General features: G+C 39.4%; 10 protein-coding genes across 13 annotated transcripts; 7 read left to right on the forward strand and 3 right to left on the reverse strand.

Annotated features, from left to right (window-relative positions):
- Positions 1-262: 262 nt before the first annotated feature.
- On the reverse strand, positions 263-13,026 carry fam163b (family with sequence similarity 163 member B). The gene is made up of 3 exons (XM_042487532.2): positions 12,462-13,026; positions 5,898-6,013; positions 263-5,170 (listed from the first exon to the last, which is right to left on the reverse strand). The coding sequence occupies exons 2-3, from the start codon at positions 5,988-5,990 to the stop codon at positions 4,727-4,729; spliced, it is 537 nt and encodes a 178-aa protein (XP_042343466.1). The 5' UTR covers positions 5,991-6,013; positions 12,462-13,026; the 3' UTR covers positions 263-4,726.
- Positions 13,027-33,280: 20,254 nt separating this feature from the next.
- Positions 33,281-36,431, forward strand: LOC121943942 (natterin-3-like). The gene is made up of 3 exons (XM_042487555.2): positions 33,281-33,319; positions 33,629-33,722; positions 34,673-36,431. Exons 1-3 carry the CDS (start codon positions 33,299-33,301, stop codon positions 35,773-35,775), a joined length of 1,218 nt encoding a protein of 405 aa, XP_042343489.2. The 5' UTR covers positions 33,281-33,298; the 3' UTR covers positions 35,776-36,431.
- A 2,294-nt stretch (positions 36,432-38,725) lies between these two features.
- On the forward strand, positions 38,726-43,383 carry LOC121943914 (natterin-3-like). 3 transcript variants are annotated; one of them, XM_088076290.1, is made up of 4 exons: positions 38,726-38,950; positions 40,605-40,684; positions 41,621-42,165; positions 42,259-43,383. In XM_088076290.1, the coding sequence occupies exons 2-4, from the start codon at positions 40,621-40,623 to the stop codon at positions 42,730-42,732; spliced, it is 1,083 nt and encodes a 360-aa protein (XP_087932416.1). In that variant the 5' UTR covers positions 38,726-38,950; positions 40,605-40,620; the 3' UTR covers positions 42,733-43,383. The 3 variants fall into 3 exon arrangements, with proteins under 3 accessions (XP_087932416.1, XP_087932415.1, XP_087932414.1); XM_088076289.1 differs by having other exon boundaries at positions 38,728-38,950; positions 40,621-40,684; positions 41,621-43,383; XM_088076288.1 differs by having other exon boundaries at positions 38,729-38,950; positions 41,621-43,383.
- Positions 43,384-45,970: 2,587 nt separating this feature from the next.
- LOC121943915 (natterin-3-like) lies at positions 45,971-50,800 on the forward strand. Of its 2 annotated transcripts, none has more exons than XM_088076293.1 (3): positions 45,971-46,244; positions 47,338-47,401; positions 48,190-50,800. In XM_088076293.1, exons 2-3 carry the CDS (start codon positions 47,338-47,340, stop codon positions 49,299-49,301), a joined length of 1,176 nt encoding a protein of 391 aa, XP_087932419.1. In that variant the 5' UTR covers positions 45,971-46,244; the 3' UTR covers positions 49,302-50,800. The 2 variants fall into 2 exon arrangements, with proteins under 2 accessions (XP_087932419.1, XP_087932417.1); XM_088076291.1 differs by having other exon boundaries at positions 45,978-46,244; positions 47,322-47,401.
- Positions 50,801-51,645: 845 nt separating this feature from the next.
- Positions 51,646-58,259, reverse strand: LOC121944726 (L-amino-acid oxidase-like). Its single transcript, XM_042488613.2, has 7 exons — positions 58,169-58,259; positions 57,028-57,248; positions 56,333-56,445; positions 55,672-55,873; positions 54,805-54,873; positions 54,414-54,550; positions 51,646-53,717 (listed from the first exon to the last, which is right to left on the reverse strand). Exons 1-7 carry the CDS (start codon positions 58,257-58,259, stop codon positions 52,922-52,924), a joined length of 1,629 nt encoding a protein of 542 aa, XP_042344547.2. The 3' UTR covers positions 51,646-52,921.
- A 2,345-nt stretch (positions 58,260-60,604) lies between these two features.
- On the reverse strand, positions 60,605-63,640 carry LOC121945034 (natterin-3-like). The gene is made up of 3 exons (XM_042489032.2): positions 63,577-63,640; positions 63,301-63,391; positions 60,605-62,297 (listed from the first exon to the last, which is right to left on the reverse strand). Exons 1-3 carry the CDS (start codon positions 63,589-63,591, stop codon positions 61,204-61,206), a joined length of 1,200 nt encoding a protein of 399 aa, XP_042344966.2. The 5' UTR covers positions 63,592-63,640; the 3' UTR covers positions 60,605-61,203.
- Positions 63,641-70,899: 7,259 nt separating this feature from the next.
- On the forward strand, positions 70,900-73,903 carry LOC121963650 (natterin-3-like). Its single transcript, XM_088076294.1, has 3 exons — positions 70,900-70,952; positions 71,487-71,580; positions 72,710-73,903. The coding sequence occupies exons 2-3, from the start codon at positions 71,487-71,489 to the stop codon at positions 73,795-73,797; spliced, it is 1,182 nt and encodes a 393-aa protein (XP_087932420.1). The 5' UTR covers positions 70,900-70,952; the 3' UTR covers positions 73,798-73,903.
- A 3,856-nt stretch (positions 73,904-77,759) lies between these two features.
- On the forward strand, positions 77,760-80,795 carry LOC121966793 (natterin-3-like). The gene is made up of 3 exons (XM_042516858.2): positions 77,760-77,784; positions 78,631-78,745; positions 79,627-80,795. Exons 2-3 carry the CDS (start codon positions 78,631-78,633, stop codon positions 80,715-80,717), a joined length of 1,206 nt encoding a protein of 401 aa, XP_042372792.2. The 5' UTR covers positions 77,760-77,784; the 3' UTR covers positions 80,718-80,795.
- Positions 80,796-81,813: 1,018 nt separating this feature from the next.
- Positions 81,814-87,271, forward strand: LOC121944655 (putative peptidyl-tRNA hydrolase). Its single transcript, XM_042488519.2, is given in 7 exon segments — positions 81,814-82,298; positions 84,103-84,319; positions 85,004-85,075; positions 85,078-85,102; positions 85,403-85,448; positions 86,130-86,325; positions 86,328-87,271. Coding segments are annotated over 7 exon segments (816 nt in total). The 5' UTR covers positions 81,814-82,103; the 3' UTR covers positions 86,393-87,271.
- A 2,730-nt stretch (positions 87,272-90,001) lies between these two features.
- Positions 90,002-93,860, forward strand: LOC121937645 (peptidyl-tRNA hydrolase-like). Its single transcript, XM_088076295.1, has 4 exons — positions 90,002-90,933; positions 91,589-91,688; positions 91,989-92,034; positions 92,715-93,860. Exons 1-4 carry the CDS (start codon positions 90,738-90,740, stop codon positions 92,976-92,978), a joined length of 606 nt encoding a protein of 201 aa, XP_087932421.1. The 5' UTR covers positions 90,002-90,737; the 3' UTR covers positions 92,979-93,860.
- The last annotated feature ends 10,536 nt before the right edge of the window (positions 93,861-104,396 follow it).

Here is a 104,396-nt window from a genome sequence, read left to right on the forward strand (position 1 = left end):
AAAGTAGATAGTAAGGGAAAAATAAATGGTAAAAAAATGCTTTGTGGGGAAAAAAAATGATTATAAAAAACAAATGGTGGTAAAAAACAGAAAATAGATTGTGGGGGGAGAAAATAGCCGGTGAAAAAAAAAAGCTCCTGAGAAAGTTTTGCTTTCTCTCAAGAAAAGTACATCTGGTCATTCAAAAAGAAGTACTTATGGTCAATATATATATATATATATATATATATATATATATATATATATATATATATATATATATATATATATATATATATATATATTAACCAACTAGAAAACCATTATGCAAACCATAGTGGATTGAAATTGTAACAATTTCTCTACAATAAAATTTAAATATTTAAATATTAATATTGTACAGAGCTCGGCAGATGTTGTGAGAAACAAAACTAACATACTTTGCAAACTCCACTTAAAATTGTCTGTGTTTATCATCCCAATTTTTTATATTGTGTATTAATTTGTAAAAATAATAATAATGAATAAATAAATAAATAAATAAATATCTTTTCCCCTCGGACATCTGCCAGGCTCAAAAATGAAATTGTTGAAATCACATAAAAAAAAAAGAAATATTGAAATGTCTTCCTGTATTGTTATGTTGTCCCTTGAAAGCAGCTCCAGGTGTTTGCGGTGGCTGATCGGAGCTGCTCTCCGGCTGTAATCAGACAGAATAAATGAAAACACCTGCGCAGCTTCACGTGCTGAGCTGCAGCTTCAGGCCGCAGCTTCAGGCTGCAGCGAGCGTCAGCCACAGAAAACACGTATTTCAAGACAATATTTGTCTCTTATGAGGTGATTTAGTGAAGAAATTCCTCAGTGAAAGAAATGAAGGTGACATGTAACACTGTACAGCTGCTGAAGCACAAACAAACACAAAAAAACATTTTGTCTGTGTCAACATCCACATGTATATTTTTTCCGCAGCATAAATAAATCAGTCAGGTGGTTTTATCAGTTCACACATGAGAGCTCCACCAATCAGCTGAGACTCAACGCCCAAAAATAACGAGCAGAAGAATAAACCGGCAGGAGTTATTTTGACAGATGAAATATGTCTCTTTATGTGAAGCATTTGGTGCATTTAATATTTTTTCTAGTAAAGCATGTTGGGCTGCAGTTATTATTGTGAATCTATTTATTTATTTTCGGATCATAATCAAAATTACTGCAGAAAAAGAAAAAAAGGCATTTTTTTATCTTGATTTAGGATCTGGCTGAGACGAGAGGAGGACGTCTCAGAAGCTGAATTTAGGAAGAAAATGGTTGAAATCTGACATTTCTTGGATTTTTGGACATTGGTAGGATTTTAGGATATTTCTTAGATTATTGGACGTTTCCGTGATTATTGGAAACTTCTCAGACTTTCGGGTGTTTCAGGGATTTTAGGGTCTTCTCTGTGTCCTCTGTCGGGGGTGTGGGGGATCCTCCACTGGTACTTTTTCAGATAAATAAGCTCTATTTTGATGTTTTTTAATGTACTGTGACACCTCATCATTTTTATTGCGAATTATTATCAGGGGCAAGATTTGTCCCGCGGGCCGTATGTTGAGTTTCTCTGCTTTCGAAGCACAGTCCGAACAAACTGTGAGACAACTAGCCGACTCGCCGTTAACCTGACGCCAGAAACTTCCTGTTTGCGCTGGACTTTATTCAGGATTTTTACCTCCACCTCCGTCTCTTATGTGGTGCGTCCAAACAAACGAACCTGTGTTCAGTTTACTCACAAACTGTAATTTGTCTTGACATATTTTGATACACGTACATCGGTTTGCTACTAACAAGCTAATTCACAAACAAGCTAATTTTCTAAACAACAAAAACAGACATATCGGTCACAAAATGATCCGTTTTAAAGGTGCAGTCAGCGATTCTGCTCTGTGTTCATAAACAGCCCTGACCTTATGGAGAAAACACACGAAGGACAACATCAGCAACAGGGTTTTGGAGCTAATGCATATGACAGGGAAAAGGCCGTAGATAAATAATAACCAGGTACCGAACGCCAAGATGGCACCTGTTCAGTCCGATGAAACTGCCGGGCGCAAACGCCGAACAAGACTTCACAACAATAGAATTACATCTGAGCGGTTTTGAGATATTGAGTTTTAAAGTTTCGATTCCAAATACTAAGAATCATTAAATAACCTTTCTTTTAAAAAAGCATCTAAATTAAAAAAATAAGCCCACATAATTAGGAAGTTGTCACAGAGTAAGAATATGTGTAAGCTGGCGAATTACCACCTCGTGGTCGCCACAATCAGCACATTTTCAAAAATTGGAGTCACCAGTTCAGTATTTATTTCCCCTCCTGGTACCGAAAATATGATGTTAAGTAACGGTCAGAAATATTTTTTTTCATTATGATGTCACAGTGAAGTTGACCTTTGAGCTTTTGGATATAACGGGTCAGCATTTCACCATTTTGTCCTGTCAGACATTTGAAAGAAATATTGTCATTACGAGTGTGTGAGGTCTTGAGTTATGGCCAAAAAACATATTTGTGAGGTCACCGTGACCTCTGGCCATCAAATTCTAATCAGTTCATTCTTGAATCCAAGTGGACGTTTGCGCCAAATTTGAAGAAAATCCCTCGAGGTGTTCTGGTGATACTGCATTTACAAGAATGCCACATTAAAGGTCACAGTGACCTTGACCTTTGACCACAAAATTCTTATCAGTTCTTTCTTGAGTCCAGGTGGACGTTTGTGCCAAATTTGAAGATATTCTTTAGATACTGCGTGCATGAGAATAACAAGGACTCGAGGTTACACTGATGTTTGATCACCAAATTCGAATCATTTCACCGTCGAGTCAAAGCAGATTTCCCACAGAGGGAGATGTAATCTCTGGTCACTGCAAAATCTTACTCAAGTTTCGGATTTCAAACCTTTCTGGTTAAATTCGTGGCCTTTGGTTGAAGAATATTGAGGCCAACGTGGCGTTTGGTTGTTTTGAAGCCCTTTCTGGTGATTCTGGGGAAAGATACGAGAGAAAACTCGCCCTGATCGGCCTCGAATCACTCCTTAGGTTGTCCTACATGATCCGTACCGCTGCCTTCTCGCTAACTTTAAAAGATGAGTAAAATACTTTAAACCGGCTAACTGGGCTTATAGCGACCGGCAAAATGTACGGTCAAACACGCAGAGTGTCACTATTGTACCATCATATTTTCACCTTTCAGTATGAGATTTGTTTTTTCTGAGCTGATGTCTCGGGGAGACCAGGGTGTGTGTTGGTTGACACTCCTGTTTACGTGAGGCGGACATCAAGGACTAGAGATTTGTCTGGTCTTGTTAGCTGTGCAGCCGGTCCCTCAGCAGATCTTCCATCCTGTTCTCAACTCGTCAAATAGATCCAGACTGTCAGTCTTTCAGTGTACGAGTGTGACGGCGAAAACAACCTTCCACGTCCAACCGGAACGAGGCGTCAGACGATAACGCGCTCAGACGGAACTGGTGGCGTTGTTATTATACGCCAGGGGATGGCTGGACGGCACCAGGTGTGTCCACGCGCAACACGAAAACACGCCCGCGTGGAACTGGACGCATACGCGTGAAATACTGAAGGACGCCACCGGTAACAAGGTAATATAAGAAGCGCGAGTGCATTTATAGGGCGGGAGCCTGCAGTTCGCCTCCTGTGTGGATGTGTGTTGGTTTTTATTTTCGGCACCTTACCTTCTGCTGCATTTGCCGAAACCTGACCATTATGACACATCATTGGTCGCCGTGAGCTGTTGTGTCATCGGGGTCCGAGTCCCCCTGCACTGCAGGGAGAGCCCTCGGCCTGTTCAATCTCCTGCCGTCTGCAGAAGATACCAAAAATCTAACAAAACCAGAAACTTCAACAGCTTCCTCGCACAGACCATACGACTGCTCAACTCTTTTAAGTGCACAAACGTTGATATTTTTACTCTTTTTAGTAGTTTTTATCAGGCAAAGTACTGCACTTCATAATCTGTTTCTCTTCTTTGTTTTTAACGGTTGCCCAGAGGAACGTGTTATTTTGCGTCACTGTATGTGTTCACACTGGATGGATGGAAATCATAAACTTGAAACTTGATAAGGACCGTGATGCCTCTTCCCACCGTGTGCACGAGTTGACATCACGGTAACGGCATCCTGGAGCGTAAACAGCTGACACAGAAGGATACCTAAAACGCCACATGTAGACACAGAGGGTCACTGACAGAGCAGCACTGCGTGATGAGTCGGGACGAAAACGTGTTGGATCTTCGGCATTTGTGTTGCGTGTTGAGTAATTTAATTTGCTGCAACAAATGGCACAGTGATTTCTCCCTCACAGTCGCGCAGGTGACTGTGAAAGTGAGGAGAAAGGCAGAGGGAGTGCGAGGAACATTAAAACTTAACTCCACAGCACATTATCAACAATCCTCCAAAATCGCTGACTCCACCTTTAAGTGACAGAAAACTGAGTCTGTTCAAATCTGCCAGAAACAAATGTTTCTGTTCACAAATGCATTCAGCTGTTGGCCGTTGCTCCGGAGCCGCCGACCTCCAAAACGGCTGCCAGGCGGCGTGTTACATCACCTGAAAGCCCTCGGCGTTGTATCAGTGCAGCACCCACAGCACAGCACGCGTATGATAACTTTGTGTTTGCAGACGAGTCAGTGCAGTTTTTAGAAATGAAGAAACCTCTACTCCGGGCCAGCAGGGCGGCGCCGCCTCCTCCCTGCCCGCTCCTAGACGTCGGTGCTGACGCTGTGGGTGTAAACCTCCCTCATGGTGACGGAGCGGATGAGGTTGAGCTTCTGGTAGAAGCTGGCCAGGTCCATGGGCAGCTCCAGGTCCGACTGCTGCACAGTCCTGTAGCTGATCCTGCGCCCGCCGTTACACAGCCTTTCCGGGTGCTGCAGGTAGAAAGGCAGTGAACAGCGGGCGCAGGACGGGCAGAAGGCGTGTGAGCGCTGGCACCTGCGTGGCGGCGGCGTGGGGGAGTAGCTGGCGGGTCCGTTGGCCTCCGTGAGGAAGGTCGGGGGGTAGTTCTCCGGTTCGTCGCCGTAGTGCTCCGGCGTCGGAGGCGTAGGGGGAGCGGACAGAGCCAGAGGGCGGGAAGGCGACATAGTGGCGAGCTCTGGTTCCTCCTCTTCCCCCTTCTCAGACTCCTCCCTCTTACAGCAGTAATACTAGAGGGGTCAAAAACAAAAACAGAGCTTTAGGTCAGACGTCAAGACGTCTTTTACTGACAAACATGCAGAAGAACAAAACGAGGCCATGTTACTGATTAAACTGACCCCATAATTCTGCTGCTCTCATTCCGAAGTCGGAAAATTTGCTGCTTTTGCATTGATCCTGATGTAGGATCTCGACGCTAAACGCCACCTTTTGTGTCCACATGATGTGCAAGTGGACAGCGAGAGTTGATTATGTACAGCCGGCTTCTGGGTGAAAGTCCAGGGTTTGTTGGACCCATCCACCACCCCTTACGCCCGCCCTACAGGGACTCTTCAGCTCCTTAGATTACATTATTATCGGCAGCATTTCCAACTGACGCCGACCTGTGGCACATCAAACCGATGCGACAGGTGCTGTCCGCACGACTGCTGGTGTACCGCCAATTCTGCAGAAATTTTGCTGCAAGATCTAGATGCCAAAAGCCACTGTGGCGTTGTTTCTATCCGTTGGTAGACGGCTGGAAGGCATCGAGCACGTCCACATAAAACTTGCACATGAGAACTCAGCTGGACGTCACCGGTAACAACGAAATATAAGGAGCACAAGTGCACTTACAGAGCAGACGGGAGTGTTTGGGTCCCATAAACAACTAGCTTTCCTGCGTGAGTCCAGAGTTCGCTTCCCGTGTTCGCTTGTGTGTTAAACATCAGATGTGAAGTGAAGAGAAAACAGTCGTACCTGCAACCTACATAAACACAGAACAGCGACGATGGTCAGTAAGATGACTGTAGCCAGAATTCCTCCTGCGATGACCACTGTCCCGGCTGACATTCGAAATCCTCTCCATCAACAGCCTGCCGGACGAGAAGGAGAACAAAGGAGAGTGCGAAATAAGAGAGGCACAGAATTATTAGTATCACGTCTTTGTGTTCAGATTTGGACGAGTTTTGACTCTGAGAAGTCTGGCAGTCTGGTTTTTATTTAAGGTGAGAAAAACTTCAAAAAAAGGCCTCAAGGTTCCCGGGCATTTATTCAGTGAGATGAAAATCTGAAGAAGCCTCTAGTTCATTGTTAGCATTTCATGGGCCAACTGCATCCCATTAAAACATTTTGCATTTTTTAGTTGAAGGCATTCAGCCGAGCGCTCCCAAAGCAACCTGACAATTACACAATGAGGCAGTCAGCAGAGCGCAAACCTCCCGCCAACACCGAGACGCTCTCCACCCTGCAGAGCTGCGCTGTCGTTTGTCTTCCTGCACGTCATGGACACACAAAAACATGATAATCATGTGGTTTTATCAGCTCGGGCAAAAACAAAAAAAACAGTGACCCAAAAAAGCCTGCTGTTAACTTTTAAGAACTTAAACTACCACAAAAAGACGGTCTTCAGTAAAAGGCCATCTCCTAAATTATTGCCATAAAGGAAATCAGTTAATCACTTTAAAATCTAGATCGGCATCAGTATTTTTTTGTGCTGCAATATTTAACACGTATTTGAACCTTAAAAACCTGAGAAAATAGGTTAAAAATATCGTTATCGTTTTTACGAGGAAAAAGTCAATAAACAAACTGCAAGAAATCGGTAAAAGTGACAAGAAAACAAACTGGAAACTTTGACGAAAGCAGAGACGCGGAAATATCTGGTCGGACGCTGAAGGTGGCTCTTTGGTGTCGTGCTCATTCACCAAAAGCGCTGACAGAGCGGGCGAATTTGACGAGTTTTGACGAGCTGTGGTGTCTGACGGTGGAATCATTCACAAAGTGGTGATATTTGACGGCTTTTGAATGACAAATTGCCGTAGATATGTTAAAACTACATATTTTGGTCTAAAAATACACGCTTTGGTGGAGCACGGTCACTCCTGGAAAAAACGGTTCGATGCCTACAACGCTGCTGGAAACATGAGTCCCAAAATAACAACTGGTTTGTTATTTTGGTCTCAGTGGTCTGCATCCTTTGATATGTTTGAAAATGTAACATATTTGGGGTTTTCGGAAATGTAGAACTCTAATATTTGCTTGTGGTGACTTGACATTTTATTTTAAGAGAGAACAAAAAGACAAATATGAGTCGCTGGCCGTGTTTCCATTACAGATCTGCGAATATCTTAATATATTTTGAAAATGTCGATAAAACACAGTTGCGAGATGACTTCGTTTCCATCGACTGATGTTCTGCGACTTCTCCTCTCGCGATAACATCCCAGTAACCATGGCGATGGATGTCCAAAACATTGGCAGTTTTATTTATATTACAGCCACTCAATAAAGCCAAACTAATATCGCCATAATTTCTTTAGTCTCGTATCAGAATTAAGAAGATCTCGGTCTTGAAGTCTTGTTTTGTAGAACGTCATGTGACTTTGTTGTACTTTTTCTTCTTCTTTGGGTTTAATAGCAGTTGGTATCCATAAAGTCGCAGTACCGCCACCCGCTGTTAAACATCGTATGAGCTTTAAAAGAGGAAAAAAAAAGTATTTCCATTGCAGTTTTTCGAAATATGGCTGTTTTTAATTGCCTGAAATACCACCTTGTGTGAGTGTAAAAAACAATTTGCAAGGTTTTTTTTTCGAAATTGACGTGTTTCCATTAGGCGTATTTTGTATTCACAATGAGCCGAATACAAAATATAAGATTCATTTTGCGCAATTTGAGGGTTAATGAAAACACGCCTGTGATGAAGAAAAATAATTTAGGAAAAAAGGCAAAGAGAAACTTTGTGTGACTGAGGAGGCGTTTGTTCAGAGTCTCGTTGAAATTATATCAGCAGGCGAGCAAAAGTGAGACAGAGAGGCATTTTACATCTTATAATAATAATAATAATACATTTTATTTAAAGGGCGCTTTTCACAATATTCAAAGATGCATAACGAAGCAAAATCAAAGTCAGTAAAACATAAAAAATAAAACAAAATGAATAAAAGCAAGACAAACAAGCATGAAATGTGCATACATCAAACATTAAAAGCAGATTTAAAAATGTATTCATGTTTTATTCAGTTAATCACATCAGAGTGCAGTGTGCATTATTAGCAAAAGACAAACACTAAACGCCTTTAATGCAACAACGGATGGAAATGTTTCCACTTCTCCCTCTGAGCGTCCGCATTAATCCAAACCCTAACCCTCCTCACATCTCACTCAGCCTGATGTTACTTTATGAATTTAAATCATCAGCTTCTCATAATCAGCTTTCACTCATGTTTTATACAAGAAATGAAGAGTTTAAGATTTGAAAATGTGCAAAGAGTAGAAGTCAAACACCGGCAGGCAGATACCGAAAATCATCTTCTTCATCTTCATCTTCATCTTCATCTTCATCTTCATCTTCATCTTCATCGTCTTCTCCTTTAAACCCTTCAGACTTTGAGCAAATTATTTTGCTTTCTTTTGAAAACATTGTGAAAAAAATGTTTTAGAGATTGCAGAAAATTAGTAGATTTGGAAAATTATTTTTTCAAAAAAGATCAGGAAAATGTCCAAAAAAAGCACAACCTATATGATTATAATAATTAGGTATTTAAAAGTATTTATTATTTTTAAGAGGTTTTTAAGTAATTTCCATGTTTTTTATTGACTTTCTTTGTTTTTTGGGTAATTTTGGTGCCTGTTTCATTGTTTTAAATTGACTGTGTCATGTCAATGAACACTGATGTACTCTGTACTTTTCATGTACTTTTACACAGTTGTTTTTGCTGATTTTGAGGTAATCTTTTCTGAAGTTTCATGATGCCTTTTTCTCGTGTTTTTGTTTAGGTTTAAAAGGGTTAAAGCCCTAAAGGGTTAAATTTGTTGATCTCTGTCTCAAGTCATTTCAGTTCTCCATGTTTCTGTGTGATCAGCTGATGAGTTTCACCTGAGTCTGATTGTCACACCTGAGTCCTCTTACCTCGTCTATAAAAGCTGCCTGTGTCCGTCCCTCACGGTCACTTTGTCTTCGTCTCCTGTAGCAGCACGTTAGTTATTTTACTCGTAACTCCATGAAACTGCCTCTGAAGTCAAAGAAAAGACGTTTGGACTCTCTAAATGTCTCCACACTCACACATCAGGTCATATTCAGAGACAATAATCTGCCTGAACTCAAAGTGACTGATGGGAAAACTTTCACGCAGCAGCGAAGCCGCCGTCTTTTAAATTTCAGACACGTGAACAAACAAAGCTGGGAGCTGCCGAGCTCATCAGCACCCCGGGGATCAGCTCGCTCGGGTTTCCATAGCAACAGAGCGCCGGACATCAGCATCCCCGAGGGCCAAAGAGCCATTTACACACACACACACACACACACACACACACACACACCAACAAGCAGACACACAATCAAAGGTCAGCGTCCGTCTGTCTGTCCAATCGTCCATCCATGTCCGTCTTTCCATCCAGCTCTCCGTCTGTCCATCCATCCATCATTCGATTCATCCATCTGTCTTTCTATCAAACATCCATCCATCCATCCATCCATCCATCCATCCATCCATCTGTCTGTCCATCAAACATCCATCCATCCATCCATCCATCCATCCATCCATCTGTCTATCCATCCGTCCATCTATCGTCCATCCATCCTTCCATTAAACCATTAATCCATCTATGTCAATCTTTCCATCCAATTATCCAACTATCCATCCATCCATCAACCGATTCATCCATCTATGTGTCCATCAAACATCCATCCATCCATCCATCCATCTGTCCATCAAATATTCATCCATCCATTAAACCATCCATCTGTCCATCCATCCATCCATCCATCTGTCCATCCATCTGTCTATCAAACATCCATCCATCCATCCATCCATCCATCCATCCATCCATCCATCTATCAACCGATTCATCCATCCATTACACCGTCCAGCTGTCATCCATCCATCCATCCATCCATCCATCCATCTGTCTATCAAATATTCATCCATCCATTACACCATCCATCTGTCCATCCATCCATTCATCCATCCATCCATCATCCATCTGTCTATCCATCCATCTATCTATCATCCATCCATTAAACCATTAATCCATCTATGTCAATCTTTCCATCCAATTATCCAACTATCCATCCATCCATCAACCGATTCATCCATCTATGTGCCCATCTGCCCATCCATCCATCAATCTGTCCATCTTTCTGTCTGTCTATCAATCCATCCAACCATCCGTCAACATCCATTTACGATTCATCCATCTTTTTGTCCATCCATCCATCCATTCTTACATTGGACATTTAATCTTATTTCAATTATTCTAAAAACTTTCTAGAGTTGAGCCTCAGCAGCAAGTTTAAACATTTTTAATCAAAAAGGTTTAAATTTTCACATCAGACCTTCGGCCTAAACAACTCGCTCACAAAGACAGAAACTGTGCATCATCATCATCATCATCAATAACAACAACAACAACAACAACAACAACGCGTTACGAACACTGTATCAGCATCTGCGGTCGCCCTCTGGAGGTCGTTTTTATTTTTCCCTCATCACTGACGCAGATTATATAACGATGACTGCAGCTCCGGCTGCGTGTTTGTCTGTCCTGCTGTCCCAAAGACTCAAATATGGATTCATCCACTGCGATTCCTCGCCCCCGTCCCCGCCCACACCTTTTTTTTTTTCTTTTGGAAAGCAACCTTGAGTCCTTGAAAGGTGCTATATAAATCCAATGTATTATTATTGTTATTAAATTACAAAATAAATAATTTTAAAAAATGAAATTTAAAAAATCCATGTTTCCTTTTGTTTGTTCCATAAAGTGAGCAGCTGTCACCGACCCTTAAAAAAGTGAAAATGTATATTTGTGAAATGTTTTTAAAGATCTTCAGTAGGAACCAATGGGCTCGCAGCTGACAGTCAGAAACCCACAAACATGTTGTTTGTTTGAGTATTTCTTATGACGTTTGTTTTTTAGCTTGATGATTGTTTGACCCTTTTAAACTCGCAGCTCAGACGCCTTTTATCCAAAATATGTGGCTGTATATCACACGTCCTCACAGGAGTATTATATAATAGATGAGGTGACTATAAATTGTATATTGAGTCAGGGCCAGAGCTACCATTAAGAAACTATAAAAGTAATCATATTAAAATATATTTAATATGACTGCTCATAGGCCAATAAATAAATGAAAGCAATCAGTTTTTTCTTTTTATGGCCAACAGGAGGAGACTTTATACCTTCATACCGAGAAAGACAGAAAATCTATACGAACATTTAAGTGAGTGAATGGATGCTTTGAAACCTGAGCAACCTGACTTTAAAAACATCGCAGAAATGACCCTAAAAACTGCAAGAAATTTGTAAAGTAAAAGTAAATTACACGACAATCAGCGCAAATAGCACAAAAAAGGAAAGAAAAAAGGAAAAAAAGGAAAAAGGTCCTTAATTTGAACAACAACTAATTATTATTTGCAATTGTAAATCAATTTGCAGGGCACTTCTTGTCCCTGATCCAGGTTTCGAAGGGTTAAACTTATAATCTTTTATTTTGTTTTGGGCCAACATTTTCCAAAGACTGGGCGAGACTTTGAAAGACTTGGTGGACTCATAATCTCAGTTTTTCTAAAATCCTGGAGACATTCCTGTGGTGAGTACACAGATGCATGAAGGACGGTCAGTTATACTCATTCATACAGGGACACCTCCAAGCATTTAATCAAAGACGTGATTTAATTCATTTAACACATTAATAAGTCACATGACAGCTGTAGGGAGTGAATGTGGACATAAAAGCCTATTATGTAGCTTATGGTCCGACTTTCACGCAAAATTACGCGCATTTCTGACCGTTAAAAACTGATCAGGCACGTTGGATAAAGTTCATTTAAACATGCACACTTTCAGTTCAGTAAGTCTCAGCAGCCTCTTTCACTCAGCTTTCAAGGGTGTGGACTCATACACCAGCACAACACACACACACACACACACACACACACACACTGAAATGCAAGACTGGAACTGCTACACTAGCTTCAATTGTGCGTTTCTATCCTGAAATTCGTGATTTGCGTGCGTAAAGGCTGTTGCTGCTGCTGTCAAAAATACCCACCCACAAATTAGGGAAACCACAACAGACAGTCAACTAAAGTAAATATTACTTCGTGATTTGTCGAAATTAGCTTTTAAAAACCTCAGCAGTGGTACAAAATTTCCTTTATTTAGACTTTACGCGCATTTTACGCAAAGCTTTCCAGCACGGTTTTTAGGGTTTTTTCATGGCACAAGCTTCCGAACGACTGATTTCTGGTACTTTGCACAGTTTATATCCACTTTTGCAATAACCACAGGCACTCACATACAACCAGGTGATGATCTTACCCATCACATCAGTATGTGGATCGTCGCATGTCGTCCCCTGCGGCACCTCCAGCTCCGGGCGTCCCGGTTTGCGGGCAGAGGTGATGGGTAGGAGGGTCGGGTTTCAGCTGGAGGAGGTGTAACCAAACCTCTAAGTGTGAGCTTACAGCAGCGTTTTAAGTCCACACACACATCTGACCTGTGAATGAGGAGCAAAGGTTTGTCCCGGTGCGTCAAAGAGAGAAATGTGTCTTCACATCTCTTCTGAAAATTCACAACCTGCGCTTCGCTCCACAGCTGGAGACGTCAGAAACGCGGCGAAAAAAGCAAACTTTTATTGAATGAGGAAATATTTCCTTCGTTTCTTCTTTTAATTTGCGATTAGTTTGCTTTTGTTTGCTTCAGAGCAGATTGTAGTTTTTCAAAAAGCTGCCTAATTCAATAAAATCCCCAAATTTTGAAATATTTCCCCTCCGGGTCCTAAGGTTTCCTTTTTTGGCTTTAGTCCCAACAGAAAGCAAACAGCTGATCCAAAGGCGCGCAGGAGGAGAGAGAAAAGCTCCGGTCCGCTTCTAATTAATTGGGGGATGTATGTTCTGCTCACCGGATCCGGTCTCATCCTGTCTGTGTTGCAGCGCATTAATTTCCAATGCTGACCTGACTGGATGTGACCGTGCGTCATCGCAGCGCGCGCTGCATAAATACCTGAAGGATGCATCGCTGGTCCCTGCAAATCCTCTTTATTTGACCCTTTATTGCAGTGATACTCAATTTCCGACGCCAATAGGGTTCCTGGTGGTTTCAGAGTTATTTTGTAATTCAGAATAAAAATAAAGCGAGTCACACTCGGAATTGTTTTTGTACTTTTAATATACATAAGGTGCCAGAGTGCTTAAAACAGCATCAAAATAGAGCTTGTTTATCGAAAAAGTGCCTGTAGAGGATCCAACACCCCTGACAGAGGTCCTAGCTAAGCCCCTAATGTCCTAAAATCCGAAAAATGTCCTAAAATCCGAGAAACAAGTGAAAACAGCTGACGCACAAGGGTACCTAAAATGTAAAAGGTCCTAAAATCCATCCGGGAAATGTCCTAAAATCCACGAAATGTCCCATTATCTTAGAAATGTCCTAAAATCGCGGAAACATCCTATAATATGAAAAATATCCCAAATCCTTAAAACTTAAAACTGAAATTCTTGAAAATTCCTAAAATCTGAGAAATATCCTAAAATCTTTGAAAACTGCTGAAATCATAAAAAAACCCAAATTCTACAAACATCTGTAAAAAATCCATAAAAATGTATCAAAATAGAGCTTGTTATTTAAAAAAGTGCCTGTAGAGGATCCCTTACCTGACAGAGTTCCTAGCTAAGACCCTAATGTCCTAAAATCCTAAAAATGTCCTAAAATCAAAGAAACAAGCGTAAACAGCTGACACACAAGGATACCTCACAGGTCAGAAGGAGACGCTGAAGGTCACTGACAGAGCGGCACCATGTGACGAGTTGGGATGAGGACGTGTTGACGTTTGTCCAGCGGCGTATCATACTGCCAGCAGTTACTTTTGGCGTCAGTTTCTGACGCCGAAATCACTGACCGAGCAGCAGGATTTGATGAGATGGAAACTGGAAACTCAGACGTGGAGCTGATTTCTGAACCCCTGAAGGTCCTCTGGTATTATTAGTTAAATGCACATAAAGCTTTGATTTAAAAACAAACGTGTAACATTACAACTTCACTGAAACCAAATTAAATCAGTTATTTGCCAAAGAAAGTGAAAGCGAGTCTCTGGTTTTTCAACAACCTGTAAACAATATAACTAACTAACTAAAATAATAATAAATCAAATAAATCTTGGCGCTGTACATTTCTGCAAACCACAGACGTGTTACACTTTTAGATTTTACATTTTTGACAATGCTTTGGTTAATTTATTCATTTACATTTATTAATTATACATGAAAAAATATGTTACAGAAAATTAGAGCTCACATGTTCTTTTTTTTTTAGTTTTTTTTAGTTTTCTTTTGTTTTTGGACCATTTCTTGTTTAGTTGCTCATTGCTGTCTTCCAATGTTTTTGAAAGAAATCAGGCCAGTTTGCTCAGGTTTGAAAGGGTTAATGTGTGGTTACGTTTAGGCACAAAAACACTCGGTTATGGTAAAGAAAACAGTTCTGGTTTCATCGTATGAAGCACTTTGTGTTTGTATGAAAACTTCTATACAAATAAAGTCTGCTTGATTGCTGCTTCACTGTCGTGTTGGTCCGCCTCCTCCGTCGCTCCACTTCGAGCAGCACCGAGAAAAGACGAGTTTGAGGCCGAGAAAGAAAAGATTTTATCCAGTGAATAATTTAGAGGTGAAAGCAGGCTGAGATTCCACTGTATTGTACAGACAAGAGCGTGTAATATTAATGAGCGGAGACGTTAGAGGTTACTTCTCTTCTCTCCTGCTGTGCTTCATCTCTTCAGTGTCGGGCCCTCCCACAGGAAGCCGCACAAAACAGATTTTCGGGTCAAACCTGCAGAACTTCACTGACACGATGGGACAGTGTGACTTTTAAAGGGCTTTTTCAGTTAAAGACAGAAAATAAGAGTCAGTGTCACTGTGCAGTGAGTCTTAGAAGTCAGTCTGTGTTTTAAACAGAACAACAGAAACATTGTTTTTTTTAGAAAGTTGCAGCTTTTTTTAACCTCTCAGGGAGAAAGACTTAACACACGATGAAGAGTTAAAAAACAAATCAAAATCAATGCAGAAAAAACAGATTTAACCCCTGACATATCCCAATCTGTGATCATTTTAAAACATTTTTTTCATGTAGTAGTATTGAAAATCTTAAAAAGATAAAAAAAAAAATCTGAAAATATAGTGGCATCATTACAAAAAACAGGAATTTAAAGGGTCAACATTCTGTAAATTAATGAGTATTTGATAGTAATTATTAGTACTGATGTAAGTTAAACATAATCACATTAATGTATATATTAATGTATAATATTTGATGTGTTTTTTTGTGCAAAAAAAGAAGCTTGAAGTGCTTTTTGTGCACAGAGCAGTGGAGTGTGTGTGATATTAAAGCGTGTTACACATGTTGGGTTTCATCAGCAAAACAACGGTCTGATCAATCCTGATAGAAACAACTCAGTTTGCAGGGGTTGTCACTCTGAAAAAAAAAAAAAAAAAAAAAAATATATATATATATATATATATATATATATATATATATATATATATATATATATATATATATATATATATATATATATATATATATATATATATGTGTGTGTGTGTGTGTGTGTGGTTCAGCACATCACAGGACACACTCAGAAGCGGTTATTTCTCTGTTTGGCTGTTAAAACTGTCGTCAAAGCTGTGCGCTCTTCCTGGTTCACACACACATCCTTCAAATGGTAACTGATAATCAGCAGCTCTTTGTTCTCCTCTTCACTCCTCCTCCTCCTCCTCCTCCTCCTCCTCTCACTGCCCGTCCACTGACATCGCTCAATAAGACAAACAGGGTCTCGGTGTAAGTCATCCACCCGGCATTGATTCCCACATCAGGCCGATGGATTAGATTACAGCAGGGACCGTGTACACCTGGCAAGGTCAGGTAACAGGTCAGCACTGATGAGGCAGAGTCCGATCCAGACGGAGAGTTCACTGTCACACGGAGCTTTTTACAGCGACGAGCGACTCATTTCAGCCACATTAAACCGTGCTTCTGTGAGGAAACTGAAGGAAAGGCGTCAGTGAAAAATGTGGTTTAAGTTTTTTTTCTGACAGTAAAAATAAAAGTCAGTATCAACATTTACAATATGACCTTTTACACACGTCATCAAAAAAGCTGGAGCAGTGATGCTTAAATCTGGTGGTGCAAAGTGGTCACCCGAACAGTTTTTAAAAAATTACAGTTTAAAAAAGTGATGCACACTGGGATGTTTTGTGCTTTTGTGTGAATTAAACAGCAACAAGATAGAGCTTGTTTATGTGGAGGATCCGCCACACACACTGATAGAGGTCTGAGCTAAGACCCTAATGTCCTAAAATCCTAAAAATGTCCTAAAATCATATGGACCCAAAATAACAAAAACATGATTAAAACATTTCAAGAAAATTATCTGAAAATAAGGAAGAAAAGTAACGTAAATAACAAAAACAAACACCAAAACAACCTACAAAACGTGCAGAAACTTTTTCTGTAACATAATAATAAAATATGTAATTGTGATGATTATACACAGTTTTCTGGACACATTTCTGGCAATTTGTGGGACATTTCTTGTCAAGTTGGTCTTTGTCTTTTTGTCCGCGTTTTTGAAAGAAATAAAACCAGGTTCAAAGGGGTTCAAACTTGAGTTTAAATTCTGCGGTTTGGATTAAATCTGGATTCACATCACTTTGCAGGTTGCTGAGTGTAAATGCACAGTCAGTTTCTCTCCTCTTTGCTCTCGTCTCGTTGCAGCTTGGATCCTCTCAGCAGGCGAGGATCCGTGTCCTCCAGCATTTGTTCCGCTCCGGTTCATAATCCTGACTGGCACCGAGGAGCCGCAGAATCCTTAATGTGACACGACGTCATGATACCCACCACATGCCATCGGTCCTCCTTTTGTATCTCTCACATCCTGACAAGCCCTCCGTCGAGCACGCCGCCTCGCTCTGACTGATCTGAGCTCTTGTTCTCTTAGTCAGAACATCACCGAGAACACGGCCGCCAGCGAGCGAGCCGGCGGGCCGCCAGCGTGTTTCCAGCTCCCTCCGGCTTCCTGTTTACATCTGCAGCGTCTCCACAACAAGCTGTGGGACCAGAACTGAAACGTTTCTCCATCTGACTTATCAAACAACATTTTCATCATATCAATTCCACTTTTAAAACGATTATTAAACTGTGCTTTTGCATTTTTTTGTGCCCTGATAGCCGTGGCAGAGGCTTTTTTTTTGGAGTTGTCAGTCTGTCCGATTCCCAAATCCCACCTTGTGCGAGTGTTAACACGTTTTTGTGGGAAATGGGAGTTTTTTTTATTATTAATACTTTTTGTTAGTGTTTTTTTGCTGTAATGTTATGTTGCCTGCAAGGAAGACTTGCTTGTTATCTTTGCGTCAGCTAATGGGGATCCTTATAACAAACAAATAAAATTAAATAAATACATGAATAATGATAATAACAATAATAATAATAACAATAAATAAAATAAAATGAAGTACCTATAGGGCAGGCAGGAGGGGCAATGGATGGGTCCGACAAACTCCGGACTTTCATGCGGGAGTCTGAGGTTTGCTTCCTGCATATTTCTACATCTCATCATGTGCCTTTGTTGCCAAATCCTAAGCATTTTGTTGCTGTTGTTGACATCCCGGCGTTTTGTTGCGGCGTTATGAAGCATCAGCAGCAGACGCAGGACGATATCTGGAGCGTAATATGTAGACACAAAAGTCCACTGACAAAACAGCAATAGGTGACGACTTTGGATGCGAATGTGTTGCATAACTGTATCCAGATACACAAAATCCATCCAGCCACGGATGAAAATCACCCCAAAAAATGCCAAGAGCCACAGCAATGGTTCACGTGCAGTTCACTGAGATGGACAGTAAAGCACATTAAACATAACAGAAACACACGGCGCTCTCAGCCTCCTCTGAGCGCTGAATCACAGCGACAGACAGCACGAAGCACAACACAGACACTCATTAAAACTCTTTTCAGCGGAGATGACTCCTCCAGCTTCTGGCTCTCGGCCTCAGCGGAGTCAGTCCTGACAAACCGGCCCGCGGCTCTGAATCACGGCAACACGTTCTGTCCCAGCAAGTCCTGGGAACAACCGCATGCTGGACTCTGGTGAAACTGTTACAGGAGAGATGAATTTTAGCATCTTCATTATTTCATTATTCATTATTGTTCTGTTTCTTGCACTGTTACACTGTTACTTGTGTTACTTGTTTTGTTTTGCACTGCTAGACTCGTACTTTTATATTTTATATTTGTATCTTCTATTTTATCTGTTTTCTTTTTTTCTATATTTATGTTGCACCAACCCACCAGAACAAATTATCCTCGTACTGTGTTAACTATACCTGGCAATAAATCTTTTTCTGATTCTGATTCTGATTCCAGGGAAGTATTTTTGGAGCAAGCATGTTTTGTTTAGTTTTTACATTTATAATTCATGCATTAGACAGTGCAGATCATTGCAACGTAGTCATGGCGGCAGATAAATGGCGTGACAGTGGACTTAAAGATCTTGTCGGGGTTTCTCTGCCATCAATAAAACGCTGTTCACAACGTTTGGCCGTCGTAAACCGCTCGCCGTCTGCCATGTGCCCTGTCAGCTGTAAAGAGAACCGTTGTCTAAAGTGCCAGACGCCATCGAAGGTGAGCAGTTGCAGGTGCAGTAGCTGCTGGTGAGGATGACGAGGACGAAGATGAGCTTCTCTGAGACCGTTTTTGCAGTTTGTGCACATTTTCTCCAGCTGCTGTATCAGCTGTTCTTAGAGGGCCATTTGCATGGCAAAGGTTGTTGCATGAAATGTTAAACTTTTGTTGCAAGTTTGGCCTTTCGTTCACACGACGACAGCATTTTGGGGGCCTGAAAACACAAACTGTTGGAACTGGGTTCATGTGCATGAAACGTGGAGGACAGCATCAGGTGAAATGCTGCTCGTAATTATGTTAATAGAAGCACGAGGGCGAGCAGGAGGTCTACACAAATTTTGACGATCTGACACAGATCAGGTGCGTGCCAGGTAGATGCTAAAGCTGGTTTTTGAAGAATAAAAACGAGATGTATGTTCTCATTGTTCCAGTTGGTGTTTGATCTCCCGTCGTTTCTGTCAGTCACCTCCGTGTGCCGCCTGCAAACAGAGAAATGCCACAAAATGTCATTTTAATGTCGTCACATGTTAATAAAGAGCATCGTTCTTAATGAGAACAAAACAGATGCTGTTAAAATGTGCCCTTTGATTTCGACAAACTGGTGCAGGCTGCAGCTCTTGACGTGTGAATGTTCTCTGAGTGTTTGCTGAGCGTCTCCTGCAGCTGTGTGAACGTCAGAGCAGACGTCCTCTTTCGGTCTCGGCTTACAGGTGTCTACTGTTTCACCTCTTATTTAGTCTGGGGATTCCAGTGTGAGACGAGCCTCCGACCGGCCTGAGGAGAGGCGGCGAGGGAGCCTCTGGCACCCAGCAGCTTTATTATCATTTCATCAGCCTGCAGGTTGTCTGTGAAAGGTCAGACTCCTGGACGGCGACCTGCTGCGGTGTGAAGGCCCTCGGCGCTGTGGTGAACTACACGGCTTAGCTGGATCTCCTTAAAACGCGGCAGGGTGAGAGAAATGTGATGGTAGCTCGATCCTCCGAATTAGCCCTCCCCGGCTTTCCCACCAAACCCCAATGTTAATAAAATATATAGAGTTATCCTCATGTTACGGCCCGTGATGTCAGGCCGCCGCTCCGCGCCCACGTCCTGCGTCATCAGCCGGGCCGGGCAGCAGAGGTCGGAGTCTGGATCCATTCAAACGGCCACCCGATGCTGAACGCTACACAAACAGAACGTCAGCTTCAGACAAAACACAGGAAAGAAGCTTCTGCTCCGTTTGATTTGCTCTCAGCGGTTTAAGGTGTGAAATGTGATTTCAAGAGGACACATAAATGCCCAAAGGCTGTTAGCTTTGCACGTGTTTAGTAAAAGGTTAGAGCAATTCCAGGATTTTGGGGGGTGAAGTTCTTGTCAAATTTTATTCTTATTCGTTCATTTAATGTAATTTCTGTCAAGTTGCTATCACTCAAAGTGTAATATGAAGCCTTAATAAAAAGTAAACAGGTGAGTTATATAAAATCCATCCCCTGTGCAGTTTTCATGAATGTTGAAACTACTTTACTTTAAGCCACATAGATTTTCCCTGAAAGCAGAATGATAATGCAGCGCGTGCGTAAGTCCTGCTTTACGAGACTACTGGAGTATAAACTTACCCCCCAAAGATTACTTCTGTTAGTAAAAACATTTTACAAAAGATATATTAAAAAATACAGTGTGACAGTTGTACCTTCCTGCAGGATGCACCAGTTTGTGCACAAACAAAATGCTAATGTAGGACAGCAGATAAGTGCTCCTGCATGTATTTTTCAAAGACTAAATTACAAAAAAACAAAAGGGAGAAACATTTCAACAATGACACAGCTTCTCAAAAAAAAAAGGTAAAAGTACAACAAAGTACAGATGAAATTAGTACAGATGAAATTAGTTTGCCAGCTACAGACAGGTGTGTTCAAAACCCAAAGTTTGGGTCTTTATTATTAAACAAAATACAGCAGTTTTTAAATGTAACTCAACATAGAAATTTTTGCTGGAACTCGTCTCTAGTTTTTGTCATTTATCAAATGAAAATATGAAAGCTTTTGGTTCGTATCTTTTCAAAGATGAAAATTTGCTTGTTTTTCTCCATTTCGCATTAAATACTAAAGAATTAAAATAACACATTTATTGGGCGTATCATAGAAAGATGCACCGTAATTTTCTGTTTCTAAGCCGGTACAACATATCACAGCTGGTTACCTCCTCCCCCTTCCTGCAGTGCCGACAGCATTATTAATAATGAAACACAAAGATTTTTATTTGATGGTTTGGTCCTCTCTCTGACGCTCTGACCCCACTTTTAGAAAAGAAAAAGGCTTTTTCAAAGAATATTCCAGCTCGTCTCCAGTGAAGCGCGTTGGAGAGCATCTCTGTTTGAAGAGGCTTTTATTGGAGATGGAGCCTGAGAGCACCGGACCGTCCTCGTCTCCCTGCGCCATCTCAGCCTTTTCTGTTCCCACAACCCTGCAGAAGACGGTTCAAACATCCACGACTACGTCCTCTACTCAGTCAAAATCAGGTGCATTGCCTTGGCGTATTTTTGTGAACAAGTTAGTAAAAACATGGTTGATGTGGTGCAATGTGCAAACTGAGGATAAACTGCACGCTTTTGTTACTCTGGTGCTTTTATTTGTTTAGTTATTAGGATAAAAAACAACAAACTTCCTAATCAGGGTCTTCAGAAGACAATTAAATCTGCAGAAGTAACGAGGTCAGCTGAGGACGCTCAAGTCATTACACTCAGCACAGAGACACTGAATCCAAAGACAAGCAACCATAAAAAACATCCTCATGTCATGAAAACAATACATCATATTTAAACGATTTAAATATGATGTATTTAAAAGACAAATCAGATAACTGTTTGTCATAATGCAGAACATTTTTTTCTAACCACCCACCTTAAAGAGGAAGCATGCAAGATTTAGGCAACACGTTCTCATCCCAAGTTGTCACACGTATTGTCACTTTGCAAGTCTACATATTACGTTTTAGGGATCCTTCTGCGTCTGTTGTTGATGCTCCAGGATGTCGTTACCGTGACGTCAACAAATGCACATGGTGGGATGACGCAGCGTGGTCTTTATGTTCACACAACAACGTGGACTGTCGTGATGGTTGGGATTAGGCAACAAAGTCACACATGGTTAGGTTTCGGCAAAAGAGGCACATGGTATGGTGCAAAAAAAGCAAAAATCTCACGTCCTGACGGGAAGTGGCATCATGCTAGTATGCCCAAAGCACTGACAGAGCATTTCATATCTGACGTTTTCGTAATGGGAACTGGCTGGAAGAACTGATGACCGTAAATATGCTTTTGAAACGTTATTCTCAGGTTAAAAACGTCTTTAATTGTGTATAAAAATTACATCGTTGTTGAAGTCAGGGTTAAAATATTCCAAGTTTGACTTGATGCACCGTGTGGAATCTGAACACAAACACCTCATTATTACTGACACTATCTGTGCCCTTTAGCAAGGCATTCATCCCCATTCTGCTGCTGCAGTGAAGCTCCACAGAGACCAGCAGGACCGGACCAGCTTTACTGGGTAAGCTCCCAGCACTGATGCCACAAACAGCCTGAGGATGCTGGAAAAGTCCTCCATGAATAAATGAAGTTTACGAACTTTGTCACAGCCAAGGTCAGGCTGTTAAGATATGCATATGAGGCCCAGGTGAAAAAGATAAAATATATATTTATAAAGTGTGAGATGGCTTTACCAAAAAACTGAAGGTCAAAGAAGCAACTGCCACTTTCGGAGCACATATGCTCTTTATCAGCAGCGCTCTGTTTCACACACCGTTGCACACATTAACACCGTAAACACACACAGTTAGCACTCATTATTTTTGCTTTTCACAAAAGCAGGAAATGTATTCTGTTAACGCCTGTTTACTGAAAACTTCAACCTCCGTTCATCTGGACGTCCAGCGTGTAGGATTTAGAGGGATATATATTGGCAGAATTTTAAGTCAAACCATGTTGTTTTTTAACTATGTGCCTTCGTTGCCTAAATCTGAGGATGAAAAAAACCCCAAAACTGTACATCTCCTTTGAAAACCAAAACTTGCTTTGAAAACACTCAGTGTTGTCATAATGTTTTATATATATATCGTTTATTTAATCAGGTGAAAGACTCACTGAGATTTAAAAAATGATCCAGCATTAGCATATACAGCCCATTCTCATTCCAGTGTCGCCAAATATTGCCACTTTGTCAGTACTTTTTCGTGTAAGATAACGACACCAAAAGCCACCTTTTGTGTCCACGCGATTTGCCGCTGAAGGACTGAGAATGTGGCTGGACAGATCTGTTTGTGGTGTTATTATACCAACGCGTTTATATTCCAACCCGTCACATGGTGCCGCTGTGTCAGTGACCATCAGCGTCTACTTATGACTTTTTAGGTATCCTTCTGCGTCAGCTGTTCTTGCTCCAGGATGCCGTTACCATGATGTCAGCAAATGCACATGGCGGGGTGATGCAGCACATCCTTATGTTTACAAAACATCACATGGCAGCTAAGCAAGACCGCCGTGATGGTTAGGACTAGGCAACAAGGTCACCGATGGTTTGGTTTAGGCAAAAGAGGCACATGGTGAGGTGCAGAAAAAAACACATCCACACAGGACATAATTAAAGGAGTGTGAGGCTGCGTATAAGGTGGGAGAGGTGGTGGATGGGTCCAACAAACCCTGGACTTTCATGCTGAAGTCTGGTGTTTGCTTCCCTATGAATCATCCGTCACATCTTTCCTTTGCCTCATGATGTTTTCTGTTGACGTTAAGAAAAAAGTGGTTAGGAAAGAGATTTTTTTTTGTCCTTTTAGATCGCAGCCCACGACTTATTGTGGCGTACGTTACTAAGCCTGATACTCTGCTATTAACAGAAAACTGGAATGATCCACCAGATAATATCTGCCTCTAACTCGCCGTGTCTGGACCTACTTTAATCTCAGTGTTGTGAATTGTCTCCATTTGCAGCTACCTCTCCCTGTCAGGCCTTCCTGTGTCTTCCGTGACCCGTCCAGCTCATGAAAGTAATGAATGCCGACCTGCTGTCCCCTCGGGGCTCGATCTGCCCACTCTTTCTCTGCATGCCCTCTGATTCATCTGCTCCCCTCACGCTGATGTTTATGTCACTGGTTATGCTAATATCCTGAACAATATGCTAATAAAGGGCCAATGAATATTCATCAACTTATTGGAATACATTCAGGATGACAGTCGGGGAGCTGAGACTCGGTGTCATTGGAGAAAAGGTTCGACTAAACTTTGCATTTGCTTTGTCTAAACTTGTCAGGGTCACTCAGCGGAGGCAGATAACGAAGGTTGCCGGTTTGATTTCTCCTCCTTAATCCTGCTCTTAGGGATAAATTCCAGTCAGTTCTCATTCTGAATTTCTCAAATTCGTCAGCTCTGTTGTTGCTTTTGGTGAACGAAAGTGATGCCAAAAAACACCTTCTGTGTCAACCTGGAACGCAGCTGGACGGCTTCAGCCGAGACAGAACTGGTTGTTATTATACGCCGACGACTTGACCCCGGATAAGAAGACGAAAATGGATGGATATAATACTTCCAATGTGCTTAATGTTAATGGGACAAAGGACTGCTCATGTTAGATTACAATGAACAAAAAACTAAAGTTAAAGTCAGAAAGCTGCATCTTTCCATCACTTTGACAGGACTGACGGCACTTTAACGGATCATTGGTTGCTAAGTGAACCATTTGTGACCCTCTGGTCACCGTTAGCATGTGCGCAGCCACACACACACACACACACACACACACACACACACACACACACACAGGCGAATGCCATCATGCTGCCGTGAGATGCCAGGTAAGATGAGGCTCTAAAATGCAAATGTGCTCCAAGATAAAGCACATGCATTTTTCATGGCGAACACGGCAGCTTCGCTCCTCAGATATGACAATGAGCGCTTATCGTCCGATATGCTCAGCTGGGCGTGCGACCGTGGGCACAAATGCAATCCGCACCTTCGCTCGCTGGAACAGATTCAGCTCTGCACTGCAGGAAACATACCTGCAACAGAGAAGATGAAACATTTTATTACATCACTCAGAAACAAAGATGTAGACATGATGGGTCTCTTTTTTTTTTTGGTTCATTGCTGGATTTCCAATCTATGCATGTTTCAGAGAAATGGTTAAATTTATCAAATTCAGTCAGTTTCTAAACATACTGACTAACTTGGTTTGATTAAGGCGCCGTTTACACACCAACGATCCTTGAATAAAACGTTGAACTTTTGTTGCAGTTTGGCCTTTTGTTTACACGACAACAGTGTGTGAAAAAAATACACCAAACATGAATTATTTTCATTATTTTACATGCAAAGTAGTTTTTTTTATTCAATTTATTTATTTTTTATTATCACAGTCAGGGATATGTTAATGATTGGCAGCAACGCTGAAAATCGATGGATGGAAAAAAAGTAAAAATGACAAATTCTAAAGCAAAAGCTCAGAACTCAGATTTTGTTTTATTTTTACCTGCAGGTTTTTATGTGTCTCTTTGTCTTTTATATGTTTTGATGTGAAGCACTTGGTGCGTTTGAATTATTTCTTGTAAAGCACGTTGGGCTGCAAATCTTGTATAAAAGGTGCTATACATATAAAGTTTATTGTCATTAAAATTATAATTATTATTAATGACACCCAGAAATGATACAATGCATATTTTTATGCAGTTTGAATGGGTTTCAATGGAGCATTTTTTGTATTTTAGACTTACTGTAGGAGCTGAGCTGAAAACATTAAACAAAACACATAAACTTGCCAAGATTTATGCCATATGCATATGCACAAATTTATCAAAAATTAAAGAATCAAAAGCACGTAAAATACACCAAACAGTCCGTAAGGGTTAAGGGAAATTTTGTGATTTTGACACAAATAGGTGTGTAGTTAGTGTCAAAATAAAGTTTTATGCATAATGACAATGCTGAAAATGTTCAATGTTAATTTTATAATCAATGTTTATCCAGTAAAATTATATTTCTGACGACATGAACACTGCATGAATGTATATTTTGTGCTTTATACTCTGGTGGCTTTGCTGCTGCTGTGCTCTCTGCCTGCAGGGCTGCACACCTGTTAGAGGGTTAATCAGCAGCATTGGACACACCTGGGCCCCATGAGCACCGTGCATATAAACCAGAGGAGCCGCCGGTCTTTGTGCTCACATCTTCCTTCACCACACGTCTGTGTTCTGTCTCTTTGGTTTACTTTTTGGTTTTTACACATCACCAATGCAATGTTTTCACTCATCCAAACAGTCCAAGTCCCAAACAGTAAACTCACAACGTCACCTCTTCAGCTTTAAATGGGGAGTCTGCATAAACTGCCAATATGCCAAAAACCTTAAATCTTTTAACCCTCCCACCGATGGCACAACCATTAACATCAGTGACTTTATCACCTGTGAGACAAAAACTGTTGTCGACATGATACAGAGCCCATGTGATAAAATATATATAGGTGAGACATCCCGCTCCCTCAAAGAGCGCTTCGCTGAACACAGGAGCTCCATTAAGAGGAGAGATGTAACTGTTGGGAGACGTTTCAGTGAAAAACAGCTTCACGTTTCAGCTTTATGTCTTTTTTACAGGCTTAGAGGTGATTAAACCCGACCAAAGGCGCGCGAGCAAAAAGAGAGGAGCTTTTTAAAAGTTTATTGAAACCTGGACTGACATCACTTTTCTGGTGCAGCGCTCTGACATCTTCACGTGTATTTTAACTTTTAAACTACAAGCAAATTGGTTTAAAAAAAGGCTATGAGCGTCTTGGCAAGAAATGGTCCACAAATTGCAGGAAATTAACTGATTTGGAAAATTATATGGAAAAAAACGCAAGGGAAAATATTCCAAAATTAAATCTATGATTGTCATATTTTATATTTAAAATGTTGTTAAAATGATTAAAAATGTTTTCCTGGATGATTATTATTAAAGATTTTATCGTGTCATTTTTCATGTCATGTCTGTTTCCCCTAATATTCATTCATTCATATTTTATTTGTTTATTTATTGCTGATTCTTTGGGTAATTTGTCATGGTTTCAAAGGGTTAATGAGTTTTTATAGTGGTTCATAAATATCACTCATCCTTGTGTAGAGTGGTTCTCTACATTTTATTAAAAAAAAAAATATATATATATATATATATATATATATATATATATTTTTTTTTTTTTTTTTTTGAAGCGTATTTTGATACCAGTGACAGTGTTTGAAGTGGGTTTTTTTTTTTGTTTTTTCAGTTTCAGTTTCGGGCTGAGCCCCTCCTGTGCAGGCTTAGGGTGCACTCGCCTACTTTATATTTTTGCTTTTGGTAGTTACTACAGCTGCGCTTACAAAGTATGTTCTGTTGCGTGTAGCATGCACACCATCAGGACATAATTCTTAATAACACTGCACCCTGAACTTTGACCCCCTTGCTGTTACCATGGAGACAAAACACGTATAACTGAGGATGCTGTCGCCTCTCAGTCTGTGGACGGCCCCCAACAAACTCCAGTTAAGTTATATATATATAAAAAAGTTTATAATAATAATTATAACAATAATGAAATGGAGTTAAAACAAATAAGTCTATAATTTTAGATACATTAACTGTGACAACAATTACAAACAAAACAAAACTAGTTCTCAAAAAATACATTGGAAATAATTAAAAAAAGAAAATGAAATAATAATAAAAATAATAATAATTCCAGTAAAACAAATGACTGTCATATTGGATGTGAAAACTGTGACAACACTGACAAGCTTAACAATACAAAACATAAATAAAAAATAAAATTAGATTAACCTGAAGTCTAAAAAATATTAATAAATCAAATGTATCTAAAAACATAAAAAATTTGTATCTCTTCAATAAAATAATAAGCTCAAGCAAAGACTGATATATTATTATTTGGGAATTTTATTAATACAGTACACAAACACTATTTCAAACCATTCTAATTTTAATTTTAAAATTTTAAACATTAAAAAATGTATGCAAATATACTGTACAAACCATGTGGTTCATTCCCGTCTGCTTTCTGTCTGAATCCGTTTGTGTGAGTGACAGATAATAATTTGACTTTAGAGAACGCGGCTGCAGGCAGGAAGCTCCTCGTTTCTGTCAGTATCTCATTAAAACGGGCACGGCCTGGTAGTTCAGCTGCCTTTAACGAGCCGTGCGCCTGATCGCTGTCACCCTGAGCGCAGGCAACCATCTATCCGAGCACCCCGAACGGAACCGCTCGCTCAGCCGAAATGAAGCCTGACGGGACTTTGAAGGGCACGAGCAAAGTGCAGGCTCGCCGTGAACTCACGCCATGCACCCCCTGACCTTCAGCGGGACGCGGTCCGCAAACCTGCCGCTCTGCACGACGCACTGACCTGTGACCTTTTGACCTTTTCCAGTTTGTTATTGCATCTCAGATGTTTGCGGCATTAGAGCACGTTTCACGCACATTTAAGCCTTTTACATTTTGACAGTGAGAGTTCAGGTGGACAGGGACTGATCTGAGTACAGTGTGTGTCGCAGTGATGATTTTCAGATTCTTTAGTTAACTCTTTCACAACCCGAAATATTCTAATGGTGGATTTCAACTCTGAATGAACTCATAAAACATTCGCATTTTTTTTTTATTAAGATACTTTCCAACGGAAGAATCTTAACCGAGAATGACAATTAACCTTTTTACAACAACATTATTTTTCATAAATGGTTAATTCGTATTGATGAATAAAGTGATGCCTGAGAACAGAGTGCATATTAATAAACTCTGATTCTGAAGAATCTGGAAAAAACAACTACTAGTGTCTGAGAGGCTGAGGCTGCTCTGCTGGGTTTTAAGAAAATTGTTTAGCTTAAGAAGGACGAGACTTTTCACAACACATAAAAAAAGGTTTAATATAACCAAATAAGTCAAGCAGTCAAATGCTGTTTTTTTTTCTACGCTACATTTGTCTAAGTATAAAGTTGCATGTGATGGAAATAGAGGTAAAGTAGAAAAACCTTGCATGTGTACCTCAGTGCAGAATTCGAGTAAATGATTTCCACCACTGATGTGTTATATTATTATCCTGCAGAGATGATTCACGTGCTTATAAATGAATCATTTTATGCCATAAAGCAGCTGAGAGCAGACAGAGGGTGGCAGAGAGAGCCGCCGCGTTATATAGAAACATGTGAGCTGTGTGTGTGTGTGTGTGTGTGTGTACAGTGTGTGAGAAACAAATAGACAGTGAGATATAGATAGATGGATAGAGAGAAAGATGGAGTCTATGTTTTATTAATTTCTGGTTAAGTGCCGGGAGAGTTGCAGTAAAACCATTTCACCGGAACAGCAGAGCGCTCCGTAACTCTCAGTCTGCTGCCTGCAGCACTGCAGACCCATGAATGGCTTAATTTTTGTTAAATTAACCCCTTAACACCTGGATTAACATCAGTTTTCTTGAGCAGCATCCAGACATCTTTCACAAGCATTTAAAGCGTTGACACCTGAGAAAATTGGAAATATGGGGAAAAAATAACGGACAAAATGTCAAGAAATGTCCTGGAAATTGCAAAAAAAAAGTTAAAAAAAATTACCTGAAAGTTAGCTATAAGAAGGATTATTAGACATTGTAAAAAAATAAATAAATAAAAATAATTGAAAAAATAAAAATAAAACTAGGGGTAAATGTTAAGAAAATATTAAATCTTCATTATATTTAAATTCATGTTGCAGAAAAAAAACCTCACAGTCTCAAGGTTATTTTCTTGTTTGATTTCTTGTAAATAATTCCTAATATCTTGCTTATTTTTTGGGCCCTTGTTAAGATTTGTATTTTCTTGATTTTAAAAGAAATTAAACCAATTTGCTCATATTTCAGTCACCCAAGATTAAAATTTAAAGTAATCTTCCATATTAAAACCAACAACTAGGAATTCCTTGGTAAACATTTTTACAAAATAATATCAGATTTTTAAAATGATTCTAAAAATAGTATAATGATAATTAAAAACATAGTTCATTTTTCCATACCTAACCCGTTTAATATTTTCTCAATAAAATGTCATTTAATTTGAGGGATATCTGTTTTCTCGTGTTTCCTCAAAAATCATACCGGTTTGCTCCGGGTTCAGAGGTTTAAATACATGTGAAAGGAGTCTAAAGGTAGCACAAGAAAACAGAGTAAATGAGTATTTTCTGTGTCCAGTGTTCTGCTGCCCTCTGCTGCCTGGAAATGTGAACACGATAACATTTTTTAGACCAAAAAGAAATGTTGAACAATAACAAGCTGCTTAATGCTGCGCAGCATCACACGACATAACTTTACAGATTATTTATGATTATGATTCTTTAAAAGCTGAAGGTTTGAGATTTGACCCAACGTGCTGACTGAACTCTGAGTTGGATTTTTTTCTCTAAACATCAAGAATATTTTTTTACACCTTCCCATTTATGTTCATAAAATATTTCAAAATAAGCAAACAGCTAAATCATATTATTACTTAAATCAAGGAGCAGCTGTCCTTCCTGCGGACACTTTTAACATCTGCAACAGACTAAAATAATACTCTTTAAAGTAATGTGAAAAAATAGTTACAGTACAAGCAATAAATTATGTTCAAGATTATGGTTAGTAAGTATGTAACACTCAACTCAAATTCCTTTTAAATAATCTGTACAAATTTGTTGGACCAAATATACTTTAACTTGTAATCAACTTATCAACTTATTATTTTGGTAACAACATAACACTTTAAAATTACTTTTAAATGAAAAGAAAAAACTTCATTTTAAAAATGTGTGTTCATGATTATGGCAATCAAATACTAAATTAAAGTGTCATGTATAAACACCCATTTTAAGTTAATTATACATAAAAGATAAAGTTGTTCCAACAAATTTGTTCATGTTATTTAAAACGAATTTTAAAGTCTTGATCCAGTGTCAGTGTCAAGAGTCAAAGGACTAAAGATGACCACAAAGAGACACAAAAAGGCAACAAAGAGATGCAAAACAGCTGCAGAGGGACACAAGGAGACTCACTCCAACTAAAACCGCCACAAATAAAACACAACAACGAAAAAAACCAACATGACACAAATAACAACAAAGTATCCCAAAAGCCATTCAAATCATCGAACACGTCCATTTCATGTGATGATTTGTATTTTTTTCTTTAAATGAACTCAGTGTGGTGTCTTTTTTGTCTTGAATGCATATTTTTTATTCCTTTAAGTGAGCGTGATACAGCTGACTGCAGAACAAACTGTCCCGCAGAGATAATAAAGACTGAGTGAACAGGCTGGCTCTTTATTGACCTAATAAAAGCAGCACTATCTTTTCTTACTGTGGAAGCTTTATCTCTCCACCTAATTTCAAAGGTTAATATTCTCTCACATTTATGATTCCTGAGAAAGGAAAATAAGTCACAGGAACCTTTTTATCTTGTATCTTATATATTCTTCTTGGCATGACGAAGCAAACAGAACCACATCGTCTGCATAAAAGCAGAGATGCACTTCTGATATCCTTACAGCTGATCCTTGAGCTCATGCCCATGACGCTAATTATATTAATTATTCTGAATATAATTTGAATATACAATGTTTTTAATCCCTCTAAAAAGGTGTTGTTTTGTGTTTGCATATGTATATTGGAGTTCTTTACGTTTTTATCTGTGTGTTGTTTGCCATGTTGCATACACTTAGCTACTGTGAAAGGTCATCAGGGACTTGCTGTTTAATAAACTGGAATAACCAGCTCAGCAGTGAGCAGGTTGGCTGTTTACTGGTCTGATAAAAGGGTTTTTTTTCTGTCTGCAGAAATGTTATCTCTCCAGCTTTCTTTCATAGGTTAATCATCTCTTGATTTTATTTCACCTGAGAAAGGTCGACTTTATCTTCTTTTAGTCTGGCAAAACAGAAGCATGCTGATACGAGGCAAAGAGGGCCCGCAGCGACCCGAGGAACAGGACAAAGAGGTCAAGGTGCTGTACTCCAGAATTCCTAATTCAGTCGAGCTCATGAAACATTACCGTATTCCACTTTGATCCCCAAAAAATCAAATATTCAGCTGCCAGCACTGTGATGCCACACACCGCAGGACAGCCCAAGAGGTCCTGTGTCCGAATCTCAACAGGTTTGACCTAAATCCAATCCAAGGAGGCCCCACTGTGAAATAACTTGATCCTAGAGTATTGGCACATCCTGTTGATCAGTGACACTCAGTTTATGGTCTGTGGTCTAAATTTGGCTCCCGGTACGGTGCTGGATGGTTCCTCAACAATTTTCTAATTTACAATGAAAATAAAGTTCTTATAACAGGAACTCCCAAACTCCCCGACTGAGGTCCTAGCTGAGCTCCTAATGTCCTACAATACTAGAAATGTTCTGAAAACTAAAAACTGTCCTAAAGTCCCAACACCATCCTAAAATCCTCGAAAAAACCTGAAATCATTTAATGGTCTAAAATCCTTGAAATATCTTAAAATCCCCCCAAATGTCCTAAAATCTTAAAAATGTTGTAGAGTCATAGAAATGTCCTGTAATCATAAAAACTTTATAAAATCCTAGAAATGTCCTAAAACCATGGAAACATCCTTAAATTTGAGAAATGACCTAAAATCTTACAAAAACCCTAAAATCCAAGAATGTCGTAAAATTGTGTGGGCATGGAACGACATGGACATCCTCAGGTGGGAACGCAGCTGGACAACAGTGGTAGCAGTGTTATTATATGCTGGTCGATGGCTGGTAGGAACTTGCTGCATCTGCGTGATAAGCGCACGCGTGGCGTCACATGAAAACGTAGCCAGAGTTCCACATAGGACAAACGAAGGGGTGGTGGATGGATCCAACAAACCCTGGACTTTAATGCCGCTGTCCGGTGTTCACTTCTGCCTTTCTACACCTTACCGTGTGCCTTTTGTTGCCTAAACATAACCATGTTCAACATTAACCCTACATGTGCTTTTGTTGCCATCATGGTAGCAGTATACTGGAACATAAACAGCAGAAGGATAATAGATACCCAGAGCCTGATATGTAGAAGCAGAAGTCCGAATCTGCAAATCTGCAATTTGTGATCCAGGATTTTGCAGCAGAACATGGTTATGTAACAATATGATTAATGTAGTTTACCTCTTCAAATATGCTGCATGTCATGTTGCATACTAATAGGTGATAATGGACTCACTGTTTGCATGTTTGATGCTATTTTATGCGTACTGTAAACTGTAATGTATGCATTTATGGAGAATAAAACATTTCGATTTTAACAGGACAGTTTCCAGCTCAGCAGAAAACAGGTTATCCCTTTATTGGTGAAATGACTATCTTGTAATATCTTTCTTATCAGTCAGGTTAATAATCCCTGATATCAATTTTTGAGTCATATTTTTACATTTGTGAGGTCAGAGCTGAGTGTTTTATGATTCAGAGATAAAGCAGCTACAGTATATAAGCCGGGAGGAGAGAGGAGGCTGACAGAGTGATGCTCAGCGTGACTGAAAAGGTAAGATCTTTTCATTTTCATGTGTCAAGTTTGGTTTTAAAGATTGACATGTGAAGCTGCATCACACACGGCTGTGTGTCACACTGCACCGCTGCTAATGTTTTTGTAAAGAGGTAAAATTCTGGCTAAAATACCATCCTGGAAGAATGAAATGGCATTGTCAGTTGGGAAATTTAAAAGTTTTTAGGAGTTTTCCCAAATAAGATGGGAAATGAGTATGCTCACACAATTTGAAACTTTTCAGATTTTGAGTTTTGGTAAACTTTTAACTTCTGCTTTGCCCTTTTTCTCTTGTGATTTCAATTTTAGATGAAGCTGTTCGTGCTGTTGCTGCCGGCGCTGCTGGCTCTGTCCTCAGCCAGTCTGCAGGATATCGTGAAGAAGAGCTCACAGACCAAAAAAGGTAAAAGACACTTCCTTTACAACAGATATGCCACTCGTTTTTTTAGTGTTTAGAAAACAGAGAAACCAGAAAAAAAGGCTTGGATTCTTTCAAAAACATGGAAAGAAGGCAACAAATAACTGAACAAGAAATGGCACAAGAAAATCAGCAAGAAAGAAAAAAAAGTAACCTTAAGAAATTGTATCCTTTTTTATAATTCTAAATATTGCAAAAATTATGAAGCTAATTTTCTGAATGTTTTCTATTTTTAAAATAATATCTAATAATGTCAGGTCATTTTCTTGTCACCCTTTTATCTTTTTTTCCCAGTAATTTATGGGATATTTCTTGCCAAATTGCTCATTATGTATTTCCTGTGTTTTCAAAAGAAATCAAACCAATTTTCGCAGCACGCAGCACAGAAAAGGGTTAAAGTCATGTTGTTTGTTGAAGATATGTCACTGTCTTTATCTTGGGTATATTTTCCACTTTTTTAGAGTCTAAGGTTGATTTACGTTGTGAAATATAGATTGTGTCCTCTGACTGTCCAGTTGCCTAAATGCAGATGAGAATCTGAGTTGATAAAAGTGTCGATGTGCTCTTCGGAGTTGCCTCATAGTACAATTATTGAGCAGCAGAGAAATGATGTAGTGAGTTCTTTTGGGCATTTTTACTCTGGATTGTGTCTCTTAAGACCATTAGAGAAAAAACACCCACGAACATCTAGCTTTTTTTTAATTTAAGGGTTAAAGTTCGAGTAGTCAGGGGTAATTATTGGGTCCAGCTCCATTAGCAGCGATGAAAACTGTTGTCTTTAAAAAAAAGTTTTTGATATGATCACTGCTTCTGTTTCTGATTCTGAAGGTAAAGACTTTGATTCGTCACCCTGATCTTGTTTTTCCTTTTTTCAGTGTTTCATAAATACATTTGATACGATTGTTTGTTTGTTTTTCCCCCCTTTTTTGATACAGCTGCCTTTAAGGACCCAGCTCTTGGGAACAAGGTTCCTCAAATCACTGCCAATGGATCAACGCTGGCTCTTCTGACTCCTGAATCTCAGAACGGGCGTGGTCCAAACTCCTACATGTTTAGTGGCTCCACCCTGGAATGGCAGACCTGGACCGGCTCTCTGCCCTCCTATGCTGTTTATATTTGGAACAGTTACGCAGATCGCTACGAATATGTCTGCAAATATGGGTGTGAGTCTGGCTTCTATTACCCTAGCTGGGGTAGTTATTGCTACTACCCCTACGCAGGGCAAGAGTATCGTTCTTCCTCATTTGAGATCCTGGTGAACAGAGACGACTTTGAGATCCTGGAGTGGAGCTCAGGTTCCTATGGTTCAGTGCCCGCCAATTCAGCCAGAAATTGCTATTATTCGGGTCACACTAAATATGTGGGAAAGAATCAGTACGGTCTGGGGAAGGTACATGTCGAACACCAATGCTTCTACCTGCCTTGGGAAGGTGACGAGTATTGGTACGACACCTACGAGGTCCTGTCCATCAACAAAAATATATACAAAGAGCACATGTCAAATGTCAAGTACAACACCAACGTTGCCATCATTGCACTCCCTCCTGAGGCCGTCACCAAGTCCACCATAACAAACTACGCCTGCAACCCGGTGGTGAAAACGGTTGTGCTCTCGGGAACGTATCAGGAGGAGAAAAGATGGGACACCAGCATTGCCACCACGATCGGTGTCAGCAGCACTGTCACCGCCCAAATCCCATTCATCAGCACAAGTATTGGGTTCAGTAGCGAGACAACTGAGGAATTCTCCAGTGGAACCACCCAGGTGGAGTCGAAAAGCCACTCTGTCTCTGTGGAGCTAACGGTCCCACCGAACCACTCCTGCAGTGTCAGCATGTTGGGATTTAAGTACAAGGCAGACATCCCATTCACAGCTCTCCTTAGCCGCACCTACCACGACGGGAGAACCAAATCGGCGTGGGTCACTGGGGTATACTATGGTGTCAACGTGGGGGGAGTCCAGTCTGTTGTGGATCGCTGTGAACCTATACCCAATTCTAAACCCTGCCGCCAAAAAGAAACAGAAGAGACATCTTAAGATATCTGTTCTGACGTAATCAACGTGTTGATGATAAATGTAGTTGGTTGGTCAACAGGGAAGGTTTTATGAGCGCCTGCAATGAGACCAATTAATAAATCCTATCTAGTTTTTATTTTATTTTTAAAACCAATTTATCCAATCTATGGATCTTTGCTGGCCGATTAGTTGTTACATGTAGCGTTAAATAAAATCTCAGCCTCGATTCTTTATCAGTATATTCTTGTACTGATTTATTTCCAAAATGTTCATATATTTGTTAACCACAGCAGGATGGATATTATAACTTTATATGCAGATGATATTATCCTCTCCATGAGTAGTTAAACTAAGATTTGAAGAAACTTTGTAGTGTTTGTAGCTCTTGTGTTTGGGGGGAGGGGCTGTTTGAGTTTTTGATTTCTTGATTATTGAATAATCTGGAGCTTGTTTTGTACGCGCTGTATGAATAATTATATCTTGCTGTATATGTGATTAGTCTCATTATGTTTATTCTGCAATGTTGAGATTATGATGTAAATTATAGGCTAATGGCTTCATTGCCACAATGATTGCACCGCCAATATTCCTGTTTGCATGCAGCTCTTCATACTCTAACTAACATGCCCTAACATGTCATTTATCACATCAAAATATAAAAAAGTAAAACAGCTGGAGTCACTTGTCATTTTGTTTCTTTGCATCAAAATAGTATTTTTTCAGTGGTTTCCTGCTGGTGGCAGACTTGTTGGATGATGTCGAGTCAACCTCCTCTTTCGTTCACATTCTTATAAACGTTGATGTTGCGATATTTGCACATGCCCAAAAAACTTTTTATATCCAAGTCTTTCATAAAGTTTAAAATTAGGTGTTTTTCTCCTTGCAAGCAGAAATATGGAATCCCTTTTGCATGCATCTCCACCCCACAGCTTTGCAAACTGTTGGCAAGTTGGTTTGTATAAATGTATTCATGACACACACAGAGCTGACTGTAAACAGATAAGAGACAGTGTGTCACAAACTGCAGTAAAAACCAAACTGGAACACATCTTCCAAATAAGCTTTAAAAAACCAAATAATGCCCCCAGAACCCTGATGACCCTGGCACATCCATAAAATGTCTTTATCGGAAAATGCTAAATTTTGAAAATGTTCTTATTCTGAGTATTTCAACCGAATGTGCTTTTTGTATAACCCACATAAAATACACAATATGGTCATATTCAGAAAAAAAGGTTCTTCACATGCACATACACAGATAGGCCCCAGGTGGTACTCAAGTACCTGTCCTTCTGGCCTCAAACTAGACAAATTCCCTTTTTATAAATGTTCTTTTCAAATTTGTTTAACAATTTTTAATTTTAAAATTTGGCTCATGGCATCATATCTTAATCAAAAGTGTGTTGTATGACCGAAAACTGCACTCTTTCTTTGACTGTCCTTGTCACAGACAGCCTGACTTGTGCAAAAACCTAATTAAGGTTGACAGTTAAGTAAGTGCCGCAAAATCCCACCATAAAACTGCATCATAATTCGTTTCTGAAGGCATCTGTAAACCAGGTTTACATGTTTATTCATTCTTGGCAGCGTTTAAAAATAGATACAAATCACATCTGAGCACGCCATTTGCATTCAAATTGCATTATTTTTTTTTCATATCATAAAAAATACCATGAGGTTTTACAGGGAGAGAAAAAGATTTTCACGTAAAATTGCTCAAAAAATGATTCTCTCCACAGTCGGCATGAAACAAGAGACAAGTTAACAATTGGCAAAATGACACATTTTTGTTTCACTGTGTCTTTAAAGAGACAGCCGGGCTTTTCCCAAATGTCTCCAACACTCTACATACTTTCTATAGTCTTGGCTCTGATAATGAAAAGTAAACAATAAGCGCTCCGGTGGCGTGCGAGCAGATGACGAGATGGAAAGTGATTACAACAGGAATGTTGTTTTAGTCCAGATAACCAGATTCCTCGAGGCAAGTAAGGAAACATGTTTAGTTTATCACCTGGTCGTGATCTTTTAAGAAGTAAGTGCAAACCTACAATGCAGACACTTTAAACCATTGACAAGGAGATTTTAAGAGAGTTTTTGGGAGAATTTTTCTGGTAAACATACCTGACAATCGTGGTTAAGTGTTGCATCCTCATCAGCACCTCAACTACTCTACTCCTTACCTACAATCAGACATGATCATCATCACTCTATTATACATATTTTTCAAATATTATATTCTCCATCTCTTTGGGGGTGTATTTAAGTGTAGAGCACTCGTATATATGATGAAAAGAGGTTTTTAAAAGTGACTGGATTTGGACAAAACAGTGAAGACATCTTCATCTTCACATGCCAATGTCAACTCAGTAAACCACTCAAAAGAAGATTTTAAGAGAGGTTTTGGCAAACAAAAAAAAATATGAAAAATATTATAGAATTATAAAAAAAAAAAAAGTTATAAGAAAAAGGCCCCCAGGCTGTAAACATGTTTATTTCGACTGTAAAGTTGGACGTAATAACGTGGGGGCCCATGGTGATCGACTCCCCCTTGGAGCCTCTCTCAAGTGGCCATTAGATGAATTGCACTTTTTGGCTTCATTCACAGCCTCTGAAGTTGCCACTTCCTAAATGCCAAATTGTTTAGTTGTTTGTTGGTGATCTGCAGCTCGGTGGGCATCTCGCTTAGGTTTCACATTATTCACTCCACCGTTAATTAACAAAGTCAGCTCATGCCATTTCATTTTTTGTGTCTGGAACTATGTTATTTTCTACCACAGCTACTTTAAAACCAATGCAAACCCTTGCAGAGAGAATGAAGTTTAACAGCTGAGCAAGAAACATGCTGGTGTATTAACTCTTTAGTGTCTGACACTTCCACGTGTTTCTGTTTTCATAGTCTGAAATCTTCCATTGTCCTCCAGAGATCTGTTTATACCAGCATCAAGAAACATAAATGCCACTCGCAGATACAAACTGGAGGAACAGGACTGAGCCGAGCTTTCCCGCCCATCTCAACACCTGCACCTCATTTCATTATCAGTCCTGTGGTACTTATACCAGCCACTTCACCCCGTCACAGACAGTCTGGAGCCTCAGCTTCGTCACGTCTGTAACCTGACTGTTACCTGCTCTCTGACACCTGTTGCCCGTCTGCCTGACCTTCTGCCCGATTCCTCAACTTTGGACATTTGTGACTGTAAGTTTGTGACATTTCCATCAATCCACTGAGCTGATCCTGTTTGTCTGTTTTTGTCTTTCTCTGGCGCACACACACCGCCACATATTTTTAGTGATTGTACAACAGGCCTCATGCAAGAAATGCCATATATACAAATTTTCTCTTATTTTTGCTTGTATTCACGATTTGTTCATATTTAGTTAGCGCCAACTGATTTTTGGGACTAACCAATATTTTATGTTTGCTCTTCTCATGGGTTAGAAAAAATATTACCGCTAAAATGTGTTTTCACAGTCCACAGATTATTGCCCAGTGTAAAAAAAAAATATTGTTATAAGTTTTATACTTTTATACCGGGTGTTGGGGGGCCTCTGGCCTCTCTGGTGTGTGGCGGGCTCCCTCCGGAGGTCTGAGCGGGTCTCTGGTTGGTGGGGCCCTGTGGCTGTGGGCTCAGATCGTGCCGGGGTTGTTGGCCTTGGGGGGTGTTGCCTCTATGTTTCCTTGCTTGATCTCTCTTGGGCTGGGCTGCGTGGCTGTCTCTGGGGCACGTGGTGTTGGATCTGTTGTGTTCTGCGGGGCTGTTGGGTGCTCTGGTGGCTTGGGTCTTGGCCTGCTTCCCCCTGGGAGTTTGGGGGGTGTTGTTGCCCCCCCCCCCCGTCAACTACAAACCACATCCAATGACAAACCCTCACACACAGACACACACAGCACACAACTGTTATACAATCACACATGTACAACAGTTACAAATGTTGATGTTATCCATATCAAGGTTATTTTGGGTAAGTATTTATGCAATCTGTTTTTTTTGTTTGTTTGTTTGTTTGTTTTTTTCATTTTCTCCCTGCTTCCACCGTTAATACTGTTGTAAATATTTGCAGCTATCATTATTGTAGTTAGCATTGTTGTCATCGTTTTTATTGTTGTTGTTGTTGTTGTTGTTGTTGTTGTTGTTGTTTTTGTTGTCTCTTGTGTCTTCCCCTCCCTTCTGTGTCCCCCAACCTCTCTCTTTTCGCTCTCCCTATCCACTCAAACATTGTGCTGTCCGGTAGCCTTGCCAATAAATCTCAGTGCAGACTGCAACAGGAAGAAGTATATCAGACTTCTCCTTCCTTACTGCATGCCTAAGCTGCCGGACAGGACAGGTTAAAAAAATAAAAGGTTTTATACTTGATTAACGTTTAAAAATGCAGGGATTTCACATAATGAAACTTAGATTGTGTTTTATAGTAATTATGACAGGATTATTACATGTGTTTGCTTAAGAGAAACCACTTTACTTGGTCAAGTCAGTTACTGTGATTTTTGTTACTGTACTGCCCTCTGCTGACAAGTGCAGGAAAGTATCTAAGTACATTTACTCAAGTACTTTACAAAAGTGCAAAATCTGAGGAGCTTTTACATTACTTGAGTATTTTAATCTCATGAAACTTTACACCTCTACACTGCAACACTTCAGAAGAAATGTTTTAATATCTACTCCACCACAATTATTTGAAAACTCATTAGTTACTTAAACTCATTAGTTACTTAATTAACAAATTTAAGTTTTAGCACAGAAAGAAAGAGACTTTAGAGACTGTTATTTCCACCAAGGTTTGATTTTACAGTTGGTTGCTAAACACTAGTGATAGAATAGGTAACTGTGATTTTGTTCTGTTTCATCTGAAAGCCGAGTGTTGCTGCAGATGGACCGACCGGCTCTCTCCTCAGACCGCCCTACCAGCTGTGAGAAGATGGACGACGAACCAGGTTAACTGACCTTGCCATTCATCTGCTGCAGCTCAACAAATAAGCACTGTAGAAGTACAAACTTGACTTAATTCTGTTCTAATAACCTGTTTTAATACTTGTTTATACTTAGATATACCTTAGATATATAATCTTTAATGTGTCTGTTTGTCTGCAAAGTTTCTGTATACATCTCATTTCATTGTGCAGCTGTGAAATGACAAAAAATGTACTAAATCTGAGATCTGAGAAATGCCCTAAAAAACCCGGAGACATACTAAAAATAAAAAAAAAAATCAAAAATCTGAGAAAAATACAAGAAATGTGCTAAAAATCAAGAAATGTGCTAAAAATCAAGAAATGTTCTAAAATCCTGGAAAAGTTAAGAATCCATAGAAATAGCCAAAAATCCTGCAAATATTCTGAAATCCAAGAAATTGTCATAAAAACTAAAAAAAAAGTCTTGAAATTGTAGAAATTGTCCTAAAATCTCAATAAATTCTAGAAACAGCCTAAAATGCTAGAAATGTGCTAAAATCCAAAAAATTTGCTAAAGTGGCCCCAAGCAAACCAAACTGAGTATCCCTGCTCTAAACTCTTTACATAAATGTAACAATATATACATTGTGCTTTAACATGAGAAATCACAGCTTACCAGACCTTGGTGTTACACCTGCTAAGCTCTGGCTGCTGGTCTGTCGAGGGGTTTTCTCATTTGGTCAGTTTGGTTACTTAAAAAATTCCTCACAGCAGACACAGTCAGTCACTGACCTCCAACACAGTCCTCATGTTATCACAAGGGAAAAAGAAAATTATTTTAAATCTAATTTCAAGGTAAATGTTCACATTTTTGTTTTCCAGGGGGCAGTTTTTGTTTTGCCGTTGAAAGCATTTATTTCATACTCAGCCTAAAAAACACTGACATTGTTCATATCTTTTATTCTTCCACTTATTCAGAACTGTCACTGAACCAAAGTCTGGAGGACAGGGTTCCTGTTATCCCTGTGAAAGAAGAACCCACCAATGAAATGATTTCGGCTGTGAGAGCTGTTGCTCTCAGAGGGGTTCAGGACAACCGGCACCGGGCTGTCTCGGTCAACGTGGATCAAACCAACCTGGAATGGCAAACGTTTGACGGCTCTATCCCCAACGGAGCAGTGTCCATCTACAACGGATATGTTGGGCGCACTGATTATGTTGCCAAATATGGGTCATCGGCGGGGTTCTACAACCCTGACAAGGGTCCCTACTGCCTCTACCCCTACGGAGGGGAAGAGCATCGTGGCTCTCCGTTTGAAATCCTGGTGAACAGAGACAACTTCGAGTTTCTGGAATGGAAAGAGGGCTCGTACGGTTCAGTGCCTCAGAATTCAGTCACGATCAGTCCAGGTATCGACGTGTATGTTGGGAAAAACAAGTATGGTCTTGGGAAGGTGGCTGTTAAACATAAGGCCTTCTTCCTTCCCTGGGAAGGTTATGAGTATTGGTACAAGTACTACCAGGTACTGACCCTCAACAAAGATGTATACAGCGAGCGCATAATTGATGTCAGGTATAAGACTAATGAGGCTGAAATCATCACGTCTCCTCCACAGACCATGGACAAGTCTGTTGTCTTCAACAATGGCAGCCATGAAGTGAAACAGACAACTACCCTCAGAAAGACATACCAAGTTGAGCAAAGGTGGGAGCACAACTTTTCCATCACACTGGGCGTCAGGACTACCATCACTGCTGGAGTCCCAGCAATACTCTCTACAGGTTTGGAGATTAGTGCAGAGACATCCTATCAATTCACCAAGGGCACCAGTCACACTGAGTCAAAAACCCACGAGCTTTCTGTCGAAATGAACGTCCCAGCGTACCACTCCAGCACAGTCAGAATGGAGGGAAAACAGTTCAAGACCAACATCCCGTTCACTGCACGTGTCTGCCGCACCTACAAAAACGGGGACACCTCATGGACGTCCATCTCTGGGATTTATAAAAGCGTACAATGTGGAGAATTCCAAGCCATGGTGGATCCCTGTGAACCTCTACCTATACCTCTCGCCTCTCTCAACTGGTGAAAGAATAATGGAAAATGCAACAGCTAACATAGTCAATGACGGCTACACAAAATATTGTAATGAAAAGCTAAAAAGACCCAACTGAGATTGCTGGAATGGCTTCTGTACTGTTTAGTTTGCATCATAAATTAGTTTTAGTTGGTCTTAAAGTGCTTAAAGAGCACGAAATTGGTCGTTGATGAGCTGCTACTGCTGTACGCTGCGAGGAAGTCGAGGAAAAACAAACAGAAAGCTAGAAGGATATGGATTCACCAAATTCTTCAAAGATGACGTGAATTGGGACAATCAAACACTCTATTAGGAGAGCTTCATTCATGCTTTGGTATGGTGATAGTCCACGATTTCACCGAGGAATTTCGGATTCAAAACTTTTGGACAATTCATCGACTGTTGAAGAGTTATGTGACGCAGTAATACCCCTTGAAATTGAAATTCGTTCATGCCTGAAGGAACCAGTTCCCACTGACAAGCACATAGCTGTAGCATCATGTGACCCTAAAAAAACAAAAAAAAGGTTTCCATGGCAGTTTCATGAAATATGGCCTTTTTTGAATCGCCCGAAACACCACCTTATGCAAGTGTAAAAAATTATTTGCAATAAATGTTTTTTTTGTGTGTTTTTTTAAATAGGCGTGTTGACAGCATCTAATTTGCAAACCCTGTTTGATTATTGTTTTTTGTTTGTCTTTTTCTTCCTAATCTGTATCGTGTGATTTCTTTCTTCGCTGTGTTGTTTTTTGGTACTATAGGCCTTTGGGTGATCAGTAGCTCTGAATGCTGAGTTTTAGTTTTGACACAATATATTATTATTACTACCAATTATTCAGGGAAATACATTTTTTAAAAAATCAAATCAGAACTGTATTTCCCTATATAAACTATATATTCTCTGTTGATTTTATGGTGACGGTCAGATGATTTTTTTTACATTTATATTTAATCTCATGCTCATTTTAAAAATTGTTAAAATACAACATATGTACTATGATTTCTTTCTTGCTACAAATTTATAATTTTTCCCTTACATGGTAGCTCCATCTCATTTAGAGGAAACCTTTCCGCTCTGTTGGGCTGTGAGGCTGCTTTCTGGAGGTCGTCAGCAGAAATAGCGACACCTGTTAATTCCTGATTAGATCTCTGACTGTTTTAATTTTCTCCTTTTTTGGAATTTATTTCTTTTGGTGCTTGTGTGTTTTGTTTAATCTGTGATTTTACTTGATGTACCTTTTCATGAATGTAAAACCAGTTTTTGATTACAAATAAAGTTTAAAGGAGGAAAAAAAAAGTTTGCTTCCACACATGGCGCACTTCCTGGGGACTTGGCCTCATTCCACTGAACGCCTGATGAGGGAACTGTGGTGTATTATGCTTTGTTTCTTTAGGTTCCTATTTTGGTTAGGCAACGAGGTCAAAGGTCTAGGGACGGTTAGACCTTGAAGCCACGCGTACAAAATACCGGCCCCAGGTTAAAAGTAACATGGAATGAGGCTCCTTCCAAATAAGGACATATTTGTGGGGTCTTGTGATTGATCACAACAGGTGAAAAGTTGTTTACTGACAAATTTATCGATGCCTGTACCTATATAAGAGACTTGCATGAGCTGTACGATAGAGAGATTCGCATTGGTCCTGAATCCTCTCCCAGGCAGACCATGGTGCCTGGTAGATGCTGAACTTTGTTGTAATAAATTGATTATTATGCAACCAAGTCAGTGTCCGTGGAAGTTTCTTCATCTTCCACACATCATTGCTACTTAAGAAACAACGACAGAACGACACACAGTCACTCTCGTGATTATTTCTCCCCCTTTTCAGGGGTGCCACATAAACGTACCTGACAATCGTGGTTAAGAATGGAGATTTGCTTCATCCTCATCAGCACTTCAACTGCTCTGCTCCCTACCTACAATCAGACATGATCATCATCAGTCGATTATACAGATATTTAAACTAGTTTATTGATTTTTCCCTTTTTTATAGTGAGGAAACATGGTCAGTTGATGAATTGGTTCAGGTGATCTTTTAAAAAGTGAGTGCTGCAGACCTACACCAACACTGTAAACCATTCAAACCGAGAGTTTTTGACAGAATTTTTGTAGTAAACATATCTGGCAAAGTTTTCTTTTTCCTCCCAAATTAGTACCTTGTGAAAAATGGATGTTGGACATAAAGCTCACCAGTACCTCCGCTTCTCTACCCGTCACCTACAATCAGACATAATCATCATCGCTCTATTATACATATGTTTCAGATATTATATTTTCCATCTGTTTGGGGGTGTATTTAAGCGTAGAGCACTGGTATATATGGTTGAAAAGAGGTTTTTAAAAGTGACTGTATTTGGACAAAACGGTGAAGACATCTTTGAAAAATTAAGCGCAGAGCTACAACGCCAACGCAGTAAACCACTCAAAATAAGTTTTTAAGAGAGGTTTTTATGTACACTTTTGTAGGATACCAAAACAAACCAGAAAATGCATTTCCTGCAGAATATGCGTGTCGACGCTAATGGCTAAAAATGAGTTTGAGAGCATGTTTGAAAATGCAGAAGTACATAGCTGAAAATGCAGAAACATATTACAAATTGAGGGAAATATCTGAAAAACTGGCAGAAATGAAAGCTGAACTGCTTTAAAGTGAAGAAGCTACAAGTTGAACTGCAAGAGTGTCATAGGAAGAAGTTGATGTCAACTGAAAAGGTTAGAATAATAAATGTTTAATATTTTAGGCACAAATATCCTTAAAGAGCGTAACATTTTGACATTTGCAAGGTTTCTAAAGCTGAAAGATACAGCGGAAGACAGAAAGAGAAAGTATCAGAAAGAGAGAAAGAGACAGGAATACAGAGACAGTCAGAGAGGAAAAAAGAGAGAGACAGGGACAGACAGAGAGACACACAGTGAGAGACAGGGAGACAGACGGAGAGAGAGACAGATAGAGAGAGAAAAAGTAAGTGCAGAGCTACATCGCCAACACAGTAAACCATTCAAAAGGAGAATTTAATAGAGGTTTTGTGTAAACTTTTGTAGGATACCATTAGAAATGAATGATTCATCGCTTTAAGAGCTACCACAGCTACTTTAAAACCAATACAAACCCTTGCAGAGAGAATGAAGTTTAACAGCTGAGCAAGAAACATGCTGGTGTATTAACTGTTTAGTCTCTGACACTTCCATGTGTTTCTGTTTTTCGTAGTCTGAAATCTTCCATTGTCCTCCAGAGATCTGTTCATACCAGCATCAAGAAACATAAATGCCACTTGCAGGTACAAACTGGAGGAACAGGACTGAGCCGAGCTTTCCCGCCCATCTCACCACCTGCACCTCATTTCCCTATCAGGGTATCCTGATAGGCTATCCTGTGGTACTTATACCAGCCACTTCACCCCGTCACAGACAGTCTGGAGCCTCAGCTTCGTCACGTCTGTAACCTGACTGTTACCTGCTCTCTGACACCTGTTGCCCGTCTGCCTGACCTTCTGCCCGATTCCTCAACTTTGGACATTTGTGACTGTAAGTTTGTGACATTTCCATCAATCCACTGAGCTGATCCTGTTTGTCTGTTTTTGTCTTTCTCTGGCGCACACACACCGCCACACATTTTTAGTGATAATATACAAATTTTCTCTTATTTTTGCTCGTATCCACAATTTGTTCTTATTTAGTTAGTACCAATGAATTTTTGGGACTAACCAACATTTTATGTTTGCTCTTCTCATGGGTTAGAAAAAATATTACTGCTAAAATGTGTTTTCATAGTCCACAGATTAAATGCAGGAATTTCATATACTCAAACTTAGATTGTGTTTTATAGTAATTGTGACAGAATTATTAAATTTGTTTGCTTAAGAGAAACTACTATACTTGGTCAGTTACTGAAATTTTGGTTACTGTCCTGTCCTCTGCAGGAAAGTATCTAAGTACATTTACTCAAGTACTTTGCAAAAGTGCAAAATCTGAGGAGCTTTTACATTACTTGAGTATTTTAATCTCATCACACTTTACACCTTTACACCGCAACACTTCAGAAGAAATGTTTTAATATCTACTCCACCACAATTATTTGACTCATTAGTTACTTAATTAACAAATTTTAAGTTTTGCACACAAACCTTATGAAAATATACCAGGACAGCAGAAGTGATTAGTTGAATAATTTGAAAATGAAATGTAAATTGTATAAAGTTTGTGTGTGTGTATGTATGTATGTATATATATCTATATATCTATATCTATATATATATATATATATATATATATATATATATATATATATATATAGTTTTAATTTTTAATGCAAGATTTTTTGTATATAGCGCTAGATTTTTGTATTGAATGGTGTGTAATTCTCAGAAATTTCAGCCACTTCTTTTTATCTTAATTTAAAATTTAGCTCTTGAGCACTTCTTGGTTAGTAGTAGAGAGTTCATTTATTTACGACCACTCACCAAATTAAAAAGAAATTATTTCATCTCTGCTTGAAATTGGATTTAGAGACTGTTATTTCCACCAAGGTTTGATTTTACAGTTAGTTGCTAAACACTAGTGATAGAATAAGTAACTGTGATTTTGTTCTGTTTCATCTGAAAGCCGAGTGTTGCTGCAGATGGACCGACCGGCTCTCTCCTCAGACCGCCCTACCAGCTGTGAGAAGATGGACGACGAACCAGGTTAACTGACGCTGCCACTCAGTGAAGATTTTCTATGTTGCTGTTTCTTTTCCAAGGGTCCTCATTTTTGAATTTCTTAAAATGGCAAGAGGATAAAAAATTGCTTTCACATAAAATATTAGAGAAAAAAGAGCAGAGAAAAAAGAGAGAGAGAAAAGAGCAGTTTTGGCACTGTAGTATTCATCTGCTGCAGCTCAACAAATAAGCACTGTCTATAGAAGTACAAACTTGACTTAATTTTGTTCTAATAACCTGTTTTTATACTTCTTTCCTTATGTATATAATCTTTAATGTTTCACTTGTCTGCAAAGTTTCTGTATACATCTCATTTCATTGTGCAGCTGTAAAATGACAAAAAAATGTAGCAAATCTGAGAAATGTCCTAAAAACCTGGAGATGCCTAAAAATCTAAAAAGAAATCAAAAATACAAGGACAGTCCAAGAAAAGTCCTAAAATGTGAGAAATTTCCTGAAACCCAAGATATGTCCTCAAAACCAAGAACTGTCCTAAAATCCTTGAAAAGTCCTAAAATCGTGGAAATAGCCTAAAATCCTAGAAATATACTGAAATCCAAGAAATGTCCTAAAAACCAAAAGAAATGTCCTAAAAACTCCAAAAAGTCTTGAAATTGTATAAATGTCCTAAAATCTGAGAAAGGTCATGATTTTCTACAAACATTTTTGTTTTCCAGGGGGCAGTTTTTGTTTTGCCGTTGAAAGCATTTATTTCATACTCAGCCTAAAAAACACTGACATTGTTCATATCTTTTATTCTTCCACTTATTCAGAATTGTCACTGAACCAAAGTCTGGAGGACAGGGTTCCTGTTATCCCTGTGAAAGAGGAACCCACCAATGAAATGATTTCGGCTGTGAGAGCTGTTGCTCTCAAAGGGGTTCAGGACAACCGGCACCAGGCTGTCTCGGTCAACGTGGATCAAACCAACCTGGAATGGCAAACGTTTGACGGCTCTATCCCCAACGGAGCAGTGTCCATCCACAACGGATATGTTGGGCGCACTGATTATGTTGCCAAATATGGATCATCGGCGGGGTTCTACAACCCTGACAAGGGTCCCTACTGCCTCTACCCCGACGGAAAGAAAGAGCATCGTGGCTCTCCGTTTGAAATCCTGGTGAACAGAGACAACTTCGAGTTTCTGGAATGGAAGGAGGACTCGTACGGTTCAGTGCCTCAGAATTCAGTCAGGATCAGTCCAGGTATCGACGTGTACGTTGGGAAAAACAAGTATGGTCTTGGGAAGGTGGCTGTTAAAGATAAGGCCTTCTACCTTCCCTGGGAAGGTTCTGAGTATTGGTACAACTACTACCAGGTACTGACCTTCAACAAAGATGTATACAGCGAGCACATAACTGATGTCAGGTATAAGACTAATGAGGCTGAAATCATCACGTCTCCTCCAGAGACCATGGACAAGTCTGTTGTCCTCAACAATGGCAGCCATGAAGTGAAACAGACAACTACCCTCAGAAAGACGTACCAAGTTGAGCAAAGGTGGGAGCACAACTTTTCCTTCACACTGGGTGTCAAGACTACCATCACTGCTGGAGTCCCAGCAATACTCTCTACAGGTTTGGAGATTAGTGCAGAGGCATCCTATCAATTCACCAAGGGCACCAGTCACACTGAGTCAAAAACCCACGAGCTTTCTGTCGAATTGAACGTCCCAGCGTACCACTCCAACACAGTCAGAATGGAGGGAAAACAGTTCAAGACCAACATCCCGTTCACTGCACGTGTCTGCCGCACCTACAAAAACGGGGACACCTCATGGACGTCCATCTCTGGGATTCATAGAAGCGTACAATGTGGAGAATTCCAAGCTAAGGTGGATCCCTGTGAACCTCTACCTAAACCTATCTCCTCTCACCATTGTTGAAAGAATAATGGAAAATTCAACAGCTAACATAGTCAATGACGGCTACACAAAATATTGTAATGAAAAGCTAAAAAGACCCAACTGAGATTGCTGGAATGGCTTCTGTACTGTTTAGTTTGCATCATAAATTAGTTTTAGTTGGTCTTAAAGTTTTTATTTTTGTATTTGGTCTCCAATTGTTCAGGGTCGCCAAACACTATAACTATAACCATAATGATTCGAGCATCCACACCGATGAATGATAACGTTTTGTAAACGGTGGGGCAGAGCACGAAATTGGTCGTTGATGAGCTGCTACTGCTGTACGCTGCGAGGAAGTCGAGGAAAAACAAACAGAAAGCTAGAAGGATATGGATTCACCAAATTCTTCAAAGATGACGTGAATTGGGACAATCAAACACTCTATTAGGAGAGCTTCATTCATGCTTTGGTATGGTGATAGTCCACGATTTCACCGAGGAATTTCGGATTCAAAACTTTTGGACGATCCATCGACTGTTGAAGAGTTATGTGACGCAGTAATACCCCTTGAAATTGAAATTCGTTCATGCCTGAAGGAACCAGTTCCCACTGACAAGCACATAGCTGTAGCATCATGTGACCCTAAAAAAACAAAAAAAAAGGTTTCCATGGCAGTTTCACGAAATATGGCCTTTTTTGAATCACCCGAAACACCACCTTATGCAAGTGTCAAAAAATTATTTGCAATAAATGTTTTTTTTGTGTGTTTTTTTAAATAGACGTGTTGACAGCATCTAATTTACAAACCCTGTTTGATTATTGTTTTTTGTTTGTCTTTTTCTTCCTAATCTGTATCGTGTGATTTCTTTCTTCACTGTGTTGTTTTTTGGTACTATAGGCCTTTGGGTGATCAGGAGCTCTGAATGCTGAGTTTTAGTTTTGACACAATATATTATTATTACCAATTATTCAGGGAAATACATTTTTAAAAAACTCAAATCAGAACCGTATTTCCCTATATAAACTATATATTCTCTGTTGATTTTATGGTGATGGTCAGATGATTTTTTTTCATTTATATGTAATCTCATGCTTATTTAAAAAATTGTTAAAATACAACATATGTACTTTATGATTTCTTTCTTGCTACAAATTTATAATTTTTCCCTGCTCTGATACATCATTGAAAAGCTACATGGTAGCTCCATCTCATTTAGAGGAAACCTTTCCACTCTGTTGGGTTGTGAGGCTGCTTTCTGGAGGTCGGTGCAGCAGGAGGTCGTCAGCAGAAATGTCAACACCTGTGTTTCATCAGCGTCACTGGAAACACATGGACGCTGTGATCCAGTGCTCCTTTAAAAACCCTCCTGGAGCTCAGCTGCGAGCTCTCTCGCTCAGACATACTTTGGGTTTGGTTTGACTTGTGTTGCTACACCATACAAACTTGCATTTACACACTTTTCCATTCTTGTATGCACTTATCTTATTATTATGTTTACCATGTTCTTCTTTAAATCAATAAATAATATGAGAGCTGGCTTTGTTTGTGCATGTCCTTCTTTTTGTGAGGATATTCAGGCAGTTCTTCATGGTTTAAGGTCAGGTTGTGATGCTGATCTGAATAGCTTGAGGAATAATTTAATAATCCTGTTTATAATCCTGTTAATTCATTTTTAAAATGCCATTAATTTGTAAATGTGCAAGAGTTACCCCATAACGGTGGTGGCCCTTTTTACTTCAACCCCGTGGGACTGTTTGGCGCATTTTACGCGCTTTTCATTCTTGTTTTCATGCATATGGCATGGATTTTGGTAAAATAGTGTATTTTTGTTTAATCTTGAAATTTCCAGCTCAGCTCCTCCAATATGTCTAAAATACACTGTGGAACTAAATAGTTACATTCAGACTGTTGTGGAGTGCAAAAAAAAGCTCCATTGAAACCCATTCAAACTGCACTTTGCGATCCCACAGCCATCAAAGCAGAAAAACATGCACTGTATTATTTCTGGGTGTCATTCTGGGCTTCTGCCTTAGAATATGTCATTTTTACTATTTTCCATTTAAATTTTTTTTCATCTGAAAATATAGTGGCATCATGGAAAACAAATATTGGCATTTAAAGGCATACAATTCTGAAAATAAAGGAATAGTTGATATTTATGATTAGGATGATAATTAGGATTTTTTGTCAGGTTTCAGGCCAATGCCTGAACTCGACCCGGCGTTGGTAACAACAGAGGACACAGGACAACTTCACTCATTTCTATCATTTATTGAACTGAAAAGAATTTAAGTGTTAGGTTGAAAACTTCACAGAAAAAGAGATATAAATCATGGGTTAATTTGGCCAATAAATTCATATAACACAACATAAATCATTCAACCAAGAAATCTATGTCTTAAACAAAATCCCTTAATTTAAATCAACAAGATAGTGTTTAAAAAGTTGAGTTTTAATCATCAATCATCTTCAGTAAGTTAATAAGATCTGGTTTCAGCTCACACTACTGCACTTTGTAAATTAACCAATGTTGTATCCTCTATTCAAATCAATGTAACTACAAGCATAATGTTTCAAGTTGGCCACAGAACTTCCTTTAATTGTGAATACATCCCTTCTCTTTGGTGTCTTCCCAGAGGTCCTGAAAAAATTGTCATCAAGCCAAAATAACAAAAAAATCAAGACACGCCACTAATACACAACTAGGTCCATATCAAACTATTCTTTTAGTAAAATCATTGAAAAGGCTATAAAGGCTTTAAAGGTCTTCAATGACATCCACTTAAATAGTGCTTGTGCTATCCCAGCTAGTCATTTTTGGTTCTGAAAACGTTTTGAGAATGGAACATTTCAACCATGTTTTGGTAATGTTTCACATTGTTAACATATCACATTGCATTACATTTTCATTTTAAAAAATAGTCTGTAATCTAAGTCCTCAAAACCATCCCAGCAAGAAAATTTTGGTTCTAAAAATGTTCTTAGAATGTTACAATGTAATGTTCCAGTAATGTTACAGTTCTTTTAGTTCCCAGAACGATGTTGTAGTTTAATGTTCTCTTAAAAACATCCTTGAAATGTTTGGTGATAAGCTTCCCAAAAATGTTTGAGTACCCTGCTAGCAATTATTGGTTCTAAAAATGTTCTGAGAACGACACGGGTAATGTTTTAGTAACGTTTTCAGCGGTAAATTGTCATTTAGTTCCCAGAATGTTCTTCATAAAGTTAAGGAAACATACTCAGTAACATCAAAAATGTTAAAAATGTTTTTTTTAAACATATAATATTACATTACATTTTTGTTTTCATTTAAAAAAGATTATTTAATGTCAGGCCTCAGTGACATGTTCTGAATGTTGCTTTGGAAATGTTGTTCCATTGTTCTCGTGTAACATTGTGGGAATGTTTGATGAAAGAACATTGTATGAACTGTCATCTTTCACCAAAACATCCTCAGAATGTTGCAGTTATAACGTCATGTCTTAGTCAGTATTTAACCTTGCAAGGACATTATTTGAAATGATAAATATCTTTAAAACATTCTTTGAACATTCGATTAAAATGTTTCTTTAAAACATTATTTCAACTTGTCGGTAACATTAATCAATGTTGTGGGAACGTTCCCTGCTAGCTGGGATAGCACTAATTGAAAGCAGATTTAAAGACCCCTGCCAAAATGATGATGCATAGCTAACTGATTGTTAATGCAGGTGGCGGCCCTGATTGCAGATTTGATCGACGACTCAATCCATGCATGAGGTAGGGCCGTGTGCTCACCGGCAAAGTGCACCCTGCCTTCATTTCTGAATAGCTCTTTGGCATACTCTGAACTTTGGTAGGGGGTGAAGAGAGCGAAGGCACCCAAGCTGTGAGGATCAGCGGCCCACCTCTTCACCACCACCCCTGTGCAGAGAGACCTGACGTGTTCGCCGTGGATCTTCACCAGATCTCTCAGCGTGAGCTCTTTCAGGTCCTCGTCGCTCACGCCTAAGAAGAGGAGGGATTCATCAGACCAGGTGTAAGAAGCCAGGAGGACGCCGATGGACTCGTTTGCTGGAAAACTGTGGCTGGGGTAGTAGATGAAACGAGATGGCCCGTCTGTGATGCTCTTTCCTCCTCGGATGCCGTCCCTCTCCCAGAACTTCTCGCTGAAGGTAAGGATGATTTTCGTGGAGCTGTCGTAGTGGACCCCCCTCAGTGCCTCCAGCTTCTTGATGGGGAAAGGTGGAACAAAGTCGATGTAAAGGGCTGCTTTGGCTGTGGTTGTTACTAGGACAGCGTCGGCGAAAAGGTCAGTCAAAGACGACTGTTGGCCCGTCTGGTATGATACGATGACGCCGCTATCTGAGTGACTAATGCGCTTGACTTTGGAGTTGAGAAGAATATCGGTGTCGCTGAGAAAAGGAAGAAAAGCTGTGGGGAAAAGGTCCATCCCACCAACCACCTCCTTGTACCTTAAAAACAAAAAGACACTGATTGCACTCTTGTACTCTCCAAACCCAAACAATCAACTCTATCTCGATTTCTTTATTTGTTTTCATTGACTTTTGTTTGTTTTCTTGCTAATGTTCATTGTTGTTGATGCTTTATTACTTTTACTAATCTCCAATCCAATACCGTTGCTTTGTTGACTCTGTATTTGGTTATATGTACGGCACACTCTCTCCAAACTTGGGATATGTAATTTGGCAGTTCATCCAACCATCCTCACAACCACGGACTATGTGTAACTGCACGAGCACAGGACATCAACATGCAGTGTCTTCACCTGTAAGATCATCTGAGAGGAGCCGCCCGAACAGCTGATGCAATAATCGCTTTGCATAACTGAAATGTTTCTGTGCAAACTGTCAGAAACTATTTCAAGGAAGCGCGTCTGCTCATCATTTTCACCAGGGTCTTGATATGACAGCGGCTAGTTGTTGTAAATGACTTGTACTCTTGTGAGGCTGGTTGGATATACTGCCAATTTTCATGGAAACGACATGTCATGCGGATGGATTTCTTTGAAAAGGAAAATTGTTCATTAATGCAGAATTAACAAATGTGTGACCAACATGTAAGAAAAAAGATCTTTAACTAACGTGGGTGGAAAAACACAAAAGTGTTGTGTTTGAATTTATTTGTAAGTGTAGGACGTGGGCTCTTACTGGACCATGTCATTGATGTCACTCTGTTCATAGAGCATCTCAGACACTGCTGTGAACATAATGCTCTTTTCATTGAGCAGGTCTCCAATCATCCTGATTGCCTCTGAACTCAGACCTGCTTCTTCTTTTAGATATTCCTGTTAAATGAACAAATAAAACAGACAGAAAGAAAGTTTTTAAGTGTAGTAAAACAAAACAGTTAGTTTCCAGACAAAAGGAATCTTAGTCTTTAGCAACCACTTGTTACTATTGCTTTCTGTGCACAGTCCGAATTGTTTCCCAGTTTGTGTAAAATGTTGATTCATAGCACAACTGCATGGTAAATTATGCTAATACATGGCCTTTTTTAATTGCAACAGACCCAACCCCCGCACATCACGTTGTGTTTTACCTTTAGAGAATAATGGTCGTATTTTCTCAGCGCAGCAAAGCAGCCCAAAGCTTTCACATCAGCTCTCACCTGCAAAGAAAAAAAAGTCACTTTCACGGATAAAGAGCAAGAAATCATCCACTGAGCTGATAGTGTTGTGAGTATTTTAAAAATGGGCTTCTTTTTGTCTGCACTGAACCATGATTATTCACTGAACACGGATATCAAACCAATAAAAACTCTTGTAGTTTTGGGTCCATAAACAAAATAGTTATTAGTAAAAGTAAAAGTTATTTAAAGCCACCCATCAACAATGGCAGTGGATTTATTAAAACATATTTTCAGTCCTGTAAAATTCACCTAAATTTACCTAAAATGCCTTTCCAAGGCTAAATAAAATTAAATGAAAGCTGTCGATGAAAGCACCAAAGTTTTCCCCCAATAGTCAGAATCACTGTAAGTGTCAAGACACTAAAATAAAAGGTTTATGTATTTATTTATGTTTTCTTCGCCTCAGTATTTTCTTGAAAAACGATGCTGCAGATGAGTAGAACTATTAGCTGGAAAACAAAATGGGATCGTGGCATTAAGCCTCATACATGAGAATATTAACGTTCAACTGTTTTTCTAAGGTTTTCTCCAGGTGTTTTTCAAAAATTGAGGGTAAACAAAGTATTAATTGAGTGATTATAAGTTTAAAAGAAGTTTAAAAAAAGACAGTAATGTCTGTTTAGGAGCTTACTGTAAAAGTGATAAATAAATTTCTATGTTCGTCTATGTTCCAAGGATGTGTGAATTCGTACAACTTCCTTGTAGTTTCACGATGGCTAAAGCAGCAGTCGAGGCCCTTTAACTGTATTTGTTGTTCCTTTCTTCTGCCTTACATACCTTATCCAACCCTCGTTGTAGCAGCTGGTAGGCCGTCATTCCTTTCTCATTTATCCGCACGTTGTACTTGAGAAGGTCGGGCTGTGCTTCCGCTGTACTTGTCCTCTCCCGCAATCCATTAACAAAGTAAAACGTGTTTGGGTCATACATGATGAAATCCTTCAGTTTTAGCCCCATCTTTTCAATCATCCACAGGGTGATGCTGTTGACAGAGACGGTGAGAGTGGAGGGAGAGTTACAGAAGCTTGTGACTGAATGGTTTCTTTAACCGCTATGCTGACGACACCCAACTTTACTTAGCTCTTTCATTAAATAACATTAAGAGACATAATATAAATGCATTGTGCAAATAAATAATTGGTTGTGCCACAGTTTTGTTGCAGTTAGAGATAAACAGAAATACTTTTTTTCTGCAACAAAGAAGAAAGGCTTAAGATTGTTGCTCATTTTATGGGCAAGGGACTAAGACCCAAAAGACCAAGTTAAAAATCTTACTATTTAGATTTCAAGCAACGTTTTAACAGACGCATTAACACAAAAAATTAAAAACATAGACAAGTCAGGGACCTTATGACCAAACAAGTCATGCTGTTCTGTGAGGGGGGAGAGCTGCATGCATGTTTATATGTAAATGCTCAAGTGAAAAAATGCATTAACTCACTGTTGAAAACTTGGGATCCTCATGGCTCCAAACTCAGCATACCATCCCTCTTTTTCATTCCTGTAGGTCTGCACCCGTCCTCCAACACGACCACTAACCTCTAATATGGTTACCTTATAAGAACAGAAACATAAGAGTAAGTGTTTGCGGTCTCCTGGGAGCAGTGGCGGTTGTACAGTCTGTCAGGAAGGAAGGGCCTGTGGAATCGCTGCGTCACACACAAGCCTATAGGATTTTTCAATTAGATTTTGGATTAATGCAGGAAATAAATCTTCACAAATTGGCATCACTTTTTGAGGCCTAAATGCCTTTGCATGAAGTAAAAAGCTAATGTTTGGCAACAAATTAACAAAATCGCGGTTGCAGGGTTTAACCTTTACAACAAGGCTGTATAATCATGTTGAGCACTGTGCAGCGTGATGACGGCCCAATGGACCCAATGTTGTTTTGTTTGTTTTGGGTTTTTTTTGTCTTGTTTTTTGCTAATATGTGGTTATACTGTCAACAGCCAGAAAAAGAGATATACCCCATTAAACCTACTTGTCACTTAGTACCGCTAATTTCTTTCCTTGGGGCTTCCTAACTGTTTATCTGGCTGTCTGTAGCAACAAAAATTCTTCAACAGCGCAGAAAATGTTCTTTCTTGTGCTTAGGTTTTTATAATAACACATGTAATGTGAGTTTGCTGCATGTACCTTGTGTCCTGCGTCTTGCAGCAGCATGGCCGCTGTCAGTCCAGCCATTCCAGCTCCGACAACAACAACATTTTGAGGTGTTTTCGTTCGCAGGAGGCCGTTCTGAATGGTGTGCATGAGCTCCTCGTAGTCGGTGTCATTCAGACATTTAGACAGTTCGTTCCTCAGGTGGAAATTATTAGCAAAGCTCAGGCGTGGTCTGTGCAGCATGCTGACATCAACTAAAAAAAAACATACCAAGAGAAAAACACTATGTACTCAAACAGCAAACTAAAAAGGTCATCAGCAACATTTATATGGAAGGGTCAGTTGTCCTCTAGTATTAAAATGTACACAATGGAAACCCCTATAACCTGTTCTTTTTCTTTTTTTTGTTTGTGGTAGTTTGTCATGTGGATTTAGGCAGAACTGCAACACCAACATTTTGTCTCCATATTCTTTGTTGCTCTACTTTTTCGCTCGTTCTTTGAGTCTCTTAAACTGTTCCATGCTAACAGGGCTCCGCTTCTCATTACAAAACTGCAGTCGCTGATTCAATTGCCCTAATTTGGCTGATTTATTGTCACTTATGACAAACAAAAACTTCCTATGTCTAACGTGAGGCAGTACCGACTCCGTGTTCTACATAGTTGGTTGCAGAAGATATAAAAGACTCAATCCAGCCCTCTCTATCACGGCTGATCAACATGTGGTTGATCACATTGATTAGGCGTTACTTAGTGGTTCAAAGGAAAATTCTACATAGATTAAGCAAGCAGTTGCAATAATAATGTTAATGTAAAAATGTCTTTAACACTCTATGAGCCATTTCATGCCCATATTTTCCTTTTGGATAAACTGAATGAAATGAACTTTGAAGTAACTGGGCCTGAGCTGAAGGAAGGTCATTGAACTCGGAACCATTGTTAATTTGAGTTTTCTATTTTTTTTTTTAAATCTTTATTTATCTTTTTTTTTTTTGCATAAAATTCATTACATCATACATCACCTACCATTGTCTCCCTGTCTGTGATGTTCATACATACTCTCTTCTATGCAACTCTGACCCATAAACATTCATATTTTCCCTCTAAATCTAGCTAATCACATTTGCTGCAGATTTCATAACTTGATGTTAGTGAGTCAGCCAGTTTGTGTTTACCATTTCTCTGCTCTGTGTTGCTCCTGATGTCCAGAGGACCAGCTGAGGACAGAGCCGGCAAGACCAGCAGCAGCAACACTGATGGCTTCATCTGGAGATTAAAACCGCAGAACAAGTTCACTGTTAGTTTATAAACCAGCATTAAACCAACACAAGCTTGGTGAAGAATTCAGTATCTCAGCATTAAGCCATCAGTGGCCCTCATTAATAAACCTAACGCACATATAATGTATGCAAACCCTAAATTTGGAACAAGCATTTTGCATGTCACCTCTCTTATGTTTGATCTATTGAACCTTATTTTAAAATAAATTTGGCCACAATCTTTACAATTTGACAACTGTAACACTAAATTTAGGGCAAAAACACAACAAAAAGTACTGGCCTTCACCAAATGCTCCGTCAACCCCCTTCATTTCCCTCCAGGTTTATGTACTCGCTGCTTCATGGCTGCGTCACTGAACGATCGCTGTACTTAGTACTAGTTAGTTAATTAGTGTTGGATCACTGGATTTCAAATAACTTGCCAGGTGTTGCTCATTGGTGTGGATTAAGCTTTAACAAATAATAGTTTAGCAGTGACAGATAATATGTTAAAAGACTTTGGAGGATACTTTTGTGTTTCCCTTAACATGCATTCCTAAGGAAATCAGCTCATTACTTATATGCAATATGCTGGAAGTTTTGTGTGTGTGTGTGATTTTAAAAATATTTGTCAGATTTTGGACTTAAAAACATTAATAGCATTTCTAAACCAAGTTTATTTCAATTTGGTTTCATTTGCACATACATATGTACGGAAAAGACAGAAAAAAACACTGTGCATGAGCCAGAAATGACTTATGAGGATACATCCCCTATAAAATAACTATAATTATTTTAAGACAGAGACAAAAATGAAGATTGCAAAATTGATTACATTTCTAAGGCTAAGCAGTAATACCAAAGAAAAATGACAAAAAGTTTATATTTACAAAGAGAAATACATGACCAACAAATCAATGAAGTGTGGTGAGTCTTTGCAAATTAGTGTCCTTTTCAGATGACTTTTTAAAATGAAGATAATGTAGATATTGATTGTAGTGATAGATTGTTCCAAAGAGATGGTCCTCTGTATTTCAGTGAATATTGATTTTAGTCTGAAAATACAGAAGATTAAAAGTTCGTAGGGTGGCTTGTGGGATATGAGTGAATGTCTGATAAACACTTTAAAAAGTTCTGGAAAATACTTAAGTGATGATTTATGTGTACATTTACGCATGAATACACTAGTCTGGTTTATGTTCACATTAAACACTGAGTAATATTTTTAAAAGAGTGGAGCAGATAAGTTGCATCTTTAGTTAATCACTCTTAAAAAAAAAAAACATCTGCATTAGAAGAATGTTATTGAGATAATGTTGCATCACAAGCAGTATTAAAGTACATGAAATAAGGATAAATTAAGCTGTAATATAATAAAGAAGTTGTCGTGTTCAACAGTAAAACGGTAAAGTTTTGTGTGTTTTTGGGAATGAACTAATTAGACCTAACGTATCTTAAATGTGACTGTCTGACTTTGCGATCATGTGGTGGCTTAAAGGTTATCACAGCATGCATTAATTGCGTTTGCTGTGTTTTTACTGGAAGGTGCAAACAGGCAAGCATGAGACACTCTGGTAGCTCATTAATTTGGTGGCATCTGGGACATTGTGTCTCTTCGTCTCTAATCGGTTAACCATCCCCAAACATGATTTGATCTGGTGTTAAGCAAAAGTCTAACTTTAAAATTCCTTGTGGTCCTGCTGACAGAAGTGCGCGTTTGTACCAGTTTTTCAAGTATATTTTACCATACAAAGAGAAAAGTCATAGGTTTCACTTGTAGTTAAATTTGATTCATATTTTTTGTCAGTGGTGCACAAAAAAGGACTAAACAGTGCTCCAAAGTTTGGCAAAATTTTGGCAGAAAAAATGTGCCGTTGCCATTTTTTAAAAACAGTTTATTTGAACATTTCTGCAAACTGGGGTCTACAAAAAGTCCTGGAATTGCATAAATTGGGAATAACTGGAAAACTGGAACCCAATCGTATTCGTGTGTGTTGGTGCTGCACTGTAAAATCTGCTGATTTTACCTAAAAAGAAAGCAATTGTCCTAAAAAATGTAAGTAAATATAAGAAGTCCTAATTTATGTTTACTTTTTATCTATTTATATCTCATTTGTCTTTAAAGTAAAATAATATTTTGAAAGTTGAAGTGTGAGCATCATTTGCAGCTATCTCATGAAATGGCATAAAGTGAATAAATGTAACTTTCAGCAGTCGAGATGACGCAAGACTACGATAAAACAAACCAAAGTTAAACTTAGATTTAAGATGAGCTCCCTCTTCAACTCTGCACAGTGACGCTCAAACATTTGGGTGAAGTCACGACAATAAAAACACGTTGGAGAGGAGGGCGACTTTAAAATTCCATGTGATTTTATTTTTTATGAAATGATTTGAAGACATAAAACACTTTATTTGTCGTGGTAATGCTTTACAAAACTATGTAGGTGCAAATATTTTACAAAGTATTTCATGGTCTAAAAATTGTCTGACATTGTCCAAAGTGGTTTACAGAGTAAAGAGAAAGAGTAAGAGTAAAGTTGAGAGTACACATGAATTAACAGCAATAAGAGCTGTCATAAGAAGTGGGAGGTAACACCCGTCAGCTCCATTGAAATTGGCTGTCGTAGCTGTCAATCATGGCAGAAAATCCCCATTTTGAATAATTTAATAATTAATTAAAGCCGTACTTATCATAAAAACGATCACTCGAACAAATATCAGTGTGATGAGAACTACCTTCAGTGACAGAAACCATCTTTGGAAAAACGTTTTTTGACGTGTACTTTGAGTTTTAAGTTTGTCCTATGTCCATTCACTAACATGAAAGGGCGGACTCTATGACCTATACTGCAGCCAGACACCAGGGGGCGATCCAGATTTAAACGCTAAACTTTAAGAGAACTGTCATGTAGTCCATCTTTATTTACAGTTTATAGGCTTTATGTGTCTCATGGACAAGGCTTGGAGTTTTCCAGAGGTTCACATCGGTCCGCCATGGCACGGATTTCACCAACCTGAACAGCGTTGTACGTGCCCGTGACGGATATAATGCGGATCTCCTCATTAGCGTATGTGCGTCTGATGAGCGCTGTGAACGGGATGTGCACTTTGTACTTATACTGCACCATTGAAACCACGCAGGAGTGGTTTGCCGGGGCTGTGATCTGCACTGAAACAGCATTAGTGAGGGACTCTATCACCGTTTTTCCCACAGAGTACTGGAACGTCACATCGGTGCTGTACTGAATACCTTCAGAGGCGATGAAGGGGATGCTGGCTTTGAAGGTTAATGTGAAACCAAGTTTGATAGCAAAGCTGAAGTCCCACCTGTGCTCTGTCTCATACGTCTTTGAGAGGGTATCTGTTTTGACCACAGAGTGGCATTCGTAGTTGGCGATGGCTGTTTTTTGAACGATTTCGGGGGGATAGTGGATGATTTCAGACTCATCAGTGATGTACTTGACTTTGTAAACCTGCTGGCTGATTATATCCTCATTGATGGTCAGGACTTGGTAGTCGTAGTACTGATATTCATCTTTCTTCCACGGCAAACAGAAGGCCTTTTCTGCAATAGAAACCTTTCCAAGTCCATATTTGTTTTTCCCTACAAATATGGCCGTCTCGGTGCAGGTTCTGACTGCACTCCGGGGCACTGAACCGTCCGAATCGTCCTTCCACTCCAGGATCTCAGCGTTGTTTTTGTTCACCAGGATCTCAAACGGAAAACCAGCATGTGCTTTTTTTGCGCTGGGATAGTGGCAGTACGGACCCTTGCTGGGGGTGTAAAAGCCAGCCTCACACTTGTATTTACAGACATAATCAATGCGATCAGTGTAATCATTGTAAATTGAAACCGAATTGTTTGGGAGAAAGTTGTTCCAGGTCACCCACTCCAGGTTTGAGGCACTGTCATATTCGTTTGAGCCATCGTCCGATGCGATGGAAGATGTCTGATCCTGCCTCTTCTGCCTTAACTTGGCAGCGGTCAGATCTGCTCGCTTCGATCTGGTGGTAATTTTAGATCTGCTGCTCTCGAAGGAGTCTGGATAAAGAAAAGGGAAAAGACCAGAGAAAACAAAGCTCAAGTATTTGCATTTTGTGAAGTGCATTTTGTCCTCTGGGGTAACCCAGCTAGCAGGGAACGTTCCCACAACACTGGCAAATGTCACCTACAAGTTACAATAATGTTTGAAAGAAAACATTTTAATCTAATGATCAAAGAACGTTTTCAGGATGTTTATCATTTCAAATAATGTCTGTGTAACGTCAAAGGCTGAATAAGACGTAAAGTTATAACTGCAACATTCGGAGAGTGTTTTGATGATTTCGAGAGGTGACAGATCATATAATGTTCTTTTTATAAGACGTTCCCACAATGTTACATGAGAACAAAAAAAGAACGTTTTTTTAAAGCAACGTTCAGAACATAAATTGTTGAGGACTGAGATCACTGACCATTTTAATGAAAATCTAATGCAATGTGACAGATTAACAATAAAGACATTTTTTGATGTATATAGAAAGAATACCCTAACTTTTGGGAACTAAAAGAAAACTTGTGGCTAAAAACATGACTGAAACACTGCATCGGTTGCATTGTACCATTGAGAAGAAAAAAACTGAAAACTATTAGGATATGGGTTTAAAAAATCATTAAAAGATGAAAGGAATTGGGAAAATCGAACCTCTATTATGTGATTTTGGTTTGAGACAACATGAGTTTGCAGACACTCTGGCGATGGTAAAAGAGGACATCAGTAAAGACAAAATCAGCTTCAGAGACCTCATCAGTGCCAGAGAGCGTCTGACTGTTTGTCTCAGATCAAATTACTTTTTTGTGAAATCTCCAGAAATCAACCAACTGATATTTTCATCAGTAAAATATCCAACAATAAATAAACGATCCTTTAAAAATCCAAAGGGATGAACCGCAAAACTAACAAACTCTACTTTTTTAAACATTTTATTTGTTGCTCTATGAGCCACCAAAATATCCCTAAATGTTTTTTAACTATTTATTTATTGATAAGCCAGTTTGTGTTTACCATTTCTCTGCTCTGTGTCGTCCCTGATGTCCAGAGGACCAGCTGAGGACAGAGCCAGCAAGACCAGCAGCAGCAACACTGACGGCTTCATCTGGAGATTAAAACCGCAGAACAAGATCACCGTTGGTTTATAAAACAGCTTTAAACCAAAACAAGCTTGGTGATTAATTGAACAGCTCTGTGTTAAAACATCAACACATTGAGTCCAGACAGATTTGGTTTTGCAATTAAAAATTCAGCTGTGGTTCTGTGGTATTTATACACTAAAGTACTCACCATCACTGCGTCCATGATGTGATGCAGCTCCAGTCTCCGTCAGGTTTTTATACTGTAGCAGCTTCTTTGTTGAGTCATTGAGCAAACACTTTCCACATTTCCACTTTCTTTTGGCTGTGATGTTGAACAGTAAACACCTGGAACTGGAGCCGGTCCAGCGGTGTCAGAGATCATGAGATAATTTAAGACTGGTTCAGTATACTTATCATGCAACATAGTTCTCTCATGAAGAGAAATCATAAAAGAGACCAACTTGGCCATTCAGAATGGTGAGAGAAATGCAAAAGAAAAAAGTTTTTTTCTTATCTAGTTGGATCCAGTTGCATTTTTTTAAATTATTTAGAATTTATTTCACATATCGCTGACAATTTTGGATGATAATAAATAGTTTTGGGCCAAGGGTATCAGCCTGTTCTCATTACAAACTCGTCAAATACCATCGCTTTGACAGTGATTTAACACTCCTTTCACGTGCACATAATACGGTAACGGACAGCATCGGTTGAGAACGCGGCTGGACAGCACCGGTCACATCGTTATTATTCGACTGAACACCACCTGCCATCTCAGCATGATAAGCAAACAGGCGTATGGAACCTGCTGCATTTGCGTGATAAGCCACAGCATGGCGGCGGGTTGAAATGCTGCTGATAATGATGTAATATAAGGAGCAGGAGGGCGCCTACACATGCCAACACCTTAGCACGTGCCTCCTTCCCTTAATCCCAACCATCCGTGCCAGCATGGGACTTTGTTGATGTCCCTGCGTTGGTTCTCTTTTGTTGCCTAAACATAACCACATGACACGTAATTGCACCACGTGCATTTGTTGACATCATGGTAGCGGTATCCCAGAACATCAACGGCAGATGCAGAAGGACACCTACAACTTAATATGCAGACGCAAAAGTCCACTGACGAAGCAGCAACATGTGATGACATGGGATGAGACTGTGTTGGGGTAGGCAACCGGCGACTGGCTGAAAGTGACTCTTCAGCCCTTTTCTAGTGGCTCCATGTGGCTTTAACAAGAAAATTACATGGAAATAAATGTTATAATCTACTGATCTATTATGTTTTTATATCTTATTGCTCTGTACAGCACTTTGAATCGCCCTGTTGTATGAAATGTGCTACACAAATAAATCTGCCTTTCCTATAATCTGATATTGTCTCTTAAATTTTCACTTATCACTGTTTTAGAACTAAAGTGGTCATTAACTTTCCAATTTTAAAAATGTGTAGCCTTTACACTCAATTAAAAAAAAAAAGTTTTAATGTTTCATTAACTAAAATGTGCCTCATACGTCTGTGGTCTGGCACTTTTTCCTAAATTCCCCTGAATACTGCAATACAAACTCTAAAGTATTTGCAGAAATAAGGTTTACTTTTTCACTGAAGGAGGAGCTAAGCCAGCACTTTTCCTTTGCTTCCAGTCTTTGTGCTTTATGATTTTACTTATCTTCTCATCTGAATCTTGTAATTTACATTAAAATATGGTTCATGTAAAGGCCATTATTGTGACAGAACTATTTGGGAGTATTTTAGGAGAATTATGTAACTGTACATCAATCCGTGTTGTGAGATTTGTGAATGTGTGCAGAAATCTGCAAATGTTTGCTCAGACTCTGCGGTCACATTTGTAAATGTGTCAACAAAGAATCTCAGAATCTGTCAAGATTTGCAAATGTACCGAGGTCTGTAAATGTGTAGGCAAAAGAGTAAATGCGTTGTTGTTTCTTATGGTGTCTTTAATGTTTTGTCACTTTATGTTTGCATCTGTGTTCACTGTCATAAATGATTAAACCCAAATGTAAATAGGTTTGGTACTTTCCAGGAAGCAAAAGTTATAAGTGACTGAATAAAATATAAATATAGTGCTCTTTTGTTCTCGATCAGGCCACGTAGAATAAACATTGGAAATGTTACCTTATCAAAGAAACCAGAGGAAGTAACAGGAATAAAAACACTGAGAGCATTGGGGCACAGCCTTTGGTAATCAGATCATCGAATTTTGAAGCCAGTTCACCTTCTTTATCAACAGGTGTGGCGAATCAGGCTGCCTGCTTTTGTTTGAGCTGGTTTCATTTTCATCGGGTGGATATCAGGTGAGGTCATTTGATGTAACACATATGGAAAAGCTTCAGTTTTTTATTAGGTATTAGTATTTTTATTTTTTATTTATAGTCTCATTGTGTGTAAATGTCGGACAGCAGCTCAGCAGCTCTGATCTCTGCTACATTCACATTTTACAGAATGCCATTCATATTTTTCTCATTAATGATGTAGCCTATTATTTCACGGATTATGTGAATCAGAAACTTGACAGAGGAAACAAAATGAAATTCTTAGCCTCTGAAATAATCAGTGAAAACTTAATTTCCTGCTTCTAGTAAATTTTTATGGACCAATTTGTGACTTTCTGTGTCATTTTATGGTAAAAAGTCCTCTGCTACTTCAGTGTTTTCATGGGGATGAAGATTATGAATATAAATAAATACATCTAAATAATAATAATAATAATGATAATAATAATATAACTTTGAAACTGAAACATTAAACAACTTATCTTTTCAACATATTTGTTTGATATAAAACATATAAATGTATACATCTGTGGTCTGCAATGAAAATTCAGAGGATCATAAAAGATATCCAAGGTATTCATCCTGAGGGGAACATAATTTAATGCACAAAACTTTAGGAATATATCACAGAGCTGGTTTAAAATGTGACTTGCTGGTGGTGCATGTAAGCACAGGCCATTAAATAACTGATGTCCTTAGGATTCATCCCCTGGAAACCATTTATGTGTCAGTGAACAAAAGTTTAAAGGCAACACATGCTTTCATTTTTGCTCCTGTTTTTCACAGGTCTAAGTTAACAATCTAAGTTTTTTTTTTAATGCACACACAGATAGCTCTTTGTTTTAAGGTTCGGGTTCTGGTTAATCACAATGTCCCTGTGACTGTGTCCCTGTCTTCCAAATTTGCAACTTGCAAAATGCAGCACGAGACAACATGAGATCATTGAATTCGAATTCTGTTGAATTCGAGTCATATTTGCAGCCAATGCATGAGAATGCAAAAGCTCTCTAAGTCATTATCAGCAATATGTAAAACCTGACGTAATCTGTAATCTTTATGCAAACAGAACAAATTGCTGTTGTATGATCTGTCTTTTTATTCCTGTCTGTCAGTGTCATCTGCTATCAATGAAGGCCAAAAATATGACAGCGGAGAAATTAAAATTAAGTGGTGTAAAACTGCTACAAGATCCTCGATGACAAACTAATTCCTTGTACTGTATATCCAATAATGTTTCAAAATAAATGTTGGTTTCAGTGTTCAAAAGAACTTCATTGTGTGTTTTTGTGGGGTTTTTTCTTTGATAAATGCTGTGGGACCAACAACTTTGTTGCATCTGTATTTCTTTTGTCATTTGTTGCTCTTTCACCATGCAATCAGCAATGTTTGTCCTTCTGTCTGTTATTCAGTCGCTCAGTCTACCTCTGTGAACCAAATTAATTATCTCACCAACTAGAAGATGGACTTGTGTATACTTTTGCACAGACATTCAAAAACATGGCTAAAAACTCAAAGTGCAGATTGGCAAGAGACATTCGACAAAAAAAGTTAACAAGAAAATGAACCAAAATGTGAAGACAAAGAGACAGAAATTATTCAAAGTTAATATTTAAAAAAAACTATAATAAAACTATATTTATATGTTCTATTAACTTTTTAAAATGTATATTTTTATTTTATTTTATTCTTTCTTTTTTGCTTTAACCGACATTTTACAGAGAGAGGAGCATTTGTATTTGTGTGTGCTGTGTGCCTGACTTGTCATTTTCAATTTCCGAAAGATTGTGAAAATTACTAGTTAAAGAAATGAGCACTAAAGACTCTGAAGTTTCCAGACACTGTCCAGTTCTTTCTTCTGCAATTCACTCTGTGAGTGAAAAAATAACAAAAAACTGAAAACACATAATACTTCAATCAAAATGTCTGTTTTTCCAGTGTTTCTTCTAATCTTTGTCCTTTTTATTGTGGGAAGAATAATTTCAGCTGCTGACAGATCGTCTCTAGACGATAGCTCTTTGTTTTAAGGTTCGGGTTCTGGTTAATCACAATGTCCCTGTGACTGTGTCCCTGTCTTCCAAATTTGCAACTTGCAAAATGCAGCACGAGACAACATGAGATCATTGAATTCGAGTCATATTTGCAGCAAATGCATGAGAATGCAAAAGCTCTCTAAGTCATTATCAGCAATATGTAAAACCTGACATAATCTGTAATCTTTATGCAAACAGAACAAATTGCTGTTGTATGATCTGTCTTTTTATTCCTGTCTGTCAGTGTCATCTGCTATCAATGAAGGCCAAAAATATGACAGCGGAGAAATTAAAATTAAGTGGTGTAAAACTGCTACAAGATCCTCGATGACAAACTAATTCCTTGTACTGTATATCCAATAATGTTTCAAAATAAATGTTGGTTTCAGTGAGACAGAAATTATTCAAAGTTAACATTTTTTAAAAAAAGTATAATAAAACTATATTAATATGTTTTATTAACTTTTTAAAATGTATATTTTTATTTTATTTCAATAGTCCATTGAGTCTTCATTGAAATATCTGTGATATCCAGAGGATGGCAGTGAGGGATCATTAATTGCTCACCGCACGACTGCCGCTGTCGCAGCTCAGAGTTCAGAGCAGTAATGAACTAACAGAATCATATATTTATGCAATCATATATATAATCATAATCATATAATTATGTATTCAATATGTAACCTAAGATTTTTCACGCAAACTGACATAAGCCTATATACACTTGTACACTACATATTTGTGTTTCTGTAAAAGGAAGTGAAGAATTTTAGTTTATATTTCACTATTGCTGTTCTGTAACATTATTTGTAATAGCCTATATAATTATAATAATAAATATATATAGTTTTCTAAAGATTTTTTTTTGATAATTTCTAATAATCCTCCCCTTTTATTTTATAAATTGTATTACTTTTTTTCTATAAATGTTGTTTAAATAAACAATAGTTATAATTAAAAATATTTTCCCTCTTTTTTTTTGGATCATTTTCTAATAATTCTCTAATTTTCTCAACACCATTTCCTAATGTTTTGAAATTTGTGGGACACCTTCCTCCTGACCTGGTGATTCAGACCCCCTGTGGTGCAGGTGCGAGGACTGACTCTTGATTAGGAGTTTGGAGCAGCTTGGCGCATTGCTCCTCTGTGCCGATCAGGGTGTGAGGTGAGGAAACGCACTCACGGGACACTCGGATCCTCCCTCAGTCCACTGCAGACCTCATGTTAGCAGACAATCACAAACCCTGCGGCTCTTTTCACACTTGCAGACTTGCATGCTGTTTATTATTTGTGTTTATTTTTGCTGAGAGACAATATAACCCCTCACCCCGTATAGTTAGATAAAGACATTGTTTGATAGGTGTTGGGACCTGATATAAAAGGGTTGAAAGGGCTTTTTTTTAATATGTCGACTCTATCAAAATAAAGGTGATGAGAGGCAGATCTGAAGAAGCACTTTTCTCTTCATTTTACACAAGCGTGCTGTTGTGTTCAGTCCGATTTCACGACACATTATGAAATGAGTGGCAGATAAGATTCGGGATCATTAACGAGTAAAAAAAACAAACTGATAAGACAGTTTCTTATCAGTTGGCTGTGTCCTCCTGTATCAGTGACCTTCAGTGGATCATTGTGCTGTTTGTCAAAAGCCATCTGTCCTCCCAACATCTAATAAACTTTGGGAAATCCTCACAAACAGCCACGATAAAGATTTAATCACCCGTGCATACCTCTTCTTTTCTGCCATCATCACGCTCTTAATATTGACCCAAAGTTTGAAGGAATACTTGTCGTCTCATACAAAAAATACTGACTGTTCAAACGTGTAGCGGTATTAATTTTACCAGATTTAGCTCGTAAAAAAAGCATGAGAACCAGTTCTCACCTACATAATAAAAAAATATTCATTTGTAAAATCATCTTGCAAGAGTGCCTCCTTAACCCCATTTGGCACATTTGACTTGTTTTTCATCATTGATTTTTTTGATAATTTTGGTTGTGTAATCAGTGAATTTGCAGCTCAGCTCCTACAATAAGTCTTAAATACACTGTGGAAACTAAATAGTTACATTCAGACTGTTCAGGTCAAAAATGCTCCATTGAAACCCATTCAAACTGACATTTTTGATCCCACAGCCATCAGAGCAGAAAAACAGGACTTGTATTATTTCTGGGTGTCATTCTGGGCTTTTGACTCTGAATTTGTCATTTTGACTATTTTCCACCTGATGAGGTCATTTTGACCATATTTGGCATATGGAGGAAATACATGCTATTTCCACTAGGTGACCTGTCACAGTCAATGCTGCTGTAGCCAAATTGGTGTGGCGTTAACCCTTTAAAATCTGGATCAACATGACCTTTCTTGTGCTGCATTCAGACATCTTTACCAAATATTTAAAACTTTGAACCCTGAGCTAATTTCTTTTGATTTCTTTAACAAAAAAAAGGCGCATTTTTAATTATTTTACAGAATTGTTGTAATTGTAAATAACTTTCCTTTTTTCTTATTTTCTGGTATGTTTTTTTGTTCATTTCTGGCTAATTTCTTCTTAAAATGCTCATTTCCCTTCTCCCAATTTTTTTTTTTTAAAAAAAAAAGCCAATTTACCGATATTTTAAAGGGTTAATAAAACAAAAATCCATTTAAGAATAGTTTACTAATGATTCAAAGGTTCTAGACAGACACAACAGTTTTGCAATTGGACGCGAGTTGTTTATATCACTTTTTTTCTCCTCTTGTGCAAAGGTAAAAAATGAGCTGACTTCCATACTTAGCAAATTGGACCAGTTAAAATGGTTAAGTTAAAAATATGCGTTATGTGCTGTATTTGGTATGAAGCATCCAAAGTGCTAGACAATAAAAATGAGATTGAACTGAGTCTGTAAGTTTAATAGTTACAGACTCAAAAAGTGCAGGTCTGAATTTATTATATCTGTCATTAGACAATTATCGCCAAAATCTCATCTTCATAACTGGCCAAAGTTCAGTCCATGCACTAAATGTACTGGAAATCCATTAATACATTTTTGCAGCGAAAAGAAACTAAAAAGGATAAAAAAAATTGTTAATTAGTTCAGTGAATCCTGTCTTAGACACTAACAGCAGCTCACAAACCTAATGCACCGCTTTCACTTTACTGGTCAATGTCAGACGGAGTGAAAGTGCACAGAGTGCTTTATGGTTCAGCCATAAACCAGCACATATAAACGGGGAGGTGACGGGCTGCGTGGGTCTCAGCGGGGAGCGACTGTAACGGTGAGTGCTGTTCGGTCTCTTTTCACCTTCAGTCAATAAGATGCAGGACGGTTATTGATCGTCAGGAGCAAGTCGCAATACATTTCAGTCGTCACGTTGTGTTAACTGGCTGGTTATTCTTCTGTATTTTAATATTTCTAATTTGGATTTTTAAATATGTTTCAAGTAAAGGCTTTATCAAATGTCTCCTGAAGAATTTGCCATGACTGTTGATGTATTTGAGAATACTTTACTATAGTTAACGTTCTAATTATCCAAAATATATATAATATAATTAAATGTGTGCTCTGCTATGCATCTAACTGAACCATTGTGTATCAATACAGTTCTGATTTAAATTAAATCCAAATTAAATATAAATTCAATTATATAATAATAATAATAATAATAATAAACAGAGTATGAGACAACATGTAACATTGCAAAAGCAGAGATACTTGCAGCTTGTTATAGGGGTGAAATACTCTGAGCAGAATGTATTCCACGTTTAGTTTGAAGATTTTTGACTAAAATTATTTTGTGTTTCATCTCCAGATGAAGCTGTCAGTGCTGTTGCTGCCGGCGCTGCTGGCTCTGTCCTCAGCCAGTCTGCAGGACATCGTGAAGAAGAGCTCACTGCACAGAAAAGGTTCATATTTCATATTTTTTTAATATATATATATATATATGTATATAGTGACTTAAACAGATACTGATATCAGCTTTGCTGTGCAGCTTGAATATATATATATATATATATATATATATATATATATATATATATATATATATATTGGAGGTATTTACAACATATCGTACATATATTTATGGTACCGCTACCCTTTTATTCCTGTCAGCAGACTGGTCATGTGCCACCACTTTGACAGTGCTTTCCGTGTTAAGAATGCAAAGCTAAATAAAAGCATCCTGTCGGCTCTGCATGAAATGCCTCAGGACAGCGTGAGGTCGAAATTCTGCCTCTTAAGAACATAATATAAGGAGTGCAAGGGCGCCTTTCGGGCAGGCGGGAGAGCCGGTGGATGGATTAACAAACCCCAGACTTTCATGGGAGCCTCCCGTCTCCCGTTTGCATTTTAAAACGTAATCTGTAGATGCAGAAGTGCACTGACAAAGCGGCAATATGTGACGACTCGAATGAGAACATGTTGCATCAGAGGCTGTTGGACTCTTACGTTGGACAGATGTTGAATTTTGGTTGGAATGTAAATAGGATAGACATAATTTTTTTAAATGTCTAACAACATTAGAATTTCACGCACTGTGGATGTTAAGATTATGACATTTTGACGTTGGTCTTCATCTTCTCATGTATTCTAGGTAAAGATGATGCTGGCATGAGACGTTGGATTTTTCTTAACGACACAACTTGAAACCAGGCGGCACGGTGGTGTAGTGGGTAGCACTGGTTCAGAGCTTGGGTGGGGGTCTCCTGGTGTCAGCGTGGGTGTTTTCAGGTTCTTCCTAGATTCCAAAGACATGTAGATTAATTGGCGACTCTAAACTGGCTGTGGGAGTGAATGTGAGGGTGAATGGCTGTCGGTTTCTGTCACTTATGCGATAGTCTGGTGACCTGACCAGGTTGTACCCGCCTCAAGCCCAACGACAGCTGGAAAAGGCTCCACCCCCCCACTATCCTTAAGAGGACAAGCGATTACTGACAGTGAATGCATTACTTTTCATAGAAAAATATGCACGAGAACAGCTTGCATTTGATGAAAAGTGCATGAATAAATAAACATGCTGTCTCTTAAACACAGCTTCCTTGCTGAACCCAGAGCTGGAGGGCCTGGTGCCTGAACCGACTGGTAACAACGTGGTGTCGTCTCCTCTGACGCCTGCTGACCTGGAGCAGCAGCAGGATCTACCCTCCTCCTTCATGTTCAGTGATAACGTTAACCTGGAGTGGTTGACCTGGGACGGCTCTTTGCCCAACGGTGCTGTTGCAATCTACAACGGTTACACGGAGCGCACCGACTACGTCTGCAAGTACAAGTGTGAGGCCGGTTTCTACAACCCCAGTCTGGGTCCCTACTGCCGCTATCCTTACGGTGACAGAGAGTACTACGCCCCCGAGTTTGAGATCCTGGCCAACAGAGACAACTTTGAGTTCTTGGAGTGGAAGGAAGGTTCGTACGGTTCAGTGCCCCAGCATTCAGTCAGGACCTGCCCGGGTGTCGGCATCTTCGTCGGGAAGAACAAGTACGGACTGGGGAAGGTCGTTCCTCAGTTTGAAGCCTTCTTCCTGCCTTGGGAAGGTGACGAGTATTGGTACAAGAGCTACCAGGTCCTGACCATCAACAGGGATGCCTACACCCAGCACATCTCTGACGTCAAGTACGCCATTGATGATGTCGCCATCTTCCAGTATCCTCCTGAGACCATGCGCATCTCCGGGGTCACCAACAATGAGTGCCAGACGGTGTCAAAGACGGTCACCATCTCAAAGACATCGGAGGTGGAGACCACCTGGAACATCGGCAGAAGCACCATGCTGGGCATCATGGGCTTCATCACAGCTAAAATCCCCCTCATCGGCTCCGGCGGCATCGAGCTGAGCGGCGAGAAGACTCTGCAGTTCTCCAGGGGAACCACCGTAGTGGAGTCGCTCAGCCACTCAGTGTCCGTGGAGCTTACTGTCCCCCCGAACCACTCCTGCAGAGTCCGTATGGAGGGACGCAAGATCAAAGCCGACATCCCCTACACGGCTCGCCTCAGCCGCACCTACCGCAACGGAGAAACCCAGTGGACGTCCATCTCCGGGACATACGACGGAGTCCAGATCGGAGAAGTCCGGGCCGTGGTGGACCGCTGTGAACCTGTGCCTGACGCCCAGCCGTGCCCGTGAAAGACTGATGGAAAATACACCGCAACATTTTTTTTACACAACCTCTGAAATTTTGTGATATTGGAAGCAAATTATGTGTCACAATAAAACTAATGCTATGCACAAACTGAGTGGTTAACAGAACATATGTTTGTGTCGTCTGGTTTCTTTAATACAACTTTAAATGTTGAACATGCAGAAAAATAAAACCATGACAGTTAAAGGGCCTTTAACTTTCTCTTTACAATAAAACTGAAGTTCTGAATAAAACTGATGAAATTTCAGCATTTATTGTTGAACATTCACAACACATAACATCTGCAAACTTTAGAGCAATAAAGTACATTTACTCAGAGCTATTCAAGCACAATTGTAAGTTTATGGTAATTTACCTCACCAGGTTTTTAAAAAATTTTTATACAGTACATTATACTTCCCTACCTTCACAAGCCTACCCTCCACAACCACAGTTTTGAAGCCTAAACGTGATCACCAACGATAAAAAGCTAATGTTAGACTACAAATGACCTACACCATCACATGATTTAACGTCAACATAACAACAAAGATTTAAAAGTGTGTTTGGTGTGATGACATGCTGCTGTCTCATTTATTTTGGTCAGAGATCCACAGAAATCCAAAATCTACGTCCCAGGTTTCCTGCTAATCAGCAGCGATTGGGTGCAGCTGAGATGTTCTCCTCGGCTGCTGCAATCAGCCGACTGGGAGGTTATAAAGGGAGGTTTTTCCTGCCTAGTTGGTTGTTTGTCTCCAGAGAGTCAACACCTTCAGTTGGCTTACTGTGTGTTTTGTTTTGAATGTGTGTTTGAAGTGTGTCATCTTTTGGCTTTTTATTTTGCTTCCCCCTTTTCAGTGACTCCCACTTTACTTTCATTTTTGGATTGATTCTTTCGTTTGTCTATCATTTTGACAGAATAAGTGCGTGGCTGTGGGGAGGGTTATTCCCACGCCACCTTTTAGAAACCAAAGGGCCCAATATTGCTTTCACCCTCTTGTACATGTGCAGTGTTTGGTTTAAGTTTGCCAAACCCATGACCTTATTTAAGGCATCTCACCAAAAACATGTTCAAAACAACCCTTTGACTTCAAGTTGAGGGAACCTGAGGTGCTTAAACGCAAACTCAAAGGACCTCAGAGAGACAGAAAACAATTACAACACCACACTAAATTACTACAAAGAGACACAAAACCATCACAAGGAGACACGAAAATGATCCGATAAAAATGAACTGTAAAGAGACATAAATGACTACAAAATACTCAACTACCACGAATAGACTCAAAACCACAAAAAGATGCCAAATAAGACAGAAAAGGATTATAAAGAGGCACAAAAAAAATCACTGTGGATACAAAACGTCCAAAAGATTAAAAAACACACACATTATGACTATAAAGAGACACAAAATATCACAAAAAGAAATGAACTGCAAAGATATCCAAATGAATACAAAATACACAAAACAACCACAAAGAGACTCAAAACAAACCAAACAAGACAAAAGGACAAAGACTACAAAGAGACACAAAAAGATGCAAATAAACTGCAAAGAGACACAATCACTACAAAAAGATAAAAATACACAGAAGGACTATTAGGAAAGGACTATTTAAAAAGTGAAACCCAACAGAAAACTCTTTCCAAAGCTGGTTTCCTATGAAATAAGAAATCTAAACTGAAAACAAGTCTGTATTTCATTTGTCACTGAAAATTAAATGAAGACTCTTCTTCTGAGATATTGCTGCCTTGGTTCACGTGTCCAGTCAGCTTATATTGTGTGAAAATAATGTTCAGAAACAAAAACTGTGAATCAGACTGAATCACTGCTGGTCAAATCCTCTGAAACATGAAATTCTCACATTGCATCAATCACGAGGCAGTGACAGTGCAGTTTTGTGGATGTAAATGACCTTTACGCAGCCTTGTTTCACACAGAGTCCTCATTCAGACTTAAAAAAATAAATAGATAATAAGTGTCTGTTTCAAGGACGCACACAGATGGCCATGACATCAGCGATTCTCAATGATAGGCCTGTGCGTGCAGAACAATGTCTGTTTGAGCGGCCTCTCCTCTGGTTTAATCTTGGCAGCCGGCGACATTACGTAACAAGGACCTTCTTAATCAATGACCTACTATTACAGGGCATCTAATCAGCAGCCGCAGCTTATCTAAACATACAGTATCTTGTCATCAATGGAGAAAGAGCGCCGCAGCACTTTGGACATCATGCAATCCCCTTTCGCCCCGCAGATACGGGACGTTAAATCCAGGCAAATGTATTTATGAAGCACTTTTAACAGCGCAATCAAAGAGTAAATTCACAGCAGGAGGGAGGAGCGCTGTTTTCGTAGCACAGATCGATAAAAAAATCCTTATCATTATCAGCATGAATCCTCTCTTTACACACTGGAAAGAGCTGCAGGGAGATGTTTGCTGGCCAAGGACAAACCAGATCAGAGCAGCAGGATGAGACCTTCGCTAAGCTTCTGTGGCTGATTCTGGCTCTGCAGGAAACAAAGACAACAGACGATCAAAAATTAATAAATTAATTAAAAATGCCAACTCAGCTTTGTGGATTGATTACTGAACAAACCAGCATAGGCCCAGGGGCCCGAAGTGTCAGGGGCCCCCCTGGTCTTCAGGTGCAAATTGCAAATGTCACATGTCAAATTAACACATACGGACCAGGAAGAGACCCACAAAAAAACACAAAAAGATGCATAACAACAACAAAGAGATGCAAAACAACTAAAGAAGACAAAATGACAAAGAAACACAAAAAGATCACAGAGATACAATGAACTACAAAAATGGTTAAATCTGCCACAAAGAGATGCAAAAACACCAAAAGAGATATGAAATTACCACTTAGGAGGCACGCACACAAAGATCACAGAGCAACAAAATCAACTGGAAATACACTCAGATGACTACAAAATACACAAAACAACCAAAGAAGACAACAAGGGACAGCAAAGAGACACAAAATGACTACAAAAACAATCACAGATATACAAATGAACTGCAAAGTCACAAATCACGACAAAAAGATACAACACAAAACGAAAAGAAACAAAATAATCTCAATAAGACATTTAATGGTATCAGAGACCAAATAACTACAAAAAGACACAAAGACACCACAAGGAGACAAAAAGATACAAAGAAGCTTCAAAGAGAGACAATTACTACAAAAATGGATAAAAACCCACAAAGACACAAAACAATAAAAAAGACCAAAACAAACTTTATAAGACACATAATTAAATCAAAGAAGTGCGTTGTTATGTGCATTGCCTCTCCAGTGTTCACTTATGTGGGATTAAGATCACAAACCAAAAGATTTTTGACATTGGGGTATTGATTATGAGCCTCAGAGGACAGAAAAGAAAAAATATCCCTCTAAATTATCTGGAAGCATGAAAATTTGGGCATTGAAGGTTATTTTCTCCATATGCCAAATATGGTAAAAAATTATATCATATACTGTATATTATATATATTAATGGTAGAAAATAGTCAAAATGACAAATTCCAAGTCAAAAGCCCAAAATGACACCCAGAAAGTTTTCCTGCTCTGATGGCTGTGGGATCAAAAATGTCAGTTTGAATGGGTTTCAATGGAGCATTTATTGACCTGAACAGTCTGAATGTAACTATTTAGTTTCCACAGTGTATTTTAGACTTATTGTAGGAGCTGAGCTGCAAACTCACTGATTACACTCAAATACACAGTATTGCCAAAATGTACGCCATATGCATGAACACAGCCAAAATGATCAAAAGAATTAAAAGATTTTAAAATGCACCAGTGTCTTTCCGTCACCACTGACCCATCAAAGTGAGCAGCAGTGGAGGAAACGCCGGGTCAACGGGCGAGAGGCTGCTGCAGCTCGCTGCGGTTTATTGCGGGTAATAAGTCTGCAGGGAGGTTTTAAAACTGCACACGCTGCAGGCAGCGTCACTGCAGGAGGAACCTGTCGAGGTAAAAACTGCTTCTCTATATCTCCATGAATTTACAAAATTCTGCATCGTTTCACTGATTTATTTTTCCTTCAGTGAATGAAACTGATAAACCAAATCAACAATACATGTTTATAAAATATTTAAATCTGAAATCATTTAAAACCTTTTTTTGTTTTGTTTTTTTTTTTTTTTTTGAAAAAAACAAATCCAGTAATAATTTCTTAATGAAATGCTACATAAAGGGGCATCCAATTTATAATACAGCTGCCTGAATTATACATCTGTACAATACACAGCTGTATATGAGGACATTTACTCTTTGCACGATCTGTATAACAGTATTTATAAATTGAAAATAATCTAAAAAACATGTTTTTCTTTCACAAATTTCCCTTATTTTGGGGGCAATTTGTTCCATATTCCTGGAAAAACTGAGGCCAAACTTTATGAAGAATTGGAGGATACCTCTCAGATAAAAATGCAGATTGCTGGATATGAAACTTATTTTATTTTCACCATTAAAAGGTGTTTTCCATGCTAATAAAACCATAAACTCAAAGATTTTAAATCCAACTTACACCCAAAATTTCCAGCAGCTTGTGTCAGTTTTACTAACATTTTTCATTTCAAACTAAAAATAAATTAATTTTAAAAATGCTTAACGAAAGACATGCAGTTTATTTTGTTTCAGAGGAGCTAAACTTGGCTCTTGCTTTCTGTAATGTTGTTACTGGTTTATGGGGAAAAAAATGTCAGTCAGCTTCATGAAAGGACATAACCCCCTTCAGCCTTTACTGTTGATACATTTGATGAGTTTTGCTTTCTGACGCTGACGTGGTTGTTGTGTTTTGTCCCGTGTGTCCAGATGAGGCGGCGTGTCGCTGTTGTGTTGGTGATGCTGCAGCTCTGCAGCCCGGCGCTGCAGTCTGACCCGCTGCTCTACGTCTCCCAGCTGCAGGACGGGCAGCAGCAACCCAGCAGTGAGTCACATCACAATACTACACTTACTTTGGTAGAAAGTATTCAAATATATTTCACAAAAAAATATATCTTCTCATGGCAGTTAGCATTGTCCGAATCTTGTTCATGTCTGACCAAAACGTAATACTTTGGCTCAAAATGTGCTTGATTTCATTTATATGTTGCATATCTTGAATTCCCTGTTAGTTGTGTGCATCACTGAAAATTCACACTACACATCTATAAGAGGTCATTAAAGGTCCCATGTGTAGGATTTAGGGAGGTATTTTGGCAGAAATGGAATATAAAAAGTCTGTTTTCTTTATAATCAGCTGAAAATAACTACTGTCGTGTTTTTGTAACCTTAGAATGAGCCGTTTATATCTTTATATCATGAGAGAGATGTATCTATGGAGATCACTCAAGGTAAAAAACCTCCCGAACATCTGGACCTTTTAGTTATCAGAAAATAAGGATGAATACACATAATTATCAAACATAAAGTGCCAGCGTGCATAAAACAGCATTAAAATAGCATTAAAAAAAGTGCCAGTGGAGGTTCCCATGCACCCCGACAGTGGTCCCTAATGTCCAAAATCCTGGAAATGTCCTGAAATCCTCAAAATGTCTCAAAGTCCAAGAAATGTCCTTAAATCTGAAATCCGAAATCGTATAAACATCCTAGAAAAATCCTAAAGCCCTCGAAATACTCTAAAATTTTAGAAATTTCCGAAAACCTTAGAAATGTCCCAAAATCCTGGCCCATGGCCTCCTGTCATTTTACAAAAATGGTCCCATATCAAAACATGTTGAGTATCTCTGCTCTAAATGTTCAGAGTCTATGAACTTTATCCGAAAATATTTTAGACCAAAATCTAGCATCAGTTTCTTTGTTTTCCAGAACCCTGGCTTAACCCCTCGCTGCAAGATGTCGTCCCCTCCCGAGAAGTCACCAAACCTCCTCAAACCAGAGACACCCCAGAAACCGAGACGACTTCGCACTCCCTCCCCATGTTTGGCGAACACACCAATCTCAAGTGGATGAAGTGGAACGGCTCGCTCCCAAACGGCGCCGTCGCCATCTTCAACGGCTACACCGAACGCACCGACTACGTGTGCAAAGTCAACTGCGAGGCCGGCTTCTACACTCCCAGCAAAGGGAGCTTCTGCCAGTACCCGTACGCCGACAGGGAGTACGCGTCTTCAAAGTTTGAAGTGCTGGTCAACGTGGACCACTTTGAGTTCCTGCAGTGGGTTGAAGATTCGTACGGGTCCGTCCCTGGTTACGCCATCAAAACCTGCCCCAACTCCGACATCTACGTGGGCAAAAACAAGTACGGTCTTGGCAAAGTGGTCACCCGACACGAGGCCTTTTTCCTGCCCTGGGAGGGTGATGAGTACTGGTACAAGGACTACCAGGTCCTCGCCATCAACCGAGACAGCTACAGCCAGCACATCTCGCACGTGGAGTACCTCATTGACGAGATGGAGCTGTTCCAACATCCTCCGGAGGCGCTGCAGCTCGCCAAAGTCACCAACCTGGAGTGCAAGAGCGTGGAGAAGACGGTGAGACTGGAGAAGACGAGTACAGTGGAGAAGACCTGGGACATCGGAAGAGAGACCCGCAACGGCTCCATCTCAACCATGAAGGCCAAAGTGCCCGTCCTCAGCCCGGGGACCGTGGACTTCACCAAGGAGCAGACGGTGACCTTCTCCGAGGGAACCAGCATGACGGAGTCCATCAGCCACGCCGTCTCCGTGGAGCTGCTGGTCCCTCCCAACCACTCCTGCGCCGTGAGGATGGACGGCAGGAAGATGACGGCCGACATCCCCTTCACCGGCAGGCTGTCCAGGACCAATCACAACGGAGACACCCACTGGACATACATCACCGGCATCTACGATGGCGTGACCGTCGGCGAGATCAACGCCATCGTGGAGAGATGTCAGCCGGTGACTGACGCTGTTCCCTGCTCCCCGGCTCAACACTGAGGATCAGACGTGTGGACTTACAGTTCGAAATGAAAACTTAAAATGTTACCGAATAAAAATAAAACAATTGAAAATTTCTTTTTTTTTTTGTCTTCCTTTAACCCTTTGAAACATGAAATAGTAGCTTGAATTTTTTCAAAAACATGAGGTTAAAGCAATGAGGAACGAAAGGGGGAACGGCAGAAAAATTAGCAAGAAATTAATGAATAGTACAAGAAAATTACCTGAAAAATAGCAAACTAGAAAAGAAAAGAGAAAAAGAAAAGGGGAAAAAGAAAAGGAAAAGACCTGGAAAATGCTGAAAATAATAATTTTGAAATATCACTTTTAATAAGTAATTAGGATCATATTAAATATAGTTTATCCCTTGCTCTTTTTCTTTTTCCCTTGAGATTTTCCCCTGGATTTTTAAAATCATTTTCCAAACCCATTTATTGTCTTGCAATTTGTGGAACATTTACTACCAAATAGCTTTTTGCCTTTATTGAAGAAAAGAAATCGCAGGGCTCAAAGGTTGTGAAAGGCATATCTTTTTTATAAAATTAAACTTGTTTTGCAAGAAAACAATAAATAAATAAATAAATAAAAGGCACACATTCGATGTAAAAAAGGGACAAAAATAATAATAAACGAATAACCATACAAACATGCAACGCCAGGGGTTAATAACAAAGCTTGACACAAATCCAAACTAAAAATAGTGCAATAAAATGACAAATAAATGGTAATAAAATTATATATAAATTAAATTAAATTAATACATTCAATGTGGAGTACAGATTTGATTTATTTAAGAATGTATGTAGCTTTTCTGAGTAATAACGTGCATTTCCCATCAGCTTGCAGGGTGGCGCTGCAGCCTCGCAGAGGAGAAACGGCTGTTTGCTGCTGTTGTCTTTGTTTCACTCGCTGACTGCTGTGATGTCAGAACATGTCGACCAGCGACTGTAACTTCACATGACATCTGAAAACATTTATAAATCTGCATTAATTCTTCCATTAGCTGTAATGTGTTAACTTCACCGGCGTTTTTAACGTGTTTTGCTGTTGTTCTGTTGGTGTTGCGCTCTCCCGAGTAAGCCAACAAGGTATAGTAAGCTGATAATACTCATATTACACATTTATATATTTGTAATATAAATTCGATGAGAAAGGCTTTAGTCTGAGGAGTTTATTGTATCACCTTGGTAATAAGTTAAAGTTTAATTCGCATAATTACTGCTAAAAATATATATATTTTTATGTGTGCCAAACCTTATTGAGAAATCAGCCAAATGACACAGTGAACGTACAGGGTATTCTTATAGAAAATGTTGCGTCATCAGGATAAAATGTCGTGAAAATGTCTGAAATTTGACTTATTTACAGTGCAGACAGTAATTATTTATGAGCCGATTAAAAGAAGTGACCGTTTTGAGTAGATTTTGTCGTTTTCTGTCGCTCTTTTTAAAGAAGCTGGTGAACTTTGTCACAATGCAACGTCTTTTGACGAGAGTCATAAACAGAGTTTTGCTGAGTGGGCCTTTCACACCAGCGATGGGCTCTGAAGCAGAGATACACACACAGGGCCGACGAAGGCTGGTAAGTGTTTCACCAAACATCATGAACATTGTGTCCACTACACTGTAGCTGCACGAATAGCTGCTCAGCTTTGACTAACATGGGTTTACTCAAACGATAATCGCCGATCAATCTGATAGGACTGGTAAATCTAACCAAACACCTTATAAAAATCTGCCAATAAATGCGATTTAGCTGATATAACAACGTGTCCACCCCATAATATATGTTTGAATACATTTTCTGTATCCATCTAAACCATTTAGTAATTCGGGATGAGTTTTATCCAAATTAAGTGCTGCATTATGTGCTGCATGTGAGTGAAATGTTGATCCGTACTGCTTCAGCCGTGTGGTTAGTAAGAGGCAAGGTTACCTTGGTGTGTAGTTTAGTGACATTTTACCTAATTTTTTCTTAAAAAATGGTTTGATATAGTCCAAAAAATAAACAAGTGAATAATACCAATTGAAATTATTTGAAAAACTTTATTTAACTCTTTGAAAACCAAATGGGCTTGATTTCTTTAAAAAAAAACATGGGAAGGAGAGGCAATGAGCTACGAAAGAATAAATGACCCCAATAAATGGCAAGAAATTTGAAAAAAAAACGTGTTTAAAAATTGTCATATTTTTGTAACACATTATTTTTTCCTAGTTGTTTTTTTTTTTTTTTTAATTATTTTCAATTTGTGAAACATTTTTTACCATGTTACTAATTGCAGTTCAATCACTAATCAATCAGAAATCAAGAAGTTAAACAGAAAAAAAAAAATTCTTCACTGACCTGGCCAAGACGGGGAACATAAGTTACATACAAACAATATAACTACAAAATCTATGCAGCTCCAGAACAAGCTATATAAAACAAAGAAGAAATTAAAGTATAGAAAATTAAATTACAAGAAAGAGACTAAAAGTATGTTAATAAGCTATATGCTATACGTGACCCTTAAAAAAAGGAATAATAATAATAATAATTAATTTGCATTGTGGCACCAGAGGGATAATCATGCAGCATATGTGTTTTCTATTAATCAATATTTTTCATTTTTAATGCACTTTGACATTTGACCTCCATTGTGTAAATTTCTCCTCGCCTTTTTAAAGAGTCAAGTTCGTGTGAAATAAATAAAAGCTCTGTGTGTGTGTGTGTGTGTGTGTGTGTGTATGTGTGTCTGTGTAGAGGCAGAGCACAATGTTTGCAGTGTCTGCAGCCATAGACTCTAACACAATGCAGTCAACAGTGTTTCTGTGTACAGAGCTGCCAGCGGATCAGTACCATCAGTGCGAGGCTGCGGCCGTATATCTGTGTGTTTATGTCGGCCTCCTCAGCTGGTTTAAGGAGGATTGAAGAAATAGCGTTGAAGCAATAATCTTTGTCCCATTGTCCTTTAGTGTATTTGAATGTGGCTCAATCATGTGATTAAACTTCAGCTAAGCTGTGTGGCACAGACGAGGCTTTGGATGCACACACACACACTACATGTTAGCTGAATACATTTATTTATTTATTTGTATTTTCATGGCTTTTGTTGACAGTAAGAAAAATGTAAAGGCACTTAGTTTATATTGCAACATCATTTTGCTTTACAGGCATTTAAAATAAGCAAAATGTAAAAAACAAAAAAAAACACGTTAAAAGAGTGTGGTTAATGAAAAGATTAAAGAAAATGAAAAACAAAATTAAAACAGTGAAATTGGGGGAGCTAAATATGTAAATAAATAAAACAATCTTGAAAATACCATTAATGTTGCAAAATTGTGTATTTATTTTTGCACGTGTGTGTGTGTGTGTGTGTGTGTGTGTGTGTGTGTGTGTGTGTCAGGTGGTGGGGCTGGGTAACCCGGGGATGGAGGGTTCCAGACACTGCGTCGGCATGGCGGTGCTTGGTGCACTCGCCGCCCGGCTCGGCGTGGCTGACCGTTGGCGGCGACAAGCACGTGTCCGTGAGGTCATCGTGTCAGAGGTGCAGGACGCGCATGTGGTGCTGCTCCGTCCCGGGCTGCTGATGAACGTCTGCGGGGTGTCGGTGGCCAAAGCAGGTGAGGTCACCGCCTCTCTGCGCGTCGACACTGTGAGGCAATATTTGAGAAGTTTTGGGTTTATGAATTTTTCTTTATGAACTGAGGTGAGCAGGAACAAACTCAGCTTTTCATTTTAGTAATTTTTTTTTTTTTTTTTTTTTATTATTTTATTATTTTATTAATTAATTCTTTTTTTCTTTTTTTTTTTTAGAAATTTAAAAACACAAGAACTCAAAGGAGTGTCATGACATAAAATCGCAGAGGGTCACATTTAAAAGCTTAACTAAAACACTAATTTCCAAAGTGGTCTTTGGAAATAAACAACAAACAATAAATATAAGAGGGTTTACGCTGTCAGGAAAAAAAATCACGGAATTTGCAAATAGACATTTCCAGGCCTGGAAAAGTTTTGGAAAACTGTATATTGTATGAAACTAAGAATGAAATGTATCAATAATAAGCGTAATTCCTGCACAGTAATTTTTGATATTTACAATAGTTGAGGGATGAGAGACGGAGAAGCATCGTCTCTCTTTTATTTAATTTTTAGTATCATTGTATTAAATGATATTATTTCTCGTGGTTGCGCTGCTGCGTGTTTGCTGTCGTGTTGCTGTGTGTCAGAACCCTGCAGAGTGAGAGTCCCTTTTTCAGGACAATAAATGAAATGAATCTGAATCTAAAGTTTGTGTCCTCCTGTAGCAAGTAAACACGGCATCAAGCCTGAAGACATCCTGCTGGTCCACGATGACCTGGACAAACCGTTCGGGAGAATCGCCTCAAACACGGAGGAAGTGCCAGGTCGGTTGTGGCTTGAAACAGCAGTTTCAAAGTTATCTGGAAAAAGGCCTCGAGAGAATTCCTTTAAATATCTCCCAGAAGACCTGAAGGTAGTTTCTGCAAATTTGTCCTCTGTGACTCAACGATGAGGTGATTAGATTTTGGTGGACAAATGTCAAGTTCACTCTGACCTTGCGTCCCTCTCACTCTCATGAATGTGATATCTCAATCCCTCAAATTAGGGAACTGTGGGAGACTTAATTTAATATGTTATGAAAAAGTGTCAAATTAAGTTTGACCTGACGTTCTTGTTGTTCACAGAGGTCATAATGGAGTCCGCTCCTGTTTCGACTGTCTTCACACTGACGTAAGTGACACAGCAGGACTAACAACCCTGCAACTTTTTTTTTTTAATTTATTAAAAGAATATATTAAAAGAAAGAAAACGCCTCCCAATAAAAAGAAATAAAAAGACTTTTTTAAACAAGTTTGTTTAAGAAAGCGTACCATCCAAACCCAAAAATTAAAGGAAAAAATGGCTAGAAAAAGTGGCCAAATGTTTTCTCTAAAATCTGCAAAATATATATATATATATATATATATATATATATATATATATATATATATATATATATATATATATTGCCAAAAGTTTTAAAACATGCCTTTCAAACCCACAGCAGGTTTCCTAAAAATCAGAAGTAAAATCAAACATAAGTCCCTCCCCAGTGCTAAAAACATATTATATATAATCATATAAATGCATCTATGAATACAGTTCTAATCTTGTTCTGAAGTCATTATCTTTTTTCAATAATAATATTAAAAACTGTTATTTGGTTATGAAAAAGAACTGATGAGTATTTCTGGTTGTTTCTGAGGATGTATGGTCCTTAAAGTTGGCCTCAAAGTCGTGGAAATGTGTTAATGTGTGTGAACGCCGAGCAGAGAGACGGTAGATCACGTGACTGTGTGTGTGTGTGTGTGTGTGTGTGTGTGTAAGCTGTCTCATGTCCCGTTGTCTCATGTCCCGTTGTCTCTCCTGCAGGTGATGCGCAGACTTCGGGTCGGGATCGGCCGGCCAACAGACAGAGCCCAGGTGGTGGGTTACGTCCTGGACCGGTTCACCTCGGAGGAGAAGAAGGTCCTGGACTCTGTTCTGGTCCGGAGTGTGGACCTCCTTCTCTCCGAGCTCTCTCAGCAAGACTCCCAACAGGACTCCTCGTCACCAGCAGGGGCAGACAAGCACAGCAGACGGAGGCGGAGCGCTCCGCTCCTCCTGCTGACAGCTCTGCTCCTCCTCAGACCTGAAACTCAGAGACCCAAAACCTTCACTCAGACTGTTTATTCTCTGTGACAGTGACTCAGAATGACTCCGTTCCCATTATAACTCCACAAAAAACGGCAGAAAAGTTGAAAAGAAACACTGAGTTAAACTCCTCTAAAAGCAGAGCTGCAGCTGATTCTGTGTTTGTTACTTCGACTGAGGAGCTCATCATGAACGACACTGACACCTGAAAAACCTGTGATCAGATTTCAGTAAAATGTGGTGCAACATTCGTCCAAACGCAGAACAAGTGATGTGTTTTTGGTGTGGAGCCTAGAATCTATTAACCCTCTGAAATCTGTATAAATATTCTTGTGCTGCATCCAGATGCCTTTCACAAGCATTTAAGACCTTCAGGCAAATGATTATGATTTCTTTTGAAAAGATGCAGAAAAAAATGCGATGAGCAACTTGGCAAGAAGTGTCCTGCAAATTGCAAAAAAACAAAAAGTAAAAGGACAAGAAAAATAACTTGAGACAGAAAATTAACTCTATAATATATATAAAATATATATTTCTTCACTATTTATTTGAGTTTTTCTGGTCATTTCTTGATGTTTTATATTTTTATTTACTTTTTGTCGCTTATTTTCAGGAAATTTTCTTGTGTTTTTTTGCCAATTTCATGCTATTTTTTGGTTCATTTCTTTTAAAGTTGCTCAATGCCTTTTTTTCTCAGGTTTCAAAAGATTAAGGATATTAAACATCACAATATATGACAGTTTTGATAAGGTTTGTGATTTTCTGATACATTAATCCCATGGTTGTATGTCACTGCATGTATTTTGAAGCACTTGAGGAGGCAGATTTAAAATGTAGATACATTTATTTTGATTAAAAGAACAAATCAAGCTGCCTGTGCAGCCTTGTGGAGGGTTTTTTTTCCAAATACAAAATGATTTACGATAAATGATCAGTTATCTATAAAACTTAAAATTGAAAATAAAATAAGTACGGTTAAAATATAGAGGTATGCATGCATTTCTACATTTGTAGCAGATCGCAACCAGCTCAAATTGCTCCCAGTTAAAATTCCTTCAGTTTTCATTGTTCAGGAAGTTTTTACTGGGAGCTGAATTAGCCACATAGTCTCTTTCTCTCCAATAAAAAACAGACCGGTTAATTAAAACCAGTTAATACACTGAACCAGTTAATACATCTCAAATCAGTGTTTCTCCAACGCTGTTTGGCATGTTGAAGAGTGTGTGCTGGCTTTTTGATGCAATGGGATATATACAATTGGTCAAATTACTCTGCAGCAGACACGGGTTTTTGTCACCTCTGGTTCTGTTTGGTATTGATGGGAACACAACACCCAGCTGAAAGAGCTGATTTTAGCTTCTTAACCGGGGAGATTCAATGACGCCAACACCACCACCGCCCATCTCCTCCTAAGCAGCAACTCATAAAAATGTTTTCCAAGTTAGTCTACACTGAATTAAAAAGAAAGACTGAATCAGTCAGAGATGTGTAATGAGGAGAAAACACTGTAACGCTTTCACAGACCTCTGTTCCTGCTGCTGTGTTTACCTGTTCTCCAGCCTGTCCGTGACATCACACAGACACACCAACAAAACACACACACACACACACACACACAAGAGAGGCAGACACTTGTGTACTGCAGCGGTGTGTTCACTGGCAGCAGGAATGCAGTCTATCATCTGTACTCAGCAGGCTAACCCGTGTCTGAAACCGTGTGCTCGCGTTTATTTTGGACGAACGAGATCTGGGATCTTTTGTCTTGTTTGACTGTAGTGTTTTTCTTTCTTTTTTTGTTTGTTTTTGATGCTATATTTTAGTTGTTACGGCTCCCTCCCAAAAGCTTGAGGTGGCTTAATTGAGGTGTCCCGTTCACATGTTTCTTTTCTCGTATTGTGGTTGTATTTTATTCTGCATCACTATTTCTTTGGCATGTGAATAAATGATGATGATTTGGTGCCGACATAAAAGAAAATGACCAAAACAACAGCGTCTGGTCTCATTTGTGTATCTGTGTGTTGGCATTTTGAGTAAATGGACTCCCGAGCGATGCTTTTGTAACAAGTCGAGAGTCAAGAACTGAAAAAAAAAAGAAAGTCTTTTCTTGAGGCTCGATTTCTCCTCTTTTGTACGTCAAAGTGACAGCGAGCCTCCTCATGCCGCCGTCACCACAACATACGGTTCTCCTCACATCCTGCTCTCTTCCATCTTGTCCTGCCCGATGTGGCTCTTTTGGCTAAAAACATATTGATTTCCCCTTTCCGATTGTCACACTAATTACGCTCTTCATCAATTAGGCGTCTTTAATGAGTTGCATCCAGTCAAGAGGCGCAGTGCGTTCTCACCCTGCGGAGAAGGCCGCGGGAGGGGGGGGGTTCGGCGGGGGGAGGGGGCGGACAAAAAAAGCCAGAAAAGAGCATATAAAACAGCGGAAAGAGGCCGACGAGCTGCTGAATGAGGGAAATCAATACAAAGGAGGCCAGTAGATTGCGATGGAGGGCTGAAGAAGAAAGGCAGGCGAGAAACAAAAGGGGCCAAACATTGTTTAGGGCCGGTTTGTTTGAGGCCTTCTGTCCTGCTGTAGCTCAGAGTCACAATAGCTGCGGGGACACACTTGTGGACATGAGGAGGAGGAGGGGGCTCAAAGGAAACTTCTTCACTCCACACACACACACACACACACACAGACACTGAACACCCCTCACCCTCCGAAAAGCCCTCGTCTTTCTCTGCTGTGACCCCGTTGAGCCACCCTTCGCCTCCATCGGGCCACTTTCCCAGCCCCTCCTCGCTGGTCAGCTTTAGGAGGCTTCGCCAGCAGCTTCAATAACTTTTCTTCTGCAGGGGTCAGAGGTCAGCACTAGGGCCGGACACCTGGGTCTTTAGAGGAGAGACCCCAAATTTATTCAGGAATGGAAGCCCCGAAACCTTCCCCCAGTGCTCCACGGCTGACGCAGCGAGAACTTTATTTAACTCTTTGAAAACCAAATGGGCTTGATTTCTTTAAAAAAAAACATGGGAAGGAGAGGCAATGAGCTACGAAAGAATAAATGACCCCAATAAATGGCAAGAAATTTGAAAAAAAAAACGTGTTTAAAAATTGTCATATTTTTGTAACACATTATTTTTTCCTAGTTGTTTTTTTTTATTTTTTTTTTTTTAATTATTTTCAATTTGTGAAACATTTTTTACCATGTTACTAATTGCAGTTCAATCACTAATCAATCAGAAATCAAGAAGTTAAACAGAAAAAAAAAAATTCTTCACTGACCTGGCCAAGACGGGGAACATAAGTTACATACAAACAATATAACTACAAAATCTATGCAGCTCCAGAACAAGCTATATAAAACAAAGAAGAAATTAAAGTATAGAAAATTAAATTACAAGAAAGAGACTAAAAGTATGTTAATAAGCTATATGCTATACGTGACCCATAAAAAAAGGAATAATAATAATAATAATTAATTTGCATTGTGGCACCAGAGGGATAATCATGCAGCATATGTGTTTTCTATTAATCAATATTTTTCATTTTTAATGCACTTTGACATTTGACCTCCATTGTGTAAATTTCTCCTCGCCTTTTTAAAGAGTCAAGTTCGTGTGAAATAAATAAAAGCTCTGTGTGTGTGTGTGTGTGTGTGTGTGTGTGTGTAGAGGCAGAGCACAATGTTTGCAGTGTGTCTGCAGCCATAGACTCTAACACAATGCAGTCAACAGTGTTTCTGTGTACAGAGCTGCCAGCGGATCAGTACCATCAGTGCGAGGCTGCGGCCGTATATCTGTGTGTTTATGTCGGCCTCCTCAGCTGGTTTAAGGAGGATTGAAGAAATAGCGTTGAAGCAATAATCTTTGTGTCATTGTCCTTTAGTGTATTTGAATGTGGCTCAATCATGTGATTAAACTTCATTTAACAGCTAAGCTGTGTGGCACAGACGAGGCACACACACACTACTTGGTAGCTGAATACATTTATTTATTTATTTATTTTTTGTATTTTCATGGCTTTTGTTGACAGTAAGAAAAATGTAAAGGCACTTAGTTTATATTGCAACATCATTTTGCTTTACAGGCATTTAAAATAAGCAAAAATGTAAAAAAAACAAACAAAAAAACACGTTAAAAGAGTGTGGTTAATGAAAAGATTAAAGAAAATGAAAAACAAAATTAAAACAGTGAAATTGGGGGAGCTAAATATGTAAATAAATAAAAACAATCTTGAAAAATACCATTAATGTTGCAAAATTGTGTATTTATTTTTGCACGTGTGTGTGTGTGTGTGTGTGTGTGTGTGTGTGTGTGTGTGTGTGTGTGTGTCAGGTGGTGGGGCTGGGTAACCCGGGGATGGAGGGTTCCAGACACTGCGTCGGCATGGCGGTGCTTGGTGCACTCGCCGCCCGGCTCGGCGTGGCTGACCGTTGGCGAGGCGACAAGCACGTGTCCGGTGAGGTCATCGTGTCAGAGGTGCAGGACGCGCATGTGGTGCTGCTCCGTCCCGGGCTGCGGATGAACGTCTGCGGGGTGTCGGTGGCCAAAGCAGGTGAGGTCACCGCCTCTCTGCGCGTCGACACTGTGAGGCAATATTTGAGAAGTTTTGTGTTTATGAATTTTTCTTTATGAACTGAGGTGAGCAGGAACAAACTCAGCTTTATTTATTTATTTATTATTTTATTAATTAATTTATTATTATTTTTTTTTTAGAAATTTAAAAACACAAGAACTCAAAGGAGTGTCATGACATAAAATCGCAGAGGGTCACATTTAAAAGCTTAACTAAAAACACTAATTTCCAAAGTGGTCTTTGGAAATAAACAACAAACAATAAATATAAGAGGGTTTACGCTGTCAGGAAAAAAAATCACGGAATTTGCAAATAGACATTTCCAGGCCTGGAAAAGTTTTGGAAAACTGTATATTGTATGAAACTAAGAATGAAATGTATCAATAATAAGCGTAATTCCTGCACAGTAATTTTTTTGATATTTACAATAGTTGAGGGATGAGAGACGGAGAAGCATCGTCTCTCTTTTATTTAATTTTTAGTATCATTGTATTAAATGATGTTATTTCTCGTGGTTGCGCTGCTGCGTGTTTGCTGTCGTGTTGCTGTGTGTCAGAACCCTGCAGAGTGAGAGTCCCTTTTTCGGGACAATAAATGAAATGAATCTGAATCTAAAGTTTGTGTCCTCCTGTAGCAAGTAAATACGGCATCAAGCCTGAAGACATCCTGCTGGTCCACGATGACCTGGACAAACCGTTCGGGAGAATCGCCCTCAAACACGGAGGAAGTGCCAGGTCGGTTGTGGCTTGAAACAGCAGTTTAAAAGTTATCTGGAAAAAGGCCTCGAGAGAATTCCTTTAAATATCTCCCAGAAGACCTGAAGGTAGTTTCTGCAAATTTGTCCTCTGTGACTCAACGATGAGGTGATTAGATTTTGGTGGACAAATGTCAAGTTCACTCTGACCTTGCGTCCCTCTCACTCTCATGAATGTGATATCTCAATCCCTCAAATTAGGGAACTGTGGGAGACTTAATTTAATATGTTATGAAAAAGTGTCAAATTAAGTTTGACCTGACGTTCTTGTTGTTCACAGAGGTCATAATGGAGTCCGCTCCTGTTTCGACTGTCTTCACACTGACGTAAGTGACACAGCAGGACTAACAACCCTGCAACTTTTTTTTTTTTAATTTATTAAAAGAATATATTAAAAGAAAGAAAACGCCTCCCAATAAAAAGAAATAAAAAGACTTTTTTAAACAAGTTTGTTTAAGAAAGCGTACCATCCAAACCCAAAAATTAAAGGAAAAAAATGGCTAGAAAAAAGTGGCCAAATGTTTTCTCTAAAATCTGCAAAATATATATATATATATATATATATATATATATATATATATATATATATATATATATATATATATTGCCAAAAGTTTTTAAAACATGCCTTTCAAACCCACAGCAGGTTTCCCTAAAAAATCAGAAGTAAAATCAAACATAAGTCCCTCCCCAGTGCTAAAAACATATTATATATAATCATATAAATGCATCTATGAATACAGTTCTAATCTTGTTCTGAAGTCATTATCTTTTTTCAATAATAATATTAAAAACTGTTATTTGGTTATGAAAAAGAACTGATGAGTATTTCTGGTTGTTTCTGAGGATGTATGGTCCTTAAAGTTGGCCTCAAAGTCGTGGAAATGTGTTAATGTGTGTGAACGCCGAGCAGAGAGACGGTAGATCACGTGACTCTCTCTCTGTGTGTGTGTGTGTGTGTGTGTGTGTGTGTAAGCTGTCTCATGTCCCGTTGTCTCTCCTGCAGGTGATGCGCAGACTTCGGGTCGGGATCGGCCGGCCAACAGACAGAGCCCAGGTGGTGGGTTACGTCCTGGACCGGTTCACCTCGGAGGAGAAGAAGGTCCTGGACTCTGTTCTGGTCCGGAGTGTGGACCTCCTTCTCTCCGAGCTCTCTCAGCAAGACTCCCAACAGGACTCCTCGTCACCAGCAGGGGGCAGACAAGCACAGCAGACGGAGGCGGAGCGCTCCGCTCCTCCTGCTGACAGCTCTGCTCCTCCTCAGACCTGAAACTCAGAGACCCAAAAACCTTCACTCAGACTGTTTATTCTCTGTGACAGTGACTCAGAATGACTCCGTTCCCATTATAACTCCACAAAAAACGGCAGAAAAGTTGAAAAGAAACACTGAGTTAAACTCCTCTAAAAGCAGAGCTGCAGCTGATTCTGTTTGTTACTTCGACTGAGGAGCTCATTATTGAACGACACTGACACCTGAAAAACCTGCGATCAGATTTCAGTAAAATGTGGTGCAACATTCGTCCAAACGCAGAACAAGTGATGTGTTTTTGGTGTGGAGCCTAGAATCTATTAACCCTCTGAAATCTGTATAAATATTCTTGTGCTGCATCCAGATGCCTTTCACAAGCATTTAAGACCTTCAGGCAAATGATTATGATTTCTTTTGAAAAGATGCAGAAAAAAATGCGATGAGCAACTTGGCAAGAAGTGTCCTGCAAATTGCAAAAAAACAAAAAGTAAAAGGACAAGAAAAATAACTTGAGACAGAAAATTAACTCTATAATATATATAAAATATATATTTCTTCACTATTTATTTGAGTTTTTTCTGGTCATTTCTTGATGTTTTATATTTTTATTTACTTTTTTGTCGCTTATTTTCAGGAAATTTTCTTGTGTTTTTTTTGCCAATTTCATGCTATTTTTTGGTTCATTTCTTTTAAAGTTGCTCAATGCCTTTTTTTCTCAGGTTTCAAAAGATTAAGGATATTAAACATCACAATATATGACAGTTTTGATAAGGTTTGTGATTTTCTGATACATTAATCCCATGGTTGTATGTCACTGCATGTATTTTGAAGCACTTGAGGAGGCAGATTTAAAATGTAGATACATTTATTTTGATTAAAAGAACAAATCAAGCTGCCTGTGCAGCCTTGTGGAGGGTTTTTTTTCCAAATACAAAATGATTTACGATAAATGATCAGTTATCTATAAAACTTAAAATTGAAAATAAAATAAGTACGGTTAAAATATAGAGGTATGCATGCATTTCTACATTTGTAGCAGATCGCAACCAGCTCAAATTGCTCCCAGTTAAAATTCCTTCAGTTTTTATTGTTCAGGAAGTTTTTACTGGGAGCTGAATTAGCCACATAGTCTCTTTCTCTCCAATAAAAAACAGACCGGTTAATTAAAACCAGTTAATACACTGAACCAGTTAATACATCTCAAATCAGTGTTTCTCCAACGCTGTTTGGCATGTTGAAGAGTGTGTGCTGGCTTTTTGATGCAATGGGATATATACAATTGGTCAAATTACTCTGCAGCAGACACGGGTTTTTGTCACCTCTGGTTCTGTTTGGTATTGATGGGAACACAACACCCAGCTGAAAGAGCTGATTTTAGCTTCTTAACTGGGGAGATTCAATGACGCGCCAACACTAATTACCGCCCATCTCCTCCTAAGCAGCAACTCATAAAAATGTTTTCCAAGTTAGTCTACACTGAATTAAAAAGAAAGACTGACTTAGTCAGAGATGTGTAATGAGGAGAAAACACTGTAACGCTTTCACAGACCTCTGTTCCTGCTGCTGTGTTTACCTGTTCTCCAGCCTGTCCGTGACGTCACACAGACACACCAACAAAACACACACACGCACACACACACACACACACACACAAGAGAGGCAGACACTTGTGTACTGCAGCGGTGTGTTCACTGGCAGCAGGAATGCAGTCTATCATCTGTACTCAGCAGGCTAACCCGTGTCTGAAACCGTGTGCTTTATTTTGGATAGGAATGAGATCTGGGATCTTTTGTCTTGTTTGACTGTAGTGTTTTTCTTTCTTTTTTTGTTTGTTTTTGATGCTATATTTTAGTTGTTACGGCTCCCTCCCAAAAGCTTGAGGTGGCTTAATTGAGGTGTCCCGTTCACATGTTTCTTTTCTCGTATTGTGGTTGTATTTTATTCTGCATCACTATTTCTTTGGCATGTGAATAAATGATGATGATTTGGTGCCGACATAAAAGAAAATGACCAAAACAACAGCGTCTGGTCTCATTTGTGTATCTGTGTGTTGGCATTTTGAGTAAATGGACTCCCGAGCGATGCTTTTGTAACAAGTCGAGAGTCAAGAACTGAAAAAAAAAAAGAAAGTCTTTTCTTGAGGCTCGATTTCTCCTCTTTTGTACGTCAAAGTGACAGCGAGCCTCCTCATGCCGCCGTCACCACAACATACGGTTCTCCTCACATCCTGCTCTCTTCCATCTTGTCCTGCCCGATGTGGCTCTTTTGGCTAAAAACATATTGATTTCCCCTTTCCGATTGTCACACTAATTACGCTCTTCATCAATTAGGCGTCTTTAATGAGTTGCATCCAGTCAAGAGGCGCAGTGCGTTCTCACACTGCGGAGAATGCCGCGGGAGGGAGGGGGTTCGGCGGGGGGAGGGGGCGGACAAAAAAAGCCAGAAAAGAGCATATAAAACAGCGGAAAGAGGCCGACGAGCTGCTGAATGAGGGAAATCAATACAAAGGAGGCCAGTAGATTGCGATGGAGGGCTGAAGAAGAAAGGCAGGCGAGAAACAAAAGGGGCCAAACATTGTTTAGGGCCGGTTTGTTTGAGGCCTTCTGTCCTGCTGTAGCTCAGAGTCACAATAGCTGCGGGGACACACTTGTGGACATGAGGAGGAGGAGGGGGCTCAAAGGAAACTTCTTCACTCCACACACACACACACACACACACAGACACTGAACACCCCTCACCCTCCGAAAAGCCCTCGTCTTTCTCTGCTGTGACCCCGTTGAGCCACCCTTCGCCTCCATCGGGCCACTTTCCCAGCCCCTCCTCGCTGGTCAGCTTTAGGAGGCTTCGCCAGCAGCTTCAATAACTTTTCTTCTGCAGGGGTCAGAGGTCAGCACTAGGGCCGGACACCTGGGTCTTTAGAGGAGAGACCCCAAATTTATTCAGGAATGGAAGCCCCGAAACCTTCCCCCAGTGCTCCACGGCTGACGCAGCGAGGCCAACAGTGGCCCGGTGGGGGGTCTTCCCACACATGCGCTAACTCTGCAGAAACACACAGCAGTCAGTGCGTTTACATGATGTCAGAAAGAGTCAAATTATTGTGTCAGTCCGACTAAAACTGGACTTTCAAAAAACATGCAAACGTGAGTCTGACTGAAATCAGACTAAATCAAATTTCTCAAAAACTGGACGAACCCACCCAGATAATGCGATCGGAAGTTGAGCTATTCTGTCATGAAAACGCTTCAGTCTGACTTTATCTGCAGGTGCTCGTGTTAGTTGTTTCACTTCGAGCTGTTTGGCCCTTCAGTTTCCTTCGGGATTAATGAAGTTGATCTAATCTAGTCAATGTGTGTAGTACGTGTAAAAGAACTGTGGTTAACTTCCCTCCATCTAACCAGCGCCTGGATATCGAAATCGAACAGAGATGACTGGTTTCTCTGTGGACTGCAATCAAATGTCACAAAATTGTATCAGGTGCTTGTGGAAAACGGGACACAACAGCATGAAACGAGAGGGAAATCCAGACACTCCAAAAATGTGAAAACGCCTTTATTATAGGGCTAAATCATGAAAAAAAGATTTAGCCCTAGATTTAGCAAAAAAAACATGTTTCGACCAACACTGGTCTTTGTCAGGACTTCAAAAACACATGCATCAAGGATATTTATCTACCTTTTGTTTATGTCTAATCTCACACGTAACTAATGACAAAAGTTTGCCAATGACCCAAATGATGCTAAACGCTTCATCTAGCAGAGTTTCACTGGTTTTTCAGGCTGTTGCTTCAACTACAGGCTTTACTTCTGCATTTTCGTGTTGTTTGCCAACCCAGCCACCATCACAGAGGCAAAAAGTTTACAGCTGATCAAGAGATTTCATAATAATAATAATAATAATAATAATAATAATAAACTTTATTTGCATGCATATTTCATGCAAGAAATGCTGGTTTACAATAAAGAAATCACATGCACCAAGTGCTTCATGTAAAAAGACACAGAAGACAAAAAGACATAATAAAACCTGCATGTAAAAATAAAATAAGATCAGAATAGAATACATCTTCAAATGGATAAAACCCCCATGATAATGCTAGTAAAAATAAGATTAAATTGGGATGCATAAAATTAAGGAAAATGCAACATCTTAAAGATGTGCAGCAGTACGCAAGTGCAGAGCAGAACGCAAAGCAGCTAAGGCAGAGCTAGTTAAAGGTTAAATTGAAAAGATACGTCTTTAGTTTTCTTTTAAAGATATAACATTTATTTAAATATTTATTAAAATGTATTACTATTTACCCCCCTGCTCTGTCTCTAGAACAACAAAATCTATCAAACGGTAAAACTCGGCAGTGCTTATAACATGTAAATCAAGATTCTGTCACTGCACTATTTCTCAAATCTTTTCAGAAACATTTTGGCTTTCTGTTTAAATGTAGTTCGAGATCTGTCCAGCCGCCATTGTGTCGAACGAACGAGGTCGCGTTATGTCACTCACCAGCAGGATTGTTTATTGGCCCGATGCATTCTGGTAGTTGTAGGTTTTCTTGTCCAAAAAGGTTAATTTAGTCTCCACTGAAAATGACTAATTCTTTTCTTACCAACAGAATATTAACTGTAGTTTTTCTGTGTTCACATAATCATGGCAGAACTGTCATTTATGTCACTTTTTGTTTTTTATTTGGTTGCATAAATCTGTGGCCCCCTGAGGCTGGTGCCTGACCACAACTACCGGCCCCGTTACCTTGGTAACCTGTTACAGCACCAACCTGCTGCAGAGGCATGTTGTCCCAACGTGGTGCCAGAGGTGTCGACACTCAGGGCAAAACATGTTTCACAAAAATGTCTTAATGCTCTCACGAAGTGGTATTTAAGGTGATTTTAAAAAGTCATATTTCAATGAAATGCAATGGAAACACTTTTTTTCGCTTTTATACATCACATGATGCTATCCCAACTAACAGGGGACGTTCCCACAGCATTGGCTAATGTTACCTACAAGTTGCAATAATGTTTTAAAGAAACACTTTAATCTAATGTTCAAAGAACGTTTTAAGGATGTTTAGCATTTCACATAACGTTCCTGGAAGTTTAAATGGTGACTGAGACGCAACGTTTCAACTGCAGAATTCTGAGGATGTTTAATGATGTTGAGAAAGTTGAGCGGATCATCTGAAGTCTTGAATCCACAATTCCTCTGTGAAATCATGGACTACATCTCCCAGAAATCCCTCATACGTGGTCGCTCTCACGTATAAGGGGCTCGTCTTTCCATCACGGCTCCATAACACGCCTACGTGGCCTTTGATTGTAAATAATGACAGCTAGCACGGTGGCTGCAATAGAAATAAAGCTGCTGATGTTTGAACATCCATCGCCATGGTTACTGGGATGTTATCACCAGACAACACAGTCTCCTCAACATTATGTTTTATCGATTAGGGGTCGACCAATATTGTTTTTTCAGGGACAATACCGATTATTAGTTGTTAATGAGACCAATAACAGATATTTTTAACCTATATGCATTTTTTTGTGAAATATGGAGTTTTTGAATAGCCTGAAATGCCACCTAATGCAAGCGTAAAAACTTATTTGTGATGTAAGGGAGTTATTTTCTTTTAAACTGACATGTTTCAATGAGGTGTATTTCTATATTCGTATTTTCATTTTGCACAATTTTGAGGGTTAAAGGGAAGCTGCCTTTAGGGCTGTTGTCTCTGCTCCCTCCTGCAGCTCTGCCAGGTGTGCTGCGTTGTCTAATGAGGTGCATTGCTCGGCGAGGTGCAGCTGGTGCGGAGAGGAGCTGCTTAAAAGCTCCTGTTGCAGCAGCAGATGACAGAGAGGCGTTTGGTGTTCAGGCTGCTGCTCTTGCTTCCTCTCTGCATGGGAGTTTTGTTGCTTTGCTGATCTTACGTTAATACATTTTATGGATTTGATTGTTTTAAAGGTGTCTTATGTTGTTATTTTGCATCACTGGTGGAGTGTGAATTCAAACAGGCCACTGCATTTCACACATTCAAAGTTTGTATTTCCAATAAGTAATGAAAGTGAACAACAAGAATGAGTCCTAAAACCCAGAAATGTGTTGGTCGCCTATTTCAGCTCTCCTGCTTCCCTCGTCCGCTGGTTAGAAGCCTCATGTGAGGTCTGTGATTTAAAAAAAAAAAACCTGGAGAAACATTATTTATTTGTGCTGCTTTCACACACCTTTCACAAGTATTTAAACCTTTGGACCCAGAGCAAATTGGTGCAGTTTCTTTCACAACATGTGAAAAAAGACAATGAGCAATATGCTCCATAAATTGCAAGATTGATTTTGACGTTTACCTTAGTCGTATTTTATATTTGCAATTTGAGGATTAATGGAAACCCGCCTTGTCATGTTAAGGCTGGTACAGACTTATAATGACAGTTTTAAACGATTTTTTAATGTTATGATCGTCAGAACGCACACGCTAAACGATTCAGCCGGATCGTGAGACCACACACCCACCGTTTGTAGTTAAGATTTTTCAGTGTCGATCCCACAAACTCAGGATCTCATCGAATCTCGCGTTAAACGTGACTTCAGAAGAAAAACAAATACGGAGGAGGATCACCGTCGTCAGCTCACTGCACTTCTGTGTGTCTTGTTCTGCAGCGAAAAACCAAAACATGAAAAACGCATAGAAGAAGTCATGGCTGAGAAGATGCAGAGGCTCCGGCACAGCTGGTAACATTAACATTATTTCGATAACCACTCACACTTAACGATTTTTTGGGCAGATAGTCGATAGTTCCGACCAGCCCTGAATCGGGAAGGCCCCCCCCGATTGTCAAAAGGGGCGAATCTGGCCCAAAACTGGTCCTTTTATCCTCTAGTGTGTACCAACCTTCACACTCCAAATCATGCACTACGATCATCAGATTCTGGACGACTAACAGTCCAAACGACTTCAAAAATACACGTATTTGCACACTTTTATCGGTATTTTCTTTTTTGCTTCATGTATGAAAAGTGCTACATAAATGATTATTATTACAATATCTTTTTGCAATATTTTTGTGTGTTTGGAACATAATTTGGTTCTGAACGGGTTAATGTTTTTTTATCTCCTGGTGTGTGACTGTAACGTTACAGTAGGACCTGCGGTGTCTCTCAGTATCACTTCAGTTTCTTTTTCATGGGGCTTCTGGTGGTTTTTGTCTTTTTTTTTCAGAGCAGACTGAAGCCGCGGTGGTTTCCCATGGCAGAGCCGAGTGTTACAGTGAATCCCGGCCCGTTGGGATCCTTTTTCTCACTCGTCTCTTTCCGATGAGCAAGCATTAATAACGCGTCCTTTTCCCCTTTCATAGCCATAATCTCCAGTGATCTCGGGCCTCCCGCACTAAATTATTCTTACAGGGCCATGAAAAGGCAGCAGCGGGGCCCTTTAAGAGGCAAATGAGCATCCAACGTGCAAAGATGTTCCCAGCAACGGAAATGTTAACTCACCGTACAGAGAGCAGGGCAGAGGGAAGCCACTGACATGTCTGATGAGAGGGAGAGGAAAGGGTCCACCGTCGCCCTGAAAGCAAAGCCTGCTGGGTAATTTATCTTTTAACCCCTTGTCTAACTGTTTACATTTGTCTTTGAGCTGAGCGACTCACGAGGAGAGCAAAAAAAAATAAAAAATTCACATGCTAGATTATCACTCAAAATGTAAATTTTTGAAACCAATACTGACACAGTTTTAATTTAAACACGGACTTCGTTCTCATGAGGGTGTGAAGCTTCAAATACAGACCACAAACTCACAACTGAAACCCAACATGAAGAAATTCCTTCTGTCTTATGGTGCAAAACCTTCTCATCCCAATTTGCCAAATAACACTGCTTGTTCACTGCTGTTCAGTTCAATTCAAATTTTATTTCAGACACACAGAAGGGTCCATAGCATCTAAAAGAAAATAAAAAGACAGCAATAAAAAAACAAACGGAAAGAACACCATCATTCAATTTAAAAACAGTCCCAGTGCAGACTATCAGGCCAGTGCTTTCTACGTCTTGATGTGTAGTGAGTGCAGATCTTTGTCAAAGCTTCTCTACAACAACTTGTTCTCTACAACACATCTAGATATCGCAATGATGATGGCAGCGCATGTAGATGCAGCAGCCAGTCGCACCTCAAATCCTTCCAACTGTTTTTGCTATATTTTCTATAATTTCGACCCCATGACCCCTTCTGCTGAAGCACGACTTTCCACGATAGTGAAGCATCCATCTAAAATGGAAAAAGTTGTGTGGAGTTTGGACTGAATGCAGACTGCGAGAGGATCCCCACCAATGGCATACGTCGAGTGGCCAGTCAGACCAGAGGGGAGAAACGAAACCGAAAGACGGAGAGAGGTAGGGGAGCCGGCATCAGGGCGAGGCTGACCCGACTTGGACTGAAAGCTGTTCCTCTACCAAGTCTTACTTCGGCTAATCTTCTCACAGGACAATAAAGATGACTCAGAAACTGCTCTGTGCACATCTTCACAGAGACATGGTTAACCCCTAACATCCCGGATCAAGCTGTTGCACTGGATGGGCGGACATTGTTAGGAGCCAAAAGGACAGAAGACTGAGTTTCAGCAATCATAGTGGTCCCCTGCACACTGTCACTTATATATTTATGGTTGTGAAGATGCAGAGGTGCAATATTTCTGAGCCACAGTTTTTCACCTCATCACTGGGCTGATGGGGTTTCCGTCTTCACCAGCTTTGTGTCATTTAACTGGACAATAAAAATCAAGTTTTCAAGAAATCCTCTTGTCCTCTGTCTTCTCAGATGTCTCGGGTGGATGTCAGTTTCCTCTCTGTGTGTCTGGTACACAAATTTGCGAATCCTAGAATTGCAAAGGAATCATCCGCCTCACTTCTCCCTATGAGTAGCACTCATTGCCGTTGTTGGTTGGTTTGGTCGGGGTTGAGGTTGCCGTCCTAGGATCTGCAAATTCACGTCCAGTACAGAGGCAGGTCCAGGACATTTTTAGCTTAGCTTAGCTCAAACACTGGAGGCAGGGGGAAACTGCTAACCTGACTTCATTTTAACAAACAAACAGACATTCAATAACTTCAAAGCTGTTTGGTTTTCAGTGCATGCTCACCAAATACAACCGATTCGCCTAAACTCGCGTCCACCTTGCACCGCCGCTCGCTTGTGACTTCAGTGGTTGCTTATACTGAACATGCACCATTACATTTTTTTTCCCGCTCAGATCTGAATTTTGATTCTTTGGAAGCAACTTTTTTTTCTTTTTGTTTTCAAATTGCAGTGTTTTTATTATTTATGTATTTATTTTTACTCGTAAAATAAAATCTTTTCAGCAATAACCTGCAGAATTTATCTCTTATTACAGACATTATCTCTTATTGCACTCAACATTACCAACATTTCAATTATATTCATGTTAACATAAAATTTTATGTTAAAGTGAAATATGGTCTTTTAAAACGAAGTAATTTAACAAAAATCTCTGATTAAAAACACATTTTTCTTCTCATATAAAACAAATTTTAGTTGCAAATTGCTTAGATTATAAGCAACAAAAAACAAAATTTTGTTTTAAGTATATAGGTCAATTAACATAATCATAAATAGAATTTTATGGACATTTTTTTAAAATGTAAAATAATCTATCCTGGATAATGTTCAGATCATTTCCTTCTCATCTTTTATTTTATGTATTTATCATTCTGACATTATCCAGCAAAAATGACAAGATGCACAAAATATTTTTAGTCCTTTTTCTGCAATTCAATTTAGCTTTTTTTTTTTTTTTTTTTGCTTGGCAATTGCAAATTCTTGCAGGTTGCTCATTATCTGCAAAAAAAGAAAAAAAAAACAACACAGAATCTTGTTCACTAGAATATGACCTAATGCACCTTTTTGTTTATTGTTATTGTTGTTTTTGTTTTCTCCAGCAGCATCACATCATCAGTGAGGGAAGCCTGTGTGAGCTCGAGCTAAAAAAGGGAAACGTCATCTGTACACCGCTCAGTGTGTGTGTGTGTTAACAGTGTTTTCATTGTAACTGGAAGTGGAAAGAAAGCAAAAAGAGAGAGAGAGAGAAAAGGAAAAATAAGACCGTTGTGTCTTTAAGAGGTTTGCTGGTCCTTCATTCGCAGCTGCTCTCTCTCTCTCTCTCTCTCTCTCTCTCTCTCTCTCTCTCTCTCTCTCTCAGTGCAGATTCATTACTTCTTCTTCTTCTTCTCCTCCTCCGGGCACAATGGGCATTTATCATCACCCCCGCGGTGTGTGTGAATGTGTGTGTTTTATTCAAATCTCAGTACCAAGAGCGGACCGGCCCCACTCCCGAGCTCTCTCCCGGTGACACGGACGCACCGGGGCTTATTGTTGGAGGAGCCCCAGAAAAAGCCCCCCAGCATCGGTCAGTGAGGGAGGAGGTGTCGGCAGAAGAGGAGGAGGAAGAGACCAGGAGCGACGGAAGGAGGTCGTGTCGGCGGTTTGCAGCGCGCTCGCACCCCGTCCTCCCTCTCCACCATCCGCGGGGAAGCAGCAGCCTCCCTGCCCGCCTCCCCTCCCTCCATCGGCAGCCTCTGGAAGTAGCCAACACCGCTTCAACATTTCTCTCCTGGAACTACACGCGGAAAGGAGGAGGAAGGAGCAGATGTATCATGCAACCTGCAGCACATTTTTTCCCTTCTCTCTGCAGGTTGAAAAATATATTTTTGGGGAGGTTTTACTGGGGGGAAAAGGATGGAGGAGAGATGCGTCTTAACAGGTGCAGATATGGCGGAGAGGAGTTTTGTGCAGCTTCGGGGATTTCTCTTTTTTCTTCTTCTTTTTCTTCTTGCACGTGAAGTCAAAGTTATTGTCTGTGTTTATTAATGGAAGCTTTTTTTCCCTCGGCTGCTGTTTTTTGGGGATTATTTCTGATAAATTGGAGAGCGGCTAATTAGAGGCTGTAATTGGATAATATGGCTGATGTGGCCTCTGGTGTGAGTGTGTGTGTTTGACTTCATAAAGGAGAAGATTCAGTCCGTTTAAGGCTTTTTAAAAAATCTTAACTTAAGGATTTTATTTAAAAAATATTATTATGTTTGTTTTAAATGTGATTTCTGAGCTCGAGCTGCTGATTGTCCAAACGCAATTCTTGTGAAATCTCAAATCCAAGCCGAGAATTGTGCCTGGACATCTGTTGCTGGATGCTCCTGCACTTCTGATCCTCTTTTTATGAATATTTTCTTCTTTTGCATGCATTTAAATCATTATGTTTGTTTATTTAAATCATCTTTTTTTAGTTATTGTCTATCTCGGGGCCTTTTGAGGGCCACGCTATTTCCCTGCATCTTTAATTTGACACCAATTAATTTAAAATGAACTTTAATTCTCTCAAAAGAAAAAAAAAAAGCCAAATTTCGGCTCCTTTAACTGCGATGAAGTGAGGCAGAAAAAAAAGCCCAAAACAG

The sequence above is a fragment of the Plectropomus leopardus genome, chromosome 4 (assembly GCF_026936395.1).
Source record: "Plectropomus leopardus strain MGB_pleo_1.0 chromosome 4, ASM2693639v1, whole genome shotgun sequence".
NCBI classification, from domain to species: Eukaryota; Metazoa; Chordata; class Actinopteri; order Perciformes; family Serranidae; genus Plectropomus; species Plectropomus leopardus.

Coding starts and splice junctions, on each gene's coding strand:
- LOC121943914 (XM_088076289.1), top strand. CDS start 40,621: ATGGACCGACCGGCTCTCTCCTCAGACCGCCCTACCAGCTGTGAGAAG. Junction 40,685..41,620: donor GAAGATGGACGACGAACCAG/GTTAACTGACCT, acceptor CCACTTATTCAG/AACTGTCACTGAACCAAAGT.
- LOC121966793 (XM_042516858.2), top strand. CDS start 78,631: ATGAGGCGGCGTGTCGCTGTTGTGTTGGTGATGCTGCAGCTCTGCAGC. Junction 78,746..79,626: donor CGGGCAGCAGCAACCCAGCA/GTGAGTCACATC, acceptor TTTGTTTTCCAG/AACCCTGGCTTAACCCCTCG.
- fam163b (XM_042487532.2), bottom strand. CDS start 5,990: ATGTCAGCCGGGACAGTGGTCATCGCAGGAGGAATTCTGGCTACAGTC. Junction 5,171..5,897: donor TGTGTTTATGTAGGTTGCAG/GTACGACTGTTT, acceptor TGACCCCTCTAG/TATTACTGCTGTAAGAGGGA.
- LOC121943942 (XM_042487555.2), top strand. CDS start 33,299: ATGCTCAGCGTGACTGAAAAG. Junction 33,320..33,628: donor TGCTCAGCGTGACTGAAAAG/GTAAGATCTTTT, acceptor TTTCAATTTTAG/ATGAAGCTGTTCGTGCTGTT. Junction 33,723..34,672: donor GAGCTCACAGACCAAAAAAG/GTAAAAGACACT, acceptor TTTTTGATACAG/CTGCCTTTAAGGACCCAGCT.
- LOC121963650 (XM_088076294.1), top strand. CDS start 71,487: ATGAAGCTGTCAGTGCTGTTGCTGCCGGCGCTGCTGGCTCTGTCCTCA. Junction 71,581..72,709: donor GAGCTCACTGCACAGAAAAG/GTTCATATTTCA, acceptor TCTTAAACACAG/CTTCCTTGCTGAACCCAGAG.
- LOC121945034 (XM_042489032.2), bottom strand. Junction 62,298..63,300: donor CGACACAGAGCAGAGAAATG/GTAAACACAAAC, acceptor TTCTTTATCCAG/ACTCCTTCGAGAGCAGCAGA.
- LOC121943915 (XM_088076293.1), top strand. CDS start 47,338: ATGGACCGACCGGCTCTCTCCTCAGACCGCCCTACCAGCTGTGAGAAG. Junction 47,402..48,189: donor GAAGATGGACGACGAACCAG/GTTAACTGACGC, acceptor CCACTTATTCAG/AATTGTCACTGAACCAAAGT.
- LOC121944726 (XM_042488613.2), bottom strand. CDS start 58,259: ATGAAGCCATCAGTGTTGCTGCTGCTGGTCTTGCCGGCTCTGTCCTCA. Junction 55,874..56,332: donor AGGATCCCAAGTTTTCAACA/GTGAGTTAATGC, acceptor CTCTGTCAACAG/CATCACCCTGTGGATGATTG. Junction 54,551..54,804: donor ACGACCATTATTCTCTAAAG/GTAAAACACAAC, acceptor TTCATTTAACAG/GAATATCTAAAAGAAGAAGC.
- LOC121937645 (XM_088076295.1), top strand. CDS start 90,738: ATGGAGGGTTCCAGACACTGCGTCGGCATGGCGGTGCTTGGTGCACTC. Junction 90,934..91,588: donor GGTGTCGGTGGCCAAAGCAG/GTGAGGTCACCG, acceptor GTCCTCCTGTAG/CAAGTAAATACGGCATCAAG. Junction 92,035..92,714: donor TCGACTGTCTTCACACTGAC/GTAAGTGACACA, acceptor TCTCTCCTGCAG/GTGATGCGCAGACTTCGGGT.